This window comes from Melitaea cinxia, chromosome 19 (assembly GCF_905220565.1).
Source record: "Melitaea cinxia chromosome 19, ilMelCinx1.1, whole genome shotgun sequence".
In the NCBI taxonomy this organism is placed as follows: domain Eukaryota; kingdom Metazoa; phylum Arthropoda; class Insecta; order Lepidoptera; family Nymphalidae; genus Melitaea; species Melitaea cinxia.
In genome coordinates this window covers 2,610,001-2,735,486 of record NC_059412.1, presented here as the reverse complement: position 1 = coordinate 2,735,486, position 125,486 = coordinate 2,610,001, and the positions used below count along the sequence as shown (strand labels likewise).

General features: G+C 36.1%; 12 protein-coding genes and 2 long non-coding RNA genes across 14 annotated transcripts in view; 7 read left to right on the top strand and 7 right to left on the bottom strand.

The window, feature by feature from the left end:
• LOC123663053 (hemicentin-1-like) overlaps nt 1-249 on the bottom strand; it is a 47,374-nt gene extending 47,125 nt beyond the window's left edge. The window contains exon 1 of the mRNA XM_045597794.1: nt 128-249. Coding sequence (XP_045453750.1) covers nt 128-249 — 122 coding nt within the window. The remainder of the gene's footprint in view (nt 1-127) is intronic.
• Nucleotides 250-519: 270 nt separating this feature from the next.
• Nucleotides 520-957, top strand: LOC123663052 (putative uncharacterized protein DDB_G0271974; the record flags this gene model as incomplete). The annotated part of the gene is made up of 2 exons (XM_045597793.1): nt 520-602; nt 906-957. Coding segments are annotated over 2 exons (135 nt in total), but the record flags the coding sequence as incomplete, so codon positions are not given.
• A 642-nt stretch (nt 958-1,599) lies between these two features.
• On the bottom strand, nt 1,600-2,645 carry LOC123663051. The gene is made up of 2 exons (XM_045597792.1): nt 2,137-2,645; nt 1,600-1,803 (listed from the first exon to the last, which is right to left on the bottom strand). The coding sequence occupies exons 1-2, from the start codon at nt 2,643-2,645 to the stop codon at nt 1,731-1,733; spliced, it is 582 nt and encodes a 193-aa protein (XP_045453748.1). The 3' UTR covers nt 1,600-1,730.
• A 3,741-nt stretch (nt 2,646-6,386) lies between these two features.
• Nucleotides 6,387-7,055, bottom strand: LOC123662648. The gene is made up of 2 exons (XR_006744534.1): nt 7,021-7,055; nt 6,387-6,837 (listed from the first exon to the last, which is right to left on the bottom strand). It is a non-coding gene; the product is annotated as an uncharacterized LOC123662648 (long non-coding RNA).
• A 4,033-nt stretch (nt 7,056-11,088) lies between these two features.
• Nucleotides 11,089-17,358, bottom strand: LOC123662646 (GPI mannosyltransferase 3). Its single transcript, XM_045597456.1, has 10 exons — nt 17,315-17,358; nt 16,697-16,968; nt 16,198-16,423; nt 15,275-15,422; nt 14,693-14,821; nt 14,098-14,250; nt 13,156-13,257; nt 12,140-12,319; nt 11,587-11,809; nt 11,089-11,211 (listed from the first exon to the last, which is right to left on the bottom strand). The coding sequence occupies exons 2-10, from the start codon at nt 16,958-16,960 to the stop codon at nt 11,122-11,124; spliced, it is 1,515 nt and encodes a 504-aa protein (XP_045453412.1). The 5' UTR covers nt 16,961-16,968; nt 17,315-17,358; the 3' UTR covers nt 11,089-11,121.
• A 664-nt stretch (nt 17,359-18,022) lies between these two features.
• Nucleotides 18,023-31,864, top strand: LOC123663050 (centrosomal protein of 97 kDa; the record flags this gene model as incomplete). The annotated part of the gene is made up of 14 exons (XM_045597791.1): nt 18,023-18,202; nt 20,215-20,359; nt 20,662-20,777; nt 21,202-21,401; nt 22,030-22,113; nt 23,113-23,269; nt 23,701-23,779; nt 24,706-24,900; nt 25,578-26,136; nt 26,787-26,908; nt 28,268-28,353; nt 28,782-28,907; nt 29,948-30,006; nt 31,136-31,864. Coding segments are annotated over 14 exons (2,214 nt in total), but the record flags the coding sequence as incomplete, so codon positions are not given.
• An 8,221-nt stretch (nt 31,865-40,085) lies between these two features.
• On the bottom strand, nt 40,086-56,473 carry LOC123662659 (peptidyl-prolyl cis-trans isomerase D). Its single transcript, XM_045597465.1, has 9 exons — nt 56,196-56,473; nt 55,006-55,143; nt 54,688-54,794; nt 44,042-44,228; nt 43,954-43,958; nt 42,177-42,296; nt 41,476-41,638; nt 40,892-40,995; nt 40,086-40,752 (listed from the first exon to the last, which is right to left on the bottom strand). The coding sequence occupies exons 1-9, from the start codon at nt 56,266-56,268 to the stop codon at nt 40,498-40,500; spliced, it is 1,152 nt and encodes a 383-aa protein (XP_045453421.1). The 5' UTR covers nt 56,269-56,473; the 3' UTR covers nt 40,086-40,497.
• Nucleotides 56,474-56,857: 384 nt separating this feature from the next.
• LOC123662658 (AP-1 complex subunit mu-1) lies at nt 56,858-58,539 on the top strand. Its single transcript, XM_045597464.1, has 2 exons — nt 56,858-56,955; nt 57,102-58,539. Exon 2 carries the CDS (start codon nt 57,110-57,112, stop codon nt 58,376-58,378), a length of 1,269 nt encoding a protein of 422 aa, XP_045453420.1. The 5' UTR covers nt 56,858-56,955; nt 57,102-57,109; the 3' UTR covers nt 58,379-58,539.
• A 2,332-nt stretch (nt 58,540-60,871) lies between these two features.
• Nucleotides 60,872-83,191, top strand: LOC123662639 (DNA polymerase subunit gamma-1, mitochondrial). The gene is made up of 18 exons (XM_045597451.1): nt 60,872-61,291; nt 61,477-61,672; nt 62,722-62,876; nt 63,491-63,690; nt 63,870-64,018; nt 65,137-65,350; nt 65,647-66,188; nt 68,244-68,462; nt 69,282-69,387; nt 69,889-70,019; nt 70,380-70,552; nt 71,638-71,761; nt 76,285-76,471; nt 79,762-79,934; nt 80,471-80,606; nt 81,449-81,617; nt 82,295-82,411; nt 82,988-83,191. The coding sequence occupies exons 1-18, from the start codon at nt 61,014-61,016 to the stop codon at nt 83,172-83,174; spliced, it is 3,456 nt and encodes a 1,151-aa protein (XP_045453407.1). The 5' UTR covers nt 60,872-61,013; the 3' UTR covers nt 83,175-83,191.
• Nucleotides 74,747-91,286, bottom strand: LOC123662642. Its single transcript, XR_006744532.1, has 3 exons — nt 91,213-91,286; nt 75,153-75,169; nt 74,747-74,757 (listed from the first exon to the last, which is right to left on the bottom strand). It is a non-coding gene; the product is annotated as an uncharacterized LOC123662642 (long non-coding RNA).
• LOC123662641 (probable RNA-binding protein EIF1AD) lies at nt 88,476-89,178 on the top strand. The gene is made up of 2 exons (XM_045597453.1): nt 88,476-88,726; nt 88,810-89,178. Exons 1-2 carry the CDS (start codon nt 88,604-88,606, stop codon nt 89,161-89,163), a joined length of 477 nt encoding a protein of 158 aa, XP_045453409.1. The 5' UTR covers nt 88,476-88,603; the 3' UTR covers nt 89,164-89,178.
• LOC123662640 (speckle-type POZ protein-like) lies at nt 89,768-91,014 on the bottom strand. The gene has a single exon (XM_045597452.1). The coding sequence runs from the start codon at nt 90,943-90,945 to the stop codon at nt 89,899-89,901; it is 1,047 nt and encodes a 348-aa protein (XP_045453408.1). The 5' UTR covers nt 90,946-91,014; the 3' UTR covers nt 89,768-89,898.
• An 11,939-nt stretch (nt 91,287-103,225) lies between the features above and the next one.
• On the top strand, nt 103,226-110,029 carry LOC123662657 (ras-related protein Rab-30). The gene is made up of 4 exons (XM_045597463.1): nt 103,226-103,708; nt 105,677-105,860; nt 107,211-107,362; nt 109,918-110,029. The coding sequence occupies exons 1-4, from the start codon at nt 103,538-103,540 to the stop codon at nt 110,017-110,019; spliced, it is 609 nt and encodes a 202-aa protein (XP_045453419.1). The 5' UTR covers nt 103,226-103,537; the 3' UTR covers nt 110,020-110,029.
• Nucleotides 110,030-116,746: 6,717 nt separating this feature from the next.
• Nucleotides 116,747-125,486, top strand: part of LOC123662655 (coronin-7) — a 32,957-nt gene continuing 24,217 nt past the window's right edge. The window contains exons 1-5 of the mRNA XM_045597462.1: nt 116,747-117,136; nt 121,523-121,709; nt 122,338-122,541; nt 124,387-124,608; nt 125,363-125,486. The exon at nt 125,363-125,486 is cut by the window's right edge and continues 4 nt beyond it. Of these exons, the coding sequence (XP_045453418.1) occupies nt 116,828-117,136; nt 121,523-121,709; nt 122,338-122,541; nt 124,387-124,608; nt 125,363-125,486 (1,046 nt within the window). The 5' untranslated portion in view covers nt 116,747-116,827. The remainder of the gene's footprint in view (nt 117,137-121,522; nt 121,710-122,337; nt 122,542-124,386; nt 124,609-125,362) is intronic.

Sequence of the window (125,486 nt, the reverse complement as noted above, 5' to 3'; positions counted from 1 at the left end):
TGACATCCCCGCAGGTGTCTGTACAGTAAAAGGGAGTAAGGCGAGGTATCGCGCATCGCGGAAAGGTAACACAACATAGCTATTAGTTAACGGGGGAGAGGATCTTCTTAGCATTCGATGGATTCACCGTGCGGGTGCCGGGTCCATCGGGTGGCAGAGGAAGAAGCTCAGAGCAGTTCCTAGGACTTGCGACCCAGCTGTAGGTGTAACGAGGCCCCCTTTGAGATGTACATCAACGCACACCTTCATTGCTCGAGTTGTCCACCTTGCCTAGCCAAATTGTCCGTATTTATACAAAAAGGAATCACCCAGCAAAAATGATCTTCTGAGATATCAAAGGATTTACAAAAACATGAAGCAAATGTGTCAATGAATGTGTCGAAAATAGATGGCAGTAGCAGCAGTAGAGTCGAGAATTTTCGCAAATATAAAAAGAATTTTTCTGCTGCTGCTGCTGCTGCGTCTTCTTCTTCATCATCATCATCTTCATCTTCATCTTCTTCCTCCTCTTCTTCATCCTGTTCTTCATCTTCATCTTCTTCATCCTCTTCTTCATCTTCTTCCTCCTCTTCTTCATCCTGTTCTTCATCTTCTTCTTCTTCGTCTTCTTCGTCTTCTTCGTCTTCTTCGTCTTCTTCGTCTTCTTCGTCTTCTTCGTCTTCTTCGTCTTCTTCGTCTTCTTCGTCTTCTTCGTCTTCTTCGTCTTCTTCGTCTTCTTCTTCTTCTTCGTCTTCTTCGTCTTCTTCTTCTTCTTCATCTTCTTCGTCTTCTTCTTCGTCTTCTTCTTCGTCTTCTTCTTCGTCTTCTTCTTCGTCTTCTTCTTCGTCTCCTTCTCCGTCTCCTTCTCCGTCTTCGTCTCCTTCTCCGTCTTCGTCTCCTTCTCCGTCTTCGTCTCCTTCTCCGTCTTCTTCTTCTTCTCCGTCTTCTCCTTCTTCTTCTTCTCCGTCTTCTCCTTCTTCTTCTCCTTCTTCTCCGTCTTCTCCTTCTCCTTCTTCTCCTTCTCCTTCTCCTCCTTCTTCTCCTTCTTCTCCTTCTTCTCCTTCTCCTTCTTCTCCTTCTTCTCCTTCTCCTTCTTCGTCTCCTTCTTCTCCTTCTTCGTCTCCTTCTTCTCCTTCTTCGTCTCCTTCTCCTTCTTCGTCTCCTTCTCCTTCTTCTCCTTCTTCTCCTTCTTCGTCTCCTTCTCCTTCTTCTCCTTCTTCTCCTTCTTCGTCTCCTTCTCCTTCTTCTCCTTCTTCGTCTCCTTCGTCTCCTTCGTCTCCTTCGTCTCCTTCGTCTCCTTCGTCTCCTTCGTCTCCTTCGTCTCCTTCGTCTCCTTCGTCTCCTTCGTCTCCTTCGTCTCCTTCGTCTCCTTCGTCTCCTTCGTCTCCTTCGTCTCCTTCGTCTCCTTCGTCTCCTTCGTCTCCTTCGTCTCCTTCGTCTCCTTCGTCTCCTTCGTCTCCTTCGTCTCCTTCGTCTCCTTCGTCTCCTTCGTCTCCTTCGTCTCCTTCGTCTCCTTCGTCTCCTTCGTCTCCTTCGTCTCCTTCGTCTTCTTCGTCTTCTTCGTCTTCTTCGTCTTCTTCGTCTTCTTCGTCTTCTTCGTCTTCTTCGTCTTCTTCGTCTTCTTCGTCTTCTTCGTCTTCTTCTTCTTCTTCTTCTTCTTCTTCTTCTTCTTCTTCAGCCTTGCTCACCGGCACCAGTGGCGAGGCCCAGTCGGAGCAGTCAGTACGGTTTGACGATGCCATCCCGTAGCATCACGTCCAGTTCGCACGCGCGTGGTGGAACACCGGCACCGTCCTAGCCCACCGCCGACTCTTTTTCTTATACCTGTTTATCAAATTAGATATGTCTTCATTAAATGACACATTCTGTTGTGAATGCAGACTATAACAATTACTGAACCTCAGAATATCTATATTTAATTCGGTCAACCACTGGCTACCTAGAAGCGATGTTGTGCTACCGTCTATTACAAATAATTCTAAATTCCTACCGAAATTTTTAAATTTAACAATTGGTTTTATGACACCTACGGGTTTAATTCTCACACCATTATAAACACTTAAGACAACATCGGAGTATTCGAGTTTTAAATGTCTAAATTTATTTTTGTATGTAACGCTACTTATACACGAAACTGCCGAGCCAGTGTCTACTTACATATTAATTACAAGATTTTCAATGGAAATCAGTAACTTAACCGCTCGATAATTCTTTAAGCAGAGATAATGGAAGTCCTCTTCCACATCTTGCTCTACTTCTTGAGCACCGTCCGCCATCACCGCTGCCACTTCCGGGGCCGTCGGTGCTGCCACTTCGCCCAAGTGTCGGGTTTGTATCATCCTGTCACCCCTGTCCATTTTGTGCTGGTGCCTACGGAACCTGTTAACACTGTTCGTTAAACACACCCGTCTCAAATGTCCCGATTGCCCGCACTTACTGCAAACGTAATCACGAAATCTACACGTTCCGTAATCGTGTTCAGTCGCACCGCAGCCCTTGCACGATCGCTCGTCCTTTCCACCGGCATGAAAAGCTCCCAAGCTGCTCACACCACCGCTGGTACACCTGTCGCTCCACGACTTCACCCGACCTCCACGGACCCCACGGTTGTTACTCCTCGCTTTCTCTGCCGCAGACAACACATGTATTCCTGACTCCGTTATCATGTCATGTTCCTTCACCGCTGTTGAGTCTCACTCTGCGGCCTCTATGGACGTAGCTAACTGAACTGTCTTGATGTAGGATAACGAGTTATCCTCCGCAAACAACCTCTGCTGGATGACCTCGCTCCTAAGACCACATACTAACTGATCACGTAGAATATCCTCTAGAAGTATTTCAATCTATACTAATATTATAAAGTTTGTAACTTTGTTTTTATGTAGGGGGTAATCTTCGCAAATACTGATCCGATCATGAAAATTCTTTCACCAACAGAAAGCTACTAGTGTAGTTCAGGAGTGACATGTAACACATATTTTCGCTCATATATATCGCTCCCGCTGCCGAATATTAATAAAAGTTAGTTTAATATTTATACAAATAAAGAATCTGTTAGCAAATAAGTATACGTACACATACATATAATAAGTAATAAAACTTGTTAACATAGGTTAAGCATAGTTTAAGACCCAATAGTCTATAATATAGAATAAAAATTGTATACATTAAAATTAGCCAAAATTAAAATAATTTGAAATGGGGATGATAAACATCACCAAAAAAAAAAAAAAATTCCATTGTACAAAAATAACAACATAAATAATAGCCCTGTAAACCAAAATCATTTTTAAAACAAATTGCGTACAATTTAAGTAAGTGTAGCTAAGTAAAAGCAGGCCAAAAAAAGCAGTGGAAACAGAACCCACCCCGAGTAAGAAAGAGATGAATGAAAGAAAGAACAAGTATGCGGCATGAAAGTAAGAGAGGCATGAAAGAGAGAACAGAAATGAAAGAGAAAATAGCAGAAAACGTGCTCCGACCACTATATCGGAGGTATAGAAAAAAAATACCAGTGCCTCGATGCGGCCGACTGCTATCGATGTGCCGGTTCGCGCCAGACTTGCCGCCTCTTCAAAAATACCGGCCCGGGCCGTCAGCATAGTGTCATCCGCGTAGCAGATGACTCTGAGCCTGGGCGGTAGTGGCGCCCGCAGCAACCAGTCAAAGCCGATGTTCCACAGGCTTGGTCCGAGCACGGAACGCTGCAGAACGCCGCAATCGACGCGATGACGATACAGTCGGTCGTCACCCCCTCCCATAGGACCTCTCTCTTTCGGAGGTACGCCTCCAGCAGCTTCTGGAGATATGAAGGCACGTCGTGGAACTTCAGTGACTGCACAATAGTCTCGACAGGAATGCTGTTGCAGGTGTTCGTACCCTTGGAGCCTGAGCCCCTTGGGGTTCTGGGCGAGTTGCACGCCCTGCCTAGTCAAATTATAGATCGTAATATAATACATACATGTAATATAATAATAATTGTGTTTGCTCGCAAACTAAAAAAAACCGACTTCAATTATATCGAAGAGTAATACAACGTAGATCGACGAAAAAATAGTCAAGTAACTACGCGTTATCAAAGATTATTCAAAAAGTAGTTATCAAATCTCGATAAAATTTATATGTGACCACATGATAAACATCAGATTTCGATCAAATTAAAAATTATCAAAATCGGCACACCCAGTAAAAAGTTATTGCGGATTTTCAAGAGTTTCCCTCGATTTCTCTGGGATCCCATCATCAGATCCTGGTTTCCTTATCATGGTACCAAACTAGGGACCCTTTCCAACAAAAAAAGAATTATCAAAATCGGTATCTAGTAGAAAGTTATGCGGTATGTCGACGAAAAAAAGAGTCAAGTACAAACGCATTATTAGATATAATTATATCTCAAATAATTATGATAATTATATTAGATCTCAAATAAATTTAAATGGGACCAATTGACACACGCCACCTTTCGATTAAAATCAAAATTGTCGAAATCGGTCCACCCGGTCAAAAGTTCTGATGTAACAAAAAAAAAAATACAGTCGAATTGAGAACCTCCTCCTTTTTTTGGAAGTCGGTTAAAAATATAATATATAATATGATATATAATATATAATATAATATAATATGTAACAATTAATTTGCTTGCACAAATTAATTACTATAAGTGTAGGTTAAGCTACTAGCAGGTTACAACAAGTGCACCGTGCCAAGCCAGAGCCAAGACTGCCTTAGCCGCGGTTGCTTCGGATGTTATATACACCTCAGAATGACTCGAGTGATAGAATGAGTGAGGGTAGGTGAGTATCGAACGATGTGCTAGGTGGCGTGATCGGTGCATCTGTTGTTTATAAATCTCTTGCTAATTACCTATGTTAGCTTGCAAATTTATGTTTGTTAATTTATGTCTTAATTTCCAATAAATATTACACATATAAAATATTTTACTCATGCATTAAAAATAATTGTCAACTTCACTAAAAGTTATGAATAATTAAGGAAGTTTGTATAAAATTTTGTTTGATTTACTATAGAATAACTTGTACTTCGACATATAGAAAATGTGTTAATATTATCTTGTATTTGTATTAATTAACAGTATTTTAAGTTCTTTGTAGCTCAATTTCGTCTTCCGGGTGTTTTGACTAAAATATCATTCCTTAGTCAATTGAACGCTTTTTATTTATTTCATTATTGTTTCAATGAGTAAGGAGGGATTCATCATTGAGTTACAAAGCAAGTTGGTCGTTTCAACTAAAAATTGATGTTAAAAAGAATTGTAATAAAAGTGTATTTGAAGAAGAATAGTCTTTTTAATTCTAAAATACTACAAAACTTGAAGGTTCCAAGAAAATTTGATATAAGTAGGTACCATCAACAATTTAACAAAACGGTTTTTCTTCTTTTTTGGATATTTTTTTGTTTACCTTCACTTTTAGCATATTTAAATCTTTAAGCTGTTGTTTTCGACTGTTTAAATAGATTTACAGTAGTGTACACTACGGATTGTCATAAAAAAAAATTATATGAATGCCGTTTTGTTTTGGTTCAATGTTTGATAATGTAATTAAACTGTTTTTAGTTTAGTTGTGTGTTTTTGTAACTAACGTAATATTTCGAAATGCTAGAAAAACGTAAATGTAATCTTTGTAAGAGGAGTAATAAGGCTCGGGCTATGGTTTAAAATATATAATCTATGAATATGAACGTAGGTATGGTTTGTACCATATAATTATACCTTCATAAAAAAAACCTATTAATGAAAAATAAAAATTTTATTTTGATAGAATTCGCAAATGGTAAAGCACATTTTTAGCAGTAATTTCGTTGGCAGATACCTGATAACTATGAACTTGGGTAACTTGATAACCTATCTAACTTTCCGAACAGTAGGGTAAGGTGGGGTACAGTGTTACAAAAAAAAATAAACTAGAATATAGTATCAAAAATATTGTTACGAACACACAAAGAAACTAGCGCCATCTAGCGGCAACCATCGGAACCACACAAAGACAGCGATAGCAAGAAACTCTCTACTCAATACTAGATGGCGTTAGAGGTACTATTGTGGAACTATATAGAAGTATAGTCTCGAAAACCGGGTACATGCGCGAACTTTCCAGAATGGTCTGGGCCTCGTCTCGGCCGATATAAATAGCCGTAGCGAGGCGAGCGAGTACAGTTCAGTTTGAGCCATCTTCGAGGCGACTTCAAGAGTGAAAACTAGTGATCAAGAGTGGTACCAGCGAAACCTACGACATTGGCTACGACTGAGGACATTGTGAGTGCTTAGTGTTTGAACTTAGTGCTTAGTGTTTGAACCTAGTGCTTTGTGTTGGACCTAGTGTTAGTGAATAAAGTCTTGAAAAGAGTCAGCAGGTCTTTCTCTCCAAATCCTTCGAACCCTAACACGTAACAATATTGTATTAATCAGCATATTTTTGGCAAGGAAATAAACTTTAACAATCTCTCTTTAATTAAAATAACTCAAACATTAACATTATTAGCAACTACTTAATTTAAATTGCACATTAATTAAATCAGTCGATTGTAACACTTAGCCCCGTATCTGGGGTAGTCTGTTACAGAGTCAGGGGCTCAATGTTACAACATTTAAAACAGTAATAGAAAAACTAACAATAAAAGAAAAAGTTCTAACAAATATTAAATTTCTTTAAAATATCCTTTGGGAACTTATAGACATCTGTCTGACTTGCTTTGCATTTGCTGCTTTTCGAAGACTCACGCCACTTTCGAAGACTCACGCCACTTTCAACCATCATAATCGCTTCTGCCATATCTTTTTCACTATGAAGACCGTAATCCGTCTTCCTCTTACGATTTCGCACCATTTTCTTTTAATACCTTGAAATAGTATAAAAATGTTAATTGTTACAGTGTCACACAGTGCCTTGTAACACAGTGCCCCAGAGAGGTAAACCAAATAAAAAAATTCGTAGCGTATTTTAGGTTATGTTTACAACAAACTACTTAGAAGTAATTTTTAGCTAAATATACATTAAATAAAGGAAAATTACCATCACTTACCTAAATACAATACCTCCGGAAAGAAATTAAAAACTTTGAAATCATTTTTTCGTCGTTTTATCACATAAAAACCTTTTTTGTTTATTATTTTTTAAATACGGTACAAACTGCCGCGATGAGAATTGTTTAAAGATGGCTGCTTGGGAGCTTGACAAACGTCTATACCAGCATCATAAAAGTAAAGGACAGGGACGGAGATATATGCATTGTAACATTGTACCCCGTGTAACACTGTACCCCACCTTACCCTAATTGATAATTTGCTTAGGATATACTACATGTTTTTGTGTAATAGATACTCTTTGATAAAATTGTTTCAGATCATTGGACATCGCAAAATTTGTACATCTTGTAAAAAGGTCCGAGAGTAGACGAAGGTCCACCAAGAGGCATCTCAGCATTGTGCTAGGAGGATCCTCGACACGCAGTCAATCCAGGACACGTGCTCGAGGCTCGAAACAAGGTCATCGTTTGCCAACAACGTATCGCACCAATAGGCGTGGCTCCGAGGGTCGAAGATCCAGAAAATCACGTTCAAGGATTAAGCTGCAGTCATAAAGTCGAAGCAGGCTAGTTGTAATATCTCCATTGCAATGGCGTACATCGCGTACGCCACCAACAAATACGCGGGGACATGACCCGAAAAGTAAAAGTAGGGATTGAAGTCATAGCCAACAGAATCGCCATAGATTGCAAACTCCCTGTAGAAAAGGCTCTAGTAGTCACGTAGTCCACTCCACCATCAAGTTCATGGAAAAATCACAAATCCGTGACGCCACAGGCTCAACCCTGTAATGTTGTTAACAACACATTTAAAAAAAAAAACATTAACATTACATTTATGAATTAGTCAAATGTATTAAATAACCTCTACAATCTATTTCATATATCTCATCTATAAATCCATCGAGTAAAAAAAAATTTACTAATACCAACGTAGTTCCAGAATTTGACCCTATAAAAAAAAACGATTGATGATTGGCTAAATAAAGTAAAAGAATGCTCTGAGATTATGGCTGGGATAGCAAACAGACCAGTCGCTATGCACTCCCGAACTAGTCGGTACTGCTAAAAAAATGGTAAAGAAGGACAGTCATCAGTATTATTACGTGGGGCGAATGGGTCACAAGACTGAAATTAGCTTTGGCGTCATATGAACATAATGGTCATTGCTTACGGAAATGTAGGAAAAAGAACCGTGAGTTACGACCCCCTGTGCGTGGGCCGGGCAGTGGCGGCTTCTCACGCATGGAGAAAAAAGGTTTTTTATTCCTCCCACTTGTCGGAATATAGTTTACCTAATATCTTGAACGAAAAATAAAGTCAGCTGATTATAGCATAGCACCAGTATAATACGTCAGCGGGCTGCCTGAAAATAAAAATAAAATAGGATATAAACTATATGATGATTCTTGTTTTAATCGATAGCTGATGCGTCACGTGGTCCCATTATTTAACGTATAGATCACTGTACATTCTAATACTAATCTATTTATATATTTTGTCCATGAGAATTCAAGTAGTCTAGGTGGGCTAGGTACTTTATCTATAAAAAGATACTATCAGTCCATCCTCACATACTCGGGGATTTAATAAATTAATACATCTAACAAAAACATTGTAGAACTTAAGAAATCAAAAGACTTTCTAGAAACTTCGTATAAAAAATAAAACCAACATTAAAAATAAAATCTTTATTAAAATTCACACTTCACATAGAAGACATTTTATTTATACAAAAAAAAAACAACATAACTACTCACCAAATAAAATTGCTCAAAATCGTCCTTATATGCAACGGTTTACACATTTGTCCTTATTTTTATTTTAAAAAGCACCATTTCATGCAATTATGAAATGTGGTGTATGCAAAGAAGATTAAAATTTGGATCTTACCGAAGTTACTTCTAACAAACAAACATGTAAAGCGTTTTGTTAATGAACACGATCTTATAGGTATAAATATTATACCTTCATAATATATTTTGTAAATATTAATCAAGTTATTATAAAGACAATAGGATCTCAGAACACTTGTCTTTCTTCTTGAGCAAGGCTTTAGTTACGTCTATAATATAGCCTATAAAAAAAGGAGTCTAGTTGAAAATGTGAACTTGCCACGAGTACTAAATATTCAATGTTCTAATTAAATTATATTGAAATAACTTGCACTAAAACTTTCGTGATAACTAACACTGATTTATTATAACGGGTTATCAAGTTTGTCGTGTGAAATAAATAATAAAAATAGTTTTACTACCCACAAGATCTTTAGGCTGATCCAGAACATTTTTTTTTAATTTATAGACTAGCGCTTGACTGCGATCTCACCTGGTAAGTGAAGGTGCAGGCTAAGATGGTGTACGCTTGCCTAGAAGATGCCTATTCACTCTTGATTTGAAGATACCTAAGTTATATTTACTTGGAAAAACGGTAGCCGGAAGGGCATTCCAAATTTAGAACATCCAGAAGATCACCAGGTAAATAATATTTTCTTATATAAGTTTCTTATATGGTTTTAAGAAGAACAAATTTAAACGTACATATTAAAATATATGTCCAAATCAAATTCTTAAATAACTTAGTACTCGTTGCTATTTCACATTTCAATTATTGCGATACAAAATTACATTAAACCATATCTAAATCGTTACAAGCGTTAATATTAAAACAATAAAAAAAATCTAAATTTAATCTTCAAATTTACTTAAAATAATAAAAATAGCAATTTATACTTTAAGCTTCCTATTCGGTGGTAGTTTCAAATGCGTTATGCTATGATATTTCTCTATTACAATATGTATGGTGTTAGAACTTTGGCGAGTGAAATATTTATTAAAACCTGTAATAAATAAGTCATGGATTTCAACTGGATTGTTACAAAACTGTATTTTAATAATAAAAAAAAAAAAATTAAAAATAAAACAATCATAAATGTATTGGTCACTTTTGGGAGTTCGTTTTAAAATAGCCAAGCATATTTTTACAAATCTAAGCATACTCGTAACATGTTATTTCTTAAAATATCAACATAAAATTATTAAAAGAATAAAATTGGTTCGATTCCTCAGTGAACTTATCCAGTAAATATTGTTCAAAATATACTTTCAAAATTACTTCTTGAAATATGTCATAATGTATAATTTACAGACAAAAAAAAATTACATTGGCACTTGAATTAGTTAAATCTTATTTTAAATCAAAATTATATTCTTTTTATTTTTATTTGCAGATTATGTAAAACAGCTATAGTAGTTAATTGACAAATTACGTGCAATAATAGTTATAATAACTGAATGTTATTGCAGTTTTTATTCAATTCTCATGAAAAATACTTTTAAAATTTGTATATACCATCCGTGGACATGTATTTCCGGACGGAAAGACTTTTTTTCCCTATTTATTAATCAGACATATTTGAAGACATTTTTCTATACATTTAGTAAGTAAAAAGTAAGCAATGGAAGCATGAGTCGAACTACCGTTCATCAGAAAATGACACGTCAAACACTAAAACCTAAATACACCAAAACCAAAGGATTGTCATTTCTAATTCAAATATAAATCTATCTTAAAACTACATTTAAAAGATCGAGACACTGGAAGTATAACTGTAGAAAGTCACTGAACTAAATTACATAAATAGTTTATAATAATTTTATTTTATACTTTGATTTAATTAACGAACAAACTTATTACTAGTATGTAATAGGATAATCTATTACGTCACCGCGATAAAAAAAAATGCAATTTTAAGTCAAATGCTTTAAAAAATTTCACATTGCACTATTAACATATGAAAATTATTGATATTTGAATGTAATAATATTTTAAATAAACTGACAGACATGACATAATATAGCTCACGACTTGATATGACATTATTGCATGACATGACATGACATTATTATATGTCATAACATGATTGTTATTGTTACTGTAGTCATGTATATAGAAAATTTAAAAACAAAATATTTGAAATGTGTAATACTAAAGCTTCAATTCAATTTAATCAAACACTTAACAGTTTCAGACTACAAATGTCATTCGTCATTTAGGTAAAAAAATATTTTACTAACAGTTCAATATTGTTTCTTGCGATCATTGAACTATTTCATCTGCCTGTACTTTTGTTTTGCTTTCTATCTTCTTGTAAACTAACACCTTCTCTCCTACTTCGCCTTTGGGGTACTGTAATAAAGAAAAATTTAGACATACTCTAAAAATAATTTCTCTATTCGACTAAAGGTACATTTTCCTTACTTGAATTATATTATGTTGACAAACTATACATCGCAAAATCAATAATTCTGCTCAAAATCTGGAACGCTCGCCTAAGGAGCTCATCAACCTTACAGAAGATCACAGCTAAATAATACTGCTTTCTAGCAGTGTCGTGCTCCTGTGGTGAGTACGGTGACCAGAGGTTTTTAGGGAAAGGTCGCAGGTAGGGTCGGCAAGGCGATTTTTTTGTAATTGCAGGCCTCTATAAGCTACGGTAATCACTAACCATCAGGTGAACCGTGCACTTGTTTGCCAACCTAGGTGTATAAAAAAAAAACCTACCTGTGTGTGAGGCAATTCATGTAAAAGCTCATATCCCTTTAAGAGACTCTCGACTCTTCCTCGCAGCACGTCAAATAGAACAATTAACGTGGGCGTTTGTCTCGTGGAATACTCGCTGGCCCACCAGCGCTGTGGGTTGTGATAGAAAGCCTCCGACTCGTAAGTATTTTGGGGTACTGGATCGCAGTGTAAGTAGCGGGCGGTGACGTTTGTATGAAGATGGCTGGAATAGAATTTAAACGTTAATTATATCAATAGTAACACAACTATCATAATATATCATAATTGTACGAGTTAACGCACATTCTGCCTATATATACTCAAAATAATCTTAATAAATTTAGCGTTTGATCGACTTCGAATATCAAATTATTTTCTTTTATTTATAGTCATTACAAAACTATTGCATGCCCAATTTTGTATATTGACAATATTTTAAATATTTTTTTATATGGATTTAGGAAAGGTTTTTTTTTAGGAAATTTTTTTGTACCCAACTTTCTTTGATAAATTGGTACCACATTTACATTCACATACAAAAAAAACAACTCACCTGTATAAAGGAGTAGAATGGCATGGCATCATGAACAGTATGGAAGAGCGATTGTTCGGTATCGCCTCTCGCAGCAAAGGCATCACTTTCAATGTTCCACTTTGGTGAATGAGACCAAAGTAAAGACTGGGCAGTAAGTTACCGACGAGAATCACTAGAGCCGTCAAGTACAACTGCCATCTAGAAACAAACATTTAATAATATAATAGTAACATAAATCGTGCATTATACGTGTTACATTGTACATTATACATATGTATTGTATTGGTGTTTTACATATATTGGGACAGTCATTTGTATATCAATGGTGATTGTTATAGATGGAAACAAAATATGTAGTTACTCGTAAGTACATGGTAACGACTGCTCAGGTGTAGTTGTACGTGTGCTATATACGCGCCTAAACATCGGCGGTTTGCATTTCTTTTAGGTTTGGATCTCTGCCCTTGTAAGTCTCCGCACCGGGCCTCGGAGAGCACGTTATACCATCAGTCCCGGTTGTGATCATGTACACCTGATAGCGATCGTTATCGCAGTGGAGCAGCATGGTGGATTAGGCTCCGATCTTTCTCCAACACAGAATAAGAGGCCTACGTCCAGCAGCAGCATGGTACAGTCTGGATTGTGATCGTCATATAGTTTTCATACAAAAAACATATTATTTATATAATTTTCATGTTGTTGTTGTCAAGCAAATACAGTATGCATAACAAAAGATGCAGTTAAGTCAAACGCTTTCTATATAAACAATATACTGTATATGTAAATTACTTCTTTTACAAATTCATAATAACACAAAAATCTTTGCATGAAAATGTCAAGCTGCATTTGTACTGACAATACTCTCAAGACAGATGGTAGTAATATTGTCACCGTCGTACAACTCTCTTTGAATATTTATAGGTTTATGCACATACAACTGTACATATATATATAATATTAAACTATTTTAATATATCACAACATATGAAAATATTTCATTGTAGTGTATTAATGAACTATAATTTTTTACTTACTTTGTAGCTTTCCTACTCCAAGGAACAATAACATCTTGTGCTAAGTAAAGTAGTATTGGAAGCAATGGCAAAACAAATCTGAATTCTTTGTGGGGTATAAAGCTGCAAGTAAGAAATAAGGTTAATATATTTTATATAAAAAACAAATAAATACTTATAATACTAACAGGTCGACAGACAATGATCTCTCTTAGCTAAAATTATTGATTGTCTGCACAGTTGGTTTAAAGGCGATAGTTTAATATGACAACATCATGACAAAACATCTCCTCGGCCGCATGGGCCAATCGAGTGGGAGAGATATAGATGGGGCGCAAGCGTACGGAACAATGAGTTATCCTTTTTCGTGCATGCGGCCGGCGTTCATCGATTTATAAGACGTTGTCACGTCAAAAACTTTAATGTTACTGTATTAAATTAACGGTAATAGAAATTTAATAATAGAAATTATTTTTCTGTAACAGTTGCTAATTATGTGGGCTACATCGGTTAATTTGTTCTCTCGCTACGTTTCCTTTCTAATCCTATCTTTGAAGGAGAAACCAAGCATAGAGTGGAACGACACTGTATGTAGAGCGACATTGCCGGTGGACGCTGGATGAGGATTGCGGCAAACCGGGATGTCTGATCGAACTTCGGGAGGCCTATGTCCAGCAGTGGTCTGCAATAGGCTGAACTGACTGACTGACTGACATATGTATGTTGTCGTGACGAGCAATTCAGTCAAGAGAGACGTCAACGCGTCACATGATTAGGAAAAACTTTGTGAAAATCGTTAAAACAAAGATATGACGAAATGAGGATGACGATAGTCAAAAATAACGCTGTCTTCAACATGATAAAATAAATCTAAATATTATATTACAGATGAGATAGTTTTCACTAGGAATACCTTTCTTTAGTAGTCTATATTCAATATGTAAATTTACTTGATGAAATTACCTGTGCACTGCAACGTGTAAAGCTGCTGCAATCAACAACAGCAAACCAATTTTGTTTTCTTTTGGTCTTCGAACAATATTTATTGCCGCCCATAACAATGGAATGACATTAGTTCCGAGTACTGCTGGCAGTCCTAGTGTTATATACCAGTGCCTAAAAGAAATAAAATTATATTTTGAAAATTACAACTAAATTATCATTAAATGCAGTACAAATATCTGTTGGACTCACACTCCCTCATGTCACGTAAAGTCACACTCTGTTAACCCCTAGCAAATGTTACGTCACAATAACTAGGCCCACTTCCTTGAAATGATTTTTTGATTGAAAAGTACTTACATCCAAAAAATATAAGTGTGTAAGTAACAATATGAACTATGTAAGTTTTTCTTAGTAGGATTATAAAACTTAATTATTTGACCCATCATTGTTTTTCTACAATTTTTTTTTTTTGGATAAAACAATCGGGTCTTCGAAATGCTTTTTTTTAATTGCCATATCCCACGAAGCAAAGACCCTCCTACCCACTATGTCCCAACATATTTTATGGACAACCTCTATGAGTTTAACAGATGTTGTAATAAGGAACACATACCATGGGTGTTCTCCATAGAAAGAAGAAATATTCTGTAGGACATTGAACTTGAAAAATTCCCAAGGAGTCACAATCAATCTTCCGTAGATGTAAGAGTCCAGTGCTACTAATGCTCCGCCGGATATGAGACTAAAATAAATATGTAATTTTAATCTTATATAACAAAATCATATTTATATTATAATAAAAAAAAAATTGTAAATGTACAAATTATAGATACTTGTCTAGCTTTGAAACAGTTTTTGGTCACAGGTGCGAACTATAACCAATTAATTACTATGAGAATTCAATTTCCAATAACATAAATTTTTATTTTGTCCTTTTAGACACTTGCCCAAAGTCAGGAAATGTTTTTGAAGGTGTTTTAGGATTTCGTCATTCGATACAAATATATTTTATTGTACATCCCAAACAAAACTTTAATGTGGGAGAAAATACAAAATATGCTTAAAAGATGGTATGATATCACTAAAATTATTGTACACTATATTATCAATACTGGGGAAATCGGGGTGTAAAAATTAATTCATAATAAAATGTAGAGATGTTTTGTATGAAAGAAACAAAAAATGTAGAACTCACACAATAGGCAGATAGGATTTCAAAATGAGTTTCAGACGACCCTGATTGGTGGTTGTGATATTGTAAGCCCCAAGAACGACCCATATCGGTGCTGAAGTTGGTCTCACGAACACAGACAAACAAGCCAACCACACCCAGTTATTATTCTCTGAAATCAAACATACAATATTTTTAAATTACTCATGCTTATGTAAAACTATGTTTATTTTTTCTTGGAATGTTGTGTTAATCCATGTAATAAATGTGGTTCTGTTGTGTTAATCTCATGATTAAAAATACCAAAAATCTTGTAATAAACATGCCTGTTTATGCTGTAAAATATTAAATTATGACACAAAAGCAGAGCAGTAAACATAAATACTAGTTACAAGGCAGGAATCATCACTTTTATTTCAATAAGCTAGTAATAAGCTTATCAAATCCTTCTGTTGAAAAATTATATTTAATAAGAGGCAATTTTATCAGTTTCTAATTTTCACAACAATGTTGAACAGAATCCAGAATACAATAGATTAGTAATCCTACTGATAAGTATATGATATCCTAATAATAAGTTAACTGCAAGATAAAGTTTATCAGCAACCAGAGACATCAGTCCAGTAATGTTTTAAATTATAGCATCATAGGGCACACATCACATCAATAAGCCAGATGCAATAAATATAAGGAAAATAAACAATATTTTGATTTTAATGGTTGCCTTAATGAAAATTAAATACTATTGGATACAAATTGCAATTTTTTTACTTCTTACATCTAACTGAGGTAGGGCACAGTAGGATATATCCTGCTCAAAATCTGGAGCAGCCCGACTGGGGAAGTACCTCGACCTTACAGAAGATCACAACTACTTTCGAGCACATACTGCTTTCAAGCAGTTTGTTTGTTGTAGTTGTTTTAAAACTATATAGTGTGCAACAAACCTTGTTCATAATAACCAAGTTTTCCAGCCTTGAAAGGAAAGATAGACAGCGCAATAGACACCAAAGCAGTTTCCAAGGTCTGCAGGAGTGTTCTACTAGATGTGTAGAACCAGAACCAAGACGTCAAGATCAGAAAGAGGGCCCATTTCCTTTTACCGGACCATTTGTAAAAGCTGTAGTCGGCCGCAGTACTTATGATTGCTTGTAAGATGCGAGGGAGAAACACCTTAAATAAAAAGATTTTATTATTATAGCATATATAAATTAATTTTAAAGGGCTTGTTTCACTGGGCTCTTGTTGAAAAATTTTATCTTGTAGATAAGTCACTGACAGGAATAATGAGGGGTTAAGAAAGGTCAATTGTAGGTATAAAAGAATAATGCATAAAATACTTTTATCTCTTGTGGATACCATTATATGTCTGATAGCTTTAACATTAACTGGACAAACAGGCCCTTATTCTAAAATAAAATTATCATCATCATAAAATCAACTTACCACAGCATCCGGGTAATCAAGTCTGGTGAACTTAAGAATCGTGTACAGGACTGCTACAATACTTGGGTATAAGTAGTTCCTTATACCCTTCTGCCATTCCCAAGTCAAAGCTCCATATCCGAATGCATGTTTGTGGGCTACCTCCAAGGTCTGCCAGTACTCGTCAGGAACATACCACGTCTGAACCAGGAAAACAGACAGGAGGCGTACGGCCAATATCACGGACACAACCTGGGCGGGCCTCAGGCCCTTTGCCAAAACCATTCTCCCGCCTAAAAAGAGGTTACATATTACTAGCTAAAAATAGAACCTTAAAACGTGCCCGGCTTTTTAATTTTTTATCATTTTTATATTATATTCTGTCAATTATTATATAAATATGAATGAATCTAATAAGAATTCACGTAAACATTTAAATCAAACGAAAATTAGTTTATGAGAAAAGTGTCAACTAAAGCGTCCTTTCTAATTATCGCTAAATTTGAATGAATGGTAGCGTTTATTAAATTTGAGCCTGTTTAAAATTTTTATTATAATTACTTTAAGTTTGTTTCCTGTAATAATTTATTATATTTTGAACAGGAAAACAATTATTTCATAAAAATAACTATCACTAACCTCACGACAAATACACCGCCGCTGTGCAAACGAAGTGTTGTCCTTTAAAAATAGGGATAAAAATTATTTCAATTTCGTAAATAAAAAGTAATTAAAACCTTTTATGTGTAACTAAAATTGTTTTAATACATTAAAATACCTTTTTTAAATTAATCCTTGAAAGTTTGAAGTAAACCTTAATATTAAAGAATTTCGATTTCTGTTTTCAAGCACTAGTTTCGATGCGTTCAAAATAAGAATGGTGACATCAACTAATAATCAACATTTAGGATTTTAAGGACTGTTATCTTGAATGTCATCAAAGCCTTCATTTTATCTAGTCTTATGTCATTACGGAACAGTTCCAAAACTATAATCGAGATGTAATTTAAGGTTTATTTAAGGCGTGTCGAAAATATTAATATATCTGCATAATATTAATTGAAATACTGACCAAAAAATTTTTAATGTTAATTACGTTGATAAAATTAAATTTAAAACATCACAGAATTTTGTTGTATTACTAACGAATTTTTAAAAAATTAAATCAATCAAGCGTTGACAATTAGTTGAAGTTTGTTTTGGTGTTCGGAACGTTAATTTACGAATGTTGATTTTTATGGAAAACTGTAACATTAAGAATATTTAAAAATCAAATCATGATAAAGATTTTTTAAAAATGAGTAAGTTTATAATTTAAAGTGTGTTATTTGTCTGATGTGATTTAATTTTACAGTTGATTTTCTTGCAGACGATTCAAACAAGGAGACACTTGATTTGTCGAGGCGTGGGCTTAAGAAAATAGAGAAAGCGCCTCCCGAAGAATCTAAATCTATCATTAATTTGATTCTCGACCAGAATGAACTTCAGCGGCTGGACAATATCGATTCATACAATCGAGTTGAGAGCGTAAGACGTGTTTCTTACTTATATGTAATAGAATGACGTTTCCATTATTATTATTTATGATTAAATACTAAATAAGGTTTAAATTAATTATACAGTCACCGACAAAGTGTAATCGAAAACAATTAATCATACAAAAGATCCATCTTTGTATGCAAGTGGAAACATTAGTAATTACTATGTATGCAAATTCGAAACCTTTCTAATAATACCTTTATATTTAATTTTATTTAAATAAACCTTTATATTATTTTATAACTGTAAACCATAATTTTAAAAAAAATACGTATATTTAAAATTAGAACTGAACTGACGAAAATGAATTTAAAAAATATGAATATTTTAAATATAGCCCATATATACACATATCAGGAAATAGTTTTCAAAGCTTATCTATTCCAACTAGCCACAATTCCAATATTTGAAAGTAAAGTCATTTGCTAAAATGAGGAAAAACTTAAAATTATGATTGATGAATTTGATGTATATATTTGATTAGGTTTGAAAAGAATTAATTTGTTCTAATGTATATAAAAAATCTAATTCAGAGGTTGCCACTTGTTTTTTATTTTTTATAATTCTTTATTCAATTCCAGCTTTCCAGATTCCTGCTTTAGCAGTACCATATTGCAGAAAATTACATACTGACATAGTCATAATTTAAACAATGCCTTGTTAACCCTACGATGGTAACATAATTTAAATGAACACGCATAGTAACAGGGGTACCACATCACCCCATGTTAATAAAATGAATAAAAAACTTTTGTTTAATGAAAAATAAAACTTTTTATTCTTTAAATAAACTAAAAGAACACTCTTTTTGGGATCAATAAGTAACTAAATGGGATTAGATTTAAACAAAAATGTTTTATGTGCACTTAAACACAATCGATACAAATTTCCACACGATGTTCAGGGCACACAGGTCTTTTGCATTTTGAACAAAAAATCTTTACTTTTTTGTCCTTCTTTCGAGGACACAATGCACATCGAGCTTGCTTTTGTAATTTGGCGGGGGGTTCACTTGCTGGAAATTCTTCGGGGACATTTAGAATAGCCCTTATATTTCCCGACGTTCCTCTCTGTTTTATGAGCAAAACGTTGGTTTTTGTATTTGGGAGCACATCTGTCAATTTCTTGGTTTGACCAAACATGACCATTTTTAACCTCTCAAAACACTCCCTTGAAGCTGTGACAAAGGAACATCATCTTCGTCTTAGCCGGAAATGATGTCGTCTTGTTCGGAATGCACGGAGATGTTATCTTCATTTTCAGAAGCCTTCTCCGCCTCTATTGGTTCTGTTTCACTCTCATCATTCTCAGCAATATTATTTAAGTACCGCTCAAGCTCCTCATTATTACGAAACGCCATAATGAACTGAAAATAACATATAAAAAATACAGTAACAAAAGAAAATACCCATGTAAATAGTTACGTAAATAGTAACAGGGGTGACGCAACACCCCAAACATACCTGCAGAACGAAATTGACGCGTTGCCGCTCCCACCGCTCATGGTAAGACAAAAGAATACACAAAATGCTAAAGTGAGACAGCAAATAATTTTTAACGAATCGGCGCGTGATTGCTCACCTGGGGTGTCGGGGCACCCCTGTTACCATCCTAGGGTTAAACAAGTATTGGTTATTTACAAATTTTTAATATTTGCTAGTTTATGTGTGTATATGATAATAATGTAGTTCATCTAAATGTAATATATATTTGAGATATGTATGTCTATGTTGATAAATTAAAAATAATTAAACAAACGTGTTATTGAATGTTTAATATATTCATTATATATTAATATCTTTATAACAATAAAAAGCTGTCAGCGTCGGACCATCTTAGCAATTGTAGGCAATTTTAGAACTGCTGGTCTATGAAACAAATATTTTTTGTAGTACAAATAGCAATGGCAAGTAAGAGCCTGTGGATGTTGTTAATATAGTTTAAAAACTAACATTATTGACATAATTATATGAATATTGATTGTAAATACCTTATTGCAGTTATCAATATGCAACAATTTTCTTGTCCGTATGCATGGAGTGTCCAGACTGTCCAACATCCGGGTCTTAGCCCTCAACAACAATGGTATTCTACAGATAGAAGGGCTAAAAGATATGATATATTTAAAGGTTTTGAAATTAGCTGGTGAGTAAAATATACTTTTATAGAACTATTAGCAGCCCGTCCTGGCTTCACATGGGTATTTAACAAAAATTTCAATATTAAAAATTATATATATAAAATATAATATAGTCTATGTCAACCGGAGATAGTGTAGCTTCCCAACAGTAAAAGAATTTTTCTAATCAGTACAGTAGTTTTGGAGCCTATTCAAAGCAAACAAACAATCATACCTTTCCTCATTATAATGGCAATTTGCAAGGGCGAACTTATCTCTAAAAGAGATCTCTATCAGTTTACCCATAAATAATATAAATTATTTTAAGGAAACAACATCAAGTCAATAGAACACCTGAACCACAACATACACCTAGAGCATTTGGACCTCTCCAACAATCAGATATCATTTATCGCTGATATATCTTATATGAAAAATTTAAAGGTAATTACTGAACCAGTTTTTTATTTATTTTTATTTAATAAATCAGTACTACTATAGAAATCTTATTGTAAAAAATAATAATATACAAGTAAATATTATTCAAATTTACATTATAGAAATGCTCACATAATCAAAATTAAAATTTTAGAAATGTAATTAATATTTTAATTTGTCAAAGGTACTTTTGAAGCCTATTTGAATAAAGATATATTTGATTTTAATTTTTTAATTCCTATAATTTTCTGTTTTGAAACGTACAATTTTAACGTCAATATGCAACATTTAACATTCTATGTTTTTCTTTCCTTGTTTCTTTTTTCTCAAAACAAGTAATAAGTATTTTTGGACAATCATGTTTTTCTTCATTTATATTTTTCAAATTGAATTCTTTGGTAATAAAACCTTTTTATAATACATATTTCAGCATTTAAATCTGGAACGTAACCGTATAATGGATCTACGGCAGTGTGAGCGCTACCTACCATCCCAGCTCTCACATCTAGGTCTCGCTCATAACAATATACAGGATTTGAATGAAGTATCTCATTTAGTGCATCTCAGTCAGTTGGATAGTTTTACTATGCAAGGCAATCCGTGCGTCGCTATGGCTGGGAAGGACAAATTGTATCCTTTGAAAAATATTAATTAATTTCGAGATAAATCTTTGACTGGATTAACTGTCGCTCATCTTTAAGATTGAAAATCGGGAATATTTAATCTATATATTAATATACGCGACGCATTGGCGCAACCGTCACAGCACTGGTTTATGGCTGTTGCGCTAGCGGTTGCGGGTTCGATCCCCACACATGAGAAACGTTTGTGTTGGACATACAGATGTTTGCCGTGGTCTCGGTGTTTGTGCGGTCCTAGTCGGTCTCCCCACCGTGCCTCGGAGAACACGTTAAGCGTTGGTCCTCCTTGTGGGTGTCCCCACCATGCCTCGGATTGCGCGTTAAGCCATCGGTTGTTATCATGTATTACACGTATACCTGTTAGCGATCGTTCCTCATAGCAGGGAATATATCCACAAACCCGCATTGGAGCAGCGTGGTGGATTAAGCTCTGATCCTTCTCCTACATAAGAAAAGAGCCCTATGCCCAGCTGTGAGATATTATAGGCTGAAGTGATATGTTTTTTTAAAAAATATTTTATCTAAAAATGTAAAAAAATTCGCATTCATAGTTTTTAACACAAGCAATTTTAATCTAATTATTTTTATTTTTTATTTTCTTAATAAAATAACAACAGAGGCTTTGATTACCGTCCTTTCATTCTGAACTGGATAATGAGCGTGAAGTCAATTGATGGCTTTATAGTGAGTGCTATTGAAAGGTAAGTTTGTATGATCATTTGATAGTCTTAACGATTTTATTAGCGCTATGTGTGTATTGAGTGTACATTTTTAATGTTGTGTCATGTTTTCGATTTTTTATACTTCAATAAATATTAAAATTGAAAAAACTTAATTGAATGTGAGAACTTTAAATTAAATCAGTAGTTATTAGGATTGAACTTTTCCCGTTGATTTGGAATGAACGAGACACGGCTGTCGTGCCAAGAGCTATAAAACTTGAAGGAACGCTTATTTTACCATTGACTGTTGTATAGCTTAGTAGTAAGCCAATTAAAATATTTAGAAATATAATTGGTTCTCAATATGCACTACGCACAAGAATACATGGCACGCCAGTCGTGTCATCGTTAACGATTCTGTTAGAAATTGGAATTCGTCTACCGCGAATAATTAGACAGTTAAAAAAATTAGAAACAAAATTGATTATCGTATTGTACACACACGAAAAATAGGTGACACGGCTGTCTTGCCACCTTCATCGATTTGGTTAGAAGGTGGCAGAAGTTGTATGTCCTGAGGCGGTGAGTTTATCCAAGTAGCCAATCCATGTGCCCATAGTTATGGCAACGCATGTTTTATCATCAAAATGGTTTAAAGCCTAATACCATCAAATTTCAAATAATTCAAATCAAAATTTATTTTTGTTATTCAATACATAAAAATGTGCCATCTTTAACGATTTGGTTGAAAGTTGATAGGAAGATCCATCGTTAGTTCAATATCACAGAGTGACTATGGATGTTGGTCAACTATTAGTCAAGAGCGTATTTGCCATAGGAAAAGGATAGAGAGGATAAGATGGGAGCAAAAGGGATATGGCGAGGGGCACAATCCGACCATAAGAGGATTTTTTCTTTTTTTTTTCGTTAATTTATGGCACTGCAAACTTTATTGATCCAAGGCGCTGAATCTTAAAATACGCGAGTGTTGTCAGCAACAAACATCGTTGACGTGGTGCGAATGTCGTTCTGCCGTAGCCTGAAGGCCGAGTGGCTGTACAGCCAGGGCAAGGGCCGCCACTTCCAGGCGGGCCAGCAGCGCGAGCTGTGCGCCTACCTCGCCGCCAGCTGCCCGCTCACCGCCGACGCGCTCGAGACCGAGGACCAGAGGAAGCTGAGGCTCATACTGAGCAAGGTCACCCGCACTCTCTCTCTCTCACACAAACACGCACACACACGCACACATGCGCGCACACACACACACACACACACACACACACACACAAGCACGTACACGCATAATTATACACATTCTAAAAGAATTTCCTGTCATTACGTATAAGCATCCTAGGAGGAAAAGGTTTGGATATTAACTCGCAATACTGCTGCACCTACATTACTAATCAGAGATTATCAATAACAACTATATATACGTTTCCGCAATAAATGTGGGAGATTAGTCTTTAATCCTCTTTCTTAAAAAAACTATATAGCATATCTCCATCAGTAAACATTTTCCTTACTTTATAGATTATAGTTAAATACTTATATTTTAGTAGCTAAAATAAGTATATATTGTCATACAAAGAGGAAATGTCATAGTTCAAAAACGATTTTTTTCTCCAGGCTCAACATCACCAACAACAACTCAAGGATCAGAACCACAGTCCGGTTAAATCCAGAATACAGTCACCGAGAATGCAGTGTAAGTAAGAAAATACTTTTGTGGTATTCGTAATTATAAATATATTTTTTTATATTACACTTTCTTAAATTTAGCATCTGTGCAATTTTCTACAAAGTATTGCACAACTTGAAAAAAAATATGGGTAATTTTTTTTAAATTATATGTAGTTCTTAATCTAATAATTATTCAATGTAATTTTGTTATATAAATAATACTACCGACCCGCCCCGGCTTCTCACAGTTGCAAAAACTATCAGTTTTCCTCTATTATATTATGCATGTATTATACATATAAATCTTCCTTCTCAATCACTCTATTTATTAAAAAAACCGCATCAAAATCCGTTGCGTAGTTTTAAAGATTTAAGCATACATAGGGACAGAGAAAGCGACTTTGTTTTATATAACATAGTGATAATAACTGCTACTCATTTTTGAAGCATAATTCTCGCCTGTGTATCCGCGTTCACTTGCCTACAAAACTGATACTCGTTTATTCAAAATTTCATTGCTTGGTACTACAGTACACGTTTAATCCGTAACAATTAATTCTTGTGAGCCTCCTCTGTACGGAGCGCTAGTAAAGCTGTCATTGCCGCCTGTTATTATGCACACCTGAAAGCGATCGTTCATAGAAGAGAAATTTAATTCTAAAATTAGACTATAAAAAAAAACGAGTATGCTTTAGATCACACGACTGAAGTAACACTACTGCACAAGAGGCCTGCACTGTGTCTTAGATGTACGAAACGTAACTGGCTATGAGAGAAAGAAAATGTGTGCTCGCACCTCTCTCTTGCTCCGTTAGCCTTGCCTGTAGCACTTTTCGTAACGTTCTCGTCACTCATTCACCAGCTCACACCCCAAGTCAAGCGTTCGTAAAGAAGTTTTATTTTAAAAATTAATTACTTATAGCAAAATTCAATAAATTGTTTTGTTTTCAGCACGTATATCCCAGCGGCACGTAGGCAAGTCTCCGGATCGTCTAAGCTCAAGTTTCCACGCCGCCTTGGCCCATAAAGGCTCCCCTTCACACCTAATGTCAGCCTCGTGTTCTGGGGAACTTCCGTCTCATACCCACAACCCACCGTCTACATTTGAAAGTCCCCAACACTCAGACCGCAAGGACAGAAGTTCGGGTAAGAATTAATAGCAGGTTGTAGTAAAACCTATCTTTTCTGACTTTCTTTTATTTTATACAACTAGGGTGGCAAACAAGCGTACGGTCTACCTGATGGTAATAGGTTACTGTTGCTTATAGAAGCCTGTCAAGAGCATTGTCAGCGCGATGCCTACCCTACCTCTGAGCCTCCCCTGGAGTTCTGGTCGTCTTACTCACCACAGGAACACACCACTACTTGAGGGCAGTGTTGCCTGACTTAATCTCTGTAATGTCGTGTTACTTCCCCAGTCGACTTTTAGACTCCAGATTTTGAGCAAGGTATATCTTGCTATATACCTTTTTTGATTTACGTGGTGAAATCCTCATTACCGCAAGCCCCCGCGGTGCAAAGCCTCAGTCCTCGTCTTCGGGCTACGCAATGTGGACGATGGATCCCGACCCGCCGCCCGCACCCCGGGGGCCTTCTTATCTTGCTATACCCTCCCTCGATGACTAACAAGCTTAGCGATAAAATGACGAAAAATTGACAAAAAATATTTTATTGTTCGTTTTGTGCATTTAGTTCGGTAGTCTCGTGTATTTCATCCTTGCGATATTTGATATAATGTGGTTAAGTTTAATTTCAAATAACATAGATCAAAATAAACAGGTGCAAAGTGTAGAAACATAAGCAATTTATACTTTATTTAATAGAATGCACGCCGCCACCCCAAGCCAAACCAGTGAACACATCTCTGGAAGCCGCATCGAAAATGGTGCCTGTACCAGAATCTCTAATGAGTCCCGACTATCAGGACCCTATATACGACATACAGAAAACTATACCAAAATGCACAAATTCGACCAACAGCGTGTCCAACTCCTCACAATCGAGCACTAGTAGCGTTAATGAGGAAAAACGGCAAGCGATTAGCAAAAATCTCAAAGGATCACCAAAACTTACAAAGAGTGTAACATCGTCCCCTAAACTAAAGTCTAAAGTTGAAAGAAAGGGTAGTCTCTCGAAGATTGAAACCAAAAATGAGAGAAAGTTAAATGGAAACAGTGATAAAGAGGACAATATAGATCCGGATAAGCTGGAAGTGATAAAGCTCGCGTCGAATCAGAGGCGCCAGAAGAAGATGAGTGTGGAAACGATGGCAGCGGTTACTATACAAAAGATGTGGCGTGGGTACCGGAGCCGGAACCTTAATAAGGACACCTTGAGGATATTACATGCGATACAGGCGGCAAGGGCGAGGCAGCATATACAGTGAGTTTTATTCATTTATTCTTCTATTGCACATCACACACAAAGTAATTTAATGCAAAATTGTGAAGTAAGAAGAAACATGCCCAATGAGGCGGCATCTGCAAAGTTTGTGTATAACATGTTTAGATATGTTAGATCATTAATCAAATCTGACTCAAAATATTTGTTCATTATTAACGTGTTCAGTACTGCATTGAGCTCTTGTGTCCTAATACTGGGCGAAGGTCTTCTCCCCTATGAAGAAAGAGGGTAGAAGTATATCTGACATATTACTCTACTGTGGGGTTGCAGATAAGCCTTTTTTAAAAGCAAGTTTTTGTACAGGAAATTCTTCATTGTTTGTTTATATGGCTATTTTTGTTAGGCTTTAAGCTATGTCAGAGGTTTTGAAATTATTTCTAAACAATGTTTATTTTTTAAGTTAGATCTAAATTGTATCAAAAGCGTTATCAAACTACATTTGGAGCCCGTTTCACCAGTTCTGGATAATGTTTATCCTGCAAATAAGTTACGTCTATTAAGTTTTTTTGTATCGTCATCCGTCAAATAGCATTATTCACAACTGGTGAAAGCGGCCCTCGAGGTTATATTATTTATTCGTTATAATAACTTGGTACGAAATTAATATTATCTTTCGTTGTGTTTTATAGACGTCTAACATGCGATATGGAAGCAACAAAAGCGGCGTTAGAAAGTGAGAGGAAGATCCAGCAGTTGCAGATGCAAGCGATCAACGCGCTCTGGAAGAAAGTGTCAACGTTGCAGAGTACCGGTATGTATTACATGATAAAAAATTAACACACACAGTTTTGGGAACTCAAAAGCGACTAATGACATGGTAAATATCCTATTTTATATGTAGGCCATAGTAGTATGCTTCAGCCTCTAATATCTCACTGCTGGGCATATGTCTCTTTCTCCATGTAGGAAATGGATCAGAGATTAATCCGCCACGTTGCTCCAATGCGGGTCGGCGGATATTATAATAATAATAATAAAATGGTTTTTATTTTGCTCAAATCATGTAGTTTTCATTATTAAGAAGCCCTGCGACCCGCGCTAGCTTAAAAAAAGCTGTTACAGGCCACAGTGTCTTCCCCAAAAATTAGTTTATTGTTACATATTCAGACTTTGCGTTCAGATAGCGAAAACATAAATAATACTAGACTGTATACAAAGATGACAACAACACAATAATAAACAAAGATTAATAATACAAAAAATATTATAAATTTTATATTATATAAATAAAATATTAAAAATATTATATATTCCCTACTATAATGATGATATATGAGTAACGATCGCTATCAGGTGTACTTAATAACAACAGGGACCGACAGCTTCACGTGCTCTCCGAGGCACGGTGGGGAGACAGACCCACAAAGACTAACAACCAGACTGGAAATGAATATTTGTACTAACAAAAATATCCACTCTGAGCGGGAATGAAACCGCGACCGTCGGTGTTTAGGCGTCGCTGACACGGCACACGCACCACTACCGCAGAGCGGTCGTCATCACAGTAGTAATGACAGTGAAAACTTGAGAAGTCAAATTGTTAATAAATATTAAACGCTTCACACTCAACGAGGATTTTGTCCTGCGTCAGGGGTTCAGAAACACACACAATACACAAGCGTAAACGCTCAGTCATCTATATGTATGTATGTGTGTGTAATGTGTATATGTATGTATATTTACGTATTATGTATATATATTATGTATGTACATCTCCATGCCGTCTAATTCTTTTGTCATGTCCTTTTCATGCTTGAGGTTGTCTGGAAGAGATCGCTCTTTTAGCGATAAGACCGCCTTTTGTACATGTCTATATTTTCTTTTTCGGTGTAAGATTTTTTCTCTGATAGTGTACAATAAAGAGTATTTGTATTGTATTGTATCTATATGGCCAATACAAATGTCTGTCGTGAGCGAGGATCCAACCCGCGACCGCTAGCGCAACAGCCACAGCTGTGACCGCTGCGCTAACGCATCATCGTCGTATTATTGTTACTAATTAAACCATGTCTTATAAACAAATCACAAGATTTGAGTGTTTGCCAGTATAAACACGGATCAAATTTTAGTTCAAAGGACGCAGAAGATAAAGGTTGTATATTTATTTCAGATCCTAAGAACAGAGAGTCGGAATCTGAAGATAATTCAGAAGCTCTGCGGCAGCTTACAAATATATGTGTTTCCTTGCAAGTTCAGGTTAGTTCGTGAATTTTCGAGTTTCACGTGATTAATGGAAGACTGTGTTGTGTGGCTACGGCACAAGAATTTAGCCACCCCCTCTCTTCCCGTGGGTGTCGTAAGAGGCGACTAAGGGATAACAAGGTTCCACAACCACCTTGGAACTTAAGAAGCCGACCGATGGCGGGATAACCATCCAACTGCTGGCTTTGAAATACACAGGCCGAAGACGGGCAGCAGCGTCTTCGGTGCGACAAAGCCAGTACTGCGGTCACCAACCCGCCTGCCCAGCGTGGTGACTATGGGCAAAACACATGAGTTCACGTTATTTTTGGCGTAAACTTGTGGAGGCCTATGTCCAGCAGTGGACTGTATGGGCTGTAATGATGAATGGAAGACCTGACTGATATAAATGCTATTATTATATTATCATTATATGTTTGCAGGTGTCGGAGTTGCAGGGCTGCATGCGAGAGGTGTTGCGCTCAGTGAATCGAAGTCGCACCTCTCCGGTGACAGTGGCAGCACCGGTCGCTACGCAGACCGAGATCAGCGCTGTCGTCACACCACAGGTTACTATATCACATATTACATAACTGGATTTAAATGATTGACGGGTCCTAGAGTGGAGACCGCGTCTTGGCAAACGCAGTGTGGGACGTCCTCCGGCCCGTTGGACCGACGATCTACGTAAGATTGCCGGTGTGGGCTGGATGAGGATTGCGGAAGACCGGGATGTGTGGCGCGAACTTGGGGAGGCCTATGCCCAGCAGTGGACTGCGATAGGCTGAAGTGATTTAAGTGATTGAGACCAGACTGGATTTTACTGGGCTGAGTTGGGTTGATTAATTTAATGATTGTCAAATTAAGCTCATGAAATTACGTTTGTCGTTTTTGTTCGTGTTCTTCTGTGGCTCGGTTTTCTGCTCTATAGGTTTGTGGGTTCGATTCCCGCTTCTAAGTTTATCCTAGCTTTGGTATATTTTTTTTAATATAAATAAATTAAAATACGGTAAACTATTGGCTGACTGTTACTTTAATACAGAGGCATTAAGTTTCGACTATTTACGAAATGTTTTGACATTGATCGATTCGTTAGCAAAACGAGTCATTTTTTTATGTCAACATGACGTAACGTGCCTGTTAAAGTAAAAAAAGAGTGTGTTTTAGATCACACGACCGAAGTAAAACTTCTTTAGCTCCATCTATATGTATATATTAATAATTCAAATTATGAGAAAGAGAGAAAGAAAATGTACGCTCGATTCTCTCTATTGCCCCCACAGTAATATACGAAACGTAACTGTCCCTCTTTCTATCTTCACTGACTTGTACCTCGCTCTCAACGTTCGCCTCTCCCGTCCCGCACTCCCCGCTCGCTCCCAAGTGAGCGTGCGTGCGTGTGTGCTCTATTGCCCCCACAGTAATATACGAAACGTAACTATCTATCTTCACATCCTTATATCTCGCTCTCAATGCTCGCCCCGCCCGATCACACCCCCCGCCTCGCTCCCGTCCCTCACTCCCCGGCTCCCCCCCCCCAAGCGAGCGTGTGTGAAGTCAGACGTCACTAGACCCCATGTCGGAGGTATTAAAAAAAAAAATGTCACAGGAGGAGCGCGGCGGCGGGTTGCGGCGGCCGCAGTGGCTGGCGCTGGCTCCCGCGCGCACGTGGGTATCGAGCACGTGGGGACACGCCTTGCTTACTTTTTTTTTATGTCACTAGGTCGGCAAACAAGCGTACGGCTCACCTGATGGTAAGCGATTACCGTAGCCTATAGACGCCTGCAACACCAGAAGCATCGCAAGCGCGTTGCCGACCCAACCCCCAATCCCCCCAGGAGCTCTGGTCACCTTACTCACCAACAGGAACACAATACTGCTTGAAAACAGTATTATTTTGCTGTGATCTTCTATAAGGTCGAGGTAGTACCCCAGTCGGGCTGCTCCGGATTTTGAGCAGGAAATTCCTGCTGTGCCCTACCTCAGTTCAAACTACTGCACCGCGCTGCCCCGATGTGCTCCCTGCTATAAGTAATGGACCGACGGCGTCACGTGTTCTGAACGTGCTCCCCAAGGCGCGGTGGGAAGATCCACGACGACTACCGACTACACCCGGAAATAAATATTTGTACGAATACAAATATCCACTTCGAGCGGGAGTCGAACCTGCGACCGTCGGTGTTTAGCCTGATACGGCACACGCAACATTACACCAGAGCGGTTGTCACACCTTACGTACATACTTTACCTTTTTTATATAATTAGGTCGGCTAGCAAGCATATGGCTCACCTGGTGGTAAGCTATTACCGTAGCCCGTAGACGCCTACAACACCCCAGTAGCTCTACCTTACTCACCACAGGAACTACACAGCTTGAGACCCGTTCTATTTTGTTGTGATCTTCTTTTAGGTCGACGTACTTCCCTAGACGGGCTGATCCAGATTTTGAGCAAGATGTATCGTGCTGTGTCCTGCATCAATATAAAAAAAAAATTATGTTCCATTTTATGGCAAAAATGCCCTGCATATTTCATCAAAATTGGTCCATCAGTGCGAGAACTACGATGCCACAGACAAATATTAGTATTAAATCGAGGATTAAAAAAAATGAAATAATGTTTAAAAATTAATCATAATCGATTATTTGCTTGTAATATTAATGTAACAAATATTTTTAAATGTACTTAAAAAGTGTATGTGCAAGCTTTCATAATACTCATATGAAACACACTTAAAATATTATAATACCATAATTACGTTCAATAAATGTATAATATCGAAATAATATTTTTTTTAGCGATAAACCTACAGAAGTAGACAATCTGGACATAGAACGAACGGAGTCAGTGATCGAAGAGCCGAGCATAGAAAATCACAACGAGCGGGAAATTATTACCGACTGATGCTGTTACATGTTTTACCGCTTTAGCATTAAGGTCCATTGTCGCATGCTTCGCTTAAATAAGCCAAAATTTCTTATTAAAAAGACACTTACTCTTTCTATCTCTTTCACGCTTTACTCACAATAATAGTGAGAAAGAGATAGACATAGGTCAGAAAGTACGTCTTAAAGAGAAATCACGCGGCTAAACAACGAGCTTACGTATCACGCACTGTTAAGTTTTTCTTTTTTTTTAATTTAGCTGTGATTTAAATGTCAAAAGACAGAAAAAAAGACAGAGGCTTAATTTTTTTTATAAATTTTGTACTTCTAAATTGTTAACATGACAAAAAAATGCCCTTAAATGTTGCCAATGTCGAAAATAGTAGTGTAAGGTATTTTGAATCTTATTTATTTAGCTCACGCAAATTAGTTATTTTATTTAATCTCATGACACTAGATTTAATTATTTATTACTATTATTTAATGTATAAGTTTAACGTAGAACTAAATGAACACGAATGGCTCACTCACAAATCAACATATTAGTATTAGAGATCACTTTACTTTTCTACAGAATATAAAACATTTAAATGTACCACTCAACATATTTAATTAATAAAAAAAAAAAAAACGTTATATTAACCTCAAACATTTAAAATTAAGTATCTGTGAAATAACCATCCAAGGTCTGGTCTCACTGAGTCACAAATATATAGTGTTTCCCTCCATACATAACGAATTAATCATCAAAAATAAACTTTTTCTCTAATAAATTCAGTAAAATAAACCATTAAAAATTAACATTAGTACTTGACAATTATTAATACTAAATTCAGAAGGTCAAACAATTTTGCTGCTGTATTGGAAGTTGGCGGATATATTCCCTACTATGAATGAGTAAAGACTGCTATCAGGTGTACATGATAACAATTGGGACCGACGGCTTAACGTGTTCTCCGAGGCGCAGTGGGGAGACCCACGAGGACAGACATCCAAACCTGAAAGAAATATTTGTACACTTACAAATCCCGAGCAGAATTGAACCCTCAAACCGGTGTTTTAGGCGACTAAATACACCACTACACCTGAGCGGTCGACAAAGTATGTCTAATGGAATGTACATTCCTAAAAAAATATTCTTAATTTATCCCAATAAAAAATAGCCAACCAATGGCGCTTCTGAGCTTTCTCTGTAAATATACAAAGACTAATTTTAACAACATATTTAATAATATAAAGATTTTAGAAATCGACAAAATTACTTTAAGCGTCTATTTAGTGTTGTTGTACCAAATTATGTTGTAAAGATGTTCCGTTGTGTCGATACGTCGAACGTTTTTAGCGTAGCTTTAATAGGTTTTATTATTTTTAGTGCTAGGCAATGTTTAGGTTATCATTAGCCGGGATTCCCGGGGGAGTCTTCAGATGGACGCCATTTTGATATTACGTAAAAAAAATTTTTTCATTCTTGTGCATATTAATAGTTGTTGACATCGTACTAGGTAATTTAACTAAAAAAAAAATTACTTGACTAGGATATAAATAACTCACTCAGAACAGTGAAATTTACTTTTTTGTTCTAAATATTTTTTTTAAGTTTTTTTTTTTTGCAATTAAGTAACATTCTTTGTTACTGTTTGTTGGTAAATGTATGAGTAAAATGAATATTTTGCGGATTTGTTATAGTTTTTTTTTTTTTTGTTGGATTTCATCGGAAGGCTCCCTAAATGTTCTGTATTTTGCTAGTAATTTATTTGTAAGTTACAGCGGTGAAGCAAATGCCTTATATCGAAGCTTTATTTTATTTTTGTCACTTTTTGATTAGTTTTAAGGCACCAGAGGTACTGAATCTGTCACTACGCTTGAACATTTTGTATTATTTCTGTATGTCTAACCGTTTGGATTTTAATTCGCTATATAAAAAAAAAAGCTAAAAAATACAATATTTTTCTTGATTAAAATTCTAATATAAAAATTTGAGCATTTTGACAATAACTGAAACAAACGAATTTAAATTCAAACGGTATAAGTTAAACGGCTTTGCTATGTATGTTCTCCTAGTCATTTTTTATAGTGCAATAGATATGTATTGATTTCCGACTGCGAAATTCCTTTCTATTTTTCGAAATCTCATACATATATATATTTTTTTTATAAACGCCGGTACAAATATCGCAATCCGTCGAGACTTTGTGGAGGTATAAACATTTGCGTCGCGGTCGGTTGTTGATTATACATTTTTAATATATACAAAAACTTGATAACACTTATTAAATACAGGCAAATATAATCTAAGCCCCATCCCTATAAGGCCCCAATAAAAATTAAACCAAAATTCCAATTTTTTTTTTTTAATTATTTATGATAGTTTAACAACTTCATTTAACTTTGAAACGAAGTTATTTAAAAGTTGTTTTTTTTTATCAAGATGGCAACTAATTGTCAAAGACAGAATTTGTCTTATTTATAACTGCTATTGTAAGTACTCAAATGCTAGAAGAATAGTATTTAAATGCCACGTTTCGAGTGGAATGCGTAATATGGTCTCATACAATAGTGTAGTAACACTTTTACAATTATTGTCAATGTTTTTGACCATTACGTTGTTAGTTTGGTAGCATTTCGTTTTTTATTTATTTATAATAAACGTTTTTTTTTTTTCCAAAATGTTTTCGATTAGTGTAGTCTTCAGTTACAAAAGATCGCATCAAATCGCTTGCAGCCGCTCGCTTAACAATCGAGAATAATAATTATAAGATGCACAAAAATGTCATTTTTAAAATAAATAAAGTAAGACAGCAGTGTAAGTATCGTTGCTGATTGTATGTTGTAATGTTGTCCTTATCCGATGTGTATGCTGTGACTTTGTAATTACTTAATACCTCGACAAATTAAAAAGGTAAAAAAAGATATGAATTTAGACAGTCTTTAATGGCAAAATTACGAAAATATATTTGAAAAAAAAATTACTACCAATAGACAATATTTATATTAATTTAGTCATAGTCTAACTTTTTAAATTTTCCTGGTGACTAACACTGTTATTGAGACCTAAAACGGGATATTGACCATGTTTCTCGTTAATCATTCCAAGTTCCCGATATTTTAGCAATATTGCAACGGAATTGGTTAAGAGTAATAGACCAAGAGCCCAGGAGGGCCAGACTTTCGTAATTTCATAAAAGCTGAAAATTTCTCAGTGCATGATTTTTGTTTGTCAGTTCATTACCCTTTTTGAGGATAAGAGAGACACGAAAATCAGCAAGAAAAATCGATTTGAATGTTTTAATCTATCCGTAACTTATGTGTAGGATAGACTATCCACTACTGGCCCTAAGACTGTCTTACGTCTTTACAATTAGTGTTAGTTATAGTAATTATAAAGTCATAGTCTCTAACTTGCCGTCCTGACCACTTCGATTAACGCGTTCCCACCTCATTCTGTTGTCATTACTTTAGAGCCTGTGTATATTGTGTTTTATAAAACCATTTTAAAAGTAAATTGTGTTTTATTTATTATCCTCATAAAAATATTAACTACGAAAAGATTTTGTCACTATTCCTATACTGAAAAATTAATTCTTCTGTAGTAATTTATAGAAGTAATAAACGTTTTTCTGGATATTCGTAAATCCCTTTTGTGAATGGACTAAAAAGGGAACATGTCAAGATATATCTAGGACATAAATATTTATTTCTTTTTTTTTCAAAATCCATAAAGAAAAGTTTTTTTAAACAATTGGGAAACAACTATCCTTTAACGTTGTTAATGTTAACTTAAAACTACAATTTATTCAGTATCTTTTGAAATGGATTTGCTTTCGAAGTCGTTGAGAATATCGTCTCGTCGAGCTTCAAATAACTCTTCCTGTGTAAGTTTTGTATTTCGCCAAATGAATAAGGTTCTAGGTTTACCACATTTAAGTAGTCTACACTCTTATTAAGTTCAATCTATTTCGAAATATTTTGTGCATTGGCAGCACTGTCTCAATCATTGGTTTGAGACAGTGTTGCACTGCATATTTTGCAGACAGAATATTCCGATTAGTTTGTAAGTAAAGGATTGTCCGCGTTCACTTGTTTTCTTTGATTCTTTATTACCTATAAAGATACAGTTGCAGGCGACATACAAGTGATTGACTGCAGAACCAGACCATTATCTTCACTATACTCAGGATTTACACCGCTACTGGTTAAGGATTTTAATGTTTTTTAACCGACTTTAAAAAGGAGGAGGTTCTCAATTTGGTCGGTATTTTTTTGTTGCGTATTGTTCAATGCGGAATAGTGCCACCTTGTCCCATAAAATTGATTTAGTTTGGCTCACAAGGACGATGTAGTTTTTAATTGTGTTACCTAATAACTTTTTACTGGGTGTACCGATTTCGATAATTCTTTTTTTTAATAAAAATTTGGTGCTTGTGATGGGGTTCTATTTAAATTAAATCAAGCTCTGACAAGTACTTTTTGAGTTATCTCTAGTCATGCGTATTTACTCGACTATATAATTTTTCGTCTACCTAAATTGTATTACTTGTCGATGTAATTTTCGGTTTTTTGTTTTCGTTTGTGCGCAAACAATTATATAATTAAATGAAGAAGACGCATCTTATAGTTTTGACAAAATATCATGAATATCAATAAAAAAAATTCTAATACAACAGTAATAGTAGACGAATGTCCTGTAAGAAAAATTATAAATTACACTATTTGATAATATAATAAATACGTAAAATTATAAAACGTTTATTTAAATAAAACCAAAATTATTATGAAAAATCCCGTATAATTAATATATTTTACAAAAGTAACTTAATCAGTGGAATCAATATCATGCTTAAAACCGTCAGCTAACTAAACGAACGTCCGCTGAACTCCACATATTATCGGAGCTACGTCACAATGAATATTATACAAATTTATTATGCTTACGTTTTTATCTTGTATAACGTCTGGGACGAGTGGCACATTAAAGCTATATTTTTAGTTATAGCTAAGATTATAAATCTTACAAGTGAAAAGCGGTCATAAAAAATAGTACAGTGAACTTCATGGCACGAAAAAATATGGTACCTAATACAATGTAAAATTATTGATCACATCAATCAGTGTACTATAATTTATTATTAATTAATATTAAATATTAATTTACACATTTTACACTTCACTAGCCGCGCACTTAAATATTCTTTTCGTTTTACAAAAATGAACATTGCCCGTTTTATTATATGACACACTTGGGCGATCGTGGACAAGAGCGATGCAATATCATAACGCTTCTGTCACAATTGCATACACGGGCGTAACTTGCTTTATCCAAGGCCTCAGGATTTTAACAGCCTGTGTCCGAACGAAAGAAACGTATTTTATATGAAAACATTGAAGAACTAGCTACGGCCCTCCTTTTTTCACAACATGAACATTTCTTTAAAGACGAGTCATCAAAGTGTGTCAGATACTTTAGGCTTCAGGTGGTTCCAATATACATTACATAACCTCGACTCTACATTACTTTGTCAAATATTTTTACACATTCAAATAAATTAATAATTCGATATACGTCAAGTTATGAACGAATCGTGTTATCGAATTCACTTTTAAAATGGTGCATATTTTTACCGTTTGCACAAAAATAAAAAATAAACAATAATGGTAAATAACGTTTATCTGGCACATAACTTACCAATAAACATCAACTTATGGTACGACTACCTAGAATTATTTGACGGATAAAATCACAGTATTCTATACAGGTCTTGCAACGGAGCCCAATTTTAATGGCGAGAGATTAGTACAATAGTGTCATAACTTTTCGTTCGCTTCAACGCCGCTGTACGTCACTGCTATCGATGTATGCGGTCACGTGGTGCGGTGCGCAGTGACGTTTCATTGTAATTGGTTATATTTTAAAGCATAAATGCGTTCAGTGTGAGAGAAGAATAGACAGAATGCAATTCTGTCTTCGTTGCATAGCACACCCATCTATCGTCGTGCATCTGGCAGCCGTAAATTGATAAGAAAAGCGCAACCATTGAGCCGACATACGTTCACTACTGTCGTTGCAAGACCTGTGTAGAAGACAGAGGCTAAAATGAACTTTTACAGTGAATCAGAAATTAACACGTCATATGTAAAAAAAATATTTGTCAAAGATCCCAAGTTAGGTCGACCTTCACTCATTGCTTACCATATCAAAAGTATATTTTATCATATTTTAATTTTAACATATTCAAAAACATACTTACATAAAATATACCACACCATAGTAGATGATCCCAAGTATAGCTATAAAATATAGTCATGGCTATACTTGCGATCGTTTACTATGTACTCATACTACTCGCTGTCAATAAAATTTGGTATATAGCGACTGTATTTCAAAGGTTTTCTAACTACAAACGAACTACTGACACCGCAAACTTAATTTAAGTAATTCAAATGTTAAAAAAACTGAGCAACATTTGAATAGTACTTTTTTTTTAAATTTCAAAACAAATAAGTCGGAAATATGGCTAATTAAATGTCTTTTACGTCGAATACTAAGGGCTTGTGCCACCGGTTGCTGATAGTTTATCCTGCACATGTGTTGCTGATAGGTATTAAATGTTTATGTTTAAAAATAATGTATTCTAAAGTTTCATCTGTCTTTCACTTTTCAGCCAATGGGAAAACAAGCACTATATGTCAAAAATATCATTTTTTTTCTCTTTTTTTTTAATTAATTTTAATGTTACTTCAATTAAACAATGCACTTAACAAGACTTCTGTCATAATATTGCTGACCAGTTGATAAATATAACCTTTTTATCTTTGAAGCCTGGTTTCTATGTAAAAAAAAAAAAAAAAAAAACTGGTTTGCTAACGAACCTTTAAATTTAAAACATTTGTTAGCAAAGCGATTGTTTTTTGAATATAGAAATCGGGGTTAAGACGTTAAACTGTTACGTTAATTCTACCCTGTTTTTCAACAGACATTTTGAGTTACCGATATATCGGTAGTCGTCACGTTTCCAACACAATTCTTTCAAAAAAAATTTTGAAAAATTTCAAAAATTAACAAATTTGAAAAAAAAAATGATCATCACTTTCATTATATAGGTGGTCACTGTTAACGTATTACTTATAAAAAATACTGCTTGTAGTTAGCGCAATAATTGTTTTTTAATAAATTTTTGATTTATGTCAACACTACAATGTAACTTCTACCCAATGTATATTGGGTTAAATTTCTCAACGCACGTATCAGTGATTGTCCATGATTATCATTGATTGATTATCAATGATTGATTGTTTTCAACATATATATAAATTATTTACAAGAAGACCTTATACTTTTAGTACTTATATAAAATCCGTTTAACCTGTACTTATAATAAACTTTGATTACACACAAAAGAGACTGTTTTAATATATCGATATTTATTATTTTACTTCCCTTCACTTATCAAAATTATATTTTTCATTTCATAAATTTATTTACCTAGATATAATTAATTTTGGAAAAAAAAATTTCGATTTACTTTGATCATTGTGTAAAATTAGAGAATATTCTAAAACAATCTCTTTGATATTAAACACTAAAAACCTCAATACTAAAATAATCGTAAATATTAAATCGAATAAAAAAAAATACATAAAAAATATAGAAATTATTAATAATTAAGTAATTACAATATTAATGACAGAGATCATTTACTCATACGTTCAAGACATATTGCAGGAAAACGCTTACTTACAAACTATTATAAATAAAAATTACACTTTATATGAAAAAACAACGATACGTACATAAAACGATGACAACTCAATTACAAATTTCAATTTTTTTTTAAATTTAATTCCGAAATTTTACCTAAAAAAAATATAATCAAAATACTCAGCGTTTTTTTTTTCAATCAAACGACGCAACTATTGGCCGTTTGACGACTTAACATTGTCGTAACACCCTCATAAGAACTGTAGCAAAACATTTTTAAGCTAAGCACCATCATTCAAATCGTTCGTAAAATCTAATTACACACTATAGCCCGGTTCCTATTTTCATAAAACGATTCGTTTTGCTTACGAACCGAACAGTAAACTATTTGTAAACAAAACGCACGGTTAAGGGTTTGTAAGCAATACGAACGGTTAATAGTTCGTAGAAATAACGAACGGTTAACTGTTTGTAAAAAAACAAACGGTTAACCGTTTGCAAATAGAACGAACGGTTAACGGTTCGTAAGTAAAACGTTTCATTTTATAAATATAGGAACGGGTCATATAAAGCCACATTACACGTAATACAACGTCATTACGTCAATCATTATTGTCGTTTACGCAAGAAAACGTCTCCTAAACAAATCTAAATATATCAATAAAATTGACGTTTAAATATTTTTACTAAAAATAAATTCGAGCTAAATAAGAGTTAAAGAATATGATTTAAAAAATTCAACAATTTCAGTAATATTGCAAAGTAAAAAACTTTTTTCTACTAGATGGCAGTGCTTATTTTTAATAATTTATAAAAATTGTTCCATTTATATAAAACCTTTCTAATTACATTCCACTTTTTTATATGTACTACAACATAAAAAAATTATATTTTGAAATAATTTAGAATACTATATTAGATAGATTGCAAGACAACACATACTTTCAAAGGACGAGTAGTACCTACTAGTGCATGCTTCAGCCTGTAATATCTCACAGCTGGGCACAGGCCTCTTTCCCCATGTAGTTCCTTCCCCATGTTATCACGAAATTTTTATCCAACATTGCAATAAATGTATGTGAAATTAATATAATATATAATCAGAATTGAGTCAAAACTCAAACGTAAATATCTTAACATACTCCCAATCGAACGGTATTTTTTTGCGGATTTACATCACTGTCTAGAAATATAATATTAAAATAATAATAGGATTTTTTTTTGCGTCCAATTAAATAATAAAAACAAACATCAAAACTCAACGATTAGTAGTACAGAAACAAACACAAACGCCCAGACCACAAACAAAAATATGTATGACCCATATAAATACGTTTTGATCGAACCAAAACCTCATACAGTTACTGTGACAACAACTTTTCTCTACTCACGGACCAACTAGTCTTGATACTCGACCTTTGCACTACTTTCTAAACATGAACGAATAGTCATATTATATACTTTACGTATACATTTCACACGTCAAATATCAAAATTCAATCGCGTCGATCACGCACCACAACAACCAACAATGACAATATATCAAAAAACCTTGTATATCACAACCTTCAATCTTATCTCAGTGGTGTCCGATTGAGGTGCTTTTCTCTTTTTGGTCACGAAAAAATTTTGACAGCCGCTGTTTTTGTAGGTCGTTGTAGGATTTGTTTTCCTGTCTGACATCTTCTAGAAGCTTCTGGACAGCTTTGTTCTTGGGCGATATTTTTTCCGCGTGTTTTAAATCGGCGAGTGCCATTTCGTAGTTCTTAAGGGCAAAGTTGGCTTGACCGCGACGGTATAACGCTTTTTCGTTGTGAGGGTCCAGGTGGAGCACCTGAAGATTTTTTTGTTAAAGTTTTATAAAAAAATATTTGTCAAAAAAATTATTACTTATTTTTATTCAAAAATTATTACATTTATATTTACATAATAAAATAATTATTAGAAAATTGAACTTAAATAAAATTACATACCTCAGAGCAACAATTGATACAGGCCCGATAGTCTTCTAACTTCGAATAGCAAGCGGCAAGATTCAGATTACATTGTAGAGTGCATGTTGTTATATCTTCGTAATCTAGATTAAAAAAAAAAACAAAGTTTCATTGATAAAAATTTGATCAATTTAATACGCTGATTTTAATAGTTGATCATTTCACAAAAATCGTTAACAATCCGCGGAATTGTTGGTACATACACATGGTAGCGCTCACACTTGCGGTACTTGCGCGCACTTATATCAGTATGTGTCAGTGGTACTCAACTGAGGTAGGGCACAGCAGGAATTTCCTGCTCAAAATATGGAGCAGCCCGACTGGGGTAGTACCTCGACCTTACAGAAGATCACAGCAAAATAATACTGCTTTCAAGCAGTATTGTGTTCCTGTTGGTGAGTAAGGTGACCAGAGCTCCTGGGGGGATTGGGGATTGGGTCGGTAACCCGCTTGCGATGCTTCTGGTGTTGCAGGCGTCTATAGGCTACGGTAATCGCTTACCATCGGGTGAGCCGAACGCTTGTTTGCCAAACTAGTGAATTAAAAAAAAAAAAAAATCTCACAGCAGTCGCGCGCCTTCTTGCCGGCGCGCAGGCGCTCGCGCGCGTGCTCGAGGTAGCGCACACACTTGCAATACTTGCGCGCCGCGGAACGCACGCGGCGCGCGCCCCACAACGCGTTGCCGCTCTCCTTTACGCCGCGCACCTGTACCAACAGCTGTTCCACCTGGAACATTGATTGTACTCATTAAACTGCGATTACTGAACTGACACAGCTTGTAAACGTGCCACTGCTGGGCGAAAGACTCCTCTTATAGAATGGACCTCAAAGCAAAGAATTAGTAAATAAATTAACAATGAGAGACCGACAGTCTTACATGCTCTTTGTAACATGGCAGTTTCTTCGCAGTCATTCCTATATGAAAATAGACCTTTGGCCAGCAATGGTACGTTTACTCCTGCCCAATTTGTCCAAGATTGTGACACTAAAATTTTTATACCACTCGATTAAACAATGGTACAATCCGCCTGATGTAGAGCGCTATTAACATCAAGAACCAACACAAATCATCCCCAGAAGCTCTAGCTACTTTAATTGCCACAGAAACACAACACTATTTCAGAGCAGTGTTATTTAGCTGTGATCTTCAGCAAAGGGAAGGTACTTCCCCAATTAGACTTTTTTGGTCTTTGAACAAAATATTTCCTGGTGTGCTCAAACTAAATAAAATATGGTATATTGATAAGGGTTGACAAATTCTTACCGTGAGATTTTTATGCAAGTCTTCCGGGTACTCTGGCAAATGGTCCGCGGTACCATCGTCACAGCACACGTCCCAATTATCTGGGTCGGAGATTTCACCGCAGTCTTCTATTATGCATTCCTACAACAATACAATATTTTACACTTCAGACCTTCGCAGTACACTGCTGGACATAGGACATGTAGCGACATCTATCACGCAACATACGAATTAAGAAGAACTGATGTATCTTACATCGCGATATTAAAGTTATCCGAAGATTGAAAATATATACAAGAACCCGACAACAACCGTCTACCCCACTAGACAGAACACCCGTCTGGTCGGAGGATCCTCCCTTTGCGATAGTGAATGAGGAACTTCACACCTTATTCCTCGCATATCCCCAAAGACAAAATATTTCCCGCTATCCTCATTAAGTCTCCGACGGTAAATCTTACTTATTTCATATATTTTTTTTTATTTAAAAATTAACATCACGGGCTCAAAATGCCCATATCTTTTTTGCTAAGCGTGTATGCATTATTATAACACCACAGGCGATTTTTCATTACAACTACAAATCGACAGTCCTGTGACTACCTAGTAAAACTAGGACGTGGTCCGACGCTGACGGTGTTTTTTTTTCCTTACAATTACTACGTATTTTATATTAATTGTTGTTTTTGCTCGCAAACGAAAAAAACCGACTTCAATTACATCAAGAAGTAATACAACTTAGATAAAAAAAATTGTCAAGTAAATACGCGTTATCAAAGATTAGGTACTCAAAAAGTATTCATCAGATCTCGATTCAGACTCGACATGTGAATGAATTTATATGTGACCACATGACAAGCATCAGTTTCGATTAAAGTAAAAATCATCGAAATCGGTCCACCCAGTCAAAAGTTCTGAGGTAAGATACATAAAAAGACAATCGAAAGAACCTCCTTTTTTTTGGACGATTTCCAACAAATACAAAACTTGTACATTAATTATCTGTACAACAGTGACCTAAAATCTATGTAAAAATATGAATCGCTGAATGTGTTAGAAAACGCTAAACACGAGAACGGCTGAATTTATTCAGCCACTTTCTTTTTTTTTTCAAAGTTTTGTAATACTTTGTAAAAGGTTTTTGAGGATTAAAAAAATTAGGAAAATCGTTTTTTTTTAAACGTAACGTTATTTAAACTTCAAAGAGACATCGAGAGCCATTTCGCTATGCCCACTTGTTTCAGTCCAATTGTAGCAGTATTAGTACCATGACAAGATGGGACAGTGTCATCTGTATATAAGACGATGATTTTGCAATAATATATTTTAAGATTACAGACGTCGTCAACATATATCAAGAAAAGACTGCGACCCAATATAATACCTTGAGGTAGTTGTTGTTTATCTTATCTTTTAACAGATGTTATTTTTTATCTTAACTTTTTGCGTTCTGTCAGGTAAATAGTTTTTAGAAGGATTGAGATCGATTCCCTTACACCAATTTTTTTATTTTATTTGTAAAAGAAGAAATGAAACATTATCAAACGCTTTAGGTAGGTCCAATAATATACCAAGAGTTCTCTTTTTCTAATCAAAATTTATAACCGCATCATGAAACAAGGTCATGAGCGCATTTTCTGTAGATTTGCTAGCACTACAGCAGTTTTTTTTATAGCAGCTATGTATATTGTCTATATCAGTTTTTTTTTTTATAATTAAGAATGATTTTTTTATTTATAAGATTTTCAAAAATCTTAGCTAGAGCACTTAAAACAGATATGGGTCTAAATTGTTAAACCCAGCCTTACAACCTTTCTTAAATACTGGGTGAACAATGGCAATTTTGAAAACTGTGGTCAGGACTACATATATCTAAAAGTTATTACTTACCACTCTCGGCCGCCCATCATCTGCCATTCGCTGTATCTCCGCAACGATACCTAACCCGGCTAAGACTCTTCCAAACACCACGTTCGTTCCATCTAGCTGAGGACATGGCACTGTGGTCACGCAAAACTGCGACCCGTTTGTATTGGGCCCTGCGTTTGCCATACTAAGCACGCCTGCTTCATGCTGTTGAAACAAAAAAAAAAATCACATAATTATTGACGACGCGTGGGCGCAGCGGCCACAGTACTAGCTGGTGCACTTGCAGTCGCGGATTCTATCCCCGCTCATAACAAACACTTGTATAGGTCAAAAAGATGTTTGTCGTTGTGTGCTACCGGTCCCTCAACACAGGAATAAATGCTACTTGGGCCGTTGAGTGTGAAGTTTATATTATTTAGTATTTATATTTTTTATTTCCATGACACAAATAAAGAAATCAGAGTACACATTTATTTCGAAATACTTAATCTTTGTATCTTGCATAAAAATTATGAACTTTCAATTTTTACCACGGTAGTATATCCATGTGATTAAATTTATTACAGAGTGAGGTTATAGATGTTCCTTTTTTCTTGCATATTACTTTAACAATGTTTTATACAATACAGTGCAGACGAAAATAGATATAAAATTACCCTTTATATATATATATACAAAGAATATGTTTAAAAATCAGCAAAATAAAAAAGGACCCAAATCTAACCTTGCGGCCTGCAACCTACCCATTGTAATGTGTATTCACTTCACTATTATATAATAGTACAATGATTTAGTGTTTGAATGTTTTTATTTTTTTATTTTTATGTACGACAAAATCGAATGAGTAAACTGTTATAAAGCTTGCGTGTATATAATGGAAATTCCAATTAGAAAAACTATGCAATATAATTACGATGCTCGTTACATCCTTATGAAAGAAATTATTGATGGTATTAAAGAGACATGCGCAAAGGTTTTTCTTATATCCGACTTCACAAACGACAAAGTCTAGCGTCCTGCAGATAGCTGCGTTCTGTATATAGATACGAGTATATACAGCAGCGGTTTATACGAGTATGTATAATTACATTATTTGATTTTTAAATCTGACTTGAAAAAAGGATGGGGTTCTACATTCATGTGTATGTATAGGATTTCTATGCTTGCTTATAACAATAAAAAAAACTTCAATCAAATTTCAGTTTAGTCAATTTTGTGAGGATGGGAGTTCGTTACTCTTTCATACAAAAACTACCGAGCTGATTGTAATAAAATTCAGTACATAGATAGCTGAAGATCCACAATAACACATAGGCTGATTTGTATCCAGATATTCCTAAGAAATCTAAAACTGTGCGGGTGATATTGCGAGGCGTAGCGAGTCGAATATAAATGTAACTGTATCGTTTTAAACATCGTTAAATGCAATCGATACGACCTTGAAAATTGAGAACCCTTTTACAACCGCTATAAACCTTCGTAAGTATTATATATTAATGTTAGAGTTATTTTTACACATTGTATAACTATAGCTTATTTATCAGAATAATTTAATTAAATATGTGAATTGACTAAAGACTGGTTACTAAATTAATAAACTTCCTTCGACAAATCATAACTAATTAGTAAATTGAACTTAAATAAAACCGCTACTTTGTGTGTTAATTATAGGTATTTGATATATTCAAAGAATATGTTATTAAATTGTAATGCAATATTTTGATATTTCACGATCAATACTGCACGAATGTCTGATTCCGGTCAACAACACAAATGTCAAAAACTCAGTCTCTCAGCTCATTGAGTCTTTCCCTATCCGAGAGAATTTCGGGGAACTACTTACTGAAATGCTTAATAAACGGGTACGTCAAGGCGAATCATTAGAGCATTATTATTATGCAAAGATCAACCTCTTAAATCGCTGTAAAATAACCGGTAGGCGAGCTGTCGACTGTTTACTCCACGGGTTTGCCCAACCAATGACCTGAACCAATGTAACAAGATACTTTAGGTCCGTTAAAATAGGAACGCCTAGAGAAAATAGTGATGGGAAGCGAACTAGAAACGACAAGTTTGGGCATAACAAGTTAAACCCTATAAAAACTACCCGAATAACCCAACAATTAGATGCTTTAATTGTAACCATATGGGTCATACTAGCTTTAGGTGCGACAAACCAATGTACAAACTATGATAGGATTGCCCATCAGTCTACTGACTGCTCTAGGGGTAAGTTTTAGAGACAGTCAAAAAATAGGCCACACAAAAATGAAAAACAAGTTGCAGAAGTTAGTGTCGCTGATAGAACGAGCAACAAATATACAATGGCCATTCGTGTAAATGGCATACCATTAGTGTCATCTGGACTTAGGCAGTCAATGTACTTCGATGAGAGAAAGCGACTCTAAATTGCTGAACTTAAATCTACATACCGACGTTGATTTGCCAATGCTTAGGGGTATTGGGGCAAATGTTATTAAACCATTAGGTTTGATTGTTGTGACAGTTGAGGTCCAGAATATTAAGGAAGTTGTGGACATTTATGTTGTAGACGACTATATACTGGGCCACGCGGTTCTATTAGGGCACTTCTTTACGGAAAAACCTAACATCATAATTACGAAGACGCCTGACGAGATTATTTTTCGAAAAACTCAGACATCAGATAAGGTACACCTCATTTCACGAGAGGGACAACATATACCAACCAGCCAATAATATGCGTGCTGTAACTGTTTATTGCAAAACGCTTAGCGATGGCGCAATATTTGTTACAGGTTAAATCGGGGGTTTGGCAAGTAATAAACACTACCTACTCCCTGGTGAGTAAAATGCGCCTTGCTTATTCAGTATGTATCAGACTCTGATATAGTCCTAGAAGGTGCGCTAATTACTAGGGTGACTAAAATACGATTAGTACTACTGATGTGGACGATACCATTAACTGCAACCCTAAATTTACAGGCGAACTACGTCTGAACGTTCAAAAATTGCTCTCGGGATATAAAGATCTTTTTTCTAATGGTCTCAAAGACCTGGGATTGACAAACGCCACGGAAATGACAATTGAGTTAGTTGACGACGAAACTATAGTTTACAAGCCTTATCGATTGTTCTACTCAGAAAGATCTCAAGTTCAAATCATGATCCAAGAGATGATTGCCAACGACGAAACACAGCTTGATACCAATGCAAGCAAACACGGCAAATGACGTTTTTCAATCTCGATGGCATTTAAATGTGACCACATGATAAACATCGGCTTTCGATTAAATTAAAAATCATCAAAATCGGTACACCCAATAAAAAGTTATGCGGATTTTCGAGAGTTTCCCTCGATTTCTCTGGAATCCCATCATCAGATCCTGGTTTCCTTATAATGGTACCAAACTAGGGATATCTACTTTCCAACAAAAAAGAATTATCAAAATCGGTTCCTAAACGACGGAGTTATCCCCGAACATACATAAATATATATATACTACTGTCAAATTGAGTGACGTTAAAAAAGTAGCTTCGTTACTACGTTCCTACCAATAAAACAAGCCATGCAAGTTAAATGGAACGCGCGCGTCCATTTCAGGACATGAATGGGGTGAAATGTGGAGCAGTGGAGAGGTTGTAGCGAAGCTCGTCGCGCCTTGCGCGGTTGCTGAATACCTCCGCCATTTTGTTTAGTCAGTCTGCCATAAGTATTCGACGCGCTAGCGCGGGCAGCGTGAGCGTGAGGAGTGTTATATCATATAACACACATGTGTTTGGTGACGCTCTTTATAGGTTAGTATCTACTAAATTAATTTTGTTATTCAATAAAACGTAACTTACAGTTTTAGCTTGTTGTTCTAGGATTCTAATGTATGTATCCAATTATTTGATACATTCCACCACTCGTCACGCTATTTTTATGGTGTTTTTTTAGGTGTATTTGCACTTTTTTTGGTATTTATATCCGAATTTTATTGCTAATATTTTAATGTAATACTAGCGCTAACTAACCATGAATAGGTACGGCCTCGCAGCCGTTGCCTGCAAGCACTACATCGTGAAAAAATACGATTGCTATTATTATAGTAAAACTAAGTTTCCTTTCAGATGAATCCCCTTCGTTGACCATAAATCAATGAGATATGGATTTTGGAGTAGTAACTAGTAAGGAAGGAGACAACACACCTGTTTGGCACTATTTTCTCAGAAACAAAAGCAAAAATGAAGCTAAATGTAAAACATGCCAAAAAGTATTGAAATCAGCCGGCGGTAGTACTAGCAGTCTACTAAGATTTAAAGAATATTCAGACGGTTGATATAGAGGCTGCAAGGCATTCAGCAGTCGAAACAACAGCTCAAGGTAGTGCATCTTCTTCAAAAGAAATTCCCGAAGCGACAAAAAAGAAAACTAAGTTGACACACTATTTTGAAACTGATGCAAACCCAAGTATGCAGGTTATGGTGTCTCGTATGGCTGCAGTTGATGGACTTCCTCTTAGAACGTTCTCAAAATATCAAGATTTAAAATACCTTTTTGAAAAGACCGGCAACAAATTACCCTTTGTTGCCTGCTGATAGCTGATACGGGCCGAACGGGCGCACGCTGCTGAAATGGCAGCAATGAGGAAAACGCTGGCCGAGCAACTGGTCAAAGCCACGGAGGACCTTGAGCGGAACCAGGCGGCTATAGATCAGGTTCAGAAGTGGCTGAACTACGAGACTGCCGGTCCTTTCCAGGACCTTCACGAGGCCACCAACGTCATCAGGCGGCTTGAGAGGGTCGTAGAGGAGGGACGACTAAACGAGCCAGACCCAAGGGTGGATTCGGCAAAAGAAGACAAGCTTAAAAACATCAGGGTCGAGATTCAGAAACTCAATACCACTATGAACTCGGTATCAAATCAGATAGACTGCCTTAGACGCACTATAGAAATAACCTCTCCTAAGAATAGACCGCACCCCGACAGCGCTGACGACCAACTAACGCATATAGAGGAGGCCCTGGATTCAAGGATGGATATCCTCTTGAGAGAGTTTGACTCCCTAAGGAGGGTGGTCCAGGAAGGCGGAGCACCATCGTTTGCGCGGACTCCCCCCCCCCCATGGCGCATTGGCGGACCTGGAGCCTATCAAGGCTGAAATAAGAGCAGGCATTAGTAAAATAGACTCCAGCGTTCAGCAAATATTGGAACCATGCCTGATAACCGGGGCGGGTGTGGAGGAAGTTAGGAAAGAGATTCGAAAATCCGTGGACATGGTGGCGGAGATTGCTGCACCCATACGAGTGGCGGTCGAGAACATAACTCATGACCTCACAGCATCAAACCAGCTGACCCAACAACGCCACCAAACACACCTATACAGGGGAACCATCCTTCGACTATCCCGGTCGGCAGGGTGCAAATCGACAACAAGCCGAGGCACCTACATACGCGAGGGTGGCGGCCACACCCCGATACTCTCTGGTGGTCGAATCTAAGGACCCAAGACATACCAGCGCAGAAGTTATAAAAGAAATAAAATCCACAATCAATGTCATAGACCTGGATATAGGGATAAACCAGATGAGAGGAACCAGAAACAAGAAGGTGGTCATCGGGTGTGACAACGAACCGGACCGAAAAATCCTAGGGACCGCACTCAAAAAGCATACTGAATCCCTGACAATCACCCAACCAAAACCTAAAAACCCCCAACTGAGGCTGCACGGGGTAATTAACGACCTCTCAAATGATCAAATAGAGAAAGCAGTAATAAATCAAAACTCAAAAGCCCTCCAAAACATCCCAGAGGAAACCAAAAAAGTAAAGGTCCTCAGAAGAACCAAGACCAGAAAGCCCGAAACCTGTGGAGTTATTCTGGAGGTGGATCCACCAGTATGGAGGATACTCGTAGGCCAAAAGGTAAAGATCGGTTTCCAAAGTGTCATTGCCACAGACCAGTCCCCGGTGGTGCAATGCTTCAGGTGTCTGAAATTTGGTCACCTGGCCCGCGACTGTTATGCGGAATCCACTTGCGGCTACTGCGGAGAAAAGCACGATACCCGCCAGTGCAAAAGGGAGAACACCGAACCCACATGTGGCAACTGCGTTTCAGCGCGAGGAACCCCCACAAATCACCCCGCATACAGCTCCGACTGCCCGGAATGGCGCAAGTGGGACCGGATTGCTAGATCCTCTATAAACTACTAATCGGCTTTTTATACTGCTGATATCGTTCGCAACATAATTCTCAGACTTTGATAAAAAGAAGAAAGAAATAATCAACGAGATAAAAATTATACTGTCAGATGAAAAGAAGTCTTCGATATCATTCGATGAATGGACATCCAATAAAAATAGAAGATATATAGGGCTCACTATACATTCACCAAATTTTGCAAGGGATAGCAGCCTCATGCGTACAATTGATTGAGGTCAAGTTGGACGAATATGGGATATCTCTAACAAATAACATTGTCGCTCAAACTACAGATGGTTGCAGCCTAATGGTTGCATTAGGGAAGTCCCTTAAGTCATACCATCAGCTATGCATCGCTCATGCCGTTCAGGTGGCAATTGTGGACGTAATGTTTAAACGCAATGCCGGCTTCGAGGAAAACGTCGCTCCGCTTGCCAAACTTGACGAGGATGAAGATTTGCCTTTATCGGTATTGACTCAAAGACTGCGAACTGTAGAATTTAACGACGACACGAATTCCACAGACAATGACGAGGATGGTGTTGAATTTAATAATGAATCCTCGTTTATGGAGTCTTTCAGTTCACAGTCTTTTAGATACAACGATCTGCTATCAAAAGTACGAAAAGTGGTGAAATCTTCAAGAATTCTCCGACAAAAAACGATGACATCCTTCAAAAACATGTCAGAGCTGATTTTGGACAGGAGTACTCCCTGCTGTTAGATGAGCAAACGCGCTGGAGTAAAATTTCTGCCATATTAGGTCGGTTTCTGAAATTGAAAATATCTATTACAAAAGCTTTAATTGATTTAAAAACAGACATTGCATTTACTGATGATGACTGGATTAATATAGATGAGATCCATAAAATATTGGATGTTACTAAAACTGTCATCGAGGCGCTATGTCGACGCGAAGCAACATTACTTACAGCTGATGTTTCCCTAAAATTTGCATTAAAGAAAATAGATGACATGAAGACACCACTAAGTAACAAAATGGCAACTGCATTGAGCAAACGATACGCAAAAAGAAGACTAACTCAAGCAGCAACACTACAGTACTTGACTAATCCGGGTAAATATTTTGAGAACATTCAATATGAAGATATAACTGTTTTTTATCGGCCTACAGGTGATGAAATGCTAAACGAAATTGTTAATCTGATTAAACGCACAACCAAAAAACCAAAACAGACAGTTAAGTCAAGCTGTTGCTACTGATAATACTGCTCCTGAAACTGAATCAGCTTATCCATCAGGCGATTTGCTTACTACTGTGAGGGTAGAAATGGGACTCTTCGAGAATGGCGGTATGCGACCGCAAGGGCGTTACCTATCGCTGGTATATGAACATTTAAAAACTATTCCACATACTAGCGTCGAGCCGGAGCGTATATTTTCTTCGGCTGGAATTGTCTGCAAAAGATTGCGTTCGTCTTTGAGTGACAAAACTTTGGATACCCCAATTATTTTTTATGTTCATTTTACATAAGAAGAAATTCTAATAATTCAGTTCTGATTTCTGTTATTTTTATCTTACGATACGATATATCCAAAATGGTATTAGTTATTATTTTATATGAAATGTTTTTTTTCTAAAGTGGTCAGATGATCAGAGGTTATGTCTTAACAATGTTGTTTAAATAATGTGTTTTACTTAGTATTTTAGTTAATTAGATAAAGAACTGATTATTAACCAAACGACTGCAATTTAAATTATATTAGAATAGTAGAAAGAAGACTAGAACTATTCGTTACTTAATTTTTAACGCGAAGAAGAGTTTTATTAATGTTAAAATTATTTGTAATACTACAAGAATGTCTTTTGAAGATATTATTTTTATTAGCTTTTAAATACAATAAGTGAATGTTACCAAAATAATTCATTTAATGTTTAAACTAATCTCTGCAAGTCTGATTTAAAAAAGACTAGATTACTTACTAAGTTTTAAGATATTCCGAAGAAAAAAATAAATCTTTATCACTTTTTTAAACATTAAAACTGCTTTTGTAATTTGTAAAGTACTGTTTCATTTATTTAAATTCTTCCTCATCCTTTATATTTTGTACTCATTGTGGGAAATCGATATATAAACGCAGATTAGTGTATTTTAAAAAATTACAATAAATAGATCGAAATGCTCGAAAAAACCGGTCTACCCGGGTTTTGATTACTCTTAGACGCGAAAACCCGGTTTTTCAAAATTGAACCGAATTTCGATGCCCTAGTTGTCCCAAAGGGGTCGAGGTGGCAAATATTTAAAAGAAATCATGATGACGTAGGTCACTATGGATTTGAGAAGACACTGGAACGCATAAAGGAACACTATTGGTTTAGCCGCATGCGACGCTTTGTTAAGAAATATGTGGCTGCGTGTCTAGAATGCGCTCACCATAAGGCACCTGGAGGACGGCACGTAGGAAAACTAAGAAACAGTTGAGAAACCAAGTGTGCCGTTCCACACAATCCAAGCCGATCATGTTGGGCTATTTGTAAGAAGCAAACTAGGTAATTGCTACCTACTGGTCATAATTTACGAAGTTCGTCAATATTACCCAGGTGAAGAATACAGGGTCATTTAGTTAAAAAAATTCATATTACTGCTATGAAAAAGATTTCTTTTATACCAAAACTGAAGCCTTTTTATCACAAAACTGACCAAAATCATTTAATACAGGCATATAAAGTACAAAGTACGCATGTGAAATTGGATCTACTAGATGTGTTACGTCCACATATAGTATGCGGGAGGCACCGCTTACTCGCGCCACACGCTTTCTGAATCAGCTGTCGGATCAGGTGGACCTATTTCTGTTGTACTCTGAATAAATTCAGAACAGCTGCTTTATTTATTATATGTTATTGTTAGGGTTGTTTTGGTTACAATATTTTAGTATGTACTATCGCATTAGGTAATATACCTGTAGGTAGTTAGTATATTTATGGCAATAAATAAATAAAATGTGACAAGCAAACAATACAGGTAACTATTGTGCAAAATCACAAAAATATAAGAGAAAAACACATTCAAATTCAAAACATAAAAACTAAATATTTCAATGTCAAAAGGGGGGATTCTTGGGAGAAGATGCAAGTCAAAACATTTATTAATGGACGCAGTCGCGAGTTAATGTCATAGATAGATAACATTGTCTGCATATTAATAATATACTAAATGCTTGCAATGACAATTAAGGTACTGTCCTTGACCGTCATTGTAAACAAATGCCACTGTATAATAATACGTATTTAAGGTTTCCAGCCACACCGTAACAAGTATTATGTTTTTTCAATTTTAGAATATGTAGCAATTATTTATAATTCATACCTTTGATAGTTTGCAATGCAAAAAAAACTTCTGTCGAATCAGCTAGAATATATTAAACATTAATATGTTTCTTTGAAACTAACAAAAAAGTATATAAATGTCGACTACTGTGAATATATAATAAGTAAAGAGTTATTTGAACTCCTTTGACACCTAATGAATAATCATTTTACAATATAGTTTCTATTGTTCAGTGTTACATACTGGTTTATTAAGTATTAACTAAAAATTAATGACTCCTATAATATAATATTTGATGATCGCTAGAACTCTACTCACATTTAAAATTCTTTTCTGTTTCCTATTAAAAGATTCTTTTAACAAAAAAAAAATAATAATAAATAAAAATTAGACCTATTGGCACTAAAATTAGCAATGCAACATGTTTAAGCATCATCATGATGATTTACGATGAGGTTTGTTGTGTGTACTTTTTTCTAAAGCAGATTCTAATTTATAGCGATGTAGGACTTGTACTGTAGTTTTTTTTTTTTATTCAAGTTTTAAAAGAAATAGAATGTTATATAGCGCTGGTAGGTAAAACGAAGTATGATAATTTGATTCAAATTACAATATTTGTATTTGTTTGCAATTAAAAACAATTACTTTAAATTACATACTCACTATAATATCACACCAATATTTAAATGGGACCACATAACAAGCACCATAATAATAAAAAAATACATCAAATTCATTCAAAAAAAAGTTACAATCAAATTGAGAACATTCTATGTTTATTAAAGTCTATTAAAAGTGTATGAAAATTTGGAAGTGATTTATGAGCATTGTTGTTAAGTGTGGAACGTTATTCGTAATTCTTACAAACAAAAGTTACTTAATTGTTAAGAACATTGTATTGACATTAAGAGATAGAGAAAAGTTTAAGAGAAGTGGGATAAAAGAACATTAATTAAGAATTCTAAACATTTTTGATATGATATTCAAAAAATGTTTAGAATTCCTAATGTGTGGGTGACACAAAAATAAAATCGTAGATATTAACATTAATTAAGGTTATAGTCACTGAGAAAAAAAATTGACGCACAGCAAAGCAGGCACAGGCAGTTAGTATATATAAACAAAAATAACAAATAAAATACCAAAATATTCTCTTATTGCACACAATACAACAATATTTTGAATGATGTCAGTTTTAATTTTACCTCAAGTGTGAAGTTTTCATCTTTAAATGTTGGTCCATAAATGCTTTCTCCACTGGTCCCATCACCGTTAATTATGTCCCCTCCTTGGACCATAAACTGGGATATTGCTGAAACAAACGTCATACAGTAAGACATTTTTCTTAACACCAAATCATTTTCATTGTTAACAGTCACATTGTGGCCAGAGCTCCTACGGAGGGTAAGGGGATAGGTTAGCAACACATGTTCTAGCCCTAGGTGAAGTGTAAGCTTGAATGTCACTTTTTTGATTAAAAAAAACATAATACTGCAAATGTTTATAGCAAATATATAAATTACCTTTGTGAAACCGAACTCCTTTGAAATGCAAAGGTTTACCAAAGACTCCAATCCCTTTTTCACCGGTACAAAGAGCTCGAAAGTTCTCTGCTGTCTTAGGCACAACATCACTTCTCAATTCTATAACTATTCGACCAGCTGTAACAGATATAAAAAGGCGTAGTTAGAGTTACAAGTTATCATAATGTATTTTTAATGATGTTTTTAACATTCCAATGAGATTTGGATATTTAAGGAAAAGATTATCATAAAAATTCTACCAAAAATATTACAGCACTTTCTTGGTATAATATAATTATAATAACGAATATTTTTTTTACATGTTTTACCATATTTATATTTAACTACTGTAACTGTGTACTGTGTGTGTACTGTACTGTACTGTAACTGTGCTGTGTGGCTACGGCACTAAAGAATTTAGCCACCCCCTCTCTTCCCGTGGGTGTCGTAAGAGGCGACTAAGGGATAACAAGGTTCCACAAAAACCTTGGAACTAAGAAGCCGACCGATGGCGGGATAACCATCCAACTGCTGGCTTTGAAATACACAGGCCGAAGATGGGCAGCAGCGTCTTCGGTGCGACAAAGCCAGTACTGCGGTCACCAACCCGCCTGCCCAGCGTGGTGACTATGGGCAAAACACATGAGTTCACGTTATTTTTGGCGTAAACTTGTGGAGGCCTATGTCCAGCAGTGGACTGTATAGGCTGTAATGATGATAATGATGATATTTAACTAGCTGTACCCTGCGCATGTTGCTATGCTTTTTTTTAGTCGTACCAACTCCAAAACCTTTGTGGGGCTCATTCACAAAACTTTGCTGAAGATCATGACATGATCAAATGCATAGTTTACGAGTCTATAAAGGACATACAGACATTCATTCATTTTTATATATATATATATATATATATATATATAAATGTTATGTGTTAATGTCTAGTTTTAAATTTTATATATATAATAATATAATATTGAGATTAAGTTTGAAAAATATATTTTGTTGCAACGCAACAAAAATACAAACTAGCGCGGCCTTGGCTCACTGAACTGAATATGAAATCCATCAATCAAAGAAGAATAATCATAAATAAATCATGCACTGAAAAACACTAACATAACAGCTTAATATAAATTCGCGAGCAACGAGGTCAATTTTTCCCTAAAATAGTAATGTAGTGTATAACTAACCTTTCTCGCCATCGATTAAAATATCTAAGAAAACCAAAGGGTTTCTTTGTTTTTGCTGGGTTCTCGTTATCATTCTAACAAATTTATCACAATAAACATGCCATTTATAAAAAATAACGTAAACACGCTTTATCCACAACAACAATTGAACAATTCATCATTATTTAATTGCATAAATCGTTGCGGTTACTAACTAAACAAAAACAAAGTAAAAAGAATCAACTCTGACGCCCGACCTACCCCACACGGCCACACCAAAGCTCCAAACAGGGAAGCATCAAGCAAGGCGGTGCATAGAAGTCAAAAGTGTCAAATTTATTCAATTACAGATTAGACATTATATTAGACCACAGTGGTATAAATGTCAAGTGTATGTGTACGCTATAAAAGTTTTTTTTTGTATCAACATTGTTTTTTATTATTTTTTTACAATATATGTGAAACTGGAAACGATATTTTTTCTATTGCATTTTCATCGTCAACGTTATCATAGTCCACTGCTGATAGATGGATGCTAGTAGCCCCTAGGATTCGCCCCAAGCTGCAATCTCCCGTTCTTTTCACTCATTATTTGCTAATAAAATTTTCAATAGGAAGAGCTTTCTTTTCCTACAGATTTTGGACATAATTTCATATAATACCTGCAGTGAGCTGTCAGTTCTCAGTTGACAAACTGTCAATTAGTTGCGTCATCGCCGTCATCTAGATTTGCAATGATTTGGATAGAATATGTTTTTTAATTAGTCAATAATCTATATTAGTAAGTACTAAATATTTAAAAACACACTGCCGTTAGAAGACACATTCATATAAACAAACATAAATGACTTGCTACACTTTTTTATCGAATGTCAATAACAGGTTTGAATAAAGTAATCTATTTCATATCTTAATTATATATTTCAGATTACAAGATGTCTTCGTCAGCAATTTATATATTAGACGTTAAAGGTAAAGTTCTCATCTCGAGAAACTACCGGGGCGATGTCGACATGGGCGTTATAGATAAGTTTATGCCTCTTCTGATGGAGAAAGAGGAAGAAGGCATGTTGACGCCTTTGCTACAGACCAGCGACTGCACCTTCGCCTATATCAAGACGAACAACCTATACATCGTATCTACAACTAAGAAAAATGCAAACATTGCCCTTGTTTTTGTATTCCTGTACAAGATAGTTGAAGTTATGACAGAGTACTTCAAAGAACTCGAAGAGGAGAGTATCAGAGATAATTTCGTTGTTATCTATGAGTTGCTCGATGAATTACTAGATTTTGGATATCCTCAAACTACTGATAGCAAAATCTTGCAAGAGTATATAACACAAGAGGGTCACAAGTTGGAAATGCAACCTCGCATACCTATGGCAGTTACTAATGCAGTTTCATGGAGATCAGAAGGCATAAAATACAGAAAAAATGAAGTATTCTTAGATGTTATTGAATCTGTTAATTTATTGGCTAACTCGAATGGTAATGTTCTAAGAAGCGAAATAGTCGGCGCTATAAAAATGCGAGTTTACTTATCTGGTATGCCCGAATTACGACTCGGACTGAATGATAAAGTGCTCTTTGAAAGCACTGGTCGAGGAAAATCTAAGTCTGTTGAACTGGAAGATGTGAAGTTTCATCAGTGTGTCAGATTGTCACGTTTTGAAAATGATAGAACAATCTCATTTATACCACCCGACGGTGAATTTGAATTAATGTCTTATAGATTAAATACACATGTCAAGCCACTGATTTGGATAGAGTCTGTCATTGAACGTCATGCGCACTCCAGAGTGGAGTACATGATAAAAGCTAAATCTCAATTCAAGAGGCGTTCCACAGCTAATAACGTCGAGATTATAATCCCAGTGCCTGCTGATGCTGATTCACCAAAATTCAAGACAACCATTGGAAGTGTGAAGTATACCCCTGAACAAAACGCTATAACATGGTCTATTAAATCATTTCCTGGAGGCAAAGAGTACTTAATGAGAGCACATTTTGGCTTGCCATCCGTCGAATGTGAAGACACAGATGGCAAACCACCGATCCAAGTTAAATTTGAAATTCCATACTTCACAACGTCTGGTATTCAAGTTCGTTATCTTAAAATTATAGAGAAGAGTGGCTATCAAGCCCTACCATGGGTTAGATATATCACTCAAAATGGCGACTACCAGTTAAGAACTAATTAATAAAAACACAAGTTGATAGACTACATTCCTTCTATGTATAAGTTGCACTTAGTATGTAATCATAATCAATATTGTATTTGCAATTTTAAATAATTTGTATTTTAGAAGTATTATTGTGTAAGAACTATTTTGACCCTATAATAAAATGTTAGTTATTTGAATTTTTCTTTCAATATTATCTTCGGTTTGCTGGTTCCCTGGTAGAAAGTACCTCAAAAAAAAAAACAACATGGTTGAAAAAACATGTCGTCGATGAAAAGCAAGTTGTCTGGTTTGTTGTAAGTTTGATAACTGTTGGTAGGTACAACAAATTCAAATTCGTTAGGTAGTAGGTAACTAATTATTTAGGTAGTGTACTCTTTTTCTATTCGACTTTAAAAAATTATCATATTGATGTAATAATAAAGAGGGTATTACTTTCACTAAGTCATTATAAATACTTTCTGAATTGGTAGATGATTAAAGAATATGTTTCATAAACTAAATAAAAGCAAAGTGTCGATAAGTTTAGAGATATTAATATATACAAAATATTTATTAAGAAGTTCAGTTCCTTACTTAATAGCTTTTAGTTGTTTCAGTATTTATTATGTAATTAGCCGCCCGGACAGACTACGTCCAGTTCAGTCAATAGTTAATAGTAAAATTTTTATTATTATTTTTTTCTTTTTGTTTTAAAACCTTCTGTGGCTTAAGGAACATACAAAAAATAAATTAGCCGAATTGATCGAGGCTCGAGCCATTCACGAGCTATGCGCTTAACATTCATTTTTAACCTACTTCAAAAAAAAGGAGGAGGTTACTCAATTCGACCGTATATATACATATTTTTTATGTATGTTCGGGGATAACCGATTTTGATAATTTATTCTTTTTTTTGTTGGATTGTAGATATCCCTAGTTTGGTACCATGATAAGGAAACCGGGATCTGATGATGGGACCCCAGAGAAATCGAAGGAAACTCTCGTAAATCCGCATAACTTTTTACTGGGTGTACCGATTTTAATAATTTTTAATTTAATCGAAAGGCGATGTTTATTATGTGGGCAGATTTAAATTTCTTCGAGATCTGATCACAACTTTTGGAGTAATCTTTGATAATGCGTATTTACTTGAATATTTTTTCGTCTATCTACGTTGTATTATTACTTGTCGATATAATTGAAGTCGGTTTTTCTTCGTTTGCCTGCAAACATAATTATTACTTATATAATATATATAGTATTAAGTATAAAATTGATTACAAACAAGCTATATTGAGAATATAAAAAAAGAAGAATTAAGTTTAATTGTGATTTTTTTATGGCTGTAATATGAAGATTCTTTGCCTACCTACTATTAGTTGTTATCAAATAGAACGAATTGTCTATAACTAATCAGTACTCTATAGCCATGCGAAGTTTATATCACTGAAAAGAAAAGAGAGATATATATCACTTTGATCCAGTGTTGCCGTTAGGACAATCTAGTTTGTGGCTACATCAAAGAAAAAAGTTGCCAGTTTTGTAAATAAATCACTTTCGAAATTCCGCTAGAAGCGGCTAGAGTGTGCGTTTTCCAATTACATAGCATAATGTGACTCAGTGGAGCACAATGCTAAATTGTGCTGATGCTTAATTGGAACTTGAATTAGTTTTGAAATACACCTAAAAAAACTACGACGACTTTACTTTACTTTGAATTACTAACTATAATATACTAGCTGTGCCCCGCGGATTCACACGCTTTAATTTAAAAAAAATGCGTATTGCGTATGCGTAAACAATAACAACAATGCGCTCCGTTTGACATTTTGACATGAGTAGTATTGACGTTATGCAAAACAAATTAGGCTCAAAATCAATAGCAATACGGTCCATTTTCATTCGATCGAACCTAAATTACGTTAAAGATAAACATTCATTCGGGAATCCCCCTGCCATAATGCGGACATTATTGTGCTGCTAAAATTAACTACGTATTTTAGTTTGGTAGTATTGGTACCGTATGGTGGTATGTATTAGTCGCTAGACTTTTTATAGTAATAAAAATATGTATGTAGTAACAATCTAAAAAGCTGCCAGAAGTAGCTAGATTTATTTTGGTGGCTAAAATGGATTGTTTTTTGGCTAAAACCGGTGAAAATCCGCTAGATCTAGCCACAAAATGGCTAAAACGGCAACACTGCTTTGATCTTAGGATATATATCACTCATTTAGCTCTTCAGCTCATTTAGCTCAGTGAAATAATTTTATAATGCAACCAAAATGCAACCTTATGTTGTCGTAATAAAATACTTTTTCGCTTGTTCAAAGCAAGACGATTGATTCTATGACCTTGTGAAATATGAATCGAAAAGATACAGAGCCATAACTAACTATCTCTCTCTTTCGCGTGATAAACGCCATCGTCCGATCGAGTGGCTCACTAGCTCAGTCTCGTTTACTCCCGTTCAGTACGTCAGTCTCTCGAAAATGAATCATAAGACTAGTGAGCTGGAGATATATTTGAAATGTAAGTGAGCTGATGAGAGACTAGCTCACTTGAAAAGATATGTTTCATTTGTATCACTCACTCATGAGTTACCCAAGTCTAGTACTCTAGAATTTGTGGAACCGCGGGAACATTTGTTTTGAAATTTTAATCATAATAAAAATGAAATCTACAAAAATAAGAAACAGAACATTATGTTACATATGTCGAAGACATTTTAGCGATATATTACCGAAAAGTGAATTTAAAGTTATAAAGCAAAATAAATCAGAAATAAAAGATAACCTCCAAAAATCCTCTGCAGAGAAAATAATAAACAAACCGCAAAATTCGAAAGAATTTCGAGTGAATGATGTAAATATACAAATGGTATCGAGAAATATTTACGAACAGCTATTTCAAAGACCAACTGAACCGGTCGATCTTACTTTCATAAAAAGGTAAACATCTAAAACTAAACTCATATTCAATTTTTATAATAAGAATTAACAACTAAGAATAAAAATAGCTTTACTTTACATATTTCTTATATCTGTATTTAGTTAATTACTATTTACCATCATTAGATTAGTGATAAGAATTCAATTAAATTAATATTTACAATTTTTCATTATATATTTTACAGTTGCCAAGATCATCTACAAAGACATGGTATAAACTTTAAAGATAATAGTTATATGGAGGATGTGGAGATGAAATTGCCTAAACTTGAAGGAAAAGACATTGTGGAGCATTTTTACAATATAGGCGAGAGACAGTGTGCTCCTTACAGAGATCTACTACAGAGTATATCCTCATCGTATCTCCCACCACTACCAAAGGTATGTTAAAACTAACATTCAGACCAATACTATAATTGAGAGGTATTGTACATTTTCCATGTCTATGACTGGACATTTAGAGTCCTCTTTTAGTTTTTAATAGGATTGACCCATACACAGTACCCAGAATTTTGTAAAGGTAAATAAAGTAACAAATAAATTTAAAACTCTACACATAGTAGAAAATTAAATTCTTTTTAATTACTGCAACTTTTCTTTTACTTTCACTATCTACATTACTACAATAATAAATGGTTGAGGGTTTGGCTAAATCTACCTAAAATTTCCTTATATAGATTTTAATATAAAAATTTATTAACTTCAAGTCAGGATGGGGCAAATACCTTGCCCCACCGTGGGTACACCTATGTTGACCATTGATAAATTATTCAGTCTGTAATATCCCACTGCAGTTACCGACAACCACTGTCTATAGGGCTCATTCTCCACGTAGGAAAAGGATAAATATGGTAAATATTGGTTGTACACCTCGATAGTAGTTTGGGTGAGTTTTTACGATGAAATTAAAAAAAGTCTTAAAGATGTATATTTCTTCATTTACTATAATGTTCAATGATAACATGCTGCATGTGATGAGACGCCACATTGGCGCAACGGTCGCAGCCATGGATTGTACCTGTTGCACTAGCGGTTGCGGGTTCAATCTCCACACATGACAAACATTTGTATTGGCCATACAGGTGTTTGCCGCGGTCTGGGTGTTTGTGCAGTCCTTGTGGGTCTCCCCACCGTGCCTTGGAGAATATGTTAAGCCGTCGGTCCCGGTTTTTATCATATACACCTGATAGCGATCGTTACTCATAGTAGGGAATATATCTGCCAACATGCATCGGAGCAGCGTGGTGGATTAAGCTCTGATCTTTCTCCTACATGGGGAAAGAGGCCTATGCCCAGTAGCGGGATATTACAGGGAGAAGCAGGATAACAATCAAATAATGTTCATTCTTATAGTTGTCCCATTTGGATTAAGTTGAAAATAATGTATACATATATCAAAAAATTTGAAATGCCATTAATTTGGTTTGCAGAAATGGGTAAAGCAACAAGGCTGGACAAAATACACATCAAATGGTCCGCAATCCGTTGCCTATCCACCAGACAACGCTCTGATACTTGATGTGGAAGTTCTTATGAAGGCAGGCAAGAGACCAACTTTAGCTTGTGCTGTGTCTCCTGATGCTTGGTGAGTTATTAGCTGTTATTATATCATCATCATCATCATCAACATCACAGCCTATCACATATCACTGCTGGACAGAGGCCTCACCAGGCTCGCTTGAACTTGTGTAGGCCTACGTCCAGCTGTGGACTGCAAATAGGCTAAAATGATTATTTATAGTATTTGTGAAAAACTAGTATTCCATATTAAGTACTTCATATTACAATAGTAATAATTAGGATCTATTTACCTGACCATGGCAAAGCCAAAAAGAGGGTTAAAATTTTAGCAGTCTATGTATTTAATTATGTTCATCTGTTTCCTCATATCTCCCAAACTACTTGTCATATACAGACAAATGAGGTATCGTTAGAAGCGTTTTAGCTGTCCACTAGTTATAAGCTGTATGGTGTCACATTATATTGAATGCGGCGCCCTCTTTGAAGGACATAAAAGTGACGTACTAATTTTTTTTGTCGTAGTCGGGTTTTAGTTTTTTTACTAACATTATCTTGTTACATTATCTACTACTGCTACTACTAGGATGGCAACAAATTAAACTTCTTATATATAATTACTGTTTCTAAAATGATTGTCTTTGCTCTACTAAAAATGCTTTAATAACTGGTTTAATCCAGGTATGGTTGGGTAAGTAAACCACTAGCCGATGGTGATCCACATCGACATTGTGATACCGTGGAATATGATGACCTCATACCGTTAGAAACTGATGGCGTTAAACCTGACAGTGATCTAGACCGACCAAGAATAGTTATAGGACACAATGTTTCCTATGATAGGTCAAAAATTAAAGAACAGTACTGGCTGAATAGGACAGGTATCTGTTTAAAAAAATATTTTTTTTTATTTTTATGATTGGTCAGAATAATTTTATTTTAAAAATTATTGCTTAAAAATATATCCAAGTAGAATTTTCCCAGTTATAATTCTGTATATAAGGCTAACCGTGCCCCGCGCTTACTAAACTAGTTGTATAAAATAATTAATAATTTTTAGGTGTACGTTTCATGGACACAATGTCGATGCACACATGTGTGAGTGGAGTGACGAGCTACCAGCGGACCGTACTGAAGGCCAAAAACAAGGAGCCCGACCCCTCTGATGGTGACTGGATGGAGATCAGCTCTCTAAATAGCTTGACTGATGTATGTTTATTTTTTGTAACTAGGTCGTCAAATAAGCGTATAACTCACCTGATGGTAAGCGATTACCGTAGTTTATAGACGCCTACAACACCAGAAGCATCGCAAGTGCGTTGCTGACCCTACCCCCAATTAGCGCCAGGAGAACATCTCTCAATTGGCAAAGACTATAAAGACACAATTAATATATATTTTTTAAAGGGTAACTGCAGAGTTTCTTGCTGGTTCTTCTCTGCAGAATCAGCATCAACCGGTGGTAGCTTGGTGGTACCTTTAAATCTAATTTGTAAAATGACGAAGGTGCTTTGAAGCCTTTTTGAATAAACATATTTTTCATTAATTTGTATGATTTTATTTTTGTGTTACCCACACATTAGGGAAATGTAGTGATTGTTATTTTCCTCGCTAGAGAGCTCCGGTAATAAACGCGTGTGATCGCTGCTAAATTCAAAGTGCTATAGGGGAGAACCGCGTCCTCCGATGCGCTATTTATAGGCACACCCCCGCCACCCCGGCCGGCCAGAACCGCCGCAAACGCTACGTCCCGCAATTTTTAAATCTATAATATCTTCGAAAATATTCATTTAAATCATATGCTGTAAAGGGCCATATAGATCTATATTAAATCAACAATGTATTTAACCTATTTAATTAGATAAGGATTAATGCTGTATTGGTTAAAATCGCTTCGAAAATTAGCCATTATTTGTCGTAAAAAGTAAATGACAAAAAAATGTTATTGTGGGATATCCATAAGGGATAGACATAACGGAGTTTTCTGTAGACCTTTCCAATGCGTACAATACTCAATACATTATTTTGATAAATCTCGTAAGGTTCAGTCTGCGTTTGAAATGTAAGCGGAAAAAATTTAATTATTTACGACATCACATTAGAAACCTCAAAAATAACAGTATTTCTCCACTATTTAATGGATGTTATCATACATATAAACCTTCCTCTTTAATCACTCTATCTATTAAAAAAAACCGCATCAAAATCCTTTGCGTAGTTTTAAAGATTTAAGCATACATAGGGATATAGGGACAGAGAAAGTCGGTTTTTTATCGTTTTGTTTCGGTTTTTAGAGCAAACACAATTATTAAATAATTTTTTTACAGGTACATAAACTATATTGCGGTGTACCAGTCAACAAACAGTCCAGAGATATCTTCGTGGAGGGCACCCTGGAAGATGTTCACCAGAACTACCAGGAGCTGATGAAGTACTGCGCTGGAGACGTAGTTGCGACTCACAACGTCCTCCAGAAACTACTGCCAATGTTTCTGGAGAGGTTTCCTCACCCTGTCACCCTGGCCGGCATGCTGGAGCTGGGTAAGTTATGCTATGTCTGTCCTCGTTGGGTCTCCCCACCGTGCCTTGGAGAGCACGTTAAGCAATTGGTCCTAGCTGTTATCATATACACCTGATAGCGTAGTTGCTCATGGTAGGAGAATATATCCGCCAACCCGTAGTGGAGTAGCGGATTAAGCTCCGACCCTTCTTCTAAAGCGGTCGTCATCGTCTACCCACACCTAAACATAATTATATCAATGAAATGTCGCTGTCTCAGTTATATGATAACCATTTTGAGCCCTAAGATATTTATCTACTTTTATATTTATTTTAAGGTACCGCGTACCTTCCCGTAAACTCCAATTGGTTACAATATATCGAATCGTCGGAAACGGTTTTCGAAGATTTAAAACTAGAATCTAGACAGATTTTGTCATCTAAAGCAGACGAAGCTTGCCGTTTGATGGAAAACGAGGCGTATAAAAACGACCTTTGGATGTGGGACCAAGATTGGTCGACACAGGTTTTGAAATTGAAAAAAGTTCAAAGTAAAACGACCAAAAAGTCTGCAGTAAATGAAACGGAACTTTTTAGTGAACAAAGAAAAAATATCTCCATAAACAATTATAAAACATTCGAAACCCTTAGTGACGAATATATAGAGACTTTAGAATGTAAAAATGGAAATGACTTTAATATACAAGAAGTTGAAAGTCTGAATAAGAAATTCGGATATTTGTACGAGCTAGAGAAATTATTGCCAGTTAAAAAGCCGTATTTAGCCGGTTATCCGGCTTGGTACAGGAAGTTGTGTACGAAGCCTGGCAAGGATGACGATTGGACACCCGGCGCTAATAATATCACAACCAGTATGCAGGTTCGTTGGAAATATATACATGCCTTAAATCTTGTAAGACCAAAATCATACTATAGCCCGTTGGCGCAGTTAATAGTGATCTGGATTCTGTCCCAGACGCTCAAGTGTGGGTCCAATGTTGTGGGCACGCTGGGCATGCCCACGACCTTCAGCTGAAACATTTACCCATTGTTTTCCCTTGACTCAATTATTTAAAAAAAAGAGTGTACCTTAGACACGACTGAAGTAAAACATACAAAACGTAACCCTCTCTCATCTATTTTTACAACTTCCGTTCGCCTCGCCTGATCACACTTTTCATAATGCATTCACTATCTTACTCCCCAAATCAAGCACTCACTCAAGTTTGAGTTTGACAAAGAAGAAAGAGCTGCAAAACATACTATGTAGGTACCTATAAAACTACGTTCCTTGAAATGGCGAGCTTTGTACGTGTTATAGATCTGTTTCCATGTGAAAAAAAATCGACTTTGTTTAAAAAGACTAAGGTACTTTGATATACTCGTTCTGCATAATACCTTTCGTGAGCATGTGTGTATAATATGTCAATTTAATTGGTCACTAATAGATGGCGGTACTTGTATTTTCAATCGAGCTATTGTTTGGATTTTTCTAATCATTAAGTTAAAATGTTACATTCATGTATCCTTCTCGACTCCAATCCGCGGCCACCGCCCTCGGCGAGTGGTTTAGGAAATGGAAAATCAAAGTAAATCCCGAAAATAGTGCAGCAGTGCACTTTGTTAAGCACATCAGACGCGTCTTCTGGACGAAAGGTCGACCCGGGAAAATACCCCCTACCCCCAATACCCTATTTGGCATCCCGATTCCTTGGCTAAAGGAAACAAAATACCTAGGCGTTATACTCGACAGTAAACTTACATTCAAAGCCCACATTAACCGGGTCCGAAACAGGGCAGCGTTCGTTTTAGGCCGACTGCACACGCTGCTATGCGGGAGGAGTAAAATGTCTCTTAGAAATAAGACGACATTATACAAGGCCTGCGTACGACCTATTATGACCTACGCGTGCCCCGTCTTCGCTCATGTGGAGCCAACCCTCATCCATATGCTCCAAATCATTCAGAACAAGTTTCTACGCACTGCCACGTACTACCGTGGTACGTGCGTAATGTCGATTTACATCGCGACCTTAAGATCGATTCAATCGCGAAGCAGCTCAAAATACTCGCTACAGCGTATTTTGAGAGAGCGCGCAGTCACCCAAATCCTCTTGTAGCAGAGGCTTGCAAATACGTAGGTAGAGGAAACTTACAGACCGTACAAAGGCGTCCCATGCACGCCTTAACCGACCCTGACGATAGGATCACGGCGCTTAACGCCATATACACCACCACACACAGGACACACACACACCGCCCCCGCCGGCGAGGGCGAGGTCCCCGCGTTCTGACGGCTCGCACGCGCCTAGGCGCGTAGCGGACCGTCCGTAAGCCGTCTCAGCGCTCCGCATAGCGCCTCTTCCACTCCGATGACGCTCTAAGCCGAGGTGTGATCTCGCTAGGAGACACCCTTAGGGTGGGCGTTTTTCCCCCCCGAGCCCTCCCAGAGGGCTCCCCTTCTTCCTTCGCGGCCGGTTTGCCTAAGTGCCCGGCCCCTCTCACCGGTGACGCTGTAAAGGCCGCTAGGGCCACCAGCACTCTACAATTCGAAAAAAAAAAAAAACATGTATGAATGCACTTGGAAATATACATAATAGTTCATTAATAATGTCTGGTTATTTCATTGCGAAGAAGTGCAGTATTTCAAAGAAAACGAAGTGTTTTCTAAAGTAGAAGAGCGGATTGTACAACGTAATTACGCCTTTAAAAGGAAAATTATTCCTAACTAACGAATACAAGATAGAGATAATTTTTTTGCTCGTTGATATCATTGAAATTTGATGCCATGGCTATGCAGGAGTACCTTACCAGAGTAGCTCGTATATTACATAAAGGAAAGTAAAATTTAAACGCAGTTAGGAGTCGAACCTGTATGAAATAATTAAATTAACTTCTAGACTATTTAATTTAAATTATTTTCTTGGAAATTTAGATAACACCCAAACTACTACATCTTTCTTGGGAGGGTTATCCCATACATTATATACAGTCTGAGGGCTGGGGGTTCCTGGTGCCCTTCAGTAGGACAAGAGGCGAAAGTAAGGATGAACCACTAGTCCCCTTAGAGAAGTTACTAGAAACCTGCCCTTTATTGGACTTCAGGGAAAGCCAAGTCGATGCTAACTTGCAAATGCTTCCTACGACTGTGGAGGTATGTTATAATTTAGTTCAAAATGTATTTTAATATAGATCACAGCAAAATAATACTGTTTTCAAGCAGTATTGTGTTCCTGTTGGTGAGTAAGGTGACCAGAGCTCCTGGGGGGATTGAGGATGGGTCGGCAACGCGCTTGCGATGCTTCTGGTGTTGCAGGCGTCTATAAGCTACGGTAACCGCTTACCATCAGGTGAGCCGTACGCTTGTTTGCCGACCTAGTGACATAAAAAAAAATATATAAATTAATTGATATTATATTTCTCATTAATAATATTTATATACAGTTGTGTTTTGTGCCGTGTGTCTGTTTACCCTAGACACAGTATAATCCTATGGGGGTAGTTTAGTGTAAGGCCCTTATTATCACATTTGTCGCTTTCTTGATAGGATGATAGTACAGGCTGATAGTGGTATAATCATTAATATGTTATTAAGAACACTTAATATTATTTAACAATTAATTTTAAATCATTAAATAAACATGAGTTCACGCCATTTTTGGCGCGAACTTGTGGAGTCCTATGTCCAGCAGTGGACTGCGATAGGCTGAAGTGTGTGTGAGTGAGCCTTAAATAATATTGTTTTCTAATTCTTACGTGAATTTCACTCATATGTAATGAAATAACTTTTTCAGATAAAACTTAGTAAAATTAGTAAGAGTTTTGAGTTTCAATATTTAAAGCTATTACATTGCATTTTAGTCTAGTTTCCAATGATGATGATGATGATGATTTTTAATATATGATTTTTTTTATTAAAATATAGATAAGAGCGTTACAAGATTTGTTATTTTTATGTTATATTGTTGAACAGGAAGACTTAAGTAGAAGGGCTTATTATGCCAGGAAAAAGAAAGAGGAACAAGCGACCGCTAACCAGTACCATGGGCTAGGAGTTTGGTGTGGGATTCAGATACAGGGTAAGTGGTGATGATAAGTATAGTTATTATTTCCTTCTGGAATTTCAAATTTTCTTTAAAAAATCTCGTCTTAATTAATAATAATCTAAAATTACGAATTTAACATATTTTATAAATGTTTGCTTTGAGATTGCTATTCAAAATTAAGTACGTTCTAAGATTTCTTTATTCCGGAACATATATTGTTGAACAATTTTCTAATTTTTTTTCTGCAACTAGGTCGGCGAACAAGCGTACTGCCTACCTGGTGGTAAGCTATTACCGTAGCCGGTAGACGCCTGCGACACCAGAAGTATGGTAAGGCGCTTTTCCCACCCTACCCCCCCTCCCCAGGAGCTCCGGTCGCCCTACTCACCACAGGAACACACACTGCCTAAAAGTTTGCCTTAGTTTTAGTGTAGATTTTAATCATTTTCGTGATTAATTCACTTTTTTACAGTGTATATACTGCTTTTCTCGATATCAGGATATCTGTTAAATACAACAAATGTTGTTTTACAGGCTGTTGTCATTTCCTACGGTTACCGCATAAAGATGGCCCTAAATATAAAGTGGGCAATCCACTGGCGAAAGATTTTTTGAACATGTTCAGTCAGAACGTCCTTTCTGCGCAAGGGAATGAAGCTGAAAAGGTACGACTTAAAGGAAAGATTAATATGTTGTCGTTTATATATCACTGGGATACTAAACAAGCATACAGTAGACGGTTAGCGGTTACTGTAGCCCCGACCCACCTTCAACGATCGCTATCAGGTATACAGGATAACAAGCGGGACCGATTGCTTACCGTGCTCTCCGAGGCACGGTGGAGAGAGCCACAAGGACTGCACAAAAAACCAGACCACGGCAAACACCTGTATGGCCAATACAAATGTGCGGGGACCGAACCTGCAACAACCAGTGTTGTGACCGTTGCGCCAACGCGTCGTCATTATCATGTCAAAACCATATTAATGAAACATTTTAATTGATTCTCGTACTTATTTTTCCAGGTGTTATCCTTCGGCCGTATGATGTCGTACTGGCGCAACAATAGAGAGCGAGTGATGGGGCAACAAGTAGTATGGTTGCCCCAACACTTGCTACCGGGGCACCTCCGGGGCTCAACACGTCGGTATGGGGCTATCGTACCCCAGGTGGTCGTCTGTGGGACTCTGACTAGACGGTATTAAATTATTGTTGTTATACTTTTAATTATATTTGTTCTCAAACAAAATAAATGAAAAAAAAAACGACTTCAGTGAAATTTACAAGAAATACGACTTAGGTAGTCGGTAAAATATTCAATTGAATACAAATAATTTGAATAGTAGTTGCCGAATTTAATATAGCCTGGTCAGGAATTTTCCAGCCAACTTTTTCGCAATTTATTTCTTTGTCTCATTATTAGGAATGACTCAAAAAGTGTTCGTCAGATCTCGATCAAATTTAAATGGGGCCATATGACGCGCACCAACTTTCGATAAATAATTATCAAAATCTGTACTCTGTATCTGTACGCTGTGCGGTTACGTCAGTGAAGAATATAGCCACCCGCTCTCTTCCCGTGGGTGTCGTAAGAGGCGCCTAAGGAATAACACTGTTCCGCTACCACCTTGGAACTTAAAAAGCCGGCCGATGGCGGGATAACCATCCAACTGCTGGCTTTGAAATACACAGGCCGAAGACGGGCAGCAGCGTCTTCGGTGCGACAAAGCCAGACCTGTGGTCACCAACCCGCCTGCCTAGCGTGTTGTATGGGCAAAGCACATGAGTTCGTGCCGTTTATGGCGCTAATTTGTAGAGGCCTATGGCCAGCAGTTGACAAATACAACAATTGAAAAATACAACCGAACCTTTTTGGAAGTCAGTTAAAAAATAACAGTTGCTGACAAATAAATAAAGTTCCACTGATTAGGTCTACTTCCAAAAAAAACTATATTTGTATATCTAATATTAACTAGTGGTCGCGTAGTGGTCGAAATTCGACCATAATTAATATAAGTTTGAACATTAGACAAAAGAGTAAGGCAAGTAGTAAAGAAGTAGAGAAGAGTAAGTAGTACCTACCTATATATGCGTGTGTGTCAAATACATGGTGGATTTAATGTATTTTTTATGCATAATTAAAAATATATATTAGCATTCTGCACTCTGTATAAACTTTAAGTGAGCAAAATTTCATACTCTTCCGTTCGCGAAATTTACAAAACAAAAACAAGTACAAAGTTTGCTTCACGTATTAATATATAGATAACTGGAATGTTCCAGAGCATCGGAGCCAACATGGATGACAGCAAGTAATGCAAATAGCGAACGTGTGGGCTCTGAGTTAAGAGCACTAGTGCAGGCACCGCCGGGGCACAAGTTTGTAGGGGCCGATGTTGATTCTCAGGTGTGTATTATGTTATTTTTTATAACCATATGTGGGTTTAGTGGCGCTATATCTATGCAAGACATGCCTGAATTTGTAATAATTGACAGTTTTTTAGAGTAACTCCGGAGTTGAGATTATTTTCTGCAGAATTTACATTCCGTACTGATGGGAGTGTGCGTGCAGGGGGTTTTAAAAATTCAGGAATCCAAGATAATTTAAATAAAAGAATGGGGTCTTTTTTTTTTGACGTGGGGAAAATCCTTCATGGACACCGTCCGGCAAAGCGGGGCACCGGAGGGGAGTCAGACTCTTACATACATACAATCATACATACATATAATCACGCCTCTTTCCCATAGGGGTAGGCAGAGACCACTTCGTTCCACTTGCTACGATCCTTACATAATTCTTTCGCTTCGTCCACTTTCATTATTGCCTTCATACATGCTCTTCGGTTTAGGGTACTCTTTACCTGGCCTTTTTTCAAGACGTCTCTTATTTGGTCTCGGAACTTCCGCCTAGGTCTACCCCTTCCAACCCTTCGATTCACACTCGCCTTATACACTTTTTTCGTTAATCGTTCTTCACTCATTCTCTCGACATGGCCAAACCATCTAATTACATACCTTTCTCAATTTTTGTCCCTACATCTTCTTTCAGACCACAACGTTTCCTTATCTCACTATTTCTTATCCTGTCACTCAGTTTAACTCCTATCATACTTCTTAACGCTCTCATCTCAACTGCATTTATTCTGCTTTCATGTTTCTTCTGCCATACCCAACTTTCACTTCCGTACACGAGTGTCGGAACCAACACCTCCAAATGCACAGCCAAACGAGCCTTGTTAGACATCTTCCGACTGCTCATAAAGGAGTGCAAAGCTCCATTCACCCTGTTTCCTGCATTCACTCTTCTTTCAATATCACTCTCACACTTTCCATCTCTTGTTGCTCAACAAAAAAACATCGCACATGCATGGCGATGCACTTAATATACACATACATACTTCATACATATACACGTATATACGGCATACTTCACTGTGTCTAAAATCGGATGCACTCATTAACATTAATAACGTTTAAATCTAATAAACATCTTGAACCTATAGTTCTTTCTAATTTTAACATTTAAACATAAAACATTTCGCTAAGGCTCAGGCACCCTACATTATGGTCCTTCGAGCAAAAACCTCATCACTACAGCCTATACAGCCCACTGCTGGACATAGGCCTCCACAAGTTCACGCCAAAAAATAGCGCGAACTCATATGTTTTGCCCGTAGTCACCACGCTGGGCAGGCGGGTTGGTGACAGCAAAAACCTCGCGCGTGTTAAAATATTCGTGGTTTGAGGTGAACAGAGAGAGAACTTTGGAGAACAGTCAGTGCTTGAACTTCGTGAATAAACATTAACAAAGTCGCAGTGTCGGGCTACTATTCGTTGTGATCCGAAAACAAAGGTGGTGATATACTCGGCGTCCTGGTTGAGTAACGTCAGCTGCTGCAGAAAACAAGTAAGATCTTTTTATTTTATTTTCTCATAATGGAAGACTACGTAAGCATTGTAGAATCCCAAAACGAGACCATGGATGCAATGGAAAAGTTACTAATTTTAAAAAAGATTCATCGGAGCGTAAAACTCCGTCTTACATAAGACATCGTGTAGAAACTCTCGAGGCATATTGGAAAGAATTTTTAGAAAATCATAACAAATTAGAAGAAATACCGGAAAAAACGAACTATCCGTATTTTATTGAGAATTATTATCAACAAGCATTACAGTTTTATACTGAAACAAAAAATTATTTGGAAAAGTTTACACAACAAAGAAAACAGGAAGTAGGTATGTCTAGGGAGTCGTATTTTAAAGAGTATACGAAGGTTACTGCCGAGGAGAATTCAGGGTCTACTTCGAGCTTAAACTTGAGCAATCTTTTACGAAAACAGGAGGTTAACTTTAAAGCATTGGAAAAGACTATTGGGCTCATAGATGTTGGTTGCATATCCGAAAAATGGGAGTTTGAAGACACGCTTACATCACTAAAAAGCAGGTGGTCTGCTGTGGATAATTTACACTGGGATATAGTTTGTGAAATGGGTGAAGAAAACATTTCATACGAAACGCGTTTTGATTCCTACGAAAAACGATTTAACAAAATTAAAAGGGGATATTAACTCCAAGATGTGGTCGGTCACGCATCGCGAGAAGTCAACCCCTCAACTAGAAATTCCGGTTTCTCAACGGTAATCATAACCAATGGGTGTCGTTTAAAGATCTTTTCAGATCTTTCAAGATCACGGAGGCTGTACATAGCAACCCCACTCTCTCCAATGCCCAAAAAATGCAGTTTCTTAAAAGCAAGGTGCGTGGAAACGCAGAAAGACTTATTCAACATCTCCGAATAAGCTCTGAAAACTACAACACTTGTTGGGATATACTAAACAATCGCTATAATAACAAAAAATTGTTATTTACTTCTTACATTTCAACTTTATTAAGCCTTTCTAACATACACAACAGTCAGCGGGACAACTAAAGAAAATACATGACGTCACCATGAAACCTTAAATGCTATCAAGAATTTACAGATTGATATATCAACGTGGAATCCAATATTGGTCTATTTGTTGTCTCAAAAATTGGATTCAGAAACCTACGCTGAGTACAACGGATCTCTAAGAAAACTGCAAGAACTGCCTGTACTTAAGTAAGGCCTTTTAGATTTTCTAGAAAGAAAGTTCTCTGCTTTGCGCCCCAATGTGCTTTCGTACCCTACCCCTGGTTTTGGTCCGCGAGGGTCCGAAGACCCCTACCGCCTGCGGCCCGCTCTTAACCGCAGACGGCATTCCTCTATACGCCGAACGCGAGACGCGCCCAGGTAGAATTCCAGCATCTCCTCCCCTTGGTCCCAAAGGTCTGGGAAAAGAATGAGATCTTACTTTGAGCAGAGTTAGCGATATATTATCCCCAAAATATTTTTGTTCACCGTCTCTATCGATCAGTTGACGCCTTACCAAATATAAAAGCAATTGCGTCTTAATGTGAAGTTGAGTCTGCCGCTTCACAGCAGGGAGTTTTAAATTACATATAAAATTATCTTTTTAATGAATTTTATTTTTATTTGCAAAACGACGACTCAGGAGCTATTGTTTCCCCGGGCTGCTCGCAAATAGGCGTCATAACTTAGGTGGTACGACCATAGATGAAGTAAAAAAAAGTAGATAATGCGCGGCCTATGTTGTTACTGAAGCCACAAAACTCGGCTCCTTCAAGTAAACACACGCGCTCACGCACACATATGCATCAAACTACGCTCATTTTCGTTAGTATCTCACGGGGCCTCGTACAGTAACTTTGCCTTCAAAATGCCGTTCTTATGTAATTAAATGGTGTAAAAACAATACCAAAGTGAATAAAAAGTCTCAAGAAATATCGTTTCACACGTAAGTACATACAAAACTTTATATTTCTTGTTATTCCAAAATAATATTGAGGTTATTCGGAACTTATAATTTCGATGTCCCGAAATGACGTACCGAGGGAGTGTTACCAGTAATTTTTGTTTCCATTAGCCCAAAATGCGGGTAAGTAAATTGTAGGCAATCACAGAAAAATAATTAAGTAGAAAGTGGACATCATTATTGTGTTTTTTTTATCGTGTGATTTTATGTTTTATTTAAATTGAAGTCAATATGAATTTTTAACTCGTTTGTGTCTGTTTAAATTTGTGAATTAACTACTCATATTATACTACTAAATATCATGATTTTAGGTTTCCAACGAATATTTTAATAGGAGATAGATAGAATAGGTAGATGTTATACGACTGAGCCGAAATGAACTATAACGACAGCCATCCTCATCTAATGTGGTTTGTTCAAACCATTTTGATAAAGCTGACATGTACGGTACAAAACGTGGACTTGGCAGAGTACCATCACGTATATACTACTACTTACTACTACGTATTTTATTGTTGTATTTTTGTTCTAGGACCTACCGGATGAGTCTAAAATCAGTCAATAACCAAGATTCAATCTTTAATACACCTAGAAAACATAAACTAAGAGAAAAGTTAAAAAAACAGGAACTTATTTTTAAAAAAAAATTAAATCATTACAGCAAAGAGTTAGACGTCTTTAAAACAGGAACTTGCCCTTCAGAGAAATCATCAATTACTTAAAACACACAATTTTCATTGACACAGATTTATATAATTCATTAAATCAAAACATGGCTGCAATACATTTATTTAACAATTTGAAGCGAAAAAAGGAGTAAATATATTTAAAACTATAAACAGGTTTTTATTTTCACATACCCATTTTACCTATATTAAATTAATTGTTTAATAAAAATTTTAGGGACTTTTTTTAAAAAGTGTCAACACTTCACTCACTCACACATATTTAAAAAAGTGGCTTCACTTTTTTGTTCTAAGTGCGTTATCTATATTTTTTACTTGATCTATGGGTACGACTTAGTTATACGTCGTACGACTTTTTGTTTGTAAGTTGTAATTGGGCTCGCGTGCAGGAGCTGTGGGTGGCGGCGCTGCTGGGGGACGGCGGCGGGCGCGCGCGGCTGTGCGGCGGCAGCGCCTTCGCGTGGGCCGTGCTGGCGGGCGACAAGCGCCGCGCCTCCGACCTGCACTCGCTGACGGCGCGGGCGGCCGGCGTGCGCCGCGACCACGCCAAGGTCATCAACTACGCGCGCATCTACGGTACTGTGGACGGGGGTGGTGCGGGGGTGCGGGGGGTGGTGTGGCTGTGTGGGGGCAGCGCCTTCGCGTGGGCCGTGCTGGCGGGCGACAAGCGCCGCGCCTCCGACCTGCACTCGCTGACGGCGCGGGCGGCCGGCGTGCGCCGCGACCACGCCAAGGTCATCAACTACGCGCGCATCTACGGTACTGTGGACGGGGGTGGTGCGGGGGGTGGTGTGGCTGTGTGGGGGCAGCGCCTTCGCGTGGGCCGTGCTGGCGGGCGACAAGCGCCGCGCCTCCGACCTGCACTCGCTGACGGCGCGGGCGGCCGGCGTGCGCCGCGACCACGCCAAGGTCATCAACTACGCGCGCATCTACGGTACTGTGGACGGGGGTGGTGCGGGGGGTGGTGTGGCTGTGTGGGGGCAGCGCCTTCGCGTGGGCCGTGCTGGCGGGCGACAAGCGCCGCGCCTCCGACCTGCACTCGCTGACGGCGCGGGCGGCCGGCGTGCGCCGCGACCACGCCAAGGTCATCAACTACGCGCGCATCTACGGTACTGTGGACGGGGGTGGTGCGGGGGGTGGTGTGGCTGTGTGGGGGCAGCGCCTTCGCGTGGGCCGTGCTGGCGGGCGACAAGCGCCGCGCCTCCGACCTGCACTCGCTGACGGCGCGGGCGGCCGGCGTGCGCCGCGACCACGCCAAGGTCATCAACTACGCGCGCATCTACGGTACTGTGGACGGGGGTGGTGCGGGGGGTGGTGTGGCTGTGTGGGGGCAGCGCCTTCGCGTGGGCCGTGCTGGCGGGCGACAAGCGCCGCGCCTCCGACCTGCACTCGCTGACGGCGCGGGCGGCCGGCGTGCGCCGCGACCACGCCAAGGTCATCAACTACGCGCGCATCTACGGTACTGTGGACGGGGGTGGTGCGGGGGGTGGTGTGGCTGTGTGGGGGCAGCGCCTTCGCGTGGGCCGTGCTGGCGGGCGACAAGCGCCGCGCCTCCGACCTGCACTCGCTGACGGCGCGGGCGGCCGGCGTGCGCCGCGACCACGCCAAGGTCATCAACTACGCGCGCATCTACGGTACTGTGGACGGGGGTGGTGCGGGGGGTGGTGTGGCTGTGTGGGGGCAGCGCCTTCGCGTGGGCCGTGCTGGCGGGCGACAAGCGCCGCGCCTCCGACCTGCACTCGCTGACGGCGCGGGCGGCCGGCGTGCGCCGCGACCACGCCAAGGTCATCAACTACGCGCGCATCTACGGTACTGTGGACGGGGGGGGTGCGGGGGGTGGTGTGGCTGTGTGGGGGCAGCGCCTTCGCGTGGGCCGTGCTGGCGGGCGACAAGCGCCGCGCCTCCGACCTGCACTCGCTGACGGCGCGGGCGGCCGGCGTGCGCCGCGACCACGCCAAGGTCATCAACTACGCGCGCATCTACGGTACTGTGGACGGGGGGGGTGGGGGGGGTGGTGTGGCTGTGTGGGGGCAGCGCCTTCGCGTGGGCCGTGCTGGCGGGCGACAAGCGCCGCGCCTCCGACCTGCACTCGCTGACGGCGCGGGCGGCCGGCGTGCGCCGCGACCACGCCAAGGTCATCAACTACGCGCGCATCTACGGTACTGTGGACGGGGGTGGTGCGGGGGGTGGTGTGGCTGTGTGGGGGCAGCGCCTTCGCGTGGGCCGTGCTGGCGGGCGACAAGCGCCGCGCCTCCGACCTGCACTCGCTGACGGCGCGGGCGGCCGGCGTGCGCCGCGACCACGCCAAGGTCATCAACTACGCGCGCATCTACGGTACTGTGGACGGGGGTGGTGCGGGGGGGGGTGTGGCTGTGTGGGGGCAGCGCCTTCGCGTGGGCCGTGCTGGCGGGCGACAAGCGCCGCGCCTCCGACCTGCACTCGCTGACGGCGCGGGCGGCCGGCGTGCGCCGCGACCACGCCAAGGTCATCAACTACGCGCGCATCTACGGTACTGTGGACGGGGGTGGTGCGGGGGGTGGTGTGGCTGTGTGGGGGCAGCGCCTTCGCGTGGGCCGTGCTGGCGGGCGACAAGCGCCGCGCCTCCGACCTGCACTCGCTGACGGCGCGGGCGGCCGGCGTGCGCCGCGACCACGCCAAGGTCATCAACTACGCGCGCATCTACGGTACTGTGGACGGGGGTGGTGCGGGGGTGCGGGGGGTGGTGTGGCTGTGTGGGGGCAGCGCCTTCGCGTGGGCCGTGCTGGCGGGCGACAAGCGCCGCGCCTCCGACCTGCACTCGCTGACGGCGCGGGCGGCCGGCGTGCGCCGCGACCACGCCAAGGTCATCAACTACGCGCGCATCTACGGTACTGTGGACGGGGGTGGTGCGGGGGGTGGTGTGGCTGTGTGGGGGCAGCGCCTTCGCGTGGGCCGTGCTGGCGGGCGACAAGCGCCGCGCCTCCGACCTGCACTCGCTGACGGCGCGGGCGGCCGGCGTGCGCCGCGACCACGCCAAGGTCATCAACTACGCGCGCATCTACGGTACTGCCGGGGGCAAAGCCCACCGACCTTCAGCGACCGCACCTCGCCGTACATCCTTCACTGATCACACCCCACTGAACACAACCCACAAACCATCCTACACCCATCATACCTCATCGAGGACGGCAAACCCCACCGACGACGCCCTTCACTCCATCCTTCACCGACCGCACCTCACCGTACATCCTTCACTGATTACACCCCACTGAACACGACTCACAAATCATCCAACACCCATCACACCTCATCGAGGACAACTCACAGCACACCGATCACCACACTTCATCGACCACGCCCAACCAAAATGCCCCGCTGACAACGCCACACCGATCACACTCCCAAAAACCATTCCCCACCGACTGTGCTCCACCGACCACGCCCTCGACAACCTCTCACAAACCATACTTCACCGAACACTCCCCACAGTTCATCCTTCACCGACCACACCCCACTGACTACGACCCACCGATCATCCTTCACTCATCACGCCTCACCGATCACAGCCCACCGACCACAACACCTCATCCACCATGTCCAGCCATACACACCTCATCAACCATGCAACACCGATCCATACTGAACGCACAACAAGTCCTACCGAACACACCATTGACTACACCCCACCGACCATCCTTCACAGATAACATCCCATCAAAAACACTCCACCGACCACACCCCAGAGAACACAACCCAACCGGCCTCACCGATGTATTTAGTATCAGTCCTACTTCATTTTTCGTGTTAGGGAAGGAGCAAAACTTAAGTCAAAGAGCAAAGCCTTAACTACACAAGTAATTTACTTTATATAAAATATCTATTAACAGGAGCCGGTCAAAACTTCGCAGAACGCCTGCTGAAACAATTTAACCCGACAATGACGATATCCGAAGCGAAGAGTAAAGCGGCTAAAATGTTCGCAACCACAAAGGGAAAGCGAGTGTATAGATTGAAAAAGAAATATATGGAAGGTTTCGTTGATGAGGAATTAGGAGATCAGGTATGATAATAACGGAAAAGATATCGATCTAGTGATTTTATTGTTTTTATTATCATAGACAAAATTTTTTTTAATAAAAAACGTGTGCTTTTGACCACACGACTGAATTAAAACTAACGAAACGTAACTTTCTCTCTTTCTATCTTTACTAACTTATATCTCCCTCTCAACACTTATATAGATATAATAAAATTTAGTGCAATGTGAGCGTGTTTGTAAACATGTAATTTTGGTATAGCCCAAAGAGTAACAGAACAAATAGGCAATTAGTAACAGTACAGTCCATATACTAGCAAAAAGTGTTGTTATTGCTTTTTTGAGAATATAATAGAAAAAATGGGATATTTTAATACAAATAAAGAAAAAGAAGCTAAGAAAAACATCTAAAAAATGACATATTTATTTAATAAAAAAAAAACCTTGGCACTACATTTTCTGGACTTGATTTTGCACGTTTACCGCACACATGCGTATCTACAGACAGTTTGTTGTCGTGAATTGAAACTTATTTTTTTTTTCATAAAATTTGTTCATAGCCCATTGAGATGTCATCGTACCAAGCGATGCGTCTCGCAAAACTCAGTAGTAAGAGAGTTGAAGAAATGTTCGAGAGGCCGAAATGGGTGGGAGGGACCGAGTCGGAAATGTTTAACAAATTGGAGGAAATTGCTGGTTCGTAATAAAGTACATATTCTAATTAGTAAGTAGCTGAGCGTCTTATGAAGCAATCTTACTTATATTTGAAATGCGAAATCCAACTTAATAGACCTTATTTTCTGGTCCGTGGGGAATGATTCTCGTCCCTAATCTGGGTGTCATATATGTATTTATTTATAATTTAGTGTACTATTTTTATAAATATCAAAAAAAAATATATAAATATGTTGCTGTATCAGTCGGCTGTTATCTGTAACACGAGCATTAAGTTGCTTATCGCTAAATGTTAAAGATATTTATTTATATTTACTAACATTACAAAACCGACATATAATTATGCCAGTTATTTTGAATTTGTTACTTGGAGGTAGAACGATACCTTTCTTCTTGATAAAGATGGGAAACAAAGAGGGCGCTGTGTGTCAGAAGCTTGTCCATATACTAAAAAGGTGGCGTTTGAAAGCCATACGTCCTGAAATAATAATTCTTATCATAACTGCTTTCTGTCTTTGTATATATTAATTATATTTAATTAAAAATCGATGGTAATAGAGTCTGAGAAGCCAGCCAACGTTTCTACACGGCAAGCTTTCTCAGTCTCTAGGGTGCCCCCAACAACTGCCTCCCTTTTCCCAACCCCTGAACCGGGAGCCACAATAATAATTTTTCTCATCATTTCCTGTTTCTGTGTGATACATTTTAATTGAAAATGGTAATAGGCAATGAGAAATCGGTCACAGCGTTTCTAGTAAGAAGACTGCCGAGATCGCTGGAACAAGCGGTCTAATTTGTATCTAATTTTTTTTCTGTCTTTGCTTGTATTAGTTGCATTTTAATCCAATTTTTTTTGGTAATAGACTCTGAAAAGCCAGCCACAGCATTCCTAGAGGGTAGGCTGTCTAGATCACTAGAACAAGCGGGAGGGCGTTGGGGAGGGACACGCCTCAATTGGGCGGTCCAGAGCGCAGCGGCTGACTTCTTACATCTCATGCTGGTCAGCATGGCTCATCTTGCTCCGAAGGCTAGGTATTTTAACTCTAGGAATATACTTAAAACTAACAATACCTTACTTGAGTTTGGTGATTTTTGAATAATTTATTAGTTCAACTAATATGTACAAGGCAAAGTAAGTTTGATTATAGGATTTTTTTTAGTACAACCAGGTCGGCAAACAAGCCTACGGCTCATCTGATGGTAAGTGATTACCGTAGCATATAAACGCTTGCAACACCAGAAGTATCGCAAGCGCGTTGCCGACTCTACCCCTAATCTCCCGTAGCAGCTCTGTTCGCCTTACTTACCAACAGGACCACAACACTTCTTAAGGGCAGTGTTGTTTAGCTGTAATCTTCTGTAATGTCGAGGTACTACACTATTCGGGCTGCTGTGCCGTACCTCAGCTTAAAAAATGGTAGTCTATAAAACGAAGTTCTTAACACATCATAAAAATAACTTAGAAGTTACCGTGTATTGGTATCAATTCTTATGATTATTCTTAATGATGAATTATCCTAATATCTGATCTTATTCATGAAAATTGTTACATTTCAACAAATGGCTAAAAAACGGCTCGTAGGACCTTAGCAAGTTAAACGCAACTACCCTCATTTGTTTAATAATTTAATTTCAGTTTAAATTTTATTGAGATATTCCTCATAATGTGTTGAAATAAACTAGTTTAATAAGCATTAAAACGTTTACAGATTCTGTTTAAGTTTCCACGATGAAGTGCGGTACTTAGTGCCAGATGAACACAAGTACAAAGCGGCCCTAGCTTTGCAAATCACTAACCTTTTCACAAGAGCGTTTTGTTCACAAAAGTAAGGTTTGCTTTTTATTATTACGAATAATTATCATTAAGGACTTGAACTACTGAGATCTGCTGTGGTAAAACTAAAAAATAAATTTTCAAAATATATTAAAGTTGATATTTAGTACTTACACCAAGAGGTGGCGTCGATATTTCGATTCATATAGCGCGATAAAAGTAAATCTTTTTGTTTAAAAATATGGAAAAACCGACCTATAATCTATATTATATAGATGTATAATACCTAGCATGATTGATTTTCTAAGTAACAAATTCTATTAAAAACCGCTTCAATAGTTCTTATGTAAACAATATACATGTTGATTGTTAATTAATAAAGGATTATAAAATCAGATTATATGTTTATTTCTAATGTTTACGCGAATTTCACTCATTATAATGAAACAACTTTTTCGGATTTTATCGAACGACAGGCATCTAAAAAAACTTATAAACCGTTATTAAGTTTTTTAGATGCCCGTCGTTTCGGATACTTTACTGACTGAGGTCCTCGCGTTACCGATAAGTTGTGTCATTATATGATTTTATATAACTTAAAATAGTATATGTGTACTTTTTGTTATAGGGTTGGTATACACGATCTGCCTATGTCAGTTGCTTTCTTCACATCAGTAGAAGTAGACCAAGTCTTAAGAAAAGAAGCAAACCTTTGCTGCACTACACCATCAAACCCTCATGGCTTAGAAAAGGGCTACGGGATACCTAATGGAGAATCATTAACTATATTTGATATTCTAGAGAAATGTAAATAAACGATATTGTATTGAAAATAACGACAAGTTGATTTTATTTTGCGTATGAGATGAATGATGACAGAAGTTTGTTCTTTTAACTTATTAGCATCTGAAAACTTTGGGAACTGTTTGTAGGGCTGGCTCTAGCTCTTGCCCTGGTGCAATTAATACCATGGCGCTCTGACGACAGTTCCACGTTTTTGTATGACCTTTTTTTTCATTTATACGGTTTTGGCGACCCTATACACCGCACCCCTTGCACTATACGTAAAGCCACCCCTGGTTTTCCTTTTTACCTCTAGATTGGGTAACACGCGTACAGTACGCCTGGTAGTAAGCGATTATCGTAGCCCATGAACGCCTTTTTTATATATAACTAGCTGACTCGACAAACGTTGTCTTGCCGCTAAAGGCTATTTAAAAATAGGGGTTGGTGGTAAAGGGTGAAAATTTAGGGTTGTCTGTATTTTTCAACGCCAAATCATAATAAAGTAAAAAATAAATAATTTAACAAAAAAAAAATAGGAGTGGACTACCCTTTACATTTGGTGTTGAATAAGAAATAGATTGAAATAGTTGATGAAAAATAGATGTTCGATTCTCAGACCTACCCGATATGCACACAAAATTTCATAAAAATAGGTCCAGCCGTTTCGGAGGATTATTGTAACTAACATTGTAACACAAGAATTTTATATATAAGACTAGGTCGGAAAACAAGCGTAAGCTTCACCTGATGGTAAGTGATTATCGTAGCTTATTACGCTTCACCTCTTCTATTTTACCTCACACCCTCTTTTATGCATTCACTCATCTGTTTTTTGGGTAAAGCTTTAGATTAGGTAAAACCGAATTTCGGGACCGTGGGGGGATGGGGGGGGAGAGGGTGGGGAACGCTACTCCTGGTACCACTGTCACACCTCGGAACCCCATGGTTATGGAGATATCCATGGTTAAAGTTTTGAGGTTAGAAGAAGAATTTCGAAAGTTAGAGGAACGCTTGGCTCCGGCGCTGCGGGAAGTGCAGCCCTTCCGCCCTTGCGTGCGAAAGCACGCTCACTCATGCTCCGTTCCGCAGCGGAGGCTGGTCGCCTTCGGCGACCAGCCTCAGCCGCTCCTCTACGCATTCCTTCGCGCGCTTTCGCACGGCGGGCGAGGGCTGCCCTCCCTCCGCGCCTCCGCGGCACAAAAAAAACACTCTAGGGGTAGGACAGACCAAGACCACGTGGACAGTGGGGTGCTCCGATTCGGTTTTGGGTATTTTTCGAATTTCTAAACCTATATTCTAGCACGCAATGTTACTAATTTTATTAGAATATTATGTCTGACGCGTTATTTTGTTTAAAAATGTCGATTTGTCAGTCGTTAAGCGTCAGTTCGTATCGTTTGTTGATCTTGCAATCGAGATCGTTTTTACGTAAATTTGTTCGAAAATAAAATGTGAAAGTTGGTGATTGGAGCATATGAGTGCACTTCCCGCTGCACCGGAGTTAAGGTGGAGTCAGACACGGAGCTCTAAGGTATTGTAATATCTCTGAATCACGTAAAGTTAACCCCAAAACTTCAAACACGATATCTTCGAAACCACGGGGTTTACGCGAAACGCACACTACGGGGGGCTAAAAAACCCACCCTCCCCACCACCCTTTACCCTCCCACCCCCATTTCACCCCATAAATTGGAGGCCACTTAACTAACGAATGACCAATTCCTCTTCTAACCTCAAAACTAATCATCGATATCTCCATAACCATGGGGTTCCGAGGTGTGATAGTGGTACCAGGGGTAGTGTTCCCCACCCTCCCCTCCCCCATCCCCCCATGGTCCCGAAATTCGGTTTTACCTAATCTAGATCTTAGCCGTTTTTTGTATGGAGTCCTTCTTTACGACCCTATCTCCCCACAATTCCTGTAAGTCAAGGCGCCCACTTTAATACTACCCACGGTTAATTGGACGCCTTCATTATTTTTTATAAGTGGTGGTTTGCTATTGGCAATTACCCCTTTAATCACAGAGAAATCGAGGGAAACTCTCGAAAATTGTAGTGACGTCTAGTGCGTTTGTTAATTTTTCAGTAAAACTGTTAAATTTATAATTCGGTGATTAAACTGGAGGTTTTGTTTGAAAAACATTTGGCAGTTGGCACTCGAGTGGTTTTGACTAATCACGTGATCAAAGTACTGCGAGTACCTTACCTCGAACACACCAGTACTCACAGTAGAATAGGACGGCGATTTATGACGTCATATATTTCCCTAGGGTACTGCGACAGTATACTGGCAGTTCATAACGGGACGAATTTTTCTACAGTGATAGTGTGCACTGTGCAGTGCTCACAGTGCATATCGGAACATACCCTAAATAAAACAATGGAAGATTTGGAAAAATTAACCATATTAGACTGTGTTAAAAATGTTCAATACGAGCTGACAGTTATGACTGCAAAGATAGGTAAATTTGCCATTGTATACATATAGAGTTTTTTTTTTTTAAATAGCTTCAAGAGGCGAAATTTCTCCATCCCTCTCAAACACGGTGGTTGTCACTATTAACAGTTGTTAACAGAATACTTGACCAATGGGTCAGTTTACATTTTTTTTTTTTTTGAAAAAATGGCTTGATGAGCGTATCTTTGTTACAGAAATAATTTACCATGACTTAAATGATCCTTTTGTTAAATTGTATTTTTTATTCTTGCAATGGGTATTGCTAAAGTTCGTGAAATTAAATGAATATTTCCAGAGTAGTGAGCCGAAATTGGTAGAATTGGATGAAAGGTTGAGAATGATATTCAAAGAATTGTTAAGTTGTTTCACGAGACTATGTACACTACCGTCCAAAAGTTTGGAAGCACACCTGATTTCAAACAAAACAAAAGATTGCCGACTCCCTGCGGTAAATAATAGCAATAAAATAAAGTTTTATGACCTTTTGTGATTTTTTAACACAAAACAAAAGGACTACTAGTGCATATTCCTTGAGTTTTAACAAATTCCTGGATTTTGACGAAACACGTGTTTTATTACTTCATCCGCCGGGGACTTTCTTTCATGCATTGATGCGGTTTTATTGAAAATATTTTGTAGTTTATATCTTTTTTGGACCTTATTTAGTCACACTTGAGCATTAGAACGCGAAGGTTGTGATATTAACATCGTCTGTATTCAAAAGATTTCGACTACTTCCTTGACCGTCTTTTTTTTTTATTGAAAATGGCAAAACGCAAGCAAATCACACTTGAACAGCGAAGCGCTATTTGTACTCTGCGTGAGGAAGGCTACAGTGAACGCCAAATCGCAAAAAAACTCGGAATTTCTTGTAAAGGTGTCCACTACACCCTCGCTAGAAAAAAAGAAACTGGCAAAAATGAAGATAGAAAAAGGTCTGGTAGGCCCAAATCCACTACAAGTCAAGAGGATAACTTCATCAGAGTTCTTTCTAAACGGAATCGTCGCTTAACTGCACCACAAATTACCGCATCTCTGAATGAAACGCGAGGAACACCCGTGTCAATAACAACAGTTAAAAGACGACTACTGTCTGCGGGGCTAAGAGGTTGTGTTGCAGTTAAAAAACCAAAACTAACAATTCGGCATAAGAAAAACAGACTAGAATGGGCAAAGGAACATAAAAACTGGACAATAAACCAATGGAAAAAAGTTCTTTGGAGTGACGAATCGAAGTTTCAGATTTTCGGGTCCAATAGACGTGTTTTTGTGCGCCGATCTAAAGGAGAGAGAGCTTCAGAAGCTTGTACAGTGCCTACTATCAAACATGGTGGTGGTAATGTCATGGTTTGGGGGTGTTTCGGCAACAATAAACCCGGAAGTCTTGTGAGGATAACCGAAAAACTAAACAAGGAACGCTATTTGAAAATTCTTAAGGATTTCGCCATACCCGGTGGACTGAATCTTATTGGTCCTGGGTTCGTTTTTCAGCAAGATAACGACCCGAAACATTCGTCCAAACTGTGCCAGAACTTTTTAAGGAAGAAAAAAGATGTGAAAATCATGCAGTGGCCGTCTCAATCACCTGACCTTTCTCCCATTGAACTTGTTTGGGATGAACTAGATAGAAGGGTGAAAAATCAATCTCCTACGAGCTCAGAACATTTGTGGCAACTATTACAGAGCGAATGGAAGAAGTTAGATGAACAGTATTTTATGAAATTAATTAGTAGGATGCCTAGAATATGCGAGAAGGTAATTAAAGAGAGGGGTGGACACTTCGATGAAGCTAAAATTTAATTTAATTTTTATATTACTTATTTAATTTCATTGTTGTAGAAGTGTGTTTTGTCTATTTTTTTAATTCTGTATCAATAAAAAAAATTTAAGATGGCTTACTTTTATTTTATTTGATTTTATCTTGTTGCTTCCAAACTTTTGGACGGTAGTGTAAATCAAACAGATTTGGCAGTAATCAATCCGGATAATGGCGATAATCATATCTCTACGTTATATCTAGGTGTGAAAATTTTAAATGATCTTAAAAAACCGGATATTACAAATAAACCAGACCATTTGAAAGAATTCCAAACCAGAGTAAAGAAATTTCTAATTGCAGGTTGTAAGGAGATCCAAAAAAGATACGATTTTTCTGATCCCTTATTACTTATACTTACGTTTATTAAAGCATCTAATGCCAGAAGAAGCAATCAGTGAGAAAATACGGGAAACATTTACCACATTAATGCCTATAGTTGAATATCTACTTATAATTACAAGAGATGAAGATCCTCATCAGAAAATCAATGACGAATGGCGAATGCTCCCGTCGGTAAATAAATATTCCAAATTAGAAGTATCGCAAATGAAGACGGACAACTTTTGGTCAAAATTTTTTACATAACCTGTACTCGGTTGCGAACATTTAGCCGGTTTTGTGCTTAGCGTATTATCTCTTCCACATGCCAATGCAGACTGTGAAAGAATTTTCAGTGAAGTGAATCTAATAAGAACAAAAACAAGAAATAAAGTTATTACTTCCACAATAAATGGAACTTTACTGGCTAAGCACTGATCTCCGATCCCAAGGAAATTGTGTAAATTTCAAACCAACGAAAGAAATGGTAAGCAATATGAAGGAAAAAAATAAATATAAATTGAACAAAGCCGAAGAGGAAATGTTGGTTACGATAAGAAATTCGTATGATGATTGTGAAGAATAATGTTTTAATGTACCTAATATTTAATCTTACATGTGAATATAAATAAAGTAAATATACACGGCAATTTTGTAGTTTTTATTCCAAAACACCAGTAATCCAGATACCCAAAACACGGCAATTTAAAATTTTGTGATGGCAGCCCTAGATTGATCTTGACACTACTAGACAGAGTATAGTAATACTTACAGAAACTACTAGACTAGCTAGTATTAGTGGAAATTTGTAAATCTTATTTTATACATAAATGAATGAATAAAAGAATTTACTATTAGTAAACATGTCAAAAGTAACTAAAAGGAAGCATGTAATGAACGAAGCTATGTGGGATGATTACGAGTTACCGAAGAAAAATCAAAGTATCGTAAAAGTTTTGAAAAGTCGCGGTAACAATCTCCACGAGGTGAAAATACAAAATAAACAAACAAAATTAAATAAATTAGTGATAATTATTGCTATATTCATAGTATAAACACTTTTTTACAGGTCACTACTTCAACTGGGGAAGAATATTTAGTATCAATGCCTACGAAGTTTCGAAAAAATATATGGGTTAAACGAGGTGACTATGTATTAGTCGAGCCCATAACGGAAGGCGACAAAGTAAAAGCCGAAATTGTAAAAATAATGAATAAGGATTCCATTAAATATTACAAGGAAAACAATCTATGGCCGAAGGAATTTGGCGATGATAAAAAACAAAGTACAGAAGTTGATGACGACAATTTGTTCGTGAATACAAACAGAGTTCATATGGAACAATATTACAGTGATTCAGACTCGAGTGACTCCAGTGACGACAGTGACGGTGGTAGTGACAATGAAAATTTTAAAAAATAAAATTATTTACATATATATTTATATTAATTTCTATAAATACAAATACCTTATACACCAATAGTTACATAAAGAATAGAAGTAAGAAAACTGTACAAATAGGAAAAAAAGCGAAGGGTATATAAATGAAAATAAATAGATAACAGTATTTCTTTTGATTATAACTTAATTTTATAGTATTAGTGAAACTAGCTATATGTAGATTTTTTAATACTTTGTTTTGAACTTAAATTCTTTTATGTTAAGTAATGTGTACAAAATTTTATTAAAAATAATGACACTAAATTGAGTCAAATCTTTCGAGCTCACTGTTATTCTGTTAAAATGAGAAGTTTGTAATTACTTGATTAAAGATTCAGAGAAGTCAAAAGATTTTAAGTTGAACTGCTTTGAGATCAAAATAAAATTTAAAAAAAGAAAAAATCATATTTGTAACTCTGTGCTCTCTGTATATTGAAAACATGATGCAACAATTGCACGTCTAAACTAAAAACAACTGCTCTTGATGTTTATTTTCTTCAGTAATTTAACTTAATCATATTTTAATTATATAAGTAAATTTAACAACTTGTAAATTGTTGATGTTTGAAAGACAAATCAAAGAAGGTTCGCTTTGATGAAACTTTTAATTAACTACAATAGAAATAACAATACAGATATTATATTTTGAGAAAAGTAATGATTTAAGCTATCATTAAATAGAATATGCTGAGCATACAAGGAGACTGGGAGATGTAATTATTTAATATCTGTGTCAACATCATCATTCATAATATACTCGTATATAGTTTTAATTAAATCGACAGATTTAACTTTCGACCAACCCTCAGTCTTTGTAATGAGCTTGGCTTGCCCATCCTTTATGAACTCCAACGTCAATTTTTTCAATATTTTAGCGGAATGTATATCTGCTAATTGCAAAGTTTCTATTGCATTCTCAACAGTAAGTTTTTTGTGCAAAGCTTCCTCACAGAGGCTTTTAAGTCTACTGAGTTGATAATAATCTGCAGCAGCCAGTAACTTCTCCGGTGTGTCATCTACACTTGGAGCTTTGTCGCTATATATAAATGTTAAAACTTCTTTAAGTACATCTTCCTCGAGCGGTGATTCTACAATATTTGTATGGCATTCTGTCGTATTATGTTCAAAGTGAGCTTTCAAAACAACACTCCTACTGGCCAGCACTGCCTTGTGTACTTTAAATTCTGTACCCTCAATGGATTTCATAGTGACATCAGAGAATAGACCATTATTTAGTAGACTCTCAAAGTCATTACTCAGTTGAGCTTCGGGGACATTGGTATGTTCTACTTTAATGTCATTTGATACTATGAATTGAAATTTCAATCGCAAGCTGCCGTCGTTCAGAAGGAATATGTCGTGTCCATCGTAACCGGTTATATCTCTTTTGAACATTGTAGCTAAGTATTGCCATTTGTTAGCCTGGACCGTGTGAAACTCCTTTATAACTATAGATCGTTCTTCAAATCGTTTTAAACATATAGTTAGTATGGATTTTAAAAACACCGGGTCAGGGGACAGGTAATAAACTTCAATAATATCATTATCACGACCCAAAAACTGCATCTTCAAATGAAACCGGGAACAAACCGAGTCGAAGAGTGTTTCTTTGATATTATCTGTTCGTAACTCTCTAGTGGTTTTATTTTCAAGTAAAATAAGAAAACGTGGTACTGTCCATATTATTGTATTAATCTTCGTTTGGCCCTCGGTACGCGACGTAAAATTTATATTAGGCACAATTTCACGCATCTGATGCATCATTGTTTCTTTTAACTTTTTATCTTCTAATTTCTGTTATCAATTTATCATTATAAAACACAACAAACCAAATCAAGAGAAGAGAAAGTTGTTTCATTATAAAATCAATAAAATTTAATTGGAAGTAAAATATATTTCCTTCTAGTATTTTCAAATAAAATAGTAAATAACTTCTTAAATCTTAATAAAAATTTTAATTTTTAAGTTACAATTTATAGCTGTTACAATCCCGTAGCCCGTAGGCAACCCGTAGGTTTCTGTAAGTATTACCACAGAGTACATTGAATATACGGGTATAGAGTCATCAGTCTCGATTTTTCTTAACGCCATCTATTGAGCAAAGATGTAACTACAGTCTGCTATATATACCAATACCTATACTACATATTGTAGGTACCTATAGTATATACATACCAACGTATCCCTACCTATACCTGTATAGGTTTAAAATTTTCTTTTATTTCTATTTTTCTATGATTTATTTATTTATTGGAGGAAAAATAAGGTAACGCTAATGACAATCATTATACTATATACACGAGCAAATAATTCATATACATACTATGCAAATATATAGATACATAATACTTAATAAGTTGACGACAATAATCAAAACAATTACAGTGTTTAATGTTATTGAAACACATAAGTGAGATAAAAATCATTTATTTTTTTTTCTCTTATTATAATAAATATTAGCTTCCGCTTGAATTATGTCTTCCTTGTCAAAATCTTTACCAATCCCACATAATAATTTATTAGTGGACTTACACCAATTACACGCGAAAAATCTGCACGAAAAATCGAAGATAAATTCAGTTAAATCCTTTTTGTGTTGTGGACAATCTATGAAATTTGTGTCTACTGACACATGGAGCAGTGTTTTACAGTAATTTTTTAAGTTTTTTATGTGACTTTTATTTTTTAAAACATTGTGAATTACATCCTGTATACTTGAAAACAATATTTTCATGTTCTTTGTGGGGTACGAAAGATATTTTTTATTTTTAATATATTCCCTATAACTTATATAACTATTTTCCATTTCATTTTTATCAAATAATTTGTTTTCACAATATGTACAATTTTTAATTATAGATCTGCTTTTTCTCAATAAATAACCAGTTACATACTCTAATGGAGCCTTTATAGTAGGATGGTTTTCCTTTACTTTATAATCAATTATTATGCCATCATTTATGTCTTTCAAATCTATTTCATTGATTTCGGACATTTGATTTTGATTTTGGAAGAACAATTCATCAAATGTATGAAACATAGAACAAAAATCTTCCTCGCAATTGGAACCTACTGCATAATTGCTGCTTAAATTATTTATTAATAGTGAGGCAAATGCAGCTTCGAAGGCAGCACACGTAGGTGAAACATTTCTTATGCCATGACTACGTATGCTGCCAAAAAAATTCTCAAGTACGTCTTGGTTCAAATGCCTACACCATAAAGATTTGATTTTATAATCAACAAATAATTTATCTCGTAGCAGCTCCATATTTTCTACAGTATGTAACCAGTTATTTATTGATGGCACAGTACCAGCAGACCCAGTGGCAGATACAAATTTCATAGATTTTAATATTATCTTTGATTGTGCCCACACTTTTTTGTGCAGAGAATTCGGTGTTACGCTTCTTAACAACTCTTTGCCACTTCTGGACTTTGAATTTTTAAAACTACCATTGAGAGAATCAAACAAATCATCCACAAAAATTAATAAGTCGGCTGTATCCTTCGCATCTTCAGGTAGTTTTCCATTCTCTGAAAAAAAAAAATACCAATTTAATCTGAGTTTGAGTGGATTGGATGAAATTAGCACAGACAAGACACTGCTAAAACACACACACAGAGACATAGTCACAATTAAAAATTAGCTTTGAATTAAAAATACACCACAGGAAACTGTAACCTGTTTGTTGAATAAAAATATAAATGTGTATGACTTCTTGAAAAAATATTACACTAAAATTGATTCAAATTTTGATATTATACTTATTTTACATGACACTTAATTTTGTTTGTATTATTTTTTGTGTAATACACATTAACGAGCCTGTATCCCCACTGGAACGGTCGATATTTTTGATATAATAAAAAAGTTTATGACATACTTATCTAACAAATAAAAACTAGAATAATCATAATTATTATTAAGTTTTTGAACTAGAAAGACCTGGAAAAATCAATAATATATTCAATAAGACTTACCAGCTAAATAACCCATGGTTTTACCAACTGTTTGACTGAACAATTGGGATGCATATTTCACTTTCATTTTTGGTATTTTGTCTTTATTACAATGGTTCTCAGTCAAATTTTTTATAAGTTTTAATCCTTTATAAGATGGGTTATTTTCATACAAAATTTTTATATGTTCCCACTTGGCAATTTTTTCTTCACCATCCATTATGTATTTTAAATTTTTTGTGATAAGATTATTTCGTAATCCTTTTAATAGATGCGGGATGTCATATAAGGGTATGATACACTTCCCTTCAATTTCAAATACTGAGTGTTTCAAGGTCTCATTTTTTCTTAAATATGTTTGTTTAGTTTCTTCAATTAAATAATTGATAGCGCTAGTATTTGATGTCCCTTGGTCACAAACGGTAGCCAAAACAGTAAATCCTTTATTTTGTAGTTCTTTTATTATATTTTTTATCATACATGCCAAAACAATTTTTGGAGTGCTTCCAGCTGAAAATGCATAATAAATTGGCTGCTTGTAATTTTTTACAATGCCCCTGATCATAAAAACTAGCACATGATCAGCAATTTTTCTTAACGGTTCTCCTTTGTAGTTTACAAATCCCGTTATTCTGTCTTTTTTTCTGTTATAATCAAAGTGAGGAGTGATTGCCATTTCGTCGAAGATTAGGGTACATAATTTTGCTTCTCCTTTTATACCTTTCACTTTCTCATGCAGTTGATTAAATATATTATCATTAAACCCTGGCTTCAAGCCAGCCTTGCTTACTAGTCTGCTTAGAGTTACTGGAGATGGCAAGACAAAGCCGCTTTTGATGAGCCACCTATAAGCTCGAGGTCCCAGCTTGTATAAAGATAGTGCTATTATCTTTTCGTCTTTCGTGAATCTTCGTCCCATTTTAGATTTAGATACTTCTCTAAATTGCATCATTGTAAAAATAGCAGCCAAGGTTTTGAACTTTTTCAAAGTATTCTGAAATGAAGAATTTGTTGCTAGTTTTTTTGCTTTATTTAACTGGCGTTTATAAGAGTCTTTGTCTTTCTGCAATTTCTTTATTTCTTTCAACAACTTTTGCTTGTTTATCCCTGGACGCTTCTTGATGGTGCCTAAAGTAAATTTAATAAAATTAAAAATTAAGTAAAAATATAACAGGAATAAGATTGCATAATAATGATCATCATTGTCAAGAAAAATAAAACACAGGTAATAAACTGAGAATAATGATGATGCTTATGATGATAATGATCACCATGATCATGATAATAATATTGTTTTGTCTTTGTGTTTTATTTTTATTTATTCATCAGTAATTCTACAGTTATATTGTTACATTTTATACATTTCCTAGGAGAATTTAGAATTTGTATAAATGCCTAGGAAATGTAATATGAAATAGTAAACAGTAGATTACATATTTTATACTTTGCCAAAACCTAAACATAGAAATCATATATATTGGCGGTAATATCTATAATAGAGCTCTACAAATTTTTTAAACTTACTTGATTTCACAGATTGAGCAGTTTTCACTGGTAAATCATCAACATCCATTGGCTCATCTTGTTTTTGGAATAGTTGACCTGTAAATTAAACAAATCTAATTTTTTTTAAAGGTTATTTATAAATTATAATATAGTCATCACTACACATATTATAAAATATGAATGTATGTTTATAACGGTGGGCAGCTAACCTGCAGGATTAAAGAATCGGATCAACAAATTTTCATGGGAACATCTCGCTGATTTCCTCAAAAAAATAAATCGTTTGTTCAAAGTTGTACATCTTTTGATGGTCAGAATTGTTGGATTCGTAAAATGATTTAGTGGTGATATTTAATAATGTAAACTTAAAACTAAAATTACGAGGGTTCCTAACGTGCCCAAGTCTGAGAAGAGCCCACAAAAAACTCAGCTGGATATATATATATATTTAGGTTAGGTGTTTTATATTCATAACCTTTTTTTGAACAATTTTGTTAGTTTAGGTGGTCCATTAAAATAGTTTGTGGTTATAAAAAGCAGAAAATAGAGTAGTTTTAATCAATACTTAATATTATAAATACAACAGGGTCCGTCTGTCTGTCTGCTAGCTTTTAATGACAAAGCAGTAACCAATTTTGATGATATTTGGTAAATAGGTAGTTTGCATCCCAGAAATTGAAATAGGCAACTTTATGTTCCGGATAATGAGAGTTCCAATGGGATTTTTAAAAAGCATAAATCCATGCGGATAAAGTCGCAGGCATCATCTAGTATTAACTATGGAAACAAATTTAATGAAACAACTTTTTTCAGATTTTATCGCAGTTTATTATTAACTTTTGATTCCCGACGTTTCGGATACTTTACAGCAACCATGGTCACGGGAGGACTGACTAATAAACCGCGATAAAATCCAAAAAAAGTTCTTTCATTAAATGAGTAAAATTTGCGTAAACATTAGAAAACAATATGGAAACAAATATTACCTGATGTTGTAGGAGTAGCAGTAGGATTATTCAGGGGTGTTTCAGTTATGTCTATCTGAGAGCGTTTTTCAGCATAAGAAAGACCTGTAAACAAAATTTATAATATTTTTAAATGCCCCTCATATTTTAGTGTTAGGTATACTACAACAAATAATTACAGCATTATGGCTGTGTTACTTTTTATTGAAAACCATTCAAGCTAAATTATTTCTGAGATTTCTTAATATAATAAATTACTAAATTAAAATAGCTAGCTAGATCCACCTATTTTATTTTAATACCAAATCACTACAAAATGAAAGTTTACCTGATGTTGAAGGTGTAGCAAGAGGAATATTCAAAGGTTGGTTAGTTATGTCAATCAGGGGGTGCTTTTTTACAAAAGAAAATTCTGTAAACAAAAATTAAACATTTTAAAATGACCCTCATGGTTTCTAAATAGTATACCTCAATTATGGCACATCAATTTTTTAACAATAACAATTATTTGATTACATTGGTGAATTGATTACATTTATTAGATTTTATACAAAGTACTTAAAGTGAATTATGAAAATGTATTAGTTGACTTACTAGTTAAATTGAGCGTGGGGACAGCATTAGCACTAAGCATTTTGCTCCTGGTGTGATATTTAACCTCAAAATGTAAGTGGCATACTCTTCTGTTCTTAAAGATGTATTCATTATCTTTAGCCAAAATATCACCTCCAACATTATATATCCAGGTCCTAAAGCGATCAATGTCTTTGTCGGGATTAGGAAATTTGTGAAGAATTTCACTATCCAAACCTGAAAATAAAAATAAAGACCAAAATTGTATAACTTGTTTTCAACTAATTAAATAATATATGTATATAATAAAGCCAAAGTCAAAAATTTACAAATCAAACTCGCAACACATTTATTTAGTTAAAATAATAATTGTTTGCAGGCAAACAAAGAAAAACCGACTTCAATTATATCGACAAGTAATACAACATAGGTAGACAAAAAAAGTCAAGTCAATATGCATTATCCAAGATTACTCCAAAATATGTAATCAGATCTCAAAAATTTGACCACATAATAAACATCGGCTTTCGATTAAATTAAAAATCATCAAAATCGGTACACCCAGTAAAAAGTTATGCGGATTTTCGAGTTTCCCTCGATTTCTCTGGGATCCCATCATCAATCCTGGTGTCCTTATCATGGTACCAAACTAGGGATATCTCCTTTCTAACAAAAAAACAATTATCAAAATCGATTCATAAACGACAGAGTTATCCCCGAACATACATAAAAAAAATATATATACGGTCGAATTGAGAAACTCCTCCTTTTTTTGAAATCTGTTGAAAAAAAAAAGAGTAAACGCAATGTTTATAGATAGAATCTATCAAACACACATGTCTACTACACGTTGTAGAAAGTAAAGATTACGTATTAATAAGTTAACTACAATGCAATATAATCTAATCGAATAGTGATAGTCATCTAATATTATATCTACTTACCACAACCGGGCACACAGCACTTTTTTTCTGACATTGCCATTACAGTAAATCGTAGTCCATAAAACGTAGCCGGGATCAAATATAAAACAGAGTTGTCGGAATCCAAAACAGAGCACAGGTCAATACGGTATAAGAAAGCCACCAAATTCCATATAACAAAGCCAAGTCGTCGGGAAATATCATAAAAACAAACCATGAGCACTACAGAACACATCAAATAGCTGGGAAATACAGACGGAAATGGTTATAGTAAAATTTTAAATTGACAATGATAATCACAAACCACAGACTTAATGTTGTTGTTTTAAAATTTATCCCCAATAGGGAAAGGCAAAGGACTATAATCCATACAGCCTAGTCTGAATTTGTAAGTTTCGTTCTGATATATCAAAAGGCCGGAGCCAAGTCTGAAGTAACTTTATTGTTCTTCTGATTCGATGACTGGTAGAGTAAGGCCGAAACCAAGTCTGAAATTTCATATTTTCGTCTACTCTTCTTTGTCTATAAGTGATAGGCGAGGTCGAAACCAAGTCTGTAATAGGCCGAAGCCTGAAATATCAAAATAAAATTTCACATCCGATGAATGAAGGTCCTGATCCTGTTTCAAATATCATTGATAGTATTGCAAATAAATTCAAATATACTAGTATAGTTATCCAAATTAGTCAATAAATCTTGTGTATTGCGCGGGACATTTTTTGGTCCAGAAGTTGATAACAAGTTGGCTATAAATAAGAGGCGTTCCAGATTAAAAGCGGAGCATTCAAAAAATATGTGATCTAAAGACTGTGTAGAGTTGTTGGTGCAATGTGGGCAAACGGGCGATGAGATGATACGCATACGATTCAAATGTGCATTAAATCTGCAATGTCCAAATCTCAAGCGGCATAGTATTGTATAATATTTTCTGCTTCTATGTTGATGCGATTTAGTAAACCAAGGACTTTTTCCAATATCTTGATTTATCTGAGCATACCAAGATCCTTTTCTTAACAAGGTTTGTCGCCAAAGATCACGCCAATCAGATAGGATTTTTGATTTAATAGCAACTAATAGATCAGTGTATGGTACGGCAACATTCTCATCAACAGGGCTGCCGCTGTCACTGTCAACAATTGAACGTGCCAGAAAGTCCACATGTTCATTTCCCCTTACTCCTATATGTGAAGGTGTCCACAATAATTTGATGTTGTAGTTTCTTCTGGATAGTTGATAAAGGAGATGTCTTATTTCTAAAATGATGAAGTTTGTATTAGCACTGAATTGATAATTATCTAAAGCCTTTAGAACGCTCATACTGTCAGTAATGAACAGCCAATATTGATTAGTTTGTTTTTTAATGAATTCTAGGGCAGCAGTAATTGCTAGAGCTTCAGCTGTAAATATTGATATCTCCTTTTTCAATCTGACGCCTTGGCCAAACTTCAGATGAGGTACATAATAGGCCATGGAAACATTTATATCATTTTTTGATCCATCTGTGTAAACTTGTTTGAACTTATCAGAGTATTGTGCTATGAGGTTGTAAACTTCCTGGCGCTCTTTTAGCTTATGGTCAATAATAATATCGATTTGATTAATAAGACAGTCAAACTCCTTTTCGTAACACATCCAATTGCTAGAACTGTGTATTTTGTGTTGGTTATTTAGATTTAACATGAATGAATATTCGAAGAGAATAAATGGGTTATTAGAAGTTAATGGAGCATTTACAGGATATTTACTATGTAAGTAATTAAGCTTTTTAATTAGAGGATGATTACTAATGGAAAACAGTTTTAGCAAAAAACAGTATTTCAAATATTTAAATCTAAGGTGTAAAGGGGAAATGTTGCACTCGACCTGTAACGAATTAATTGGGGTTGTTTTCATGGCGCCAGTGATAAGTCTCAGGCTGTGATTTTGAATAATATTTAATTTGTTAACCAACTTGTCATTAGCAGAAAAACATAGAAATCCATATTCAAAATGACTGCGTACAAGAGATTTATATAGGGTAAGAAGGATTTTTGGATCAGAACCCCAATATGTTTTTGCAAGAGACTTTAAAATATTAAGAGCCTTAAGAGCTCTATCAACTATGTGGTCTACATATTTGTTCCATGATAAGTTATTCATGAATATAACACCTAAAAATTTAACTTCATTTGTGATAAGAAGAGATATATTATTATAGTTTATTTTAATTCTTTCAGACCCTACTTTATTAAAAACTATGACTTTAGACTTTTCAAAGCTAATGTCCAATGCAAGATAATTAAAATAAGAATTTAATTTAACTAAAGCTTCGTTTAACTTAAGATTTAGGGTAGTTATATTATTACTAGAACAATAGACTACCAAATCATCAGCAAACTGTAAATTGTATATATGAGAGCCTAGAATTAAGTTTAATCTATGTATATAAAGTGTGAAAATCAATGGACTCAAAATGCTACCTTGACATGTACCTTTATGAGAAAGCCTTGGACCAATAAGTCTATTATTATACTTAACAAATACCTTCCTACTGTGCAAAAAATTAAAAATCCATTGTATAACTTTTACAGGTAAACCAATCGCAGCTAATTCCGTGGATAGAATATGATGGTTAACATTATTAAAGGCTCCAACTACATCGAAGAAAACTCCAGCGAGAGCTTGCTTTGATTGTATAGCATTATAAATATCAAGATGTAAGTGAGCAATGCTCTCCCTTGAAGACCTGCCTCTTCTAAAACCAAACTGATTAGAAGGTAAAATATGATTAGACTCTATGAAATGTTCCAATCTTTGTTTTAAAAGTTGTTCAAATATTTTTCCCATGCAAGAAGTCAATGCTATAGGTCTATATGAATCAAAGTTAAACTTGTCCTTGTTGGGTTTTAAGATAGGTACTAAACAATCAACCTTCCAATCCATAGGAATAAGATTATGCTCCCAAAGAAGATTCAGGATATTTAATAAAATTAGTTTAGATTGAGAAGACAGGTGTTTAAGCATTTTATATGAAATGTAGTCAAGGCCAGGTGTAGAGTCTTTTCTGGATGAAATAGCAGAATTTAATTCGACAATGGTAAAAGATTTTATAATAAAATTTTGATTAGGAAGAATATGGCAGAAAGAATTAAGATTAAAGGCTGGCTCTACAGTATCTGGAGTATATTTTTTGAGAAAATCAAAGATCCAAGAATAGTCAGAGTTGTTATGGGAAGGTGGAGAATAGCTTTTGTTAAATTTTCGCATATACGTCCAAATGACTGATATAGGAGTCGATCTGTTAAATTGTTCACAAAGTTTTATCCAACTGTTTCTTCTCTCATTTCTGATAATATATTTTTTGGTGGCTTGTAGTCTTTTAAAATTAATGTAATTAGCCTCAGTGGGATCAGATTTAAAAGTCAAATAAGCGTTTTTGCTATTTAATACGGCTTTGGTGCAATTGAAATTCCACCAAGGAAGAAGTTTTTTTTTTTTATTTAAGTTAGAAGGAGAGCATGAAGATAAAGCTGTATTAACCAAAGAGTGCTTAGAAATAGAAGATGATTTCCACAGTGCTGAGTGTAAAATATCTGTAAATTTTGTGTAGTTATGAAGGGGGTCTTGTGTATCAAGAGAAAATTCAGTGAGCAATAGTTGGACATTTAAATTATAAATGTTCCAATCAACGTTGTTCAGGTTAGGGAAGCAGGGTAGTGAGCTACTATTGGGAATAGGAGTGGCATTGTAATGATTGTTATTAAGTAAAATTTTTGTGATTACAGGAAAGTGGTAGCTGCCTAAGGGATCGTCATGTACTGACCAGTCACACTCTAGAGCCAATGAAGGTGATACTATGGTTAAGTCAAGAGCATTCTGTCTCCATATGTGCGAACCAACAGTGGTCATACTTCCGTCATTAAGTATAACCAAATTATTGTTATTGATAGACTCTAAAATGTCTTTGCCTCGACAATTAGAAGTAGAACAGCCCCAGGCTGAGTTTAGGCCATTAAAATCTCCTGCTAGGAAGATTGGTTCTGGTAAACTTTTAATTAACCTGTCTAGTTTAGATTTAGAAAAAGCAGGATTGCAATTAGTTGGACTGTAAAAGCTTATGATAGTAAGTTCTTTGTTGCTAGAGTATTTTATACGAACAACAACATTTTGAATGGAGTCATCATAAAAAGTATCAATTTTAGAATAAGAAATAGAGCTATGTATTAATATGGCTACGCCATTGTGGGTGTTTCCTGAATCAAGACGAATTACATTGTAATGACGTATCTTAAATTTTTGACAAGGCTTTAACCAAGTCTCACAAATTAACGCAATGTGAATATTTTTGTCCAAAAGGAAATAATTAAAAATATGTTGATTGTGTAGAATACTCTGAGCATTCCATTGCACAATATTTAAAGTATCCATAAAGTACAAATTATTTATTAGTAACCTTTTTTAATGTATCTTGCAGGACATTTTTAATATTTTGGGAAGAGATAGGTATTTCATTATTTTTGTTTAGTGTTATAAGTTTTACTAAAGCTTCTGTAATAGATTTGAGTATTATTTCGGAATTTAAAAGAGATAAGAACTGATCAGTTTTGTTTAATGATGGAAAGTGAGAGCTGTTTAAAACATCAACAAAGCTTTTTTTCTGAAATTTATCTCTGTTAAGCTGGATTTTTTCTTTTTTAACAGGGCATGCAGGGGATATGGCAATGTGATTGCCAGAGCAGTGACAGCAACTGGCTGCAGTATAAGGAGTCTGACAATCTTTAAAATTGTGACCTTCGCCACAAATGCTGCATCTTTGTGAATTTTTACAGAATTTTGCAATATGACCATATCTTAAACACTTTAGACACTGCTTTACTGGCGGGATGTACTGCCGTACTTCGAACCGCCAGCTGTTGAGGTCCACACTATCTGGTAAATTGGGACAGGAAAAGGTTATAGAAATTGTTTTTGTGGGGATTAATTTTATTTCTCCATTTTCTCTTACACGTCGCATAAATCTACGTATAGATATAATATTTTTCGTGCTAGTTAGAGCTGAATATATTTCTTTATTGGATAATTCTATAGGCACATGAGAAATTACCCCAGTGACCTCTGTAGCGGCAGCCGGAAGGGAAGCTTTAAGTTTGTACCCATCAAGATATTTTTTGTTGCCTAAGACCGCGTTAGCAAAAGCAGGTCTATCAAAGATAACTCCAACTTTACTTTTATTAATGCGTTTTAGTTGTTTCACGCCTTTATTATATTTTTTTATGCTATTAGCGAGTGTCATCATGTCTCTTGTTCCAATTGGCTTGTCAGCCTCTGTACTCTCCAGGAATACAATATAGTCAAAATTACCCCCGTTCTCAGGGTAGTGCCGCACGTAATCGGCTACCCGAAACGGGGCATACCTTTCGGCGTCTGTTAGCTCAACAGATTTTATGGACTCGGAGTCGGAGCTCAACGAGTCGTCCTCAGCGTTACCTTCCTCCTTCTTTTTCCTTTTCTTACTTCTCCCCATCTCTTGATTAATTTATAAGTATTTATTTATAAAAAACTCCAGTGAATGAATTATAAAATTAATAAAATATTTTTGAAAAAAAAAGACCGCCTTTTCACTTCAAAGTTCCCGCGCTTTTTCCCACAGACTTAATAATTTAATATTTCCTCGGCTGTCCACAGATTATATAACACAATGGATCTGTTACTAGTGCCATCTGTTGAGGAAAGATGTCAACAATGCACTCTGTGCGATTTTGTACTGTGGCTAAAATGTACTGACTGAATAGACCCTGGTATTACTATGCTCTGTTGCTCTGTCTGTGCCCGTAGGTAAAAAAATTTTGCAATAGGTAGCACTGTTTTGTGTCTGACATTTTAATGTTGCTATAAATTCAAGATCAGAGTAAGGAACTCTACAAAGTACAAATACTGCTTGTTATAAATGAAATTGAAAATCAGAAAACATATTGAATTGTTTTTACAAAAAAAAAAAAACATGAAAAACTTATTTGTTAAGGACTTTCCGTAAGATGTCCCGTATGAAGTAAAAAATTTACACACATTTTAAGAAATAAATAATTTTTCATTAGTTCATTATTAGCTCTGTAAATGCAATATGGGGCTGTCGTAAATCGTAATGTCGATATTTTTTTCTTTCATCATGCTCTGTGCTGTCACAGAGTACATAACAAATAAAACCTTTGTGTTTAGGTGTGTGTGTGTGTGTTGTTTTTGAATCCGAAATCAGATGTGAAATCTAAGTCGAAGTATTTATCTTATCTATAATGTTTATTTGATCGTCCTATAAAAGGATTGATAGAATATCAACATCATATCTTAGTGTAATGCCTGTCAATTACTAAAGCGTAACAGTGAACGGGGTAGATAATTTATTATAATTCCTTTCAGCTAGTTTTCGACAAATGTGATTTGGTTCTCGTAATGGAGGATTACAAGTTTCTTTTTAAAGTAGTGCTAGTGGGTAACGCTGGGGTCGGTAAGACTTGTTTGGTGCGACGATTCACGCAAGGTTTGTTCCCACCAGGCCAGGGTGCTACAATTGGTGTTGATTTCATGATCAAAACCGTAGAAGTCGACGGAGAGAAAGTGAAGGTGAGCAGGATATTACGCATAGTGCCTTTATGCTTATAACAATTGAATTGCTATATTTGGCATTTTTATCTTTTTTGTAAGTTTGTCGCAAAAATAATTTTCTTTTCGTGTAAAAAGATCAGAAGAAAAAAAAAAAAACAGGGATTAAACTTGCACAAAGAATTTTAAATTTAGATCTTCTAAGAGTATTTATGTAAATAACAACTTTGTTACAAGTGAGATAAGTGGATTTCAATATAAAATATGGTAAAGAAACTTACATCTATCTGCCTATTACAGTCATAAAATAAGAAACTGAAATTGATTTGTAAAAATATTAATAACAGGCTAAGATCTAGATTAGGTAAAACCGAATTAGAAAAACCGAATTATGGGGTTTTTGGGTGTGGAGGGTGGAGGGTGTAGGGGAATCTATACAAGGTAACACTGTCACACCTCAAAACCCCATGGTTATGGGGATATCCATGGTTAAAGTTTTGAGTCTGTCCTACCCCTAGAGTTTTTTTTGTGCCGCGGAGGCGCGGAGGAAGGGCTGCACTTCCCGCAGCGCTGGAGCCAAGCGTTCCTCTAACTTTCGAAATTCTTCTTCTAACCTCAAAACTTTAACCATGGATATCTCCATAACCATGGGATTCCGAGGTGTGACAGTGGTACCAGGGGAAGCGTTCCCCACCCTCTCTCCCCCCACGGTCCCGAAATTCGGTTTTACCTAATCTAAAGCTTTACCTTAATAACATTATACATAGCATAAAATGAAAGACTACACCCATATGGGAAATTCAGTTCAATAGTCTTTATTAAAATAACTATTAAGCCATTTTAAATCTTCATTTAGGGATTAATAAATACATAAAATAATAAATAAATATCTTTAACACACACATAGTCTGTCCCTTTCATAAGCAATTTAATGCTTGTACCAGTCAACTGATATAAGTCCATTTTTTTATTTTGAAATATACAGTGGACCCCCAATAATTCCACAAACATTTTGCAGTGTCGAACTATCGAATTTGTGGGATTATAGAGTTTTTCCTAAGACCCTACAGTCTGGAATTTTTTACAAAAAAGTCCTTTGTAATCTATCAAATTATAGGTGTAATGATTAGGTTACATGAAGTACAAACCATACTTCATTATGTATGTCAAATTTAGTAAATTAAACGAAACAATAGAGAGCTTACATTATACAGAATTAACATTATTAATGCCATAGAACTTAAAAAAATATAATTTTGCATTAGTAAATAATTGTGTGGATACTAAACGAATTAAAAATTATGAATAAAAATCATGATATGAATATTTTAAATTAACATTTATGAAGCATGAAAATATTCATAAATTTTTTGTCAAATTCAAACTGCGATCAGAACACAACAATACTATGTGTCGAGTACAATAGTGGTGGCACATACAAGTTGTAACCTGCTCAATCACACATCGTCTACATTAGATTCAATAATAATAGACATGTCAGATTAGAGGGGGTGCCGGATTAGACAGAGGCCAGATTACTGGGTGTCCACTGTATATACAAATAATACATATATTACTACTTACTGTGTTACTTTTGATTAGCTTGTTGACGCAATTAGTAGTGACCCTGCTTTCTGCTCCAGGGGTCGTGGGTTCGATTCCCACCCCGAGTCTGGGTGTAATATATATATTTATTTATATATGTATTATTTATATGTATGTTTATCAAAAAAAAAAGTAGCTATACCAGTCGGGTGTTACCTATAACACAAGCATTAAGTTGCTACCTTTAGGAACAGATGACCTTGTGTGTATGTTGTAAATATTGAAAAAAAAAATTAACATACTACCAGATTCGAGGTGGGTATCGAAACCCACAAGTCCCTGAGCAGAAAGTAGGGTCACTGTACACTCCTTCAACAGGCTAGTCAATATCCCAGATAAAATCCTAAATATGATATAAAAAAAGCTTTGTAAATATTGTTTTAGCTGCAAATATGGGACACTGCAGGACAGGAAAGGTTCAGATCAATAACACAGAGCTATTACCGCTCAGCACATGCTTTGATACTCGTGTATGACATATCTTGCCAACCAACCTTTGACTGCTTGCCGGACTGGCTCAGAGAAATTGAAGAGTATGCTAATAATAAGGTGCTTAGAATATTAGTTGGTAAGTATTTATTTAGAAATGAAAAAATAAAATTTAAATAAAAAAAAGAATATAAATTATTACATACATACATATAATCACGCCTCTTTCCTGTAGAGGTAGGCAGAGACCACTTCTTTCCACTTGCTATGATCCTTACATACTTCGTTCGCTTCGTCCACTTTCATTATTTATTTCATACATGCTCTTCGGTTTAGGGTACTCTTGACCTGGCCCGTCGACGACGAAGACGTCCCTTATTTGGTCTCGGAACTTCCGCCTAGGTCTACCCCTTCCAACCCTTCCATTCACACTCGTCTTATACACTTTCGTCAGTCGTTCTTCAATTATTCTCTCGACATGGCCAAACCATCTGAGCATACCTTTCTCAATTTTTGTCACTACATCTTCTTTCAGACCACAACGTTTCCTTATCTCACTATTTCTTATCCTGTCACTCAGTTTAACTCCTATCATACTTCTTAACGCTCTCATCTCAACTGCATTTATTCTGCTTTCATGCATAAATTATTGCATTTAACAATTTACGTTTATCGTGTCTGGAATCAAACAAATCACTTGTGAAATCTAACTCCTTACATTATGTAAGTTCATTTAACAAAGATAAAACTTATCTATATCTTCATTGTCAAAATTATTAGAATAATAAATAATTTAGAATATACTAGCTGACCCGGCGAACTTCGTATCGCCTAATAGTCGATTCTTTAATTTTTTATTTTTTTAAGTTAATAAATCAACAATTACATTATGAAAAAATTAAAAATTATAAAACTCACAAAATTCTTTTAATAGTCACTAAAAAATCACAATGAAATTTTTTTTTTTATAATTTTTTCTCCGTAAGAACCATCCTCGTACTTCAAGGAATATTTTAAAAAAAGAATTAGCGAAATCGATCCAACCGTTCTCGAGTCTTGCGCTTAGCAACACATTCAGCGACTCATTTTTATATTATAGATAATTCACTAAACTTGCACAAGTATAAACTCTTTTATAGATAACAACACAGTGTTGTTTATGCCTTAAATATTAAAGAATTTCATTTATTTTTCCTTTTTTAAATAGTGCTTCATTACCAAGTAGTAATGCAATTAATGTAACAAAAACAATTGACTTACATTTGTGTACAATTGATGTTTTTAATTAATTAATTGTTACCACAAAAATTATTTTCAAATGATGGGAATAAAGTACTAGTACAATATCACTATGTATTGACCCTTTATCTATGTGGAGAAAGAAACATTTGTCCAGTGGAGGAATGTTACAACAATGGATCAAACAATCACAAAATTTTTTAAAAATTCAAATATTATGATGTTAATAGTTAAATAATACTATTTTAAGGTAATAAAACTGATAGGGAGGATAGAGAAATACCACGGCATATAGGAGAGGATTTTGCACAACGACACGGAATGTACTTTTTAGAAACATCAGCTAAAGAAGCAGAAAATGTTGAAAGACTATTTATGGAGATCGCTGTCGAATTAATGGAGGTATGGAACTTATTTTATCGATTTTTTTAGTTAATGTATTTGTTTGAATTTTGGCACGATGTATTGTATTCTGTAGTAAACTAATTTCATTTAATATTTAATAAATATTCACGAATGTATTTCATAAGTAATAATTAATTAAACTATTATTGTTGACATACTTTTGACTAGCCCGTTTGCGCAGTTTGTAATGACCCTGCTCCGGGGGTTGTGGGTTCGATTCTCACACCGAGTCTGAGTGTAATATACATATTTATTTATATATGTATTATTTATATGTATGTTTATCGAAAAAATAATTGTGTTTGCTCGCAAACGAAAAAAAAACCGACTTCAATTACATCGACAAGTAATACAACGTAGATCGACGAAAAAATAGTCAAGCAACTACGCGTTATCAAAGATTACTCAAAAAGTAGTTATCAGATCTCGATAAAATTTATATGTGACCACATGATAAACATCAGCTTTCGATTAAATTAAAAATTATCAAAATCGGTACACCCAGTAAAAAGTTATTATGGATTTTCGAGACTTTCCCTCGATTTCTCTGGGATTCAATCATCAGATCCTGGTTTCCTTATCACGGTACCAAACTAGGGATACCCCTTTCCAACAAAAAAAGAATTATCAAAATCGGTACATCCAGTAGAAAGTTATGCGGTATAATACAACGTAGGTCGACGAAAAAAGCGTCAAGTAAAAACGCATTATTAGATATAACTCGAAAAGTAGTTGTTAGATCTCAAATAAATTTAAATGGGACCAATTGGCACACACTACCTTTCGTTTAAAACAAAATTTGTCGAAATCGGTCTACCCAGTCAAAAGTTCTGATGTAACATACATAAAAAAAATAATAATTGTGTTTGCTCGCAAACGAAAAAAAAACCGACTTCAATTACATCGACAAGTAATACAACGTAGATCGACGAAAAAAAAGTCAAGCAACTGCGCGTTATCTAAGATTACTCAAAAAGTAGTTATCAGATCTCGATAAAATTTGTATGTAACCACATGATAAACATCAGCTTTCGATTAAATTAAAAATTATCAAAATCGGTACACCCAGTAAAAAGTTATTGCGGATTTTCGAGAGTTTCCCTCGATTTGTCTGGGATCCCATCATCAGATCCTGGTTTCCTTATCATGGTACCAAACTAAGGATATCCCTTTTCCAACAAAAAAAGAATTATCAAAATCGGTACATCCAGTAGAAAGTTATGTGGTATAATACAACGTAGGTCGACGAAAAAAGCGTCAAGTAAAAACGCATTATTAGATATAACTCGAAAAGTAGTTGTTAGATCTCAAATAAATTTAAATGGGACCAATTGGCACACAAAACCTTTCGATTAAAACAAAATTTGTCGAAATCGGTCTACCCGGTCAAAAGTTCTGATGTAACATACATAAAAAAAAAAAAAAAAAATACAGTCGAATTGAGAACCTCCTCCTTTTTTGGAAGTCGGTTAAAAAAAAAGTCGAATTGAGAACCTCCTCCTTTTTTGGAAGTCGGTTAAAAATAAAATATGTAGCTATACCAGTCGGTATAACACAAGCATTAAGTTGCTTACTTTAGGAACAGATGACCGTGTGTGTATGTAGTTATAATTACGACTCGTCCATCCGCTCTAGATAAGGTAGAACATAGAATACGTTACAATGTATAAGATTCATAGAAATAGGCAAGAGACGCAAACTCAGCGTCTGGTCGGTCTCCTCCCCCTGACGTCCGCTGGGCCAAGACTGTAACGGTTAAACAGAGATATTAAAACCTCCAAATAGGTTACATGTCTTTCATTTTTTTTTTTACTTAAGTTAGTTAAAGTTAATTATACTATAAATTGTTTTCAAAACGCTCCGAAACCAAAGGTATGTTGTAAATATTTATTTATTTATTTATACCGAATTATGTTATTTTTTAAATGATTGATAATTTTTTCTTTTTTTTTCCAATTTTTAATATTCTCTTTTTATTTTATATTCATTATGAAATGATTTTTGCATCGTCAAACTGTACATTGAATATATTTTTTAAATAATACTTGGGGTGTGATCTACAATCGATACCGAAGCCAAAAATATAGTTTTTAGAATTTTTGTCTGTTTGTCTGTATGTATGTCCGGGATAAACTTAAAAAGTACTGCATGGATTTACTTCCAATTTGGCACGAATATTATTAAGAAGATGGGTCAACATATAGGCTACAAATTATCACGCTATCACCTACGGGGAACGAGCAGTGAACCTTTATTTCTTCAACGCATTCTGTAACAACGTGTAATCTAACGACGCATATTTGAATGTTGTTATTATGTTAATAACCATGCTATAAGCTAGCTTCATACTATAAATAAAGACATTCTGTAGTATATTTAGTATCAGCATTGTACCCGTGTGAAGCCGGGGCGGGTCGCTAGATGAATATAATTTCATATGTTATTTGATTGGTTATAAAAAATGATAAGCTTACAAGATTTTTATAAAGCTGTTGTTATATGCTATTTTTTAGTATTTTATGTTGTATTTAGTAATGTTTTTTAAATTTCAGCAAGCTAAATGCAAGGAGCTACCGAAATACGATGGCAGCTTAGGTCCGCTAAATGGGAAGACGACATCTGTCAGTGATAGCTCGTGCTGTCTCCGATCATAAACCTAACGAATTTATCTCATTGATATTACTAGTGTAATACTTGTGTTTTTATAGAGCTAATTTATTTATTTTTAACATATTATGAGTACTTTGTAAGTTTAAATTAAGTAATATTTTGTACATTTCAGATTTATTTTGATGATGGTTATAATATTTTTCTACTTTGTTAACAGTCTCATTTAATAAATTATTAATTTAATGAAATTAGTAATGGTTAAAGCTTAACTTATATAATGTGTCAATTGTATCGAATTATTATTTCCATAAAATATGTTGGAAATCGGGGGAAGGGGGTCTCTGCTTGTAGAGGGGAAGGAGTAGCTTTTGTGAGGTAATATTGGTTAGGCCGTTAGGGGGTCACTGAAAGCATTACAAGATGGAGAGGAGTGAAATTCCACGTGATTTATGGACAGAACCTATGCTGAATTCTAGAGCTCCTCAATCCTAAAATAATCCAAATATATCGATGGCTCCTAAGTATACTGAGTCAACTGACAACTTATGACTATTTCATTTTTTTAAGACATTAATAACATTTACTTCATTTCCTACCTACCTATGTAACAAAAAAATAAAGTTATTAGAAGTAGAGTTGACTCAGTATACTTAGGAGCCATCGATATGTAACATATGGGTGGTATTTTCATCTAATTGATATTGAATTACACCACAGGGTCGTGTTATAGCATTTTGTTCTCAATATATGTATTCATAAAATAATTAGAATAAATGATCTCTATAAAAACACAAACTAATTTAAAATTGTAATGTAGTGCTAAAATCATTCCATTGCTGTAAGCGTTCAACGCTATCACAGTTTCGTGTTTGTTAATATAAAAAAACTTTCTCTAAAATTCTTTGAATATTGATTTGATTCTAGTTGTCTTGTTTCATTTTGAACAGATGATTGTGGAGACTTTTTAAAACACATTTCATTATTATTTAAAAATAATCTTATGTATTAATAATATTTTTTGGATTGTAGTCTCTTAAGAGAAAAAGATAAATGTATTTGTAAATATCACATTAATACTCCAGTCGCATGTCGAAGCTGATACAAACACTTTGAAGTAAAACTTCTTTACGTATGCTTGACGTGGGCTCACTTAAGTTGGTGAATGCTCGAGTAGAGCGTTACGAAAAGTGTGATCGGGCGAGGCGAACGTTTAGATGGAGCTTAAGAAGTTTTACTTCAGTCGTGTGATCTATAAAGCGCACTCGTTTTTTTCTTCTTTAGTACTAAAAAAATTAGAGGCATATCATTTTAACGCGAAAGTGTGATAGGGTTCTTTAGTTAACGGATTTGCTATTGCAAAATAAGTTTTTTTTTTAAATTATAATTGTTAGTGTTCCGTGAAGGGTTAACTAGACCATGTGTAGGTTTTAATGTTAATTGTTTTAGATTATTGATGCCGATCTTGACTATTATTTATTTAACATTGTAAACGCCAGTAATGATAATTAGATATAACACGCAAGTGTTAACAACTTGCAAATAGATGAATTAAATATTTTTATCTGTTCTATTATATGTATGAATTCTTTAAGAATTTATTTACACATGTTTGATGATTTTGTTATAAGTGTGCGTCTATTTATGCTTCAACATGGCCACCGCCGTGCGCCGCTACCAGGAGAGGAACGGGCTTTACCGAGACGCATTTTCTTTTATCGCGATGGCGTAGGCGATGATCAAATATATAAAAAGCCATGAAGTGGACGAAATTAAGAAGAGTCTGGCTGAGATCTATGCTCCTAATTCAATCAAGTTGAAATGAAATGAAAATATTTATTTCGCCATAAGGTGATACACACACTTAACACACACAACGAAAGTCAATCATCATCATCATCATCATCGTCATCGTCATCGTCATCGTCATCGTCATCGTCATCGTCATCGTCATCGTCATCGTCATCGTCATCGTCATCGTCATCGTCATCGTCATCGTCATCGTCATCGTCATCGTCATCGTCGCTCCCGGGCACTGTTGTTGATGTCATCACCTTGCCAGAGCGGCATGACTTCTTTTTGGCGTCTCAAAATGTACGGGAAGGGACTATTGCTCCCATGTCTTATAACGTCATCGAAGATAATGCTTAAAGCGTTAAGCTTTGTTTTATAATACATATTAATTTTACAACTCAAAGTATTCATAGTAAAAAAAGATCTATTTTGCAATAATACTATTTAATGATGAGGTAAATATTACGTGACTTTGATATTTTTTTTATGTTAACTTAAGTATTACTAATGTCGAGGTGTTTAAACTTTTTTATCAAAGTATCGTTGTTAAATCTAATTATCATTATTGATAAACATTTCCAAGGCCAGTTCACACATGTACGAATGAAACGTTTTTATTGGCTGTGAAGAGAGATTTTAAAAAAGGAGATTGATTATTCAATATATATGTATATTTATTGTTAAATGCCTAATGTTGTATATGTCTAACAATTTTTTTTTTCATTTTAAAGAGGGCCAACTGTGGAAGTACCTCAACCTTACAGAAAATCACATCTAAATAACACTGTTCTCAAGTTGTGTTGTGTTTCTGTGGTGAGTAAGCTTCCTTCTGGTAACCGTCTGGTAGAGTGTATAATTTACTTACGTACTGAGCGTAAACTTGTTTTGCTATTCTTTTTAGTGTTACTTATAAAAAAGTTTAAGCCATTTTATCACTAGTATTTTTTTTAAATTATTATTTACAGCTAAGAGTACATGTGTAAACAGACCTAAATTAGAGATAATGATTTAATTTTTTTTTAAATTTTTTTTCTTCCTGTACAGTCATCACAAATAATGGATATATTTTATAAATTTTTTATTTTTATATGAAAGTTGATAAATTGTATGTGTGCCGATAATGTTAGTTTTATTATAATTAATTTATATCGACATGTTGCAGTTTCTAGGTGCCTATTTTTTGAATTTATTTTATTTAATGCAATATTTTCATCACATTGAGATTATGTGGACTTGGTGTAAGATTGTTTTGTATTTTTTCTTTTTACCTTAATACCTGTCATTGTTGTATAGTGATAATTATTCAATTGATATTTTCAATAAATATCAAAAAATTCGATATTCTATAAGTATTTGTAGCTTTTTAAATTATATTTTAATTAAGAGCTATGTACCTGTCAAAATGTGATGTGAAACGCTTAGAAATTGTCGCTAAAATTAGTAGTACATCAGTTACGACTTACTTTAATCTACTTTTTGACTTTATATAAAATATAGGTCTATATATTATTTAAAATTAGTTATTGATGTTCTTTGAGCTATATGAAATTTATTAATTTTGACAAAAAACGACGTTAATATAAAATGGACTTGGAAAAACAACAGTGCTAATGGTATACTTAATATATACGTTGATATGATTGAATTACAAAATGCAATAATTACACAGTAGGTACGGTTCAATTTTGACAGTTACTATAGTTTGACCAGTGGGTTGTTACTTATTACTAAATTAACTTATATGTACAATTAAACTGGATCTGAAATAGTTACTTAATCTTTTCATGTCATCGATCATAGAAATTAAATATCACCAAAGAACTAAATTATTGTAATACTCACAATAAATAAAATATGATCACTTTCGATATTGTTGTTGTTTTATTTAAAACTAGTTGACCCGGCGAGCTTTGTATCGCCTAACACAAACTTTATCGTATGGTATTAAAGTTCAAATTGACTTTTAAGTATTATCACAAATCTTTTGTCTGGGAATATAGAAAAGTGTTGTTTTTAGACTTTTTCAGGAAATTTAAAATTTTTTTTTTTGAATTTTTCTCTCCGTAAGAACCATCCTCGTACTTCAAGGAATATTTTAAAAAAAGAATTAGCGAAATCGGTCCAACCGTTCTCGAGTTTTGCGCTTAGCAACACATTCAGCGAATCATTTTTATATTATAGATGTTCCATTATATGTTACACAATGCTGTTGATACTTTATAATTAGAAGATAAGAGAAATACTAGAATACAAGAAAAACTCTCTCTAGAGTATTCTGTAAAAAATTGGCGCTTTTAACTGGTCAAGCACCTAAAAAAAAAAAACGATAGTTTAACGTGACAACGTAATACATAACAAAACACCTCCTCGGACGCATCGCATCGCTAATCGAGTGGAAGAGAGATAGATGCGGCGCAAGCGTACAATGAGCGTAACGCTACGATGAGTCCTTTTTCGTGCATGCAGCCGGCATTCATCAATTTATTAGACGTTGTCACGTCAAAAACAAGTATTTGAGTAGCTCACAGAGTCATCATCATCATCATCACTTCAGCCCATCGCAGTCCACTGTCGGACATACAAACACTCCACAAGCTCGCGCCAAAAAATGCCGTGAACTTATGTGTATTGCCCGTAGTCACCACGCTGGGCAGGTGGGTTGGTGGCCCCAGGGGTCTCTCTTCAGACCCCCAATTAACTCCAGCCAGGCCTCCTTGGCTCGGCATATGGTCTGCTGCAGGATCTTCCCTTTCTCCACGTAGATCTAGCGCAGTCTGTCGTCCCTGTCCACGTCCTGGGGGCGTCTCCGCTTGTACCGAATACATTCTTCCTGCCCCATTGCAGGCGGCCCGAAGACCGGCGATCTGGGTCAACCACCAGTACAGCGTCCGCTGCAGGGGTGGACGCTTCGCGAGCGGCATGGCTGCTCTGCAGACAGCAGTGAATGCGTCGCAGAGCCGGCTAGCCGCCTCTTCCACCCCATACTCCGACGACGGCGGGAGACTCCAGTGGTGAACGATTGCGGCCTCCTCTGCCAGTTCCCGGTTGAGCTTGGAGTGTGCCCAAAGCGGAAACTGGCTACGACCCCTTGACGAAGTTGACGACGACAACGACGCCGGACGGACGGGAGGAGGAGATACCTCGAACTTTATGTATCGTTGGTATGAGAAAGTCTCCACCTCCGTCTCCACCCTCCACCCCTCCACTCCACCAACCAACGCATGTACGTCTGGACTGCCCCCACATTGAGCAGGGATAGTCCGGCAGCGCAACAGTCAGTACTGTGACCGCTGCGCCAACGCGTCGACAACAGTAGCAGCGGTTAGAAGTGTGCACATATTAAGGAGGAAAAAAAATCAATATAATAATTAACGTATTTATCCATAGAAAACTAGAGAACCCGATACCATGCTCCGCTTCCCAAAATCCGAATACGGTTGACCACGTCACCTTTTGGTGCAATATATGGTCAAGAGAGGTGGCGCGTAAGTAAGCCCTTTAGATCGTGTCGGTTCTGGACATCTGCTAATGGCATGGCATCTGGCATGAGCTAAGATCGACCCGATGAACCCGATCACTATCTCTACGGATAATGTAATATTCCGAGAGTTAATATCCCTTAAGACAATAATAATAATAATAATTCTCAGCCTACAGCCTTAAACCCCGACCGTTTGATCTCTCTGCCGGGGCATATTCCTCCATCCGCTTATATTACCCGCTTAAATATACGTAAGTATAAATAAATTTACTATATTACTAGCTGACCCTGCAAACGTTGTTTTGCCATAACACAAAATTTCAAATATTTTTCTCAATTTGATCGCAGCACCAACTGTCGGGACAAACTGAAAATAAAATAGAATAATATTTAATATTTGATGCTGCGATGGTAGCGCAGTCTACCGGATCCAATGTAAAACATTCCAAAATTAACAACTAAAAATAAAAAATTAGTTAAATAAACATTTTCCAGTGGACCAAATTGTGAATTGTGGATGTGGAAGGATGGTTTAGCCATCCTCGAATCCCCTTGAACTCAAAAAATAAACACAAAAAATTTCATCAAAATCCGTCTAGCCGTCTAGGAGGAGTTCAGTGACATACACACGCACACAAGAAATATTTATTTATAGATTAGTAAACTAATTTTTTTTAATTTAAATTTTTTAATGTTGCTAGGTGCAATAATAACGTGATTAATAAAAACGATGTCAATTTAACAACTTATTCAAAGTTGATTCAAAGATAAATTTTAAATCAATCTAATAAAAATATAGTATATAAATTATAATAACTACTAACTAAACTAAAACTAAGATTACAAAAATTTCTTAAAAAAAATTTCAATGTTTATAATAATTAAAAAAGTAAGTAAAACAAATTTTTCTTATATTTTATGTAAACTAAATATACAAAGAACATTTATAAAATTATAATATTAAAAATAAACTGTACATATTGTTGTGAGTGTCATCGACTTGTAATTTTATTATTGATCCGTTCAAAACGTCGCTTGAATCGAAATGGCCGACGTTTAGGGGGAGTGTCTTCTGTCTAGCAGAAATCGGTTTCTAATTGATATAAATCGCAAAGGTGAGTGATAAAAGGATTTCTTTATATCAAGCGTAGTGTTATAAAGTCACTTAAAAAATGTTATTAACTGATATACTAAATTTGATGAAGTTGCGAGTATTTCCGGCCGCTACCGGGTCAAGTTATTCAAAACAAAGTGTTTAGAATATTAATTTAATCACTGCAGTTGCTAGAAACGTTTAATTTATTACTGTGTATGTGAAAAGTTATTTAGTGAAATTAAAAAAAAAAACGAATTTTGACAAGAACTTTTGTGTACATTTATTACTCAGTTTATTTCTGATTTCCTTAAAACGTAAATCTTATAAAATTAAAAACATACTTCGCAGTACTATATTAATAGCTAAAGAACGTATGTAGTGTTAATATTACATGTATACGTTTTTTCAGATATCTTCTCAGCCTCTAAGGAGGCTCAGCTACATTCCATATTAAAGACTGATAACTTTATAAAATTGGCTCAAAATGGCCTGGCGTTTTAAAGCCTCTAAGTATAAAAATGCAGCCCCCATCGTACCAAAGCCCGAAGCCTGTATACGGGATATTTGCGTTGGATCATATCAGACATATGGGAACAATATATGTGCATCGGCTGCTTTTATGGCGTTTAACTGGGAACATGTAGGATCCAGTATGGCAGTTCTGCCGCTCGATGATTGTGGAAGGAAGAGCAAAACAATGCCTTTGTTGCACGCGCACTCCGACACTATCACTGATATGGAGTTTTCGCCATTCCACGATGGTTTGCTGCTAACTGGCTCTCAGGATTCATTGGTAAGTTAATGTTCGTTTTTTAATAAAATTTTAATATCAGTTGGAAATTTTCAAAAGTGGTCATATTTTTAAATTTTTATGTAGCTTAGCTTATGAACATTAGAACCAATGTAAATTCCTTAAATATTTAAGTCACTGTTTAAAAAAAAAAAAATAGCCAATTACAAACAAATTTTCTTTCAATAATCTGATATGTAGAATTACACATTTGAATTATTTTGAACACTATATGATTAATATAAGAATCAAACATAACATTTTTTGACATTTACAAATTGTAAACAGTTAAGGCAACCTAATTAGAAGTTTTACAATTAGCATAATTCATAGCTAGCAAGCGAGATGAACAGATTTTTGTTGACCTACATGTGGAGTAGAGCATTGCAAATATTTTTACCGGTTCTTTTATTATGCACTTTACATTTCAAATAGAAAAACCTCGTAGATTGGTTTTGATATTACTTTGTATGACAAAAAAAGATTGGAAATAAATTTTAGATAAAAATAATAAATAATATGAATACCTTACTAGAAGTATATTGTTTTCTACTATTTTGCTATGAAAGTGATCTCTAAGTGAGCTTTAATTTAATAGTTACATGAGAATCAGTATGATATTTCATGGTGTTGTTTAAGGATAATGGATAAGTATAATATATAATATGATATATAACTGAGGTAGGGCACAGCAGGAATTTCCTGCTCAAAATATGGAGCAGCCCGACTGGGGTAGTATCTCGACCTTACAGAAGATCACAGCAAAATAATACTGTTTTCAAGCAGTATTGTGTTCCTGTTGGTGAGTAAGGTGACCAGAGCTCCTGGGGGGATTGGGGATTGGGTCGACAACGCGCTTGCGATGCTTCTGGTGTTGCAGGCGTCTATAAGCTACGGTAAATGCTTACTATCAGGTGAGCCGTATGCTTGTTTGCCGACCTAGTGACATTAAAAAAATAAAATAAAAATAATGGTTGTCCAAGTAGCAGATTAAAGCAGATTTGAAAAAAATCATAATAAACATTTAATACATACAAATGACGCCGCGTTGGCGCAACGGTCACAGCCATGGATTGTACCTGTTGCGCTGGCAGTTGCGGGTTCGATCCCCGCACATGACAAACATTTGTATTGGCCATACAGGTGTTTGCCGTGGTCTGGGTGTTTGTGCAGTCCTTGTGGGTCTCTCCACCGTGACTCGGAGAGCACGGTAAGCCGTCGGTCCCGGTTGTTATCATGTACATCTGATAGCGATGGTTACTCATAGTATATATCCGCCAACCCGCATTGGAGCAGTGTGGTGGATTAAGTTCTGATCCTTCTCCTACATGGGGAAAGAGGCCTATGCCCAGTAGTGGGATATTACAGGCTGAAGCAGGATATACAAATGATCTATTTCAAAGGTAGACAAGTTTACAGGAGCGCGATAGGGCTTTTTAAAAAATGCTACATTAATTGCACTAAAAGTATTTAATTACAATTATTTAAAAGTTACAATGGATACACCCAAACATGCTCTGGATTAATCTGTGATTTAAATCTAAAAAACTTTTCCAAGGCATATGATCCCAAAGCATGAGACAACGTGAATTCTCATATTCCGCTTATCAAGCATTTACTTGTATTGTTCTCATGCTTCGTTCGTTTATGGATGATTATTAATCTATTTATTTTGTAACACGACCCTGGGGTGAGGGAGGGTGAAAAAGTAGAGTTTACAAATTGCTAGGTATTATTACTATTAATAAATTGTTGAGGTTTTTTTTGAAGAAACAAGATTTAAAAAATGTATATTGATTTGTCTTTGTCCATAGTTCAAATTCTATTTGTGTTATCATCAGGATATATTAAAATAAATTTACACTGTTAGTGCATGATAAGAGTGATTTATAGATTTTTTTTGTAATAACAGCTAGTATACATATAATTACTAATATAATATTTCATTGTTTTTAGTTAGGTGCGTTCTTAGTTTCAAATACAAATTGTACAATGTTCAATTAAAAAATGCGTATTTTATACAAATGTAATTTAACAACTTTTTCATACTTAGTAATTTCAGTAATCACATATTTTATTTGTTTACTATTTATTTATTTTTATAATTATGTTATTTTATTAATATCATCATGGAATATCCTTACATGTATAACACACACACACACACACACACACAAACATATATATATATATATCCATTTTTAAATATCGAAAAATTTTATTTAATCTTTTCATTTATAATGTGGCTCATAACGATATTCGTTGCATATAAAAATACATTTACTTTTTTATTTGCAATGGCTTTGTGAGTCATCTCACAGGAAGTGTTACCCCTATCACATTGTGGTTTGAAAGGACAGGAAAAAAGTTCTACATGGCTCCTTTATCGCTAACGATTACAATAATTGCTAACTAATTTCTTTTTTGTGCTGTGATGAAACATTATCATAACCTAACATTAAAAATAGTCAAAGTTAAGGATTGATATACAAATGATTATATATTTTTTTCTTAATTAAATATTCCACAACAAACTTTTTTTACTATTATAATACTTAAACCACGGAATTACAACTAGCAGATTTTATTGTTAGTTTGTTTTAACCGTGCTTTCTCCATTTTGCTCCAGTATTCAGTAATAGAATATTTTTATACCACCTGCTATGACCAAGTATATAGGCTACGATCGTATTGAGCTTAATCAAAATCGGTATAGTTGTTTTTGAGATTTTGTGATCATATAAACAAGTATTGTTTCAGTAACAAGAAGACAAGACGTAATATTTTTTTTTTTTTTTTTTTCGATTGTGATTGAGTGATATTCGCGATTACTTTATACAGATATAACTATCTTTTATATTAAAAAAAAAAGAATCGCTGAAATGTATATACGTATATCCAATAGGCCTGCACTGTGTCATAGATATACGAAACGTAACTGGCTATGTGAGAAAGAGAGAAAGAAAATATGTGCTCGCACCACTCTCTTTTACCCCGTTCGCCTCGCCCGATCACACTTTTCGTAACGCTCTCGTCACGCATTCACCATCTTACTTATATAAAAATATGGGGAGTGAATTCGTGTGATATAATAACGTCGAGCAGTGGTGCTGGCTTTATAACGCACAACGGTTCTAGCGAGAAAGAGATTTTGAATAAAATACGAAAAGAACTCCAGGTGTTGCCTGTCGGACCTAAAGCACACAGTTTCTTTGTACCTATCGAGTACTGTAACCGTAAGGCTAGGAAAAGTTTTGTATAAAAGAAAAAAAAGGTGGATATATGTACGAAAAAAAAAAAATAGCGGCAGAAGATCCATAAAAAAAACTAAAATACTAAGAAAAGTTGTTCTAAAAAGTAATTAGTTATCACAAGACAGACCTATTTTATCAGTTTTTTTTAAATAACACCTCTAGTTACACATCATGCATTATCATTATACTCATCCTATGATTACTTAATTTACGGCGATTTTATTACTTAAGTCTATAGACAACCTTTAACCGATTTCAAAAAAAGGAGGAGGTTCTCAATTCAATTGTTTTAATTTTATGTATGTTTTTGCAGAAATTTTTTTTGGGCGGATCGATTTCGATGATTCTTTTTTTAATCGAAAAGTGGTGCTTGTCATGTGGTCCAAGTTATTTTAATTGAGAACTGACTAGTACTTTTCGAGTTATATCTAATAATGTGTATTTACTTGACCACCTTTTCGCCGACCTACGTTGTATTGTATATACAAATTTTTTTACTGGGTGAACCGATTTCGATAATTCTTTTTTTATTCGAAAGCTGGAGCTTCTCGTGTGGTCTCATTTAAATTTGAGCGAGATCTGATGACTACTTTTTGAGTAATCTTTGATAACGCGTATTTATCTATTTTTTCGTCTACTTTGCACTACTTGTCGATTTAAAGTAGTTTTTTTTTGTTTGCGACCAAAAACAGTTATTCACTTTTGCTTCCAGTCCACTGCTAGACATAGGCTTCCAAAAGTTCGCGCCAAAAATTGCATGAACTCGTGTGTTTTCCCACAGTCACCACGCTGGGCAGGCGGGTTGGTGACCGTAGGGTTGGCTTTGACGCACCAAAGAGGCTGCTGCCCGTCTTCGGCCTGTGTATTTCAAAGCCAGCAGTTGGACGATTATCCCGCCATCGGTCGACTTTTTAAGTTCCAAGGTGGTAGTGGAACTGTGTTATCCCTTAGTCGCCTACGGGAACACGGACACCCACGGGAAGAGACGGGGTGGCTATATTCTTACTGCCGTAACCACACAGCAAACACAGTTATGTCAGTTAGATACTAGGATGACTACGTACACAACAAAAAAGAACATCGTATACAAATAACACGTATTTGTAGTTAAAAGTTTACAAATTGTTTGTTTTAGGTAAAAGTCTGGCATATACCTCAAGAAGGTTTAAAGGAATCTCTGTCAACTCCTGAATGTACGTTATCGCAGAAGCAACGCAGAGTTGAGAATGTGGGCTTTCATCCGGTAGCCGATGGGTTGATTCATGTTGCGTCTGGACACGATTTCGCTTTGTGGGATTTGACCACGCAGAAAGAGGCCTTTGGTAAGTAAAGTTTATCATTCTCTTCAGAATACTAGTTGGAATTTATTTTTGTATTGTTTTATACATTTTGATATAATCTCCTTATTATATCTCCTTGTTGCTTAAAACCTAAAAACAGTTTTAGATTTTGTAATAGGTAGGGCATAGCAGGAATTTGTTGCTCAAAATATAGAGCAGCCCGACTGGGGTAGTACCTCGACCTTACAGAAGATCACAGCTAAATAATTCTGCTTTCAAGCAGTATTGTGTTCCTGTTGGTGAGTAAGGTGACCAGAGCTCCTGGGGATTAGGGATTTGGTCGGCAACGCGCTTGCGATGCTTCTGGTGTTGCAGGCTTCTATAAGCTACGGTAATCGCTTACCATTAGGTGAGCCGTACGCTTGTTTGCCGACCTAGTGTTATAAAAAAAAGTATCAAATTTTAGATCTATTGAGAACTAATAAAAAAAAAAATATGAACAATTTGTGAGTTACTATTATTAATTTTTTTGTTTATATTTTTCGAGCTCCAGAAGCAATTAAATGTGAAAATTAGAAAAATATTATATTCTTTTAATGAGAAATATTTATTAGTAAAAAAATATTCGTAACTATATCTATTTAAATGTTATTAACAAATCCTTTTGTAGTAAATAAGGATCACGGAGAAGTAATTCAGTCGACATCTTGGAAGAAAGATGGCAAGCTTGTGGCTACGTCCTGCAAGGATAAGAAGGTTCGAATCTTGGACCCAAGAGTTGAGAGTCCAGTGCTTGGAGTTGCTAACAGTCATCAAAACATTAAGGATAGCCGGCTGGTATGGCTTGGAGATACCGACAGAATCCTTACCACTGGTAAGTTTTTTTACTTATTTCTCTATTTGTATTTTTGAGACATATTGATGATGATTTAGCCTGTAACATCCCACTGCTGGGCATAGGCCTCTTTCTCCGTGTAGGAGAAGCATCGGAGCTTTATCCACCGCGCTGCCCGTACTCCAATATGCCGCACGCAAATATGTCAACGCAACTACGCAATTATGCTTATACCTGTATGATACAGTCTATGGTTGAGTGAGAGATGACATGTGAGGGAAGGTTATGAGGGAAACCAAACCCAATGAAAGTCGATCTAACACTAAATTTATTAAGATTATTTTGAGTATATATAGGCAGAAGTACAGACGTCATTTGACGTCATTCGTAGCAAACAAATATCAATTTCATTAGAAATCTGCATTAGTAAAATAACAATTTCGTAATAAATCAGCTAAATTAAAGAGGTTACTAATTTGCAAAACAATCATATTGCTCAATGTCTATTAACCCGTACAATACCAATTGAGCTTATTGAAATTTTTTAACTTTGTGTCATATTGAACTGAATTCGCATGTAAATATCCCATTAGTGAACAAATCCTCAAGGGAAGAGTAGGTAGAGAAGGGTATTACTGATATTGAAATAAGATTGAATTTTAATATTTTTGTCAAGTGTTTATAACTATTCTAGCATTATCTGTAAAATTGAATCGAATGAAGGGCCATTTTAAGGTTTTTTTAAATGTACTATACTACTATTTTCAAATCGGTTTTTAACCGACTTCAAAAAGGAGGAGGTTGGAGGCTGCTTTATGTTTGTTACGTCATAACCTTTTACTGGATGTACCGATTTTGATGATTTTGGTTGATGCTTGTCTTGTACCATTTAAATGGATATACTTTGTGAGTAATCTTTGATAACGCGTTTTTATTTGACTATTTTTTCGTCTACTTACATTGTTATTACTTGTTGATGATAATTGAAGTAGCTTTTTTTTCCGTTTGCGAGCAAACACGGTTATTTTTTATTAGTTTAAAATTCATGTCTAAGGACGAAAAACAGCCTCGATATGAATTGCAAATTCGCAATTTACAACTTGGTAACTGGTAACTGGGTTAGTACTTTCAAGAACTTTTATTTCATCCTTGTTGTTTGTCCAGGATTTTTATAGTTTAAAGATTTTTATCCTAAATTACATTTTTAATTATCTTTGAATACTTTTGCGGTCTTACTTATAAACGTTTCTTAATATTTAATCAATTGCTTAACAACGGATTAGCAAAAACCTCACTTATAAACACTATTTAGCGTTAAGAAGTCGTTAAGTAGTGTTTAAACAGCCGTCAAAAGTAAACACTGCCGAGACATAGTTTAACTCTCGCTAAGCGGCAAGATGGCGGATTTCATATAAATCAGCTGTTCTATTGTGACGTCTGATCTACTTACTTGCGTTTGTTTGTTAGAAAAAAAAAACCACACACACATAATACACAAGTATCAATGCGCAGAACATAAAAATGAAATAATGTCTAATTTATTTTAAAAGCATGACATGCATTTATGACACTTCTTTGCTTCACACTGAGCTATCTCCAGTAGGATTTTCATATATATTAGAAACACACAACAAGCACAAATGACCAGGCTACGACAAACATCGGTATCTATATGGCCAATACAAATTGGTCATGAACTGTCATCAAACCCGCGACAACAAGCGTAACTAGCAGTGCAATCGCAGCACTAACGCGTCGTCATTTGAATCGAATCGTATCACTGGAGTTTTGATTCTGCTGAGAATAGCCGGCAACAATCTTACCTTCTCTTTTAAAACCGTAGAAAGTATGTAACACTGTATTTTATAAATTTTCTATTACCAGGTTTTGACTCGGCTCGCCTACGTCAAATAATGATCCGTGATATTCGCAACCTGTCCCAAACTCAGAAGACCTTAGAATTGGATTGCTCCACCGGTGTCCTGATGCCTCTCTTCGACCCGGACACTAATATGCTATTTTTGGCCGGCAAGGGAGACACAACGATACTTTATATGGAGCTGAGTGATAGGGAGCCTTATCTCATTGAGGGGTTGAGGCATTCTGGTGAGTGAAATTATTTATAGTATAATTTAATTGTTAGGTCTATTTTTAAGTAAAACTTTACTCATTCTTGACTTGGGGAGTAAGCTGGTGAATGCGTGACGAGAGTGTTACGAAAAGAGTGATCTGGTGAGGCGAATGGAAGTTGAGAGGGAGATATAACTTAGTGAAGATAGAAAGAGAGAGGGTTAAGTTGCGAATGTTGCCACAGGTGAGACTAAAAAAGTTTTACTTCAGTCGTGTGGTCTAAAGCACACTCGTTTTTCTTATTTCGACTGTTTGAAAATTAAACATCTTTAAATGGTATATGTTTTAGTAATTTAGCATGTAATATATGGGTTATGTGTTCAATATATTATCTGACTAGCTTTGACATGTGAATGCTGTGTCACTTACAAAGGTGCACACATCAGAATTAATTAGCATTATCGTTTACAAAAATGTTATCATGTGTGTGCTGGTGTCCTATTTAAATAAATAAATATATGGGTTGTATTTTTATAGTTATATATTTTTTAGAATGTTTTTTGTAATGTTATGTATAGCTTTAAACAGTATAGTTTTAGGTATGTTAGTATTACAAGTTAGACTATACGGAATAATTTTTTGTAGTTATTGGTTTTATTTCTCTTCAGAAAATAATGTGAAACAATGATTTTGTTCAATCACATCAAAAAAAAAAAAAAAAAATTCAGTATAGACTTTGTTTAGGTACATAACAAAAATTAAAAATTTATAATAAAAATAAAATTGTCAGGTGAACAAACAAAGGGCGCGTGCTTAGTGCCTAAACGTGCTCTCCGAGTGATGGAAGGGGAAGTGAACCGTGTGCTGCAGTTGACCGGATCCTCTGTCGTGCCTATTATGTATCAAGTGCCGAG

Bases quoted from the DNA above. Each gene is read 5' to 3' on its own strand.
- LOC123663051 (XM_045597792.1), bottom strand. From the start codon at position 2,645: ATGATAACGGAGTCAGGAATACATGTGTTGTCTGCGGCAGAGAAAGCG. The intron at 1,804-2,136 runs GTAAGTAGACAC...TTTGATAAACAG, and splicing joins GAAAATCTTGTAATTAATAT to GTATAAGAAAAAGAGTCGGC.
- LOC123662646 (XM_045597456.1), bottom strand. From the start codon at position 16,960: ATGGTTTTGGCAAAGGGCCTGAGGCCCGCCCAGGTTGTGTCCGTGATA. The intron at 16,424-16,696 runs GTAAGTTGATTT...TTTTTATTTAAG, and splicing joins TTGATTACCCGGATGCTGTG to GTGTTTCTCCCTCGCATCTT. The intron at 14,251-14,692 runs GTATGTGTTCCT...TATTTCTTTTAG, and splicing joins TTCTATGGAGAACACCCATG to GCACTGGTATATAACACTAG.
- LOC123662659 (XM_045597465.1), bottom strand. From the start codon at position 56,268: ATGATAACGAGAACCCAGCAAAAACAAAGAAACCCTTTGGTTTTCTTA. The intron at 55,144-56,195 runs GTTAGTTATACA...TATCTGTTACAG, and splicing joins TTTAATCGATGGCGAGAAAG to CTGGTCGAATAGTTATAGAA. The intron at 40,753-40,891 runs GTATGTAATTTT...AAAAATCTTCAG, and splicing joins GTATCAATTGTTGCTCTGAG to GTGCTCCACCTGGACCCTCA.
- LOC123662658 (XM_045597464.1), top strand. From the start codon at position 57,110: ATGTCTTCGTCAGCAATTTATATATTAGACGTTAAAGGTAAAGTTCTC.
- LOC123662639 (XM_045597451.1), top strand. From the start codon at position 61,014: ATGAAATCTACAAAAATAAGAAACAGAACATTATGTTACATATGTCGA. The intron at 62,877-63,490 runs GTGAGTTATTAG...GGTTTAATCCAG, and splicing joins GCTGTGTCTCCTGATGCTTG to GTATGGTTGGGTAAGTAAAC. The intron at 76,472-79,761 runs GTACTGTGGACG...ATCTATTAACAG, and splicing joins CAACTACGCGCGCATCTACG to GAGCCGGTCAAAACTTCGCA.
- LOC123662641 (XM_045597453.1), top strand. From the start codon at position 88,604: ATGTCAAAAGTAACTAAAAGGAAGCATGTAATGAACGAAGCTATGTGG. The intron at 88,727-88,809 runs GTGAAAATACAA...ACTTTTTTACAG, and splicing joins GCGGTAACAATCTCCACGAG to GTCACTACTTCAACTGGGGA.
- LOC123662640 (XM_045597452.1), bottom strand. From the start codon at position 90,945: ATGATGCATCAGATGCGTGAAATTGTGCCTAATATAAATTTTACGTCG.
- LOC123662657 (XM_045597463.1), top strand. From the start codon at position 103,538: ATGGAGGATTACAAGTTTCTTTTTAAAGTAGTGCTAGTGGGTAACGCT. The intron at 103,709-105,676 runs GTGAGCAGGATA...ATATTGTTTTAG, and splicing joins TCGACGGAGAGAAAGTGAAG to CTGCAAATATGGGACACTGC. The intron at 105,861-107,210 runs GTAAGTATTTAT...TACTATTTTAAG, and splicing joins GGTGCTTAGAATATTAGTTG to GTAATAAAACTGATAGGGAG.